General features: G+C 39.5%; 4 protein-coding genes across 5 annotated transcripts; 2 read left to right on the top strand and 2 right to left on the bottom strand.

The window, feature by feature from the left end:
* Nucleotides 1-42,959: 42,959 nt before the first annotated feature.
* On the top strand, nt 42,960-65,685 carry LAPTM4A (lysosomal protein transmembrane 4 alpha). 2 transcript variants are annotated; one of them, XM_060787205.2, is made up of 8 exons: nt 42,960-43,181; nt 55,693-55,813; nt 59,007-59,083; nt 59,170-59,292; nt 59,809-59,904; nt 62,583-62,681; nt 63,257-63,340; nt 65,019-65,685. In XM_060787205.2, exons 1-8 carry the CDS (start codon nt 43,083-43,085, stop codon nt 65,091-65,093), a joined length of 774 nt encoding a protein of 257 aa, XP_060643188.1. In that variant the 5' UTR covers nt 42,960-43,082; the 3' UTR covers nt 65,094-65,685. The 2 variants fall into 2 exon arrangements, with proteins under 2 accessions (XP_060643188.1, XP_060643197.1); XM_060787214.2 differs by lacking the exon at nt 63,257-63,340 and having other exon boundaries at nt 42,961-43,181.
* Nucleotides 65,686-74,237: 8,552 nt separating this feature from the next.
* Nucleotides 74,238-81,231, top strand: TTC32 (tetratricopeptide repeat domain 32). The gene is made up of 3 exons (XM_060787237.2): nt 74,238-74,512; nt 77,065-77,231; nt 79,320-81,231. The coding sequence occupies exons 1-3, from the start codon at nt 74,376-74,378 to the stop codon at nt 79,445-79,447; spliced, it is 432 nt and encodes a 143-aa protein (XP_060643220.2). The 5' UTR covers nt 74,238-74,375; the 3' UTR covers nt 79,448-81,231.
* A 337-nt stretch (nt 81,232-81,568) lies between these two features.
* LOC132782425 (zona pellucida sperm-binding protein 2-like) lies at nt 81,569-94,357 on the bottom strand. The gene is made up of 15 exons (XM_060787225.2): nt 94,119-94,357; nt 90,787-90,940; nt 90,086-90,294; nt 88,303-88,420; nt 87,007-87,212; nt 85,805-85,922; nt 85,550-85,716; nt 85,361-85,461; nt 85,160-85,287; nt 85,007-85,057; nt 84,566-84,749; nt 84,344-84,464; nt 82,248-82,341; nt 81,939-82,045; nt 81,569-81,697 (listed from the first exon to the last, which is right to left on the bottom strand). The coding sequence occupies exons 1-14, from the start codon at nt 94,287-94,289 to the stop codon at nt 81,969-81,971; spliced, it is 1,899 nt and encodes a 632-aa protein (XP_060643208.2). The 5' UTR covers nt 94,290-94,357; the 3' UTR covers nt 81,569-81,697; nt 81,939-81,968.
* Nucleotides 94,358-95,237: 880 nt separating this feature from the next.
* Nucleotides 95,238-105,046, bottom strand: LOC132772371 (uncharacterized). The gene is made up of 9 exons (XM_060771399.2): nt 104,736-105,046; nt 102,947-103,060; nt 102,782-102,849; nt 102,423-102,515; nt 99,584-99,711; nt 97,071-97,217; nt 96,480-96,551; nt 95,520-95,687; nt 95,238-95,435 (listed from the first exon to the last, which is right to left on the bottom strand). Exons 2-9 carry the CDS (start codon nt 102,973-102,975, stop codon nt 95,238-95,240), a joined length of 903 nt encoding a protein of 300 aa, XP_060627382.2. The 5' UTR covers nt 102,976-103,060; nt 104,736-105,046.
* Between the last annotated feature and the right edge of the window lie 39,133 nt (nt 105,047-144,179).

Here is a 144,179-nt window from a genome sequence, read left to right as displayed (position 1 = left end):
TCCTTCTCTGTCTGTACTTTAGAACCATTCATCCTTGTGTGTGTATATTCATTTCTTTCCATCAGTTACGAGCCATATAGGAAACAGTACCAAATATGTAAAACATAAAGCGAGGCATTAAGACTAAGTATTTGATTCTAATTTTAAACAATGTTAAACCCCCAAGTTTAAAAGAGAATTAAAATACATATGTAGTAGTGATAAGAAACGAGTATGAAATGGTAACACCTGTTACCACTAATTCTGTGCCTCATTTTATGTTATCCTTCTCCCATATTATTTCCTCTGTTGCTGACCACTCACTTATATCTAGAAAACTATACATCATATTTCTCATATATATGCCATATTTATTCCATACCTACAATGAGATGGATAATGTTTTTAATTAGGAGATGCAAATGGTTTATGTTTATATTACTTTTGTTTGGTTTTATAATATGTATTAATGTTTTAAATGTTTTATGATGTTCTTCGGCATTGAATCGCTGCCCCTGAGGGCTGAGAAGGGCGGTATACAAATATAGTAAATAAATAAATATATACAGCATTCATCTAAATAGCTGCAATATTTGTCTGACTAAATCAGGTATTTTGCACACACCATTGTCTCCAGATATTGTTAGACTCCCTTTCCCATCAGTTATCACTCAACTATCTGGGGTTAATGGAACAGGCAGTCCAGCAGGGCCTCCGAATTTCTATCCTGAATATCAATTTTGGAAGAAATCTTTTGTGTGTGATTGCATTTCAATTTTAGGGGCTTTTCTGAATCTGAAAGAAGGATTCATCAACAAAATTGGCCATGGTAACCACAAATTACCCATAAGAACCCTTGAAATGAGGGACCCATAAGTGGTAACATTTTGCAAAAAAGCCGCAGACCCGGATTACTGGCCAACACACCTTTTGGTGCCTCAAAGGTTAGACCTCTTTCTGGGTCTGACCTGTTGATTCTAAAAGATGACGCTAGTTTTCATGTATCGGCTCTAGTTTTTGAGATACAGAACATCTGGCATTTGCATGTCACCTCCTGCACACCCGTAGAAAACCATGATAACCTTCTCTGTGAAACAATAGAAGATGTGGTCTATCCAATGTTATTTTTTTTTTGAATCAGTGCTCCTAGTACTCCCAGGAACAGGCCTAAATACCAAGACACCTAGAATTTGGTTTTGGTTTGGCTGTGTATTTGGTACAGAGAGCTGACAGTGCAAGAATCTTCTTTACTTCTGCTAGAATAAAGTTTTCCATGGGACGAAAATGCTGGAAAAGTAGTTTAAATAATCCTAATATCCTTTCTAAAGTTCCCCTTTGCATTTTAATATTTTCCAACACAGCTGTGGCAATATGTCCTCATCAGCAGATACAAGATCAGGTTCTTTTTGTTGGTTTTTTTTTTTTTTGCAAAAGGTGTTTTTGATGGGAATGGTTGAAATATTTCTCTATTTCTCAGAGGTATCCTAAAAAGCGAAGTTGAATAAGATTCCTTAGCCGCCATATATTTTATTGGTCTTTGAATCTTTACATCAAGCAACAACATAGCACACTTGTATGAATTGAGCATGAATTGATGAACTTTATTGAACAAAGAAGAGGTGATCCATTCTTCCTCCTTGGAAAACCCATCTTTTAAGTCCTCCTGAGCTACAATTCAAAGGATATTTGCAGTAATCAGGGGGAAGGCAATGCAGAGAAGGCGAAAAACCCATTTCCACCCAGAGCCAATTTGGGGCTAATGGGGAAAAATTCCTTCTCGGCTCCAATTCCAAGAAGACGTGATCCATTCTTGTCATCATCATCTTTAATTCCCCCCCCCCCCCACCTTTATTTCACTGGACTCATGACAGCTAACAATGACATGACACAAGATATTAGAATTCAAATAGTAGGACAAAATGCACCTTTAGTTGGGATTATCTCACAACATTGGGTTTCTTCCACAATGTATTGAAATTCATCTGTGTGTGTGTGTGTATAAATAATATTTCTTTCCATCCATGATCAGCCATGGAGGGAACAATACTGAATATGTAAAACATAAAGTGAGGCATTCAAACTTAGTATTTGATTCCAATTTTAAAACAATGTTAAACCAAGAGGTTTAAAACAGAATTAAAATGCTTACGAAGTAGTGATAGGAAACTAACATGAAATAACACCTTTTAGTACTATTTCTGTGCCTCACTTTATCTTATACTTTTCCCATATAATTTCCTGTTGCTGGCTATTGTCTTATATCTAGAAAGATATACATCATGGCAGCATTCATCTAAATAGCTGTAATATTTGCCTGACTAAATCAGGTATTTTGCACACGCTATTGTCTCCAGATATTGTGAGACTCCCTTTCCCATCATTCATCTCCCAACTAACTGGGGTTAATGGAAAAGGCAATCTAGCAGGGACTCCAGATTTGTATCCTGAATACCAATTTTGGAAAAAAAAATCTTTTGTGTGTGATTCTATTTTAATTTTAGGGGCATTCTCAATATGAAAGAAAGGTTTGTCAATAAAATTGGTCATGGTAAGCACAAAATGACCCATAAGTGGTAGCATTTTGCAAAGAAGCCACAGACCCGGATCACTGGCCAACACACCTTTTGGTGCCTGAAATGTTAGACCTCTTTCTGGGTCTGTTTGACCTGTCGATTCTAAAACATGGCCCTAGTTTTCGTGCTTCAGCTCTCATTTTTGAGATACAAAACATCTGGCATCTACAAGTCGCCACCTGCACACCCATAGAAAACCATGATAACCTTCTCTATGAAACAATATATGATATGGTCTATCCAATGTTATTTTTTGAATCAAGTACTCCCAGGAAGAGGCCTGGGAGTACTTGTTTTTGGTTTGGCTGAGTATTGGGTAAAGAGATCTGACTGCAAATATCTGAATTACTTCTGCTAGAATAAAGTTTTCCATGGTACTAAAATGCTGGAAAAGTAGTGTAAATAATCCTAATATCCTTTATAAAGTTCCCCTTTGGATTTAAATTTTCCAACACGGCACTGCTAAATATTTCCTCACAAGCAGAGACTAAATCAGGTTCTTTTTGGCAAAAGGTGTTTTTGACGGGAATGGTAGAAATATTTTTCAATTTCTCAGACAGTACCCAAAAAGTGAGGTTGAATAAATATTCGTCTTTGAATATTTATGTCAAACAACAACACAACACAACAGACTTGTATGGATTGAGCATGAATTGATGAACTTTATTGGACAAAGAAGAGGTGATCCATTCTTCCTCCCGGGAAAACCCATCTTTTAACTCCTCCTGAGCTACAAATCAAAGGGTATTTGCAGCAATCCAGGAGGAAGGCAATGCAGAGAAGGCGAAAAACCCATTTCCACCCAGAGCCAATTTGGGGACTATGGGGAAAAATTCCTTCTCGGCTCCAATTCAGGCAACCAGCTGCGGCCTGCATTGCCAGGTTAAAAGATGGGAATGCTGAAAAATTATCTATTATGGAGCTCTGGTTTCCTTTTGCATTGATGGTAGGTTTCCTCTTTCCAGGACTCTGCTTTGTCTTGAATACAGGTCTTCAGCTTCGTCTCTTGATTCAGTTTTGGAGAACCAAGTGAGGATGGTTCTTTCTTCTTCCTCTCTCTTTCCTTTCTTCCTTCCTTCCTTCTTCCTCTGGTGCCTTAGCCTTCCAAACCTAGTTGGGGGGGGGATGGATCCCATGCAAATCGATGTTTGTCGAGTTGATGAGGCCTGGCTTTAGCCCAATGGGGCTCACTTTGAAGGCATGGGATCCCGATGAAATAAGCTGAAGCCCTGCTTTTTGGAGTATGTCGCCCTACAGAGACATAGTCCAAAAAGCAGCCGTATCCCAGCAGGGAGATACTTACCTGCTCTTTGATGGAAGGCACCAGAAATACTTTCCTGAATGGCTGCAAGTGATAGCTACAAACTTTTATACATACATGGCTATATTATGACCTCAGGAGGTGCTGGCACATTGGTGAGTGTGTGAGGGAGAGGCAGGTATCTTGCTTATATTTGAAAGCTCCTGTGCTGTTAATACATTATTAAATTCCTTCTGGGAATATTTTGGAATCTTTTTTTAAAGAAAGGAAAGTGAGATCTAAATAAATGCAGTGATAATGAGAATAAAATATATGGCTGTGTGGTGATTTCAGGTTGTTGTTGTTGATGATGATGATGATATTATTATCATTGTTGTCGTCATCATCTTTAATTTTTCCCCCACCTTTATTTCACTGGACTCAAGACAGCTAACAATGACATGACACAAGATATTAGAATTCAAATAGTAGGACAAAATGCACCTTTAGTTGGGATTATCTCACAACATTGGGTTTCTTCCACAATGTATTGGAATTCATCTGTGTGTGTGTGTGTATAAATAATATTTCTTTCCATCCATGATCAGCCATGGAGGGAACAATACTGAATATGTAAAACATAAAGTGAGGCATTCAAACTTAGTATTTGATTCCAATTTTAAAACAATGTTAAACCTAGAGGTTTAAAACAGAATTAAAATGCTTACGAAGTAGTGATAGGAAACCTTTTAGTACTATTTCTGTGCCTCACTTTATCTTATACTTTTCCCATATAATTTCCTGATGCTGACTATTGTCTTATATCTAGAAAGATATACATCATGGCAGCATTCATCTAAATAGCTGTAATATTTGCCTGACTAAATCAGGTATTTTGCACACGCTATTGTCTCCAGATATTGTGAGACTCCCTTTCCCATCATTCATCTCCCAACTAACTGGGATTAATGGAAAAGGCAATGTAGCAGGGCCTCCAAATTTGTATCCTGAATACCAATTTTGGGGAAAAAATCTTTTGTGTGTGATTCTATTTTAATTTTAGGGGCTTTCTCAATGTGAAAGAAAGGTTTGTCAACAGAATTGGTCATGGTAAGCACAAAATGACCCATAAGTGGTAGCATTTTGCAAAGAAGCCACAGTCCCGGATCACTGGCCAACACACCTTTTGGAGCCTGAAATGTTAGACCTCTTTCTGGGTCTGTTTGACCTGTCGATTCTAAAACATGGCCCTAGTTTTCGTGCTTCAGCTCTCATGTTTGAGATACAAAACATCTGGCATCTACAAGTCGCCACCTGCACACCCATAGAAAACCATGATAACCTTCTCTATGAAACAATATATGATATGATCTATCCAATGTTATTTTTTGAATCAAGTACTCCCAGGAAGAGACCTGGGAGTACTTGTTTTTGGTTTGGCCGAGTATTGGGTACAGAGATCTGACTGCAAATATCTGAATTACCTGTGCTAGAATAAAGTTTTCCATGGTACTAAAATGCTGGAAAAGTAGTGTAAACACTCTTAATATCCTTTATAAAGTTCCCCTTTGGATTTAAATTTTCCAACATGGCAGTGCTAAATATTTCCTCAGAAGCAGAGACTAAATCAGGTTCTTTTTGGCAAAAGGTGTTTTTGACGGGAATGGTAGAAATAGTTTTCAATTTCTCAGACAGTACCCAAAAAGTGAGGTTGAAGGAGATTCCTTAGCAGACATATTTTATTCGTCTTTGAATATTTATTTCAAGCAACAACACAACACAACAGACTTGTATGGATTGAGCATGAATTGATGAACTTTATTGGACCAAGAAGAGGTGATCCATTCTTCCTCCCGGGAAAACCCATCTTTTAACTCCTCCTGAGCTACAAATCAAAGGATATTTGCAGCAATCCAGGAGGAGGGCAATGCAGAGAAGGCGAAAAACCCATTTCCACCCAGAGCCAATTTGGGGACTATGGGGAAAAATTCCTTCTCGGCTCCAATTCAGGCAACCAGCTGCGGCCTGCATTGCCAGGTTAAAAGATGGGAATGCTGAAAAATTATCTATTATGGAGCTCTGGTTTCCTTTTGCATTGATGGTAGGTTTCCTCTTTCCAGGACTCTGCTTTGTCTTGAATACAGGTCTTCAGCTTCGTCTCTTGATTCAGTTTTGGAGAACCAAGTGAGGATGGTTCTTTCTTCTTCCTCTCTCTTTCCTTCCTTCCTTCCATCTTCCTCTGGTGCCTTGGCCTTCCAAACCTAGTGGGGGAGGGGGGGGGTGGATGGATCCCATGCAAACCGATGTTTGTTGAGTTGATGAGGCCTGGCTTTAGCCCAATGGGGCTCACTTTGAAGGCATGGGATCCCAATGAAATAAGCTGAAGCCCTGCTTTTTGGAGTATGTCGCCCTACAGAGACATAGTCCAAAAAGCAGCCTTATCCCAGCTGGGAGATACTTACCTGCTCTTTGAAGGAAGGCACCAGAAATACTTTCCTGAATGGTTGCAAGTGATGGCTACAAACCTTTATACATACATGGCTATATTATGACCTCAGGAGTTGCTGGCACATGGTGAGTTTGTGAGGGAGAGGCAGGTATCTTGCTTATATTTGAGAGCTCCTGTGCTGTTAATTCGTTCATTTCTTTCCATCAGTTATGAGCCATATAGGAAACAATACTGAATGTGTAAAACATAAAGCGAGGCATTGAGACTAAGTTTTTTATTCCAATTTTAAAACAATGTTAAACCCCCAAGTTTAAAACAGAATTAAAATACTTGCAAAGTAGTGAAAGGAAATGAGTATGAAATAGTAACACCTTTTACCACTGGGTTGTTGCAGGTTTTTTCGGCCTATATGGCCATGTTCTAGAGGCATTCTCTCCTGGCCTTTTACCACTAATTCTGTGCCTCATTTTATGTTATCCTTCTCCCTTATTATTTTCTCTGTTGCTGACCACTGACTTATATCTAGAAAGCTATACATCTTATTTCTCATATATATGCCATATATATTCCATACCTACAATGAGATGGAAAATGTTTTTATTATTATTATTATTAAACTTTATTTGTACCCCGCAGCATCTCCCGAAGGATTCGATGCGGCTTACACAGGCCAAGGCCTCAACACACAACAATACAATCTAAGCAAATCAAACAATTAAAAACAGAATAAAGCAAAATAAACAACAGGCACAATACAGTAAACACAATAAAACTGGGCAGGCCAGAGCAATGGGTACAAGATTAAAAGTGCTGATGTGACAGGTGGTGTATATAGGGCTTCCAGGGCAAGTGCGATGTGCGATGTACAGCAATCATTGGTTCTGATAAAGTGCTTATGGGACTTGGTGGTGGAGATTTCCTAATCTGGGAAGGCGCATCGGAAAAGCCAGGTCTTCAAGTTCTTTCTGAAGATAGCCAATGTAGGGGCCTGTCTAAGGTCTTTGGGGAGGGTGTTCCAGAGTCGGGGGGCCACCACGGAAAAGGCCCTGTCCCGCGTCCCCACCAAGCGCGCTTGCGACGCCGGTGGGATCACGAGCAGGACCTCTCCAGATGACCGAAGAGAACGCGTGGGTTCATAGATGGAGATGCGGTCACGCAGGTAGGCTGGTCCCAAACCGTTCAGGGCTTTGTACGTAAGCACCTGCACCTTGAATTGGGCACCTTTTAATTAGGAGACACAAATGGTTTATGTTTATATTACTTTTGTTTGGTTTTATAATATGTATTAATGTTTTAAATGTTTTATGATGTTCTTCGGCATTGAATCGCTGCCCCTGAGGGCTGAGAACGGCGGTATACAAATATAGCAAATAAATAAATATATTCAGCATTAATCTAAATAGCTGCAATATTTGTCTGACTAATTCAGGTATTTTGCACACACCATTGTCTCCAGATATTGTTAGACTCCCTTTCCCATCATTCATCACCCAACTATCTGGGGTTAATGGAAGAGGCAGGGCCTCCAAATTTCTATCCTGAATACCAATTTTGGAAGAAATCTTTTGTGTGTGATTACATTTCAATTTTAGGGGCTTTTCTGAATCTGAAAGAAAGGTTTGTCAACAAGATTGGCAATGGTAACCACAAATTACCCATAAGAACCCTTGAAATGAGGGACCCATAAGTGGTAACATTTTGCAAAGAAGCCGCAGACCCAGATTACTGGCCAACACACCTTTTGGTGCCTCAAAGGATAGACCTCTTCCTGGGTATGTTTGATCTGTTGATTCTAAAGCATGGCGTTAGTTTTCCTCTATCACCTATAGTTTTTGAGATACAGAACATCTGGCATCTACATGTCGCCCCTGCACACCCATAGAAAACCATGATAACTTTCTCTGTGAAACAATAAATGATGTGGTTTATCCAATGTCAATTTTTGAATGAGGGCTCCAAGTACTCCTAGGAACAGGCCTAAAAACCAAGACACCTAGAACTTGGTTTTGGTTTGGATGTATATTTTGTACAGAGAGCTGATGGTGCAAGAATCTTCTTTACCCTCTGCTAGAATAAAGTTTCCCATGGTACTAAAATGCTAAGAAAGTAGATTAAATAATCCTAATGCCTATATAAAGCTCCCCTTTGCATTTTAATTTTCCAACACGGCAGTGCTAAATATATCCTCATCAGCAGAGACAAGATCAGGTTCTTTTGTTTTGCAAAAGGTGTTTTTGATGGGAATAGTAGAAATATATCTTCAATTTCTCAGAGGGATCCTAAAAAGCTGAATAAGATTCCTTAGCAGCCATATATTTTATTGGTCTTTGAATCTTTACATCAAGCAACAACATAGCACACTTGTATGAATTGAGCATGAATTGATGACCTTTATTGAACAAAGAAGAGGTGATCCATTCTTCCTCCCGGGAAAACCCATCTTTTAACTCCTCCTGAGCTACAATTCAAAGGATATTTGCAGCAATCAGGGGGAAGGCAATGCAGAGAAGGCAAAAAACCCATTTCCACCCAGAGCCAATTTAGGGATAATGGGGAAAAATTCCTTCTCGGCTCCAATTCAGGCAACCAGCTGTGGCCTGCATTGCCAGGTTAAAAGAGGGGAATGCTGAAACATGATCCATTATGGAGCCCTGGGTTCCTCTTGCATGGATGGCAGGCTTCCTCTATCTAGGACTCTGCTTTGTCTTGAATACAGGTCTTCAGCTTCGTCTCTTGATTCAGTTTTGGCCAGTTTGGAGAAGCAAGTGAGGATGGTTCTTTCTTCTTCCTCTCTCTTCCTTCCTTCCTTCAATCTTCCTCTGGTGCCTTAGCCTTCCAAACTAAGTAGAGGATGGGGTGGATCCCATGCAAAGCGATGTTTGTTGAGTTGATGAGGCCTGGCTTTAGCCCAATGGGGCTCACTTTGAAGGCATGGGATCCCGATGAAATAAGCTGAAGCCCTGCTTTTTGGAGTATGTCGCCCTACAGAGACATAGTCCAAAAAGCAGCCTTATCCCAGCTGGGAGATACTTACCTGCTCTTTGAAGGAAGGCACCAGAAATACTTTCCTGAATGGCTGCAAGTGATGGCTACAAACCTTTATACATACATGGCTATATTATGACCTCAGGAGGTGCTGGCACATTGGGGAGTTTGTGTGAGAGAGGTAGGTATCTTGCTTATATTTGAAAGCTCCTGTGCTGTTAATACACTATTTATTTCCTTCTGGGAATATTTTGGAATCTTTTTTTAAAGAAAGGAAATTGAGATCTAAATAAATACAATGATAACGACAATAAAATATATGGCTGTGTGGTGATTTCAGGTTGTTGTTGTTGAAGATGATAATATTATCATTGTTACCATCATCTTTAATTTTTTCCCACCTCTATTTCTCTGGACTCAAGACAGATAACAATGACATGACACAAGATAATCGAATTCAAATAGTAGGGCAAAATGCACCTTTAGTTGGGATTATGTCACAACATTGAGTTTCTTCCACAATGCATTGGAACTGGCCCTTTTCATTTGGTTCAAGAAAAGCTCCTAGTTTTCAGTCTGAAATGTAGACAGAAATTTGGCTGAGAAAAAAAAAGAAATTAAATGATTTGGGAAGATATTTTAAAATTACTGATTTTAATCTGAAGCTATACCAGATATTTTGGATTTCAGCTGCCTGAATTCTTATTGATTGATTCATTCATTTATTGGCTTCATTTATACTCCGCCTTTCTCACCCCGCAGAGGACTCACGGCAGCTTACAACTCCGCCAACTTCTTCATCATATTCTCACTTTTGGAAGCTGAAGTCCAGAAAATTTGCAGGGCCAAAGGTGGAAAAATATTGTTCAGAATTAGGGACATTACAGCCAGTATTAAATCCAACATTATATAAAATGTTACGTATAACAGTTATCACCATAACTATGGAGTATGTGAGGTGTCTGTACTTTTGAACCATTCATCCTTGTGTGTGTATATTCATTTCTTTCCATCAGTTACGAGCCATATAGGAAACAGTACCAAATATGTAAAACATAAAGCGAGGTATTGAGACTAAGTATTTGATTCCAATTTTAAAACAATGTTAAACCCCCAAGTTTAAAAGAGAATTAAAATACTTACAAAGTAGTGAAAGGAAATGAGCATGAATCATAGAATCATAGAATCAAAGAGTTGGAAGAGACCTCATGGGCCATCCAGTCCAACCCCCTGCCAAGAAGCAGGAATATTGCATTCAAATCACCCCTGACAGATGGCCATCCAGCCTCTGCTTAAAAGCTTCCAAAGAAGGAGCCTCCACCACACTCCGGGGCAGAGAGTTCCACTGCTGAACGGCTCTCACAGTCAGTAAGTTCTTCCTCATGTTCAGATGGAATCTCCTCTCTTGTAGTTTGAAGCCATTGTTCCGCGTCCTAGTCTCCAAGGAAGCAGAAAACAAGCTTGCTCCCTCCTCCCTGTGGCTTCCTCTCACATATTTATACATGGCTATCATATCTCCTCTCAGCCTTCTCTTCTTCAGGCTAAACATGCCCAGTTCCCTAAGCCGCTCCTCATAGGGCTTGTTCTCCAGACCCTTGATCATTTTAGTCGCCCTCCTCTGGACACATTCCAGCTTGTCAATATCTCTCTTGAATTGTGGTGCCCAGAATTGGACACAATATTCCAGATGTGGTCTAACTAAAGCAGAATAGAGGGGTAGCATTACTTCCTTAGATCTAGACACTATGCTCCTATTGATGCAGGCCAAAATCCCATTGGCTTTTTTTGCCGCCACATCACATTGTTGGCTCATGTTTAACTTGTTGTCCACGAGGACTCCAAGATCTTTTTCACACGTACTGCTCTCGAGCCAGGCGTCCCCCGTTCTGTATCTTTGCATTTCATTTTTTCTGCCAAAGTGGAGTATCTTGCATTTGTCACTGTTGAACTTCATTTTGTTAGTTTTGGCCCATCTCTCTAATCTGTCAAGATCGTTTTGAATCCTGCTCCTGTCCTCTGGAGTATTGGCTATCCCTCCCAATTTGGTGGCGTCTGCAAACTTGATGATCATGCCTTCTAGCCCTTCATCTAAGTCATTAATAAAGATGTTGAACAGGACCGGGCCCAGGACGGAACCCTGCGGCACTCCACTTGTCACTTCTTTCCAAGATGAGGAGGAAGCATTAGTGAGCACTCTCTGTGTTCGTCCACTTAACCAATTACAGATCCACCTCACCGTAGTTTTGCCTAGCCCACATTGGACTAGTTTCCTTGCCAGAAGGTCATGGGGGACCTTGTCGAAGGCCTTACTGAAATCCAGGTACGCTACATCCACGGCATTCCCCGCATCTACCCAGCTTGTAACTCTATCAAAGAAAGAGATCAGATTAGTCTGGCATGACTTGTTTTTGATAAATCCATGTTGACTATTAGCGATGACTGCATTTGTTTCTAAGTGTTTGCAGACCGCTTCCTTAACAATCTTTTCCAAAATCTTGCCCGGTATCGACGTGAGGCTGACCGGACGGTAGTTGTTTGAGTCATCCTTTTTTCCCTTCTTGAAGATTGGGACCATATTGGCCCTCCTCCAATCTGCTGGAACTTCTCCCGTTCTCCAAGAACTCTCAAAGATGGTTGCCAATGGTTCAGAAATGACTTCCGCTAGTTCCTTCAATACTCTGGGGTGTAGTTGATCTGGCCCTGGGGACTTGAACTCATTAAGAGCGGCCAGGTATTCCTGGACGACTTCTTTCCCAATTTGGGGTTGGATGTCCTCCAATCCCTCATCCACTCCATCTTGCTGAGGTTGAAGACTCTCTTTTTGTGAGAAGACCGAGGCAAAGAAGGCATTAAGTAGTTCTGCCTTTTCCCTATCCCCTGTCAGCATTGCCCCATCTTCTCCGCGAAGAGGTCCTATCGCCTCCTTGTTTTTCCTTTTTCTACTGACATAAGAATAGAAGCCCTTTTTATTGTTTTTAATGTCCCTGGCAAGCCTGAGCTCGTTTTTTGCTTTAGCCTTGCGGACCTTTTCCCTACAGGTGTTGGCTATTTGTTTGAATTCTTCTTTAGTGATTTCTCCCTTTTTCCACTTCTTGTGCATGTCTCTTTTGTGTCTTAGCACAGTTAGAAGTTCTTTGGACATCCATTCTGGCTTCTTTGCACTTGTCCTATTTTTTCTATTTGTTGGCACGGTTTGCAATTGCGTCTTGAGTATTTCACTCTTGAGAAATTCCCATCCATCCGTAACTCCCTTGTCTTTTAGTATCTGTGTCCACGGAATGCTGCTCAGCGTTTCCTTCATTTTTTGGAAATCAGCACTCCTAAAGTCCAAAAAGCGGGTTTGACTTGTCTTAGTTTCGGCCTTCCTTTGTACCTCAAATTGCAGGAGCACATGGTCACTTGCCCCTAAGGATCCTACCACTTCGACCGCATCGATCAGGTCCTCCGCATTTGTTAGGATGAGATCAAGAGTAGCCAATCCCCTTGTTGCCTCTTCTACCTTCTGGACCATGAAATTGTCTGCAAGGCAAGCGAGGAATTTGTTGGACCTTGTACTCTTGGCCGAGTTTGTTTTCCAGCAAATATCGGGATAATTGAAATGGTAACACCTGTTACCACTAATTCCTTGCCTCATTTTATGTTATCCTTCTCCCATATTATTTCCTCTGTTGCTGACCATTGACTTATATCTAGAAAGCTATACATCATATTTAGCATATATATGCCATATTTATTCCATACCTACAATGAGATGGATAATGTTTTTAATTAGGAGACACAAATTTTATGTTTATATTACTTTTGTTTGGTTTTATAATATGTATTAATGTTTTAAATGTTTTATGATGTTCTTCGGCATTGAATCGCTGCCCCTGAGGGCTGAGAAGGGCAGTATACAAATATAGTAAATAAATAAATATATACAGCATTCATCTAAATAGCTGCAATATTTGTCTGACTAAATCAGGTATTTTGCACACACCATTGTCTCCAGATATTGTTAGACTCCCTTTCCCATCAGTCATCACTCAACTATCTGGGGTTAATGGAAGAGGCAGTCCAGCAGGGCCTCCAAATTTCTATCCTGAATACCAATTTTGGAAGAAATCTTTTGTGTGTGGTTACATTTCAATTTTAGGGGCTTTTCTGAATCTGAAAGAAAGGTTTTTCAACAAGATTGGCCATGGTAACCACAAATTACACATAAGAACCCTGGCTGTGGTGATTTAAGGTGGTTGTTGTTGATGATGATGATATTATTATCATTGTTATCTTCATCTTTAATTTTTTTCCCCACCTTTATTTCACTGGACTCAAGACATCTAACAATGACATGACACAAGATAATAGAATTCAAATAGTAGGACAAAATGCACCTCTAGTTGGGATTATCTCACAACTTTGGGTTTCTTCCACAATGTACTGGAATTCATCTGTGTGTGTGTATAAATAATATTTCTTTCCATCCATGATCAGCCATGGAGGCAACAATACTGAATATGTAAAACATAAAGTGAGGCATTCATCTAAAATTGGTCATGGTAAGCACAAAATGACCCATAAGTGGTAGCATTTTGCAAAGAAGCCACAGTCCCGGATCACTGGCCAACACACCTTTTGGTGCCTGAAATGTTAGACCTCTTTCTGGGTCTGTTTGACCTGTCGATTCTAAAACATGGCGCTAGTTTTCGTGCTTCAGCTCTCGTTTTTGAGATACAAAACATCTGGCATCTACAAGTTGCCACCTGCACACCCATAGAAAACCATTATAACCTTCTCTATGAAACAATATTTATTTATTTATTTACTTTATATACCGCTATTCTCAGCCCGAAGGCGACTCACAGCGGTTCACAACAAATACGAACAGCAAAAATTCAGTGCTACATTATAGAAACAGTTAACAACCTAACACATTACACAATTAATAAACAGTTATATGATATGGTCTATCCAATGTTATTTGATATGATATGGTCTATCCAATGTTATTTTTATATGATATGGTCTATCCAATGTTATTAAATTTTCCAACATGGCAGTGCTAAATATTTCCTCACAAGCAGAGACTAAATCAGGTTGGGTTTTTTTTTGGCAAAAGGTGTTTTTGACGGGAATGGTAGAAATATTTTTCAATTTCTCAGACAGTACCCAAAAAGTGAGGTTGAAGGAGATTCCTTAACAGACATATATTTTATTCGTCTTTGAATATTTATGTCAAGCAACAACACAACACAACAGACTTGTATGGATTGAGCATGAATTGATAAACTTTATTGGACAAAGAAGAGGTGATCCATTCTTCCTCCCGGGAAACCAATCTTTTAACTCCTCCTGAGCTACAAATAAAAGGGTATTTGCAGCAATCCAGGAGGAAGGCAATGCAGAGAAGGCGAAAAACCCATTTTCACCCAGAGCCAATTTGGGGACTATGGGGAAAAATTCCTTCTCGGCTCCAACTCAGGCAACCAGCTGCGGCCTGCATTGCCAGGTTAAAAGATGGGAATGCTGAAAAATTATCTATTATGGAGCTCTGGTTTCCTTTTGCATTGATGGTAGGTTTCCTCTTTCCAGGAAGCTGCTTTGCATTGAATATAGGTCTTCAGCTTTGTCTCTTGATTCAGTTTTGGCCAGTTTGGAGAATGAAGTTAGGATGGAATCCATCTTCCTTCCTTCTTCCTTCCATCTTCCTCTGGTGCCTTGGCCTTCCAAACCTAGTGGGGGAGGGGGGGTGGATGGATCCCATGCAAACTGATGTCTGTTGAGTTGATGAGGCCTGGCTTTAGCCCAATGGGGCTCACTTTGAAGGCATGGGATCCCGATGAAATAAGCTGAAGCCCTGCTTTTTGGAGTATGTCGCCCTACAGAGACATAGTCCAAAAAGCAGCCTTATCCCAGCAGGGAGATACTTACCTGCTCTGCGAAGGAAGGCACCAGAGATATTATTAATGTGAGATTTGTGCAAAGTGAAGATGACCCCATTCCCTGATCTGACATCTTTCTGCATCTCTCTCTGTGATGCTTCTGAAACAAGGCCCAAGTGAGACTGAAGTGAGAGATGTCTTTTCTATCTGACATCCCAGCAAAAAATAAATGTAAACCCATAAACACAAACTTTTATACATACATGGCTAAATTATGACTTTAGGGGGAGTCTATTGTGATGCAGGCACATCAGTGTGTTTGGGTGAGAGGTAGGTATCTTGATTATATTTGAAAGCCCCTGTGCTGATAATACAGTATTGAATTGCTTTTGGAAATATTTTTGGGTCTCTTTTAAGAGATGGAATGCAATGAACATTATAATTAAAATATATGTCTGTGTTGTGATTTCAGATTATTACTGTTATGGTTATTATTAATTATAATATTTTCATCATCGTCTTTATATTTATCCCACCTTTCTTCCACTGGACTCAAGGCAGCTAACAATGACATGACACAAGATAGCAGAATTCAAAAATAAGGTATATGCCTACATATATGAATATAAAATGTTTTTAAAGGTTCAATATTTAATTGTAGCATTTGGCATTTTATGGACTTTATCACACTAATAAAGGAAAAAAATAAATCTAGATGTTTAAAACTGTTCAAATACCTACATAGTAGTGATAGAAAATTAGCATAAAATGGTTACACCTTTTACCACTAATTCGTTTGCCGAATTTTATGTTTTACTTCTCTCATATTATTATGAGTTTTAAAGGTCATTTTACTATATTTACTGTATTTTAAGGCTGTTTTTAACACACTGTTATAATTTAATTATTTTTTTAACTTTTGTATTGCTCTTTTTAATCTGTTTAGTGTTTAGTGTGGAGAGGTTGGCTGCCTTGAGTCCCTATAGGGAGAAAGGCAGGATATAAATAAAGATAATAATGATAATAATTTGCTCATGCTATTTTCTCCAATGGAGCCCCCAGTGGTACAGTGGGTTAAACTGCTGAGCTGCTGAACTTGCTGATTGAAAGGTTGCAGGTTCGAATTCAGGGGGCAGCGTTAGCTCCCTCTGTTAGCCCCAGTTTCTGCCAACCTAGCAGTTCGAAAACATGCAAATGTGAATAGATGAATAGGTACTGCTCCAATGTGAAGTTAATGGCACCCCATGCAGTCATACCGGCCACATGACCTTGGAGGTGTCTACGGACCACACTGGCTCCTTGGCTTAGAAATGGAGATGAGCACCACTACCCAGAGTTGGACATGAATAGACTTAATGTCAGGGGAAAACCTTTACCCTATGTTCTCCAAATCTTGGTACACTCCCTTTCCCATCATTCCTCACCCAACTGCCTGGGGTTGATGGGAGAAGCAGTCCAGCCAGAGCCTTCTCATTTCTATCCTGAATACTAATTTTCCAAACTTTCCATCAGGATCTTGAAACCTATAATTAATATAGCATTTATTTATTAATAGTATTTTACATTTGGTCAAGGATCCACAAGTTTTTCAGCCATGAAGTGGCTTCCAAGATTCTTGTATCTTGGCCATGAAGCTGTTTGATTAAGAGTTCACTTTCGCCAACAGAGCAGTTGGTTCACCTCTTGAACCTTATATAACACAGCTTGTATTCATTCACTACAGGGCAGCTTAGAAAGAAAAAGCATTGTTTGCATAAGAAACATCATTGACTTGAGTGCCAGGACACACCCATAACATATTGTACTCAGAAAGCATTCTTAAAGCACCAAACTTACTTACCAAGAGACATATAATGTCTGGGGATGCAGCACTCTCAGTTTTGTATTTAGAAGAACCTCCAGCCAAATCTTTGGAATCTCTGATTAAAAGGACAAGAAGCCTCTACTGATACTGAAGACTTTGAAGAGCTGCCGCATCAGGGAAGACAATATTAGATATAATTGCGTTGGACAACTTTGGCAGGTCTTGGAAGCTAATTTAACCTCCTAGATCCAAGTGAAATATAGTGTCAAGTGTCAACACAACATTAGATTTGGACAGCAAAGGGGAAAATATCTAATTTTATAGACTTGAAAGCCCTAGATTTTGTTGCCATATCTTTATTTTGGAGATTCATCCACATTTCTGTTTATCCCAGAATATTTTTTCTCAGCTTCAAGTACAGTTTGAGACTTTTTTATACCAGTCCCTCAGGTCGGTTTATTTTAACCCCAGATAAAATTAGAACGAACAGGAAGAAAAGCTGGACTTTTCCATTTTCATTGATGCATCCTTAAATGCTCATTTTAATGGGTGCTTCCTGCTTTGTCACCATTTTCTGCTTGTTTTAATGGCTTCTAGCTGCTCACTGCTGATTTTCAGCTGCATTAAATGCTCTTGAACTTCAGCAGGTTGAAGGTGGAGAAATGTTGTTTTCCCTGAGTGTGATGAAAAAATAGTTTGACCTGGTTTAAGATAGCTTTCTGCATTCCCAGTTTTGACAGACTACATTTGCAGGCTCATGTAGATGTACCACAGCTGAGTTATGATTGTGTTATTAATTCAATTGAGACCACAAAAGCTAAATTTATAACATATTTTATATAATTGAAATTGATTTTGAAGAGTTCGTATTACAGGTTGAGAATACCTTATCCAAATTCCTTGGGACCCGAAGTGTTTTGCGTATCTTGGAGTTGGAACCCAAATCAAGAGAGACAATGCAGCAGCAGCAACAACAAAAGCAACTACTACTACTCCTACTACTACTACTATTTGCCATCTCTCCTCAAAGCACCTTATATACATAGTCTGAAAATAATGTTATAGAATATTTATATCTAAAATATACATTAAACATTCATGTTAGGAGTGACATGAGAAACTGCAAGTCGCTTCTGGTGTGAGAGAATTGGCAGTCTGCAAGGACGTTGCCCAGAGGATGACCGGATGTTTGATGTTTTACCATCCTTGTGGGAGGCTTCTCTCATATCCCCGCTTGAGGAGCTGTAGCTGACAGAGGGAGCTCAACAGGCTCTTCCCGGATTTGAACCACTGACCTATTGGTCAGAAGTCCTGCCAGCACAAGGGCTTGACCCATTGCGCCACCGGGGGCTTCAATATATAAATATATTTATTTTAAAGTGCCATATTTCTGTGAAAGGAACAACAGTTTGTGTCCATTTAATAATCAGGAAACAAAGGTGTAACTATCTTAGACCCTTTCCATACAGCTGTATAAAATCCACATTGTACTGGATTATCTGTCAGTATGGAAGCAGATAATGCAGTTCAAAGCAGATATTGTGGGTTATTTGCCTTGATATTCTGGGTTATATGGCCTTGTGGAAGGGCCCTTACCCACTTATGCAGACAATATCAGAATTTGGAATCCTTTGAGTTTTGTTGTGTGTGTTTGCATGCACGTGTGAGTGTATGTACACCCATATTAGGAAATTTACTCAAAAGTGACCAAATTGTTTAAAAAATAAGCCTTTCTGTTTGCCTTGGTAGGTAGAAGTTCTAACCAGGGAAGAAAAACTTTGGGCCCTTCTACACAGCCATATAACTCAGAATATCAAGGCACATATCTGTTTGAACTGGGCTATCTCAGTCCACGCTGGCATATAATCCAGTTCAATGTGGATTTTGAACAGCTGCGTGGAAGGGGCCTTGGATTAATGAAAATTCCAGATGAAGTTGTTTGGAAAACCCCAAAACCCCAAACTTTGTTAACTTATTTGGCAAGGAATAGTCACTGATATGTAAAGACCTGAATTCTATTGGTAGTTGTGATTAGAATCATCCTGATGAATTACTGGGATTATATTATATTATATTAGTGGTGATTATAAACTAATTATTATATATTGCACATAATCCTTCCTTCCTTCCTTGGTTTTTCCCATCATAGTTGCCTGATCAAAACTATTCCGTGGCCAAAAGAGGCAAGGGTGGGGAAGAGACGAAATCTTACTGGAGGCTAAACTCTACGGAAAGTTTGGAGACTTGGCAACAAGAAAAGGTAGACTTTAATGGCAGCCTAATGAAGCAAAGCAAAGTTCTCATGAGGACATCAAATGCAAATTCATGTTTCAGATTTCCTAAGTTTACATCATTACTTACGGTTACTAGTAGTTAGCTGCAGCAATTTAGGCCATCCTGTAGACTAATTTCCCTGTCACAAAAATGCTACAGTTGATTTACAACATTTACATAACCATGTAGATCTTAAAGATTTTCTAAATTAAGAGTTGTTAAATCTAAGCAGTTTGTCTCCCTTGCTAGTAGAAAAAAGAGAGAGGGCTGTGTTTCTGTTATCTGTGATATACTCTTTCCTCTAGGGTTCTCTAAGTGCATTACATTAATTTTACTAATTGTGGTACAGTGAAATAAGGTCACAGAAAATATGCATTGGGAAAACCTCATTGGAATGCAAGTCTCTGAAGTCAAACTTGTACCACAAGTGAATTCAGAGAAAATTAGAGCAACTTAAAAGTTACTGTGCTAAAGGGTTATGTTTATTTTCTTTAACTGAGACTCAGGATTGGGAAACGGATTCAGATTGAAAATGAATTTAGACAAAGACGTTTACACTCTGATGTCAGGCAAACCACTAAGATGGTGTAACTTTTTCAATATGCATATGTAATAAGTTAAAGATGGGAGAGAAGAAGGTCAATAACTTCTCCATATTTTTAATGGAGTGCTCTCTAATGTTGAAAAGGCAAGTCACAGTTCAGTGATTGAAGAGTTCGTTGTTTGCTTTGTCAACAGTATCAGCAGAAGTTTATAACTTTGCCAGAAGAAGCAACATATGTTCCTCTACATTCAGGAGCAATCTTCATCTTGGATCAGCTCTTTGAAATAGACTAAGAAGTAGATGTGTATTTGGGGTAAACTTTGCCCATTTTATGTCCCAGCTTTTGTTGGGGGCCCGATCCATTTTTTGGTGAGCTTCCCGAAATCGGGAGAGTTATTTTCGGTTCTTTTGGTTCCGGTCCTGAAAATTGGACCATTGTGGGGTGCTTCCCACCCACTGGTTCCTCTGCCCGGCGTGCATTCTTGTTACATGACACCTGCTATTTCTACTCTAGAGTAAGAGGTGCTCGGCTGTTGGCACTGGCAGGCACTTTCTGGGTCTGCCTGCACACTACACCACACTTGCACTCTCCTTGGAAAGAGACTGCGTGTGTGGTGGGGCGTGCAGGCAGGCCCAGAAAGTGTGCATGCCTGCCAGTGCCTACAGCCGAGCACCTCTTACTCTAGAGTAAGAGGCGCTCAGCTGCAGGCATGCTCCTGGCCTGCCTGCCTGCCCACCACAAACACCCTGCCACACTCTCTGAGCTTTGGGCTGGCCTGCCTGCCTGCACACCCCGCCACACATGCACTCTCTTTCCAAGGCAAGGAGGCAAGTTTGGGTGCACATGAAAGCAAGCTTTCATGTCAAGCAGATTCTTGTGTGGAGAGGGGGCTTTCTGTTTCATGCTTCCAAAGAAACAGAAGACACGAAAGAAACTGTAGAAATGGTAGGAACGTTTGCGGGATTAATATAACTCAAAAACCACTGGATGAATTGATACCAAATTTGGACAGCATACACCTAACAACCCAATGTATGTCCTTCACTAAAAAAAAATGATTTTGTCTTTTGGGAGTTGTAGTTGCTGGGATTTATACTTCACTTACAATCAAATAGCATGATAGAATTGAACCTACTGGGGCATACAGGACTCCCATGACCAACAGAAAACTCTAGAAGGGTTTGGTGAGCATTGACCTTGAGTTTGGAAGTTGTAGTTCATCTGGACCAAACTTGGCACGAGTATTCCATATGCCCAAATATGAACACAGATGGAGTTTGGGAGAAATAGACCTTGACATTTGGGAGTTGTAGTTACTGGGATTTATAGTTCACCTACAATCAAAGAGCATTCTGAACCCTACAAACGACAGAATTGGGGCAAACTTCCCACTCAGAACCACCATGACCAACAGAAAATACTTAAGGCCATCCAGTCCAACTTTCTTCACCAGGGCAAGTAAATGTAAACAAAGCCCTCCTAACAAAGAGCCATCCAGCCATAAATATAGATAGATAGATATCATTCACACAAACAGAGAGATATACTATCATAGATTTGAAAGCGACCCCTAAAGAAGGACAATTATACGTTGCATGTTCCAGAATAGGCAAACCAGACAATCTCCACATCAACACTGACAAATAAACAGCAAGAAATACTGTTTACCCACAAGCATCAAGACATTACATATTACTTTATTTTCCAGATCACCAGACTGGGCGACAGCAATGCGTGGCAGGGGACGGCTAGTATGGTTCTAAAAATGTAACATGCAGCATAGAAGTTGCTTAGCTGAGGGATTTGAGCAAGTGTAATGAGATCCCAAGGGACCTAAAGACCCTAGATCCCTTCTGATCTTGGAAGCTAAGTAGGCCATTTCTGGTTAGTACTTGGATAAAAGACCATCAATGAATTCCATGTGCTGTAGGCTATATTTCAGATAAAAGAACTGACAAGACTAACTCTGTTTATTCCTTTTCTTATTAAATTGATGGAGTCACCATAAATCAATAGATAACTTGAAAGACATGACACACACACAATGTTCCTCTGATTCTCTTTAGGGATAAGAAGTGCCACCTTGTAGTTTTCTTGAAAAGCAGCCATCAGGTGAGATTTGTTGGTTATCACTTTAGAACAGCTGGTTTGATAAGGTGCAGGTTGTGCAACTTGGCAATATATCACGTGGGGTTCAAAATCCAAGCCAACCAGCTTGTGTTGTGTATTATGGGCATAGGTTTAGAAAAGTCTGCCTGGAAAATACATGCATTTTTCTATACATTTAATGACACTGTACTCTCACTCTTTAAGGAGGAAGGGAGGATGATGTTTTTCTAGATATGCTTGGAATAATTTAAAAACTGAAGAACTACAAATAATAATAATATTATAGCGTCCCTGATTTGCTGGAAAAGCATCAGCCATGCTTTATGTATCATAAGCCCAAGTTTGCTTCAAACCATGAAATAATTAATTTAGTGTAGTATAAAGTGCTAGTGGCCCCCGGTGGCGCAGTGGGTTAAAGCACTGAACTGCTGAGCTTGTTGATCGAAAGGTCACAGGTTCGATTCCGGGAAGCGGTGTGAGCTTCCGCTGTCAGCCCTAGCTTCTGCCAACCTAGCAGTTTGAAAACATGCAAATGTGAGTAGATCAATAGGCGGGAAGGTAACGGCGCTCCATGCAGTCATGCTGGCCACATGACCTTGGAGGTGTCTACGGACAACGCTGGCTCTTCGGCTTAGAAATGGAGATGAGCACCACACCCCAGAGTCAGACATGACTGGACTTAATGTCAGGGGACTACCTTTACCTTTAAAGTGCTATTGGAGACGGTGGAAGTACAAAATTTCTTTTGTGTAATTCCAAATTGGAAAGAGAAAGAAAATGAAACTGACATGTCATATGAAAGCATGAAGATCAGCAGGCAATGTAAGGCATGTGCACTCTGTGTGTATTAATGAAAACTATGCTGAATGTAATGGGAGTAATACGGCAAGGCAGAGAGGGCCATTAATACAGATAGCATACTGCAAGTCACTTCCAGTATGGAATACATTGCACCATGTTAAAGCAGTGGTTGTGGCTCTTAATGAGACATGACACATCATCTCAGGATGTTTATGCCCAACACTGCTGGAGAAATTATACTGTTTAGCCAGTATTGCACCACCTGATATGTGCAGGGAAGTAGCAGCCAACAATGAAAGGATCAAGACGTCATCGCCGGCCCATCCTCTGCTTGAATATCAGCCAGCAAACCAACTATTTAAACCAAGAAACAGCTTCCTAAAATTTACAGAGATACTCGCAGGAACACATTAGCAAGCAAGAGTCCAAAAGTGGCAGGCTAAAACTCAGAACCTCAATCAGTGGCTGATACTGGATGAGAAACTCCCTCCTGGGCACACAAAAGACTGGGTGACTTGGAAGGTGCTGAACAGACTACGCTCTGGGACCATGAGATGAAGAGCTAACTTTGAGAAATGGGGCTACAAAGTGGAGTCCACAACATGCGAGTGCGGAGAAGAGCAAACCACAGACCAACTACTACAATGCAACCTGAGCCCTACCACATGCAAAATGGAGGACCTTCTTATAGTCACACCAGAGGCACTTGAAATGACCAGCTTCTGGTCAAAGAAACTTAACATAATGCCAAATTTTTAACTTACTTTGTGATTACACACACACACACACACACACACACACACACATTATAACTGCATTCTCAATTTGCTTCTGACATAATACAATAAATATATAAATAGAGATAACATTAAAAACACCACACTATGGACAAGTAATACTTAATTTTAATCGCTTCACATTTTCCCCAATTCATTCAATATATACAAGGTGAACATCACTTATCCAAAATGCTTGGGACAAGAGGTGTTCTGAATTTCAGAATTATTATAGATACATTTTGGAATATCTGTATTTGTGCAAGTGCTAATGAAGTATCTTGAAATAAAATAAAATTAATTTATGTTTCCTCTGCAAATGTAAACACACACACATACATTAACTAAGGTCATGCAAGGAATAAGAGAAATGTAGAAACATTTTAGATATTGGTAATGCATTGTTTTTGTTGTTGTTTTAAAAAAGGTCAGGGCAATGTGGGATTTATACGAGCAGAAATGTAATTAGATTGGGAGTTAGGGAGAAAGTGCTATTAAGCTTTGTGCCCCTATGAGTAAAAACAGCCCTAACTACTATAATTTCTCTCCCCCCCCCCCCCCCCCTATATCTGTGTGTACATTCTAGATGAATGGACTCAATCAAGACAGCAATTACACTGAGTCTTGTTTTGATGTTTCACCATCCTTGTGGGAGTCTTCTCTCATGTCCCTGCATGGGGAGTTAGAGTTGACAGAGGGAGCTCATCCATACTCTCCCCAGATTCGAACCTACAATCTGTCTGTATTCACCCGGCACAAGGGTTTAACTCACTGCACCACTGGGGGCTCCTATAGCTTCATTAACTGCTTTTGAATAGCAGTTTCTGGATGAGATCAATTAATCAAATAAATGCAATTTAATTTTAGTACATATACACAGAGACTGAGTCAAGGAAAAGAAGTGGCCAATCAGCGAGAGATCAGATTGGGCTTGATTTTCAGGGTGAATGAGTGATACAATTGTTTCATTAGAGCCATACAAGATTTGTCATTATTTGGGTTTAACAATCGTGCATCTTATATTCCTGGTCACAGGCTGATTGTGTGGAGAACTCATGCATAGGGCAGTTCTCACTTGGAGGTAGTGACAGTGGCCCAGTTTTGAAATGCCATGGCTGGGAAAGTATAGTAAGCTATTTCCCCCCTGTGACATAGTTCCTTAAAAAACATAGCCACATCCCTAGATAGCATTACTCTCTGAATTGTGCACTCTTTTTGCTCCTTCCAGTAGAAAAGATACATGCCACTTTCACATAGAATGAATAGTATGTGAGTTGCCACATGGTGGCAGTGTGGAGCCAGAGAGATTAAAAATTATGGGACAGGTTTATCCAAATCTACATCGGTACATGGGAAGCAATGTTTCTGGTATCACAGTGGTGAGCATTTCAAGAGCTGTCTTAATCGTGCCTTGCATCACTGTTTTGCTATGAAATAAGAAACAGAAGAATTTGTCATCCCTACATATCCCATCATATGGACAGTTAAGAGATGATATGCAAATAGCAATTAATCACAACTTGGGTAAATGTGTCTCTGGGCCCATCTGCATTGACCATTTCATGTGGTATTGAAGAAAGTGGTTTTGCTGTGCAGAGAATTACACAGGAAATCCTGGAACCAGTTTAAGGTCCGGATGGCGATTGCACAAACCACAGAGCACTGATGCGCATTAAGGGCTTTCTTTTGTAAGCTTTTATGGGAGTTTGCTGTGTAGCTGAAGAGGATTGGAAATAGTTTTGAACTGCTTTAAATGATCACTATAGATGGGAACCTCTGAGATTTCCATCAGATTCACTTTATCTCCTTTTTAAAGAAACAAACTGCTACATACAAGGGCTACAGTTTAATTAATTGGGAGATATATCACTACGAAAACTCAGTTCGGCATGTAACTGATTTGAGTAACTGATGTAAAATGCTCTGATGTAAAAAACACAGACATCTAATAAACAAAACAAGTTGCCGTGAACTGATGTTACAGCCGGGCATTCCAGCATGTTGTTTCCAGTTGTTGTTGTTGTTCATGTTAACATTTACAATGAAACAGTTTGAATCTTAGTATACTGAATTTTGTGGAACCATTTGAGCATTTATATTGCATTACATTTATATTTCACTACTTTAAAACAGTGATAAGTAAACAGTGATAAGTAACAGTGATAAGTAACTGATAAGTAACCACTTTTCAGGATGAGATTTGGGGTTACCCTTTAAAAAAACTTTTTTGAAGTGGATGACTTTGGAACTCGATTTTTGTTTTGCAGAGTTAAAAATACATAAACCTATATAAACATGTATGTTGAAAAGATTTAACTTTAATATAAATTCCACATATTAAGAAATAATGTGCAATAATATTGGAGACCAAAACTTGTCTTTTGAAATGTATCCATTCATTCATTCCAAACTGATATTAAACTCTGCAATTGAAATTTGGCATCAAGCTGTTAAATCACTTTTGTGAAAGGTACAAACTAGCATCACATAGACCATATAATAGTCAATTTAGCTTTTACCATATGTACCCATATATAAGTCGTGGGACAATTTTGGAGCCAAAATAATGGATGTTGAACCCAATATCATGGATTTTGGCATGGTGTGTGGATATGTCGGGTTCAACTTAGGGGCTCATCAACAAGCAGGCATAAGATAAGAAATCAGGAGCGAGTGATGAGTGAAAAAACACAAGGTTTTTTAAAACATGTTTTATTATGTTATAAACACAAATCAATAAGCTAAATTCAAAGTGTTACACATATAAATCCGGAGTAATTCAACAAATGTTAAAGACATTATGCTAATTTACACTAGTGTAGATTACATTATCCCCACCTTCCCCCCTCTCCCTCCCTCCCCCCCCCCCCCTCCTCAACCACAGAATATTTCTTCTAATCTTGCACATCCAGCCACTGGTAGAGTCTTTGTATTTTTTTCTTTGATGTGATCATTGGCTCCTCCATTTTTCACCCAGTTGAAGTAGACCTTCCATCTATTTGTAATGATCTTTTCTTTGTCTATTCTTGGTGCTTGCTTAGTCATAATTCCCATAGTATCTAACAGCACTTGGTCATACATAAAATCATTCCAATTACTTAATGGTGAAGAAACACAAGTGGTACTGCTCAGACTCAGCTTTGCACAAATCCCCTCAGTTGTCAAGAGCCAGGCATCTATCTCATCCTCCCCTTCCTCCACAACATCACTGAGAGAGCAAGCAGACCAGTCATGGATGAGGAAGAGCAGGCAAAAGATGAGAACTCAGCAGTTTTTTTTTGCTCAGCAGAGGAAATAATTACTAGAAATAAATTATACCTTTAATGATAATCAAAGTTGAGTGGAAGCAGGGACTTTGCTTTTTATTAATGGCAGGGAACTTAAAAAAAAGATTTTTTTTGTATTGTATTTGTAACTTTTTTTTACACATTTTAATTTTTAAAACTTACCAAAATATAAAATAAAATGTAAAAAGGGTAGCTCATGGGCAATTGTCATCTAGGATCATCACACTTCATGGCTTTGATGGTTAAGTAATGTTGTAACTATTGTATATACTGTCTCCATCTTCATGGGTGCAATATGGGTAGATCAATGGTTCTTCTGGTATGGACAGAAATACACTTCAGCTTCTAATCAGGTTATTGAGCTCTGTTTGAATCATTAACGGAAATAAAAAATGAAGAACTAATAAATAACTTGAGCCTCATGAAGCTGTGCTCCTGCTTGAAAGGCCTTTTCTAATACCATTTATCTTGTGAGCAGCATCTGTTAAGGAGAAGTTAAATGAGCATGACAGCTTGGTGGGTGGTGCAAAACCTACATGGTAATGGGCTCATTATCTGTGAAAATCCAGCTTTTTGAGCTATGGATTCAACCAAATCAAAGAGCTGAACTCGGAGAATCTTGAATAAACCAAAAAGAAGTAAAGGAAAGAGGAAAAACATGATGGATGCAGGGGGTATTAAATGATGGCGAAGAACATTGAATATGAATCTCAGAGAAAAAGAAATACAGTCATGAATCAAAAAATGTTTGCTGAGTCTCTAGATCAGTAGTTCCCAACCCGTGGTCTTGCAAAACCCTCTTATAATGCCAAGGCAATGGGGATATTGGGAGGGGAGAGGCTAACTACTCACGACAACAAACTCCTGACTGCTGCTTCTCCTCCTCCTCCCTTCCCCTGAGCAGAGCAGTTCAGTGCTGCCTGGAAGCAGGAGCACCTTGGTGTTTTCGTTTTTAGGCCTGTTTCTGCATTATTTGGGGTTCAGAAATTCAGAAAATTGCATTGGATAGACCACATCAACTCTAGATTATTAAATATGGTTTTCTACGGGTGAACAGATGGCAACTACTGGATGGCATATGTTCTGTATCATAAACTAGAGCTGAAGTGGTCTATCCAATGTGATTTTCTGAATCAGCACCTCAAATAACCAAACCGAATCTAAAGTTGAACAAAAAAATATTTGTAACCCTTCTGGTACTAATGTTGGAGAGTGGTCCTGGTCAAAGTGGTCCCCGGTCAAAGTGGTCCCGAGTCAAAAAAATGGTTGGGAAGTACTGTTCTAGATCAAATGCATTGAAAGCACATTGACAGAGGGGCGCTGTCTGTTTCAACAGAGAACAGCAGCACTTTCATTTGGAAGTTATCAATTGTATATAGAGCTGTGAATAACTTAGATTCTATGACAAACAAAAACTCCATTTTCAGTTGTAATGATTTGTTTCTACTGACAACTTAAATCTTGGCATACTCACAGATATTTCAGAAGACTTATCCATTTGGAGGAACGTTAGATGAGAAAATGTCACAAACAAGAAAGGACAAGTTAATTAACAAACAAAAATGAAACCTCTCAAATACAATTAAGCGTAGTGCCACCTAGTGAAAAAAAAAGGTAAAGGTAGTCCCCTGACATTAAGTCCAGTCATGTCTGACTCTGGGGTGTGGTGCTCATCTCCATTTCTAAGCCGAAGAGCCAGCGCTGTCCGTAGACACCTCCAAGGTCATGTGGCCAGCATGACTGCATGGAGCGCTGTTACCTTCCCGCTGGAGCGGTACCTATTGATCTACTCACATTTGCATGTTTTCGAACTGCTAGGTTGGCAGAAGCTAGGGCTGACAGTGGAAGCTCACGCCGCTCCCCGGAATCGAACCTGCGACCTTTCGAACAACAAACTCAGCAGCTCAGTGCTTTAACCCACTGTGCCACGGGGGGCTCCATATAATAACACTATCCATATACTGGTTGAGAAGTTTACAAGTAGTGCTCAGATGGATCTTGAACTAATTTCTTTTCCTAAATGAAATATGCTAAATCAAAATTTGTTCAGAGATAATATACTGATCGTCTTTGTGTTTTGGAAATTACAAGGATGTTGGTTTGTATGCTTCAAAGCCTCTTTGTTGAGGTTCAGGAGTATTTATTGGCTATTTTCCCAAAATCTTTATTTATTTACAATTCTGTTTGTTCTGCATGGATGAGATATAATCCTAAGACTTGGCCCTCACTTTAAAGTATACATAAAACATCAAAGGACTAAACCCCTGCAGTTAATGATAACTTATTATGCTTTCGAAGAGAGCATCACATAACTTCTAAGTGTTTCAACACTGGTAAGATACCAACCTTCGTTCAGGCACCAATATACAGGCTGAAAGCATGAAAGCTTTCCATAATAATTTCCTTCAAATTGTATGTAGTCTAGAAAATATTGAGGTCAAAGAAAATGAGTTGCATGGAATCTGTGGATATTAAGTGTTGTATCGTGCATTCTTCTACATGTTCCCACAGTTGTCAATCTTTCTCCATCCTTAATAAAATATATGTTTTTGTTCGCAACCTTATAACATCCACATCACATTAAGTCAGGTTGGATTCTTCCTTGGTGACACCCAGTATGCATTCAAAATCACATTGATTACTGTGATATTGTGTTCAAATCTTATTAAAAGATGTTTTTAATCTATTCTATAGTACATCTATTCTGTATCCTTGTTGGACAGAAGGATTATAAACAATATTAACAAATATTGTAGGGAGGAAATTATTTTAATGTGTTGTCATAGGCTTTCATGGCCAGAATCACTGGGTTGCTGTGAGTTTTCTGGCCTGTATGGCCATGTTCCACAAGCATTCTCTACTGACATTTCACCCACATCTAAGTGGACAATTTCAACAGAAAGGAGGGAAAAAATGAAATGAACGAAATCTGGCTACCAGTATTTTTTTAAAAAAACCCTCTAACATAAGGTCAGTAAATCAAGAGCAACACAGAAAAAACAGGGGAATTCCAGATAGGAAACAATCAAGTCCAGCAAACACCTCCCAGCAAAGGATTTCCCCAGGCAGTAAGAAGCCAGACCTTGAAACTGCTAGGCCATTAAATGCTAATCAAGGTGGCTAATTGCAACATTCACTCTTGCCTCAAACAGACAAGAATCCTTCCTGCTAGCCTGGGCATTCCACATATATATAAACCCAATTTTCCTAGTTTCTAACAGGCCTCACAACCTCTGAGAATAGATGCCATAGATGCAGGCAAAACATCAGGAGAGAATGCTTCTGGAACATGGCCATACAGCATCCCAGAAATTATAATAGACTACTGTAATGTATTTTGCATCTGACTGCCCTTGAAGATAGTGTAGGAGCTTCTGCTGCTACAAAGTATAGCTACTTGGCTGTTCATGGAACCAAGTAATAATATCATTTCAAATCTATTTTGCACTGTTGTATTTCTGGGCTTTGCCTAAAGTTCCCTTTAAAGTTTCGAAAAGCATTTCATCAGATTACTTGAAGAACAACTGTTTACGCCCATATGAACTGGCAAAGCTTTGAGATGAGTCATAGAGGCAGTATTTCCAGTACAAAGAGCTGTGGGTATAAAAGGTGGGGACTTTTTCGAAGTGATTCTATTCTTATGGAACTCTCTCCCTTGGAATGTGCTGGTGGTTTTCTAATTTGGTTAACGTTAAGCAGACAGGAGGAAACCTCGCAATTCTGCTCAGCATTTAATTAAGATGTTAGTCTCAAAAGCTGTAGATTCTTATTGGTGTTAAGAGTGGAAGCTTCCAGATGTGTCAATTCGACCCATAGATGCCTCCAAGGTCATGTGACTGGCATGACTACATGGAATGCTGTCACCTTCCCTTTGGAGCGGTATCTATTGACCTATTCACATTTGCACATTTTCGAACTGCTAGGTTGGCAGCAGCTGGGGCTAACAACAAGAGCTCACCTCACTCCCTGGATTAGAACCGCCAACCTTTCGGTGAGCAAGTTCAGTAGCTGGCTAGCCTATATAACTTACATATATAGCTTTGGATAGCACAGGGAAGTGTTAACACCCCTTTGCTGACTATGCCCCTATTCAGAAGATTTCACCTCACTTTCAGTCCATGTGATAATTGGATTTTGAAAACCCCCTTTCCCCCATGATAATAACTTGGTATTGCTACATTATCCAGGTGGAGGCCACAAGAGGATGCTAGAGAGAGAAGGATAATCCATTTTGTGGGCATGGAGGGTGGATTGAAGAAGGAAAACAATTTCTCTGTGTTTTCCTGTTAAGTGGGGAGGGGGAATAACCAGTGAAAATGAGGGAAATGGTTTTCTTCCTTCAAATCCCTCTCTGCAAAATGGATTATCCATCTGTCTTGCGCACCCCCTACTGGCCTCCACCTAGATAATGACATTGTACCAATAACTTTTTCAGGAGTGAATTTCCCTTCTGAGAGGTAGCATTTGGCAATTTCAAATTTAAATATAGAAAAGACAGAAGTGTCTATGTACCCAGTGGAATGTAGGTAGATTATAGAGTTAGATTTGCAAAGGATAAGTCCCCAGTTGCAGTTGACTTTCATGCCAAGGTGGGGAATCTGCTCTGGGTTTTAGCTATCCAATGTGCTATAAGTATTTTAAACCCGGAAAATCTCCTTTACTCTTTCAGATTATACATAGGGGGGATTCAGTATCACACTAATGTGGATCATTGACTAAAATAATATAGCTATCTATTTATTTAATCACTGACATGGAAGCCACCATTTGCCACTGCTTATTACTGAAGCCGATAATAATTTTCTCAGCAGGATGCCAATATGTGTAAAGACTGAGCCTTGTTATAGTGGTGGAGGAAAATCCATGTGGTGCTTTGAATATAGCAACCTTTTCTGACAGCAGAGAAGCATCTTCTTTAGATCAAATGATGCTTTTATTTAACAAATCAGGCCTAAAGCAACTGCTGTTTCATTTGCATTAACTAGAAAACGGCTACTCAAGTATTTGTGCTGGTTCCTTAGATATTGACTGCCCAATTTCTGACAAGTTTCCAGAAAAGCAAGCATTGTAACCAATGGCAACAGATATGGCGTCAGTTCCTGGCACCCTGGAAAAATCCCTGAACTAGAATGTTCACTTTTGTCTCAAAAGTGAATCCCTTCTGCTTTCTATTACCAGTGATAATGAAAAAAGCTTTCCAGAAGCAGCATGTGAGAAGCTCAAAGGCGATTTAAGTTTGTCAGCAAAATATTCATTAGATCAGCATAAAATATCACTTTTTTCTCGCAAGGATTTAAAATGTGGACATGGTAATGATGTCATATTTGCTCTGTTTTGAAACATTGCTTTCCCTGGGTATGTTTTCCTTAGGGTTTCCCTGCCAAAGCTACACATATAATCAGATTTGTATATGATGACTGGAACAGTTTAGAGATATTATGCCCCAATTCAGTCCCAAATGAGAATTGTACCTTTCTTGGGACTTTTTTCATACAGTAGGCTTGTTGCACTATTGCACTGGGTTAGTTGCGTTAGATATGTTGACATCACAGGGCATCATGGCCTACTTGTTGCACTGCATTTCCATTAATACTGAATTGCATCCATTCATTGGTGAGAAGCCCAGCAATGGCTCCAATATTGCTTCTGTTCAAGCATTGTCAATGGATTAATTCCACTGTATTTCCAATATTATAGCAGTCATGTGATTGGGCAATGTCTTCCTTTTCCTCTCCTCCTTATCCTGAAGCAGGATGAAGTCGCATTGCTTTACTTTATTTCCTAGGTTTGATTTTGTTATTTCCGTTTTGGTGTCATTGAACATTGTGTTGCCACAGAATACAGCAACTATGCAATGGTTACAGTGCTCGTCACTTGCAAGAAGCATTGAAACTGCACAATTGAAGCATTAAAAAAGAGGAAATGGTTAAACACAGTGTATGCTCTACATAGGAAGGACATGAGAAGGAACTTGTGAATAGCTGATTGTGGGAACGTGCATCTTGAAGCAGCACCATCAGAGAAAAGGCGTGAAAGTGATGGTTTCTATATCTGTATGTTTCCATTTGCTTAAACAATGCAATTGCTGTGAGAGAGCAGGCTGGTGTGATAAAGCTCTTTTTGTAGCAAACTGTTCATATAAACAACTGACTGATAAAGAGATAACCATGTTGACCTACAAAACAGAGAAGCTGCATTCTTCAGACCAAGAACTGTTGTGTGCTCCTACGGTTGGCCGAGTGTGTGTGTTACTGTCAGGTTGTTATGTTTACTTTGTTGATAGTAAACTGTTGGTATTTATCCAAGGTCAAACAATGTCAGTACATGTGCACAACTCCCTGTATTTATTTGTTTTTAGATTTGCCTTTGAGAAGCATTGGGAACCCAAATTACTCAAAACACTGTGTTTTCATGTTTTGTTTGCAGTTTCTAATGCTGTTTTCTTCTCCTCTCAATTGTGTATGTCAATAGAGTTATGCTACATTTTGAAAATAAAACAGAATCCTCCTAAAAGAGGAAATTTACTGTTGTGGGTTCGAAAGAGAAGCAGGTTTATAACTATAATGAACCTAAGGGACAGGGCCTTCTCAGTGGTGGGCCCTCGGCTGTGGAGCTCCCTCCCAATGATATTAGAGCAGCTCCTTCCCTCCTGACCTTCAGAAGGAAAGTGAAAACCTGGCTCTGAGGTCAAGCCTCTGGAGATTAACTGCAGTGCAAAAATAACTGCGAAATATGTGCTATGACTTTTGGAATGGCCCCAGATTACGATTGTGGATGGCATGATTTTAATAGTGATTATAATGTTTATATGTTTTAATGTGCATTTTAACTCTAATTTTTAAATTTTACCTTAAATGTATTTAATTGTTTGTTCTCTAAAGGCATCAAATAGTTGCCATTTGCAAAGCTGCCTTGAGTCCCCTTCAGGGTAGAGAAAGGCGGGATATAAATAGAGTAAATAAATAAATACATTTAAGAATTTAAAAATAAATTCAAAGACACTGTGCCCAGAACTAGCAAAACATAAAGCATATTAGTGTAACTTGTGGTCTATGTGTATATGTTCCAAGTTACTTGTTGACCTATGTTGACCCCCATCAATTTCACAGCATTTTCTTAAGTTAGGATTTAATCAGAAATTGATTGGCTAGTGCTTTCCTCTAAAATATAGCCCGGACGTGGTATTAACTGCTGGTCTCCCCAGCAGTTTTAACCCCAGCTACCTTCAAATTCAGACAAGATCTGGTGTCTAGGGTATATAGCAGTGGTTCTCAACCTTTGGGTCTCCAGGTGTTTTGGATTTCCACTCCCAAAAATCCCAGCCAGCTTAGGAACTGTGAGAGCTGGAGGCCAAAACATCTGGAGACCCAAAGGGTGGGAACCACTGGTATATAGGCTTTCAACTTGTGTCCTATACAGGCAGGAAAAAGAGGAGGTCAAAAACACAGTTCTGACTATTATTTCCAAACTAGTAAGGGGAGAACTTGTATAAAAGTGTCTTCCCCAACTGTATAGTGTAGCCTACATAGTGAGTTAGTAAAACACACTGTATTCAAAGAGATTTATTTCAAAGTATTTAACATGTATGATTGCAACAACATCTGGAAACTATGATCCCTTACTTTGTATGGCCAGAATCACTGGGTTGTTGTGAGTTTTCTGGGTTGTTGTAAGCTTTCTGGAACATGGCCATACAGCCCAGAAAACTCACAACAACCCATCCCTTACTTTGTTATTTAAAAGGAGGGAAAAGTCTATATAACACATTTATAGAGTAAGAGACCCAATATCTTCTTTAGAAAACATCAGTTCAACGGAAGTTATAAAATCGGGATATTAGAGAACACAGAGAGGTTTTCTGACTCATCCTTTATGTTCAAGGACAGATTTCTTGGCATAGTTTCAGTGTTTTTCCTGAAGCTCAATGCTATATTACACTATGCATTAGCTCATCAATGAAGCAGCAAATAGTTACCAGCAAGAAAAAAAAGGAGGGATAAATCATTGTGGGCAATTGAAAATGTAAAGCTTAAAGCTATGCACACAGTATGACCAAAATCCCAAACTGTTGAAAAATATATTTTTCAAAAGAGCTTTGTTAAATGTTTCCTGTTCCTCACGCTAGTCTCCGACAGGCCTGGCTAAGCACCTTATCACTTGCAAAAAAGATCAAAGGTGTGAAAGGAATGCTTACAAATTCACTTGCTAGGTATCTCTTCAAAATATGAAAGAACAGTTATTTAAAATTCCCAAGATTACAGAGGCCCAAAGAGATGACCTAAACAGGGAAATAACTGAGGAAGAGATTGAAGCGGCCATAAGGAAAATGGACGCAAATAAAGCGCCAGGCCCCGACGGATTTTCCGCTGGGTATTATAAAACCTTCATAAAGGAACTTATGCCAATACTAAAACAGGTACTGAATGGAGTGCTCAAAGGTCAGGGAATCCCGGAGACATGGAACTCCGCAGAAATAATTGTAATTCATAAAGAGCAGTCAGATCCAACGGATGTACGAAATTATAGACCCATTTCGTTGCTAAATGTGGACTATAAAATATTCACAAATATTTTGGCACAAAGGTTGAAGTCTTTCCTGAGTGAATGGATAGGAGAGGAACAAGTGGGTTTTCTACCTAAGAGGAATGTTAAAGACAATTTAAGAATAGTTGTCGATATGATCGAATACTTTGAAGCCAATCCACAAAAAGAAGTCGCTTTCCTAGCACTAGATGCTGAAAAAGCATTTGATAACCTTAATTGGGATTTTTTTAAGATGTTGATGAAAGAATTGGATTTGGGTTATCAATTCATTACAGCAATCGAAGAGATCTACAAGCACCAAAAAGCTAAAGTGCAAATAAATGGACAAACATCTGAGGAATTCCAGATAGGGAAAGGCTCAAGACAAGGTTGTCCGATCTCACCCCTGATTTTTATAATGGCTTTAGAATTATTATTGAAAAATTTAAAGGAAGATGAAAATATAAAAGGGGTTAAAATCGGCAATCAAGAATTCAAAACAAGAGCATATGCGGACGACATAATTGGGATAATAGAAAACCCTCGAGAAAACATCAAAAACTGGATAAATAGGATTGAAGAATTCGGTAAATTGGCTGGCTTCAAATTAAATAAACAAAAAACTACTATTCTAACGAAGAATATGTCTAAGGACAAACAAGAAGAATTGATGGAAATCTCTGGCCTCAAAGTAGTAAATAAGATGAAATATCTGGGAATTTGGATTACCTCTAAAAACGCTCAACTTCTCACAAACAATTATGAGAGACTCTGGAAGGAGATTAAAAAAGATTTAGAGAAATGGAAATTTTTGAACCTATCTCTTCTGGGAAGAATTGCCCTGATTAAAATGTCAGTCCTTCCAAAACTATTATACCTCTTCCAAAACATTCCTATAATTAGGAATGTGAAAAAATTCAAGGAGTGGAACAGAGATCTTATGAAATTTATTTGGAAGGGGAAAAAACCAAGAATTAAATTTCAAGTGTTGACTGACCAGAAAACAAGAGGGGGTTTTGGGTTCCCTAACCTCCAATTATATCATGATGCATCTGCCTTAATTTGGTTAAGGGACTGGATGGTGTTAAAGAAAGAGAACCTTCTCACTTTAGAAGGCCATGATTTGCGTGTAGGTTGGCACGCCTATATTTGGTACGGTAGAGAACAAAAAGAAAGGAACTTTGGAAATCATTTTATCCGTTCGTCATTAATTAGAATCTGGGAAAGATACAAAAGTTATTTTTATTCAAAAACTCCTCTTTGGATTTCACCGATGGAAGCCAAACAAAGAAGATTATTGGGCTGGAATAAATGGCCAATGTACAAAGATATATTAAAAAGTGGCTCATCGGAGTTGAAGTCCCAAGCAGAAATAAACCAGAGTTTTCCCAAAATTACATGGCTACACTATTTACAAATAAAAGAACAATATAACCAGGATAATAAACAAGGGTTTCAAATTAAGGAGGTATTTTGGGACAAGTTTCTTAAAACAGAAACTAAATGTATAACAAAATTGTATGAAAAATTATTAGAATGGTCAACGGAAACAGAAATAATAAAAGGCTGTATGGTAAAGTGGGCTGAAAACTTTAAAAGACCAATAGCTCTATGTGACTGGGAATTAATGTGGAAGAAAAAACTTAAATATACTTATGCGATGGATCTAAAGGAGAACTGGATGAAAATGTTCCATAGGTGGTATTTGACTCCAGTAAAATTACATTCTATGTATAAAAATGTTTCAAAATTCTGCTGGAAATGTAATCAACATGAGGGAACTTTTTTTCACCTTTGGTGGGGGTGTACAGAATCTCAAAAATATTGGAAAAGAATACATGAAGAAATGCAATTAATATTCAATAAAAATTTCCAAGAAAAGCAGAATATTACCTATTAGGATTAACAGACTCTGATATAACACTCGATTCAAACGAGGACATCCTGTTTACGTATCTGACCACGGCTGCCAGAATTATTTTTGCTAAATTCTGGAAACAGAAAGAAATACCAGACGTACTCCAATGGATTACAAAAATAAATGAGATCAAGGACATGGATATATTAACATTTTTATTAAAGAAGAACACAGGCAATATAATGAAGCAGACAAATTGGTTAATACTAGATAACTATATGGAATCAAAGGACAAAGTGGATTAATGGGACAGAGGTCATTTGAATATAACAAAGAGGGATTTATATTCCTCACCTATAGAAAGAAGATGAGACTTTGAAGTGCGATGCAGTATCAGAAGGGAGCCCACTCCCCCTTTTTTTTTCTTTTTTTCTTTTCCCCTTTTTTTTTTTTTTTTTTTTTTTTGCGTGCACATCAGCTCACTTTTTTGGGGCTTCTGCTCTTTATTTTTTTTACTTGGTGATATTTTTTCTTTTGGACTCTTCTGTTCTATTTTTTCTAGGTCTATCTCTTGATTTTCCTACTTTCCTATCTCCTTATATTATTCTCACTCTTTCGCTGTAACCATATAAAACTTAATAAAATTTATTCAAAAAAAAAATATGAAAGAACAGTTTTTCAACTTTCAAGCACTCTTGTGTCAAATCCAGGACAAGGAAAATGTTCTCAGACAAAAGTGAAAGGGTGTTAATATAAAGCTAAGTCGCACCCCTTCACCATCCTCTGGAAAGACTAAAAGTGCATCTACATTGTAGAATTAATACAATTCGACACCACCTCAATAGCTGTAGCTCAATGCTATGAAATTACGGGGGTTGTAGTTTTACAAGGTTTTCAGTCTCCTCCATCAAAGAGGGCTGATGCCTCATCAAATTACAAACCCGGGGAGTTCATTGCATTGAGATACTGCAGTTAAGATGGTGTCAAACTGCATTGATTCTACGTTGTAGATGCACCCACAGATGCTCTTACAGGTAGAGAGACACCTGTCCTTTCATTCCTCTACTATTGCAGGAGCTCTGAGTGGAAGACAAGAGCCAATAGCAATTTATTCTTAACTGCATGGTTCAGAAATGCTGTAGTCTAGCTCGGGATAAGATAATTAACTGAATTTATAGTTTCGGGAAAAAAACCTCAGTTGTTTTAAAGTCTGAAATGAGGCTAGGAATTCAGCAAACCAAGGTCTGAATTTCTGCTCATCCATGGAAACTCACATTTTAAAACACTAATGCTTCGCTTTAATACTTCTTAAAAATGGCTAAACAGTTATTTTTATTTACCTTTAAAAACAGGAATGAGGCTATTTTATCTATGTTATACTTACCAGATCCATTTTTGGAAACCATGCCCTCATAAAAATCCTTCTGCAATTGGATTAATGTTACCTTCGTTCTTAGGAAAAAAATAATTGCATATAACTTTAATTGTAATTATATAGCAGTTTTAAATATGTCTTTTGTTTCATTTTATATTCTTGTTTTGTTTTGTTTCATTTTTTAAAGTATGATTCAAGATAGTATGTTGCATATCTTGAAGCCACTGTTTTTGGCCAGACTTCTGCTAAAGGATTTAAATTTGTCAAAATAATGGAATTTATTTCTGGGTCCTTCACAATTTCCTTGTTCAAGGATTGTGGCCTGTAAATCCCCTACTGAGAGACAGCATGGTATAGTAGTTTGAGCATTGGATAACTCTGGAGAACTGGGATTATATCCATAATTGGCCATGGGTGATCTGGACAGGTCACACTCTCTCAACCTCAGAGAGCAATGGCACATCCATTCTGAACAAATCTTGCTAAGAAAATACATCTCCGGGTTGCCATTAAGGTGGAAACAAAAGCACACAATTTCAATGTTCAGGAAAGTTAAGTTGTTTTCAATTGGTTTTAGAGAATTGCCATTTCTAACATCAGATTTGTGCCCATTAGTTCTCTTTTGTAACAACTATCCTGTTTGTTCGGTATTGGAGACTGACTGTAGGCCATTAAAAGCCTGCTTCTTTGAGCTTCTGTGATATCTTTGTTATTGTCCAGAATTCGCTGTAGGCCACTGATGATGTGTTTGAATTGTTTCAAAACTCGCCACAGGCAGTAAACGAAGAAATCAATAAATTGAATCTCTCTTTTTTTTGTGAAAAAAATTAATTTCACATTTTAGCAGCAATAGAAAAAAGTATTGCATCAGAACTAATGTAGAAAAAGTTCTTACTACACATCATTGTAAAATATGTGGGCCCTTCATATCTTGCCTTGTGTAGTCAACAATTGCCTGCCCATTAAAATGGGTTTCCTCAAACTGCAGCTGTTTTTGCTGTTAAATGTTTCTTCATACGCAAACAGAATAAATTTATACTGTTCTGAAACAAAGTTGTCATACTGGTTTCTATTATACAAAGACCTTAATTCAAATGTCAACTTTTCAGGTAAAGTAAAGTACACCATAATCTTTTAAGCCAGGTGCTCAAGGGTTGGTTGTCTCTTTATTTCCTTTTCTTGGTGATTTCCAGTTTGGTTGCTGTCAACAACACTGAAAATTGTATACTGTAATGACAGCTGAATCCCAAAGAAGGAAAGGAGGGATAACAGCTTGCAGTGGTGAATTGTTGGGTGGTTATTCCGTAAGTAAGATCAAGAATGCAACTTAAAGTCAACAATGGAAGTGCCACAACTGATACGACCTTTAGTGGAAAAATTGAATTATTAATTTGGGAGGGTCTGATGGATGTTAAGTAACACTTACAGGGCATTTTGTAAATATTCTTTTTGGTCATGACCTATATGGATTTGAAGAAAAGAGGTCCAAAGGCTAGTCTGTTGTGCATTTGTTATTTGCCCTGCTTTGAGCTGACTCCCACATTGATTTTAGATTTGTGTCCTGAATAGGAAGGAACCTTCAATGTGCCAAAATGCTTACTGCTTCAAAGCATTTCCCACTTGTGGTGATTGGTCTATATATTTTTTTATTAGGAGGTTTTTGGGAAAATACACATTTACATTTTCAAAAGCCAACTGACTCCATCTTCTTCAAGATTACAGGGTTGTCCCTGACAAAAATGCCATTGATTGTGTAAACTTCCCAGTACTTCCAGCCATCAGCCATTGTTTATTTTTGGAAATAGAAGTCTGGGTGGAATGAAAATGGTTGGACTGAAGACAAGGTTGGGTAAAAAAGCCTGTCCTGTCTATTTCCTTCAAAAAGTGGATTGCAAAAGAAAAAAAAAGAGTTTTGCAATTTGTCAGTAAAAGGAGAAAACTTTTGTTTCTATCAGCTGATGCAAGCTTTTTCCATTCTTACTGATAGTTTTTCTTCATCCATGCATGTAAAAGGAACATATTGCCTAATTTAGAAGGCATGAAAGTAGACTAAATCCTGTGCTCTGCGATGCTTATTTAGGAAGTGTTTACTGATTGAATTAGTGAATGAATGATGCTATGAGGAATTAACACACATCTTAGTACATTGGCATGGCTGCCATACTTAATGTCTTGCAGTTTTGTGGATTATACTGTAAAGTGAGGCTGAAATTATTCCAAATGGAACAGAGAGGCACAAATGAATGAGAAAATAAACCTATGTATGGAATAAAATCCTTCTACCATGGAAACGAGGTGAAATAAAAATTTTTAAAGCTTGTCTGGTATTGCATCATTTCTTTATCCAATGCTGCTTAGAAACATCTAGTGAATAATCTAAACTGTGATCCAATACATATTTAGTTACCCCCATACCGGTTTGGAAAGAAATATACATTATTTGCTCAAAGAAGAGTGGAATCTATCTATCTCAGTGGTTCTCAACCTGTGGTGCATGGACCACCAGTGGTCTGCAAGAACCAAAATATGGCCCACGATCTCACCGTTAGTACACTGTTGCAATGAGAGTGACTGGTCTTGCAAAACCTTCTTACACTAATGAGGCTTATGAAATATGGTTTTCTGTGGGTGAGCAGATGGCGACTACTGAATAGCATATGTTCTACATCAGGGACTAGAGCTGATGTGGTCTATCCACTGCAATTTTCTGAATCAGCACCCCAAATAACCAAATCAAATCTAAAGTTGACCAAAAACTGATTCGTAACCCTTTTGGTACTAATGTTGGAGAGTGGTCCCTGGTCAAAAAAAGAATGCGAGCCACTGATCTAGCTAGTCAAAGTGAAAATGTGTACTTGTTGCTTCGAACCACAAAGCTTCCTACATGGAGTGATGGATCTGGGGCAAACCTGGCACACATACCTTTCATTATCCAACTCAAAATAATTAAGAGGTTTTTTTTTATTTTAAAAAAATGCTGTTCAAGCCCAGAGCACAGGGAAAGAAAAGAAACAATGAGGATTGGCTGTTGCTAGGTGAAGTGGTCCTCTGTGATGTTACTGGGAAAGAAAAAGAGTGAAGAAGCTTGGCTTCTGGTAAGTGACATTGTGTAAGGGAGGAAGAAAAGAGAGAAAAAGGAGGGACAAAAGGGAGAAGGAAGGGAGGATGGAGAAAGAAAAGGAATGCAACAATGGAAGAAAAAGAAAAGGGGAAAATTTATGGGGGGAGGAGGGGAGATGAAAGCAAGGCAAAAGCAAGTCAAAAAAAGAAAGGAAGAAGGGCCAAAGGGAGGCAGGGAAAAGAGAAAAAGAAGGGAAGGGAAAGAAGAAAAAAGAAAAAAGAGGGGGGAAGCAAGGGAAAGTAAGGGAGAGAGGAAAGAAAGGAAGAAAAAGAAGGGAAGAGAAAGGCAGAGAAGAAAGAAAGGCCAAAGGAAAGGAAGGAGAGAAAAGAAAAAAGAAGGGAAGAGAAAGAATAAAAGAAAGCAAGGGGGTAAGCAAGGGAAAGTAAGGGAAGGGGAAAGAAAGGAAGAAAAGAAAGGGAAGGGAAGAGAAAGGCAGGAAAGAAAGAAAAGCCAAAAGGAGGGGTAGAAAAGAGAAAAAGAAGGGAAGGGAAAGAAGAAGAAAAGAAAGAAGAAGGGGGGTGCAAAAGAAAGTAAGGGAAGGGGAAAAAGGAAGAAAAAGAAGGGAAGAGGAAGGCAGGGAAGTAAGAAAGCTCAAAGGGAGGGAAGGAGGGGAAAAAGAAAAAGTAGGGAAGAGAAAAAGAAAGCAAGGGGGGTAAGCAAGGGAAGGGGGAAGGATAGGAAGAAAAAGAAGGGAAGAGAAAGGCAGGGAAGAAAGAAAGGTCAAAGGGAGGGAGAGAAAAGAGAAAAAGAAGGGAAGGGAAAGAAGAAGAAAAGAAAGAAGAGGGGGGATGCAAGAGAAAGCAAAGGAAGGGGAAAAGAAAGGAAGGAAAAAAAAGGGAAGAGGAAGAAGAAAGCAGGATGAGGAAAGAAAGGGAAGAAGGAAAGAAAGGAAGAGAAGAGAGAGGGCCACAGGTGTGTATGAGGGAAACAGAGGAAAGAAAGGAACCCCCAAAAAGCTTTGCCATGGAGACATTGTGAGGCAGGCTATCTCAAGGCTGTAGAAAATGAAAACCAAGCCAACCTAGTAGGCAAACCTTCCAGAATAAAGACCTGAAAGTGAGTCAGACTCAAAAGTTTTTCCTCTGTTTCTGTTGCCATGGCATCCTGGGAGTTGTAGTTTCGCAAGCCTTCTCTACCGAGCTACAACTCCCAGGGCAGCCTTCAGCCGGGGCAATCCAAGGGCTGTCAAACCTGTCACGTCTAAAGAGTAGATGAGGCGTCGTCATAATCATCACGCAGCCTGACGCAAACTCCAGACAACAGGAAGCCCCGCCCCCTTTGTCGCCGTCACCCGATATCTCATGTCTGAGTAATGTGGGTTCGCAGGCCGCCTCGCGATTGGCTCCCTCGCGTGCCTATCCGTTGTTGTCCCGCCCTGACGCTGGGCTTCCCGTCTCTTGATTGGCCATAGCTTTCCGAGCGGCCGTTGCTCATCGTTCCTTTCCTTTCGGCGTCAGGTCTGTGGCGAGAGAGAGAGAGAGAGAGAGAGGAGGGCAGGAGAGGCGCCATTGCCGCCACGATGACGTTCAAGCGGAGCCGGAGCCGCTTCTACAGCACTCGCTGCTGCGTTTGTTGCCACGTCCGCACCGGGACTATCATCCTGGGCACCTGGTATATGGTAAGAGCGCTGGGCTCCGAAAAGAAGGCGTTGAGGGCGGGGGGCGGGGAGAGGAGGCGAAGGGGTGCTCTTGTGTCGACTGCGCATGCGCGGCGGAATTCGGGTTCGGTTGGGAGGGGGAGGCTGGGGTGAAGTTCCAGCTGATCTTTCTCAGTGCGCATGCGCCCAAGCCTTCACCTTATTGCGGCATTGTTGCCCAAGGAAGATTTTTTTTTTTACAAACGCAGAACTTGGGGGGAAATTTATTTGTTTTGAAAGGCTACATGCCTCAGTTTAGATTGAGTATTTTGGGACCATATTTTAGATTTTTTTTGTTGCATTTTGATGTATACTATATAATAATAATAATGATAATAATAATAACCTGCAAAGATAGTGGAAAATGAGCACGCCAAAAATACTGTGGGACTTTCGATTCCAGACTGACAAAGTATTGGAACACAATACATCAGACATCACGATTGTGGAAAAGAAAGAAGTTTGGATTATTGATGTCGCCATACCAGGTGTCAGCTGCATTGAGGAAAAACAACAGGAAAAACTCAGCCGTTATCAGGACCTCAAAATCGAACTGCAAAGGCTCTGGCATAAACCAGTACAGGTGGTCCCAGTGGTCATCGGCACACTGGGTGCCATGCCAAAAGATCTCAGCCGTCATTTGGAAACAATAAACACGGACAAAATCATGATTGGTCAACTGAAAAAAGCCATTTTACTTGATCTGAATGCATCATTTGAAAATACATCACACAGTCCTAGAGGCTTGGGAAGTGTTCAACTTGTGATTTTGTGATACAAAATCCAGCATATATGTCTCATTAGCTGTGATATACAGTGGTTTTGTGTCAGTATAATAATAATATTAACAAATAATAATAACAGATAGTAACAAAATCACGATCTGTCAACTTCAAAAGGCCACCTTACTTGGATCTGTGCACATCATTCGAAAATACATCACACAGTCCTAAATGCATGGGAAGTGTTCAGCTTGTGATTTTGTGATACAAAATCCAGCATATAGATCTCATTTGCTATGACATACTGTGTTTTTGTGTCAGTAAAATAATAATAATTTTATTTCTTACCCAGTTCTCCTCATGGCTCGATGCGGGTTACAAAACAAAGTGTTAACAAGCACAGCAAAAACACTACAAATACACACACTTAAACGTACCTCCGTAAAAGTTTCACACGAAAACGTATCTATAAAATACACAAAGCAAAGATCAAACAAAGAACACTTAAAATTCATTTATTTATTTATTTATTTGATGCACTTATTAACCGCCATTCTCAGCCCATAAGGGCGACTCATGGCGGTGTACAAATACATATAGGAGACACTTTACAAAAAAGCCAGTTACAACCACATATAGACTATACAACAATTACAGACAACACTAAAAATCCGCTTCGTCTCTTAAATAGAATCATAACCAGTCTCATATTCCTTGTTCCAATCCGATCTTCTTTACCTCATTGTTATAGCTCTCAATTAAATGCTCTCTCGAACAGCCAGGTCTTAAGGCTTTTTCGAAAGGACAAGAGGGAGGGCGCCTGTCTGATGTCTGTGGGGAGAGTGTTCCACAGCCGGGGGGCCACCACCGAGAAGGCCCTCTCCCTCGTTCCCGCCAGCCGTGCCTGTGAGGCAGGCGGGATCGAGAGAAGGGCCTCCCCAGACGATCTCAAGGTCCTCGTGGGCTCGTAGGCCAAGATGCGGTCCGAAAGGTATTTTGGGCCGGAACCGTTTAGGGCTTTGTAGGCCAAGACCAGCACCTTGAATTGGGTCCGGTAGCAGATCGGCAGCCAGTGGAGTTGGGACAACAAGGGCGTTGTGTGCTCCCTGCTACCCGCTCCAGTTAGTAACATGGCTGCCGCGCGCTGAACCAGCTGAAGCTTCCAGGCCGTCTTCAAGGGCAGCCCCACGTAGAGAGCGTTGCAGTAATCAAGGCGGGATGTGACCAGAGCGTGTACCACCGTGGCCAAGTTCATGTTTAAAGATTTTCATATTTTGGCACCATAAGTATTTTAGATTTTTTGTTGCATTTTGATGTATTTTATATAATAATAATAATAATAATAATAATAATTTTATTTCTTATCCGGCTCTCCTCATGGCTTGAGACGGGTTACAGAACAATTAAAATACAGAAGCACAGCAAAAACACTACAAATCCACACACTAAAACGTACCTCCATAAAAGTTACACATCAAAAAGTATCTCTGCAAAATACAAATTGAAACACACAAAACAAAGATCAAACCAAGGACACTTAAAATTCATGTTTAAAGATTGTCTGGGTAGGCCTGCTGGAAGACATAGGTCTTTACGAGGTTTTTAAATATATATTTGCAAAGATGGGATACTGAAAAAATGTCAATGATGAGATATCTTGGAGATGAGACCCAAGTCTAGAAACAAAATTAATTTGTATTTATGTACTCCTAATACAGACAACATAGTTTAACAGCATTGTGCTCAAGACAAAGGAGGGAACCAACATTGAACCAACGGAAAGCAAACGTTTGGCTGGCTCAGCCACCTACTTGGATTATTTTGGAAGTTTTTGGATTTCTAGATAAGATGGATTCCTTACCTGCTATGCTCAGTAGACAATATGGTTAAGGGATTTTCAGAGGATGGGACTCTGGGAATTATCCATAAAAAGGAGGAAGTTCTGAAACTTAAGGTGCCCTAGGATGCATCTACACAGTAGAATTAATGCAGTCTGACTCCATTTTAATTGCCATGTCTCAATGCAATAGAATCCTGGAGTTTGTTGTTTGATGAAACATCAGCCCACTTTGGTGGAGGAGACTGAAATGTTTCGTTCATTGCAATTGGATCGTGGAAATTGCAGTTTTCCAAAGTCTTCAGCCTGCTCTGCCAGAGTGCTGGTACCTCATCAAACTAGAAATACCTGGATTCCATAGCATTGTTACTCTACGTAACAAAACTTGAAACGTTTTCTGTTTCCAGTTTGAAAGTGTTATTTCCTGTTTAATTGTGTGGTACTTATTTTGAAAGTAGTTGTCATACTCTAGAAACTTAGTTTTTGCAGCTGCCTCAAATTGTTAAATTGGCTGAGACCCTATGAGATATTTACTGTATTGAAAATATGCAGCATGATGTCCAGCAAAAACCAAGTTTTTACAGTTTAATAAACCCTTTCCATATTTTTATGATAGAACCAATTAGGAAATGACATTATTACCCAGGAACAAAAATCATGTTACATAGTGTAATTAAAGTGGTGTCAAACTGCATTAATTCCACAGCCCATTGTCACCCCCAGTGTTTCATGAAGGGAACCAAGTGGTTTTCTATTTATGTTGGATTTCTCCATAGCACAACTGATTCAATGTTTTCCCACCATTTGGAGTATGATCTACTGGGTTCTATGTGGCTCTATCCCAATTACATAGGAGTGGCGGGCATAAACTGGCAAACCACTCACAGAGTTTTAAGGAGGAGAAGAGAAGAAAGACTCTAGATGGTAGCAAGTAGGCCGAGTGTGTCAGGGTAAACAGGAGTGCTTAACCTGCCACACCTCACTTCATTTTGCAAACTACATGAAATAAAATTGACTCAGAATTCCATGCATTCACCCTCTTTTTGGCCACGTGGACTACCTTTCTTGTTCCTATTGCTTTTATCACAGTTGTTTCTTCCTGCCAACACCTTGGAGATGAGAAACTAAACTGGCAGAGGCACTCTCTTTGACCCAGAGCTTTGGAAAAGTTACTTTTGCACTACAGACCCTTGCCACTTCATCCGGTCTAGTGATTTTTTCCTTCTGGTGACTAATGAGTCACCTCTAGAAAGCACAGAGATGAAGTGAATGCAGTTGCTGGATCCCCATCTGCTGCTTGTCAGCTGGCTCTTGAATAGGAAGGTTCATTATAGCTGTTGATAGACTTGTTCTCTATGAATCTGCTTAATCCTCGTTTTATGCTTGACTTTCAGAGGCTTATGGCTGTATTATATAAGGCTTTTGATAGGAAGCTGGTAACATAAAATAGCATGATTTACACTGTTCTAGAATGTAATATGGCAGCAAATGACAGAATTGAGAAAGGAGACTTCCTAGAATCCTGATTTCAAGAGAAGCTGAATCACATTTTATCCATATGATGTTATCTTATTACTGGGTAGAGAGATGTGTGTGTGTGTTTTAGTTTTACAAGTTATTTAGCTTCTCTGCCATAGATAACCAATGCCTCACCAAACTACAAATCCCAGAATTCTATAGCATTGTGCAGAAGTCTTGGGGTTTTTCTTTTAGGCTCAGTCTAAAAGTATTTTTCATGTCTATTTCATGTTGATAAGCAAATCTGAAGAGAGCCTGCTCTTCTAAAAATTCCTTATATCTAGGAAAAACTAAAAAGCTTTATGGTGCAAACTTTGGAAACACAATTCTCTTTGATTTGAAATACTTTCTCTTGGAATGAATGTAAATTACTTGTATTCAAGACACAGATATTAACTCAGCTACAGGATTAGATACAAGGGCTCAATAGCAACAGGTGGTGTGCTTGTGATCTTTTCTGGCAGGTGAACCGAAGATGGTAGCATTTTCAAGTTCTATGAACTAAAATAGATGTAGGGAAATAAGGAAGGAATTCCATCAGGCTTTTTTTTTTTAATCTATAAAACCAAAGAGTGAGACTCATTAGACAATTTGTCCTTCCAAAATGTCATACATGGAGCAGTAGTTTTTGCATAAAAGAAGCAGAAAATACTGTCCTTGGGAAGAAACACAGTTAAGCTCTAAGTTGAAGCTTTTGCAGTTTCCTATGGGCTATATGTTGTTATACTTTTAAGCAAGTGGCAGCTAGAGCAATTATGGGAAAAAAACAGGACAGTGCTCATTTTTGATACATTTTTGATAATTGCAAGATTTGGTTTTCATTTTTCTGCAGTGCATAACAATAACAATAGTTTAGAATTGTAATTGCTTTATATGGAACTATGTTACAATCATATGCTACTTCATCCCACTAGAGAATGAATCCACTTTAAATCTGGTTTCTTCCTCCTGCAGAATTGTGGGGTTTGTAGTTTAGTGGTGCTGTTAAAGGCTTCTCCCTAAACTTCAAACCTCAGAATTCTGCAGGAGGCAGCAAACAGTTTAAAGCAGATTCATTCTCTAGTGTGGTGAGGTATATGTACATGTATCTGGATTCAGTCCAGTTGAATCCAGTGGGTATTTGGGGTGTCCAATTCTAGGACATACCCTGGGTTTTTATATGTGATTTATCATAATTAAACTATGATTTGAACTTACATCACTGGTTTGTCAGAATTCTGTAATGTTTTGACTAGACATTCAGGGGACTTACTCTAGTAGGTTTTTTTTGTTTGTTTGCTTATTCAGTTTAAAATACTTTTCTAGCAAACTTTACGTAAAAAGTTCAATAGCCATCATTTTGAATTATATATAATAAAGCAGTAGAGATAACTACAGTTTGTAAGAAGTGTTTTAAAAGCTGGGTTTCTCTTCTCCAGGCAAGAGAATCCTTTTTTATCCAGTTTTGGCAATAGGGGTGAAGATAGATATTAAATCTATTGACCAGGAAGTGACTGAAGTCAAATACAAGATGGAATGTCTTTTAGTAGCTGTCCTTTGGCAGATTAAAAAAAGGGAAAAGTTCACTGGGTGCTTGGGCCAGAAATTATTACATAATGTATCTCTATTCATGAAGCATTTTTATTGTGTTTGTGTTGCAGATTAAAATAAACCTATTAAACTAAGCTAAAACAAATCCTCTAGAAGGAGAATGTTATGGTTCAGCTTATGAAAAAAAAAACCCTGATGTTTTTGCTAATGTTCAAAATCTGTCTCCTTTAGTTGTATGTTCTGTCAGCTTTGGGGTGATTAGTATTGAACCAAGCTAGTTTAAAACAAGTTATGCTTGTGTGTTTCTGTTGCCTAAAATGTTAATACATTACTTGATATTCTCAGGGAGATCCAAAGTTTGAAAAATATTGGAGATTATGACAAACTGATGTCTGCAGTCATCACTATACAAAGGAAAGGCCTGGATTGGAGTGGGGAAGAGATATGTAGCACATTATTAAAGGCTTTTCTCCCCATAAGCAGTCAATTTTCAGAGGTCTCTCAAAACAGAAAAATATAATCTGTACATCTTTTTTCTTGTGAGGAGATTGAGATGGGCAGAAAGGCCCATTGAAGGGCTAAACACACACACACACAAGCAGACTAGTTTAGGAGAATATGGTTCTTTGATTAATTTGCAGCCAAACTGTATAGACGAGGGACCTCATAGGGCCCTTCCAGACAGATCTTATATATAAGGATCTGGTCCCAGGTTTTCTGCTTTAAACTGGATTGTATGAGATTCCACTACCAGAAAATCTGGAATAAATAGAAAACCTGGGATCAGATCCTGGGGTATAAAGCCTGTCTGAAAGGGCCCCTAGAACACAGCTAGCATTTTGAATTGTCCCCTGAAACTCGTTGGCAGTTATTAATATTATTGCAACAGAGGAGCTTACCATATAAACTGTATATACTCATGTATATGTTGACCTCATGTATAAGTTTAAACCAAATATAGGGGCCAAAATTATGGATTTTGCTATGACCTGTAGATACGTCTAGGGTAATTTCACAAAGAGGGGAAGTTCCAGCACAACTTCAAGATGCCAGCCACCCTTGTCTGCTGCCACCATTTTCCTGCGTAGACATTTGAAAAGGTCAGAAGCAGTGCCACACAAAGACTGTCAAAAGAGTCAATGTTTCTTTTAGGTTCTCTAAAAACTCATAGAAGGGTGTGGATCCTTTCTTTTTTGGTTAAGAGTTAAGACATGATACTTGAGCTGTAAGTAAATCAACCTAGAGTTTTTAGCTAAAATTTCTAAACATATCTAGACTAATCTAGAAATACACAGTGATCCCTGTAACCAGGCTTTGTTAAGAGCCTTGCTGCAGAAATCTGGACCAGCTATTATTTTTAAACACCTCAAAGGCAGTTCCATGTGGCATAAGTTGCAGTAATCCAGCTTGAATTTAATGAAGACATTTGTCACTGTAGTCCGATATAGTATCTCAAAGAATGGGCACAGTTGCTGTACAAACCATAACTGCACAAATGCAAGGGAAACATGATCTATCACGCTCTAAATATTCTCCTTGTTTTCCTATAATGAAAACTATTACTGATACAGGCATGTTTCAGTTAACAGAGTGTCTGACAAGTCCTTTTTCAAAGTTTTTAAAATCAGTGTTGTTACTTGAAGGAGGACTGGGGAGAGAAAGACTGAATGCATTTATACTGGTGATCCTACAATAGCTGTGTGTACTTACACCTGCTTTCAGAACAACTTACTGAGCATATGGGAAGAGCAAACAGAAAGAAAAGGGAAAGGCCAATTAGCCTGCTTCACCAGTTCCTAGATAGATTTAAGATGAGAGAGGAGTTGATGGTGGAAGGTTATTCAGTACAATGGTTTACCTGTAGGCAAATAACTGAATGATTTCAGATGGATAAAAGGGATTGAAACAGTTAAATCAGAGTTTTCAACTTACTGTGTACAGGTGATGACAATAAAACTACATAAGTTGCTGTTAAACTATGAAATGCAGGAGGTTAAATGGGCTCAAAAATATGTACACAAATCCAATTGGAATAATGAAAGAAGGTATGAATGAAGAGTCTGAAGTTTATTTTGAGTAGTGATTTAAAGAAAATATTTTATAGGATTATGTACATATTATATTTGACACCAGGGATGTTAAGATGCATAAAGGGACTTAAGTAGTAGTAATAATAATAATAATAATAATAATAATAATAATAACAACAACAACACTTTATTTGTACCCCGCTACCATCACCTCAAGGGACTCGGTGCGGCTTACATGAGGCCGAGCCCAAATACAACAATACAAGCAATAATAACAACAATACAAGCAATTAAAATAAAAAAAACATATACAATAAAATATGCAACAATTAACAATAAGACAACACACAATTGAGGCCAAATGTAAAGTTAAAATTGGAAATGATGCCGGGACATGGGCGAAAAGGTAAAAATGGCGTTTGTGGAAAACGTACAAGCAGACCTAATATGTAAAGTGCTTTGGAGGACAAAGTGCTATGGGATCATTATTCTGGGAAGGCACACTGGAACAAACTCCTCCTAAAGACTGCCAGAGTTCACACACACACAACCAATTAGAAGTGCTTCTGGTCATTTTTGGATCATATTTAGAGTCAGTTTTGAACCAAGAATCTTATCATGAGGCAGATGCAGGAGTGCAAATTGATTCCCACCATAGTTTGCCCTTCCATTCTTTCAGTTAGGTGAACAGAACTCGTGTGTGATTAAATAAATGCAAATGTTTTGTTAGCAAGGTTTGAGGAAAGCTTTTCTAACAGCTCAATTTCCAGAAATTTCAAGTGGCTGGAGTACTGTCCTTTCCCCAATGAATGTACATTGGGTTCTTTCGGGGAGATACAAGTGGCTGAAATAGTTCTTTTTCATAACCTTACTGCTTGTCTCCCTAAGGATTTATTTATTATTTATTATTTATTTATTTATTGCATTTATTGACCGCCCCTCTCAGCCCGGAGGCGACTCGGGGCGGTGAACAACAACAAAAAGACAGTGTACAGCGGGTCTAGACATACAAACCAGACAAATACAACACAACATATACTTATCCTAAAAATCCGCTTCGTCAAGTCCTGGGGTCATAGCCAAAATTCGTAGTCCTAAATCATTCCAGTGTCAATTAACTATACTCAGTTGAAGGCCTGCTCAAAGAGCCATGTTTTTAGGCCCCTACGGAAGGCCATCAAGGAGGGCGCCTGTCTAACTTCAACAGGGAGAGTGTTCCACAGCCGGGGGGCCACCACCGAGAAGGCCCGCTCTCTCGTCCCCGCCAGACGTGCCTGTGAGGCGGGCGGGACCGAGAGAAGGGCCTCCCCGGATGATCTCAAGGCCCTCGTGGGCTCGTAGGCCGAGATGCGGTCTGCAAGGTATTTTGGGCCGGAACCGTTTAGGGCTTTGTAGGATAGCACCAGCACCTTAAATTGGGCCCGGTAGCAGATCGGCAGCCAGTGGAGTTGGGACAGCAGGGGCGTTGTATGCTCTCTGCGTCCAGCTCCCGTTAACAACATGGCTGCCGCGCGCTGGACTAGCTGGAGCTTCCGGGCCGTCTTCAAGGGCAGCCCCACGTAGAGAGCGTTGCAGTAGTCAAGGCGGGATGTGACCAAAGCGTGTACCACCGTGGCCAAGTCAGACTTCCCAAGATACGGGCGCAGCTGGCGCACGAGCCTGAGCTGTGCAAATGCTCCCCTGGTCACCGCTGAAACCTGGGGCTCCAGGCTCAGCGATGAATCCAGGGTCACACCCAAGCTGCGAACCTGCGCCTTCAAGGGGAGTGCGACCCCGTCCAGCACAGGCTGTAACCCTATACCCTGTTCGGCCCTGCGACTGACCAGGAGTACCTCTGTCTTGTCTGGATTTAATTTCAGTTTGTTCGCCCTCATCCAGACCATTACAGCGGCCAGGCACCGGTTCAGGACTTCGACGGCCTCCTTAGTAGCAGGTGGGAAGGAGTGACAGAGTTGGACGTCATCTGCGTACAGGTGACACCGCACCCCGAAACTCCGGATGATCTCACCCAGCGGCTTCATGTAGATGTTAAACAGCAAGGGGGACAAGATGGAACCCTGCGGAACGCCACAGGTCAACGGCTGCGGTGTTGAGCAGGAGTCCCCCAATAACACCTTCTGAGTACGACCCTCCAGGAATGACCGGAGCCACTGCAGAGCAGTGCCCCCAAGGCCCATCCCTGCAAGGCGCCCCAGAAGAATACCGTGGTCGACGGTATCGAAGGCCGCTGAGAGGTCCAGGAGCACCAACAGGGACACACTCCCCCTGTCTAGCTCCCGGCGCAGATCATCCACTAAGGCGACCAAGACCGTCTCGGTACCATGTCCCGGTCTGAAACCAGACTGTGCCGGATCCAGATAATCCGTGTCTCCCAAGAATACCTGGAGTTGTGAGGCCACCACGCTTTCCATGACTTTGCCCAAAAAGGGGAGATTGGAAACAGGCCGAAAGTTGTCCAATTTAGTGGGGTCAAGTGATGGTTTCTTCAACAGCGGCTTTATAATAGCCTGTTTTAGGCTCGCTGGAATCTTGCCCTCCCGATTTCATATGAACTTGATCTGTTGGATTGTCAGAGCCCTTCTTATAATAGCCTGTTTTAGGCTCGCTGGAATCTTGCCCTCCTGATTTCATATGAACTTGATCTGTTGGATTGTCAGAGCCCTTCTTATGTTCACTCTTGGCCTGAGTTTGGCCTCTAGAAAATAACACTTGCACGTTGTGTGTTGGCACTGGGCTGGGAAGGCTGAATATTCAAACAGCATTAAGCACTCCATTTGAAACTACAGTACAGCCCCTATATCTGTGGGCCAGTTAGTGAAGTCTCATTTCTACATATCTGATAAAGTAAATCCACTATAGGCATTTTCTAGGTCCTCTAGTATGACTTTTTAGTGTTCTTGGGTTGGAAATCCTCCATTTCAATAGGGTTTCCTGTTATTTGTGGTTCTTCCTATCTACACAAAATCTTTGAAAGTACCCACCACAGATACAGGCGTTGTACTATACTTAGAGCAAACGCTTATGAGGAACCCCAAACATGGTGAAATTGATTTCTATAGATTGAGCATCCCTTTTCTGGAATTCCAAAATCAGAAATACTCCAAAATCCAAGAAAGAGTGACATCTTTACTTTCTGCTGGTGCATAACAATGTATAAAATTACCTTTTGGGTATGTGTATGAGATGTATATGCCACATAAATGAATCTCCTGTTTAGACTGGGGTTTCATTTGCAACATATCTCATTATGAAAATACAGGCATTCCAAAATCTGAACAAATTTGAAAAAAATAATCAAAATACATCTGATCCCAAGCATTTTGGATAACCTGTCATTTCTTGACTTAATACTTCTACAATGGTAGGTTGTACATCAGAATATATTTTGGAGTAGGGCCCAACTTTGTGGACTATTATTTTTCTTTAAAAAAAACAACAACCAAAAACCTCTGTGGAATTTCGTAAATGTTGGCAGAGCCCAATGAAAATATGTCAAAAGCAAAAGAAGATCAGGTCATATTTGTGGATTTGATACGGTCAGACTGTTGGAAGTTGAAAGGTCACTGGATTTGTTCCATTAACTATGTTGCAGTACAGACATCACTGGGATTCATTTGTCCCAGATTTCTTCTGCTTGTCCTGGCTCCTCCTATTCCTGTCCTTCACAAATAGACCAAGCAAAACTTTTGTGGGATTGTTACCATATTCTTTATACCCTCAAAGAGCTGGAAGAGATGGCTGCAATAAAATTCCAGTATCTCCTTCTATTTGGTGTACAAGGTGCTATATCAGAGCTGCACATCACCCCTTTTCTGTGTCTCAGAATGATTTCTGTTGAGACCTATTGCCGTGTCCCTTTAAAAAGGCAACCATGAAATCCCATCTGTATCCAATTGGACACTATGAGGCAAAGAGATAAAATAAAACAGATTTATTTGAACAAATCTCTCTGTGGGGTAGGCAAGGAAAAGGAAGTGCCACATTCCTAAGGCGCAACTCAGGGGTTCTATAGTCAAAGGTTTTAAACATGCGCACACAAACTATTTCATTCACACTTCACTTTCCCCTTTGTTATCTTTTGGTGCATCCTTATCTACAATTTACAACAGCAATTGACAGCAACAATTTCTCCTCTTCCTGGCTTGCAGGTCATCAGTCCTTTGAACTCTCTCATTTCAGTTGTCCTTCCCCTGTTGCTTTGACTAGAAAGTTTCTGTCTTTCTCTCAGTCCCCACTTCTTGTCTAAAACTTCATGGCTTAGTAATTTTCCATTTTTACTTTATTTCTCTTTGTTCCAGTCCTTTCAGTTCTTTCTCTAGAGAAAAATGATTTTGCTGTCTGCTAGGGTCATAGATGAACTGCTAACTGAATTTCTCTACCAGTGTTACTTTTGAGCTGGTTCTAAGATAAACAGGTGCTTAGCTGTAAAAACAGATCACATACAGATCACATGTTGCCCTCAGTTGCAAGCACAGGTGCTTAGCTGGTTTCTAAAATCGTAGCACTTGAGATATGATTTTTATAAAGCAGGGCTGTTTTTGTGACCCTTGACTTCTGGATACTTATTGTAGGGAGTCACAGTGCAGGGCACTCCCTGGTAGATCTTGGGAACAGAAAATTCGTCCCCAGTTTTGTAGCGATTGCCCTTCAACTATATAGGTTACAGTCCTCAGAAGCAGTCTTGCTGAACATGTTGGAACTTGCTTTTGACAGGATTTGGTGGAATTTGTTTTTGTGTAAATATACCCAGGGTCACACTGGGAGACTAAAACATTTTACTGTGTGTATGGTAGTAGCATTATTTTCCGTAATTAAATGTTATCTTCTGATTGCACAACATTTATTTTTTGTTGCAGGTAGTGAATCTTCTAATGGGCATTTTGCTGACAGTTGAAGTGACTCATCCTAATACCGTGCCAACAGTTGATATTCAGTATGAAGTTATTGGTAACTACTACCCATCGGAGAGAGTGGCAGGTAGGTATTTAATTTTAGAGGGGAGAAGCAATCATTTTAGAATATTGTATTGAAGTGTATTTTATTCTGGGGTATTTTTCAGAAGTATCTTGCAGTACCAGCTTGTTGCATTTTAATCTGTGGGGTACATTGATCAGGTCAAATTTTTTTTAATGTACCTTATTAGCCAAGCCATATTTTGTGCCTGTTGCTGACTTCTCTCCTCAGGGGTACTCGGGGAAACAGTGACTTGCCTCAAAACAACAAACAAACAAAAATAAATTGGATATTTTCCTTCAGTGGAGAGTTATACTTGGGTTTCTGTTCTCTGAAATTTCTCTTAGAGGCAGGAATGTTTAAGTTAGGTTTGAAGTGCACTTTTAGCGTTGGAAGCAACCTATAATCCATTGCCTTTCTGCTTGGCAATAAAGTCAAACTGCCAATGTCTACTTGCAATTTAGCTTCCTTATTTTCTTCCTATTTCCACATTTTTATTGAAGTGTGTAGATTCCACTCAAGGGAGGCAAACTCAGGATTGTTGTGTAACTTCTCTTCCTCTCTTCATATATTTATTTATGTGGGTGCAACTGCTGGTGTAGCATACTATTCTGTGCAAATGTAGCCTTCACCCCAGTTGGTACATTCCATTGAGTGCATTTGTTGGCTGTAAGAGCAAGGTGGGACTGGTACTGTGTTACAGCCCAGAAGATATTTTGAAGTGGCACTTCATAAGTGAGATTTTATGATCAACTGATACAGAGGAATACCATTTGTCACTCTTTATTGAGAAGCATTCTTTTCATCCCAAGTCCTGGCAAGATCCTTCTTCACAACGGTGGGAAGTAGTCCTAGAAGGAGAATAAACTCTTTTTCCTTTCAGATAGAGAAAAGGGAGAGTCTCCACTACTCTGATTTGTACTGAAAGGCTATAAGTTCACCACAAACTTAAGGCATGAAGAGCAAAATTCTCCTATAGAGTGTGAACCAGAGGACCAGGTCATAGTCCAGGAGATACCCTACTTATGCCTTACATAATGGGATATGGACATCTTGTCTTATTAGTCTATCTTCTGTATCTCATCTCGAGAAACAGTATTAACTGAGTTTCTGGAGATGATGAAGGAATGAGTCTGTCCATACCCTTCATCACTGATGAAAAGCCTCTAATCTGGAGTTCTTTATTAGATGTGATATTTATTTACTTTATGTATACCACACTTTTCTCCCCATGGGAACTCAAGCTGGCTAAGGCCATAGTTTTAAAAAGCGCAATACAAAAATAAGTAAATAAAACCAATTAAATAATACAGTGTGGATTAAGGTTAAAAATCGGATTAAAAACAGATTAGAGCAATGTGACTGATAAAAGTACTTCCCTAGTTTCAGGAGAGACTCTGCATGTTTAAAGTGCACACCTCTGTGGTATATGAAGTTGAAGGAGTCTAGGCTGCGGTGTAACAAGAGGATATAGAAAAAGTCATTTATATCTTGTCACATGGCCTAAAGAAAAACAAGTAGCCCCCTCCTCCCTAAAACATTTGCCATGTAAGCTTTTTATTTCCTTTTGGTGAGTACAGTTTATAAGTGTAAATGAATAAGGTTTAGATGGCTGTTAGGAATTGTGAGAGTTGAAGTGTGTGGTGGAGGCTCCTTCTTTGGAGGCTTTTAAACAGGCTGGATGGCCATTTATCGGAGGTGCTTTGAATGCAATATTCCTGCTTCTTGGCAGGGGGTTGGACTGGATGGCCCATGAGGTCTCTTCCAACTCTTTGATTCTATGATTCTGTGATTCATAACAGTAGCAAAATTACAGTTATGAAGTAGCTCTTATGATTCTATGAAGTCCAAAACATCTGGAGGGCCGAAGTTTGCCCATGACTGGTTTAGACTTTGAGAAGCTGAGTCTTTCCCTAATGCACTTTGGCTCCAGGTCACATGTAACCCACATTTCCAGCTCTTAGTTCCTCTAGGAGTGGCAGCTTATCTTTATCTGAAATAGCATGTTTTTCAAATGCAGGTGTTGATTTCTTGGCAATCTGTATGCCTTCCAGAGGATTGTGCTCCTAGACCTGCCATGGTTGCCCAGCCTCTCCCTAATAAAGGGGCATAGATTTGCCGATTCTTGAGATTGTAGTTCCAGAACTGTGTATTAACACTAAGCCTTAGCCATTAAGAGCCCTTTTATAGAATTTCAAGTTTCTGACCTAAAAACTGGAACTTGTACTACAACAGAATGTACTTTCTTGTGAACTTTATGCACCTTAGTTAACGTGGTTGCCCCTGGTTATTGTTGCCAATTGGATATACATCTTCCTGCCTACATTTGGACAGCAAATGTATTAGACCAAATGTACAGTCAAAGCAGAAATCGATTTGTTTAGCCTTTTCTTTGATACCTATTCATTTTGGAATATAGGGAATACACATACACATGACATTTTACTTAATTGTTGCTTTAGTCTCTTGGTTTCTGCAAGAATGCAGATGACCGAACAGAGCAGAACAGTTTGAGTCTCCTTTATCTGGGAATCAGATATTCCAAAACCTGAAACTTTTTGCTGCTAGCAGCCCACGTCTGCCTTTGGGGGTGGGGGCTAGTCACAAATCCAGCACACACTGAGTTTTTCCTCAAGGAACCTTGACAGGGGAAAGACAAGAGGGAAATAAAATACGTTTAAAAATGCTAATATAACTACTGCTGCCAAATTAGTAGAGGCATCCCTTGCTTTTTGATGACTCACTTTTTAAACATTCCACTGTTTCAACAGATTTAGATTTTTGATCACTCTTAACTCCTTTTTTATGCAGAACATTTTCACCTCTCAGTCAACTCAGTGCCATTTAGTGTTTTATCTTGCATTTACAAACTAAAAACTTACCAAAAAATCAATGTATTCTACTTTTCAACCAATTTCCTTTCCTAATAGTGGTCCAAAACTAGCCCATTGATACAGACAACTTCACAGATCTTAGCTGAGCTATTCTTTAGAATTACTAATAGGGGAGGAAAACATCTTGATCTCTGCTGTTTCTAGAGTACACTGTTGCTACAGGGTTCTTTGCATTTTTGGTGGTTTTCAGTCCATTTGGCGGTGGATTGGATTCAATATTTGGCAAATGCATATAACTAAGATCATCTTTTAATAGATCGTGTAGTTTTTTCCCCCTTAAAACTCTTTAACTGTTAATCTCTTTGATGTTTTTCCCCCACCAGAAAATGCATGTGTTCTCTTTGCCATCTCTCTCCTCATGTTCACAATCAGTGCTATGATGGTGTATGGAGCCATTGCTGTAAGTATGTTGATATATTTCTGGTTCTTGGTACTTTTTTTTTTCTTTTAAGTTAAACAAATTCTTTTTTTCTCCTGCATTTTTAGCATCGGGTTGGCTGGCTGATTCCATTCTTCTGTTACCAGCTTTTTGACTTTGTTCTCAGTTGTTTGGTGGCTATAAGTTCTCTGACATACCTTCCAAGAATAAAGGACTATCTGGATCAGCTAGTAAGTATTTTCCAGAACAATTCTAGCCATGAGTTGTGTGAGAGGATGTAATGTGTTAGATCAGCTAGTAAGTATTTTAGAAAACAATTCTAACCATGAGTTGTGTGAGAGGATGTAATGTTTTAGATCACGTGCCATTTGTAAGCCCAACCAGTTCACATGAGCCAGATTGCCAGTTTGGAAGCAACATCAATGGGATTTTTAACCAGGTGGAATTTATTTCTTCAGAATATTCTCCATTGACATGTATGTGGTTATTTCCTTTGGTCGTGCAATCCTGCAGTCCAGAGTTTATGTCATACTGAATGATATTGGGATATCTGGCAGATCTGCTTTTTCTAAAGGACTTTGAATAGTTTATTATTTTTGTTACATTTAATTTTCTGCAGAATCAAATTGAGATTCAGAAATGAAAGCAGAACAGTGGAATAATTTGCCTATATAGGAGACCTTTATGAATATGTTTTATTCCTTTGATAAGTACTAGAGGCTTTAAACATTTATTTTGTTTTCTAGCCAGAATTCCCATACAAAGATGACCTCCTTTCTCTTGATTCAAGCTGTCTTCTATTCACGGTTCTGGTGTTCTTTGTCTTTATCATCATCTTAAAGGTCAGTTTTTTGATAACCATATATTTTAATTTTACTAGGACCTCATTAATGTGTTCTTGTTAAGGTCCTTTTGTGAATAATAAAACAAAGGGTTTGTTTATTTTGACTAACAATTACTTATTTTTGCAGTGATTTCTGGCAGCTTTTCTTAAACCTGGATTTCTTTCATCCTTATGCTACCAGTTAGACATTTGATTATCACAGTATCATATTTTATTATTGAATTCACACAAAAATAGACAGTATCATCTGAAGAGATTTAAACAATGTCCATTTTTTTCAGCCATGTAGTGTTCTTGGTTTCAAGCTGGAAAAGCAGGATGGGCATATATTCACTTGATCCTGTCTGGTAGGGACCAAGCACTGGGTCATGAAAGGTAGATTGGAAGGACTAGAAACAAATATCCATAGACATTTCAGTGTAAAACAGCCAGACACATCATTTGGGAATGCCCAGGGCCAAAGTAGCATGCAGACAAAGAAACAGTGTTAGATCTCTTAGAACTGCTATTTAAAGAAAACGTTCATCACCACAGATTCTGTGAAACAAACAGAGTGGCTTAATGAGAAATAAGAAGAATCTCTACCAAAGTCAGAGTGAGCTGAGGGGATACATTGGCAGCTTGAAGTGTGGAAAATTGTATTTGTGCCACTTTTCTCACAAAATTGAATCCATGATGGCTCACAGAGCTAAAAGAAAATTAGGTAAAAGCCTATCAATAAAAATTAAAACTCAACTGAGATAACAATACTTAAAACCATCAGATTATCTTTCTCCCCCTCTATTTTCATATATATATATAGAGAGAGAGAACACATTCAAAGCATCCATTTTTAGAGTACTGATACTTCAGAAGAATTATGAGCCTGAAGAGATGTGCTCTCACAAGCACTTGAGGTTTATGATGTCGGAAGAGGGGCAATCCATGGTATTTCCAATGCACTGGGCCTTTTGGATGTGTGCTTGTGCTAACTGATATAGAGGGATGGGTCTAACTACTGAAGAACACATGGTTAAGTTGGAGCTGAATTGCAGTTCCATCAGTATACATCAATTAAACCAAGAATTTATGGAATAAAACTGAAGTGATGCTGTGATGCTAAGGCAGGGAGGGAGGTATTTACCTATGAGCCTGAACTTGTAGTGCAAGAAACCTCTTGCACTACAAGTAGTCTAGCATGGTCGGATACAGCAGGGTGGCAATAGCAGCTGAACCTTATTTCCACAGTTGAAAAATGTTGGTGAGAGACCATTTTCTTAATTCACTGGTTTACAGTTGGCACAAGACTGGCTAAACAAAGACTTAAATACATTGGCTGTATTTGATAGAATAAATGCAGTAACACCCCCACACTGTTGCTCATGCAGTATGCTAATGGATAACAAAATGAGTCAACATTGCGCCACTGCAGAAATTTGCTTGCAAAGATCACCGCGGCATCTGATATGCTCTGATTATCTGTAGAGTGACTGGCACAAAAAGCAGTCCTTTGCTGGGCATCATTTTCCTTGATGAAGGACTGATTGTTTTGAGGGAAGAATTGTTGCAATAGTGTTGGGCCTTTCGTCAAATAAATAAAAGTGACTGCTTTCTTTCAAGACATGTATAACGCAACAAGTTTTTTAAAAAATTCAATTGGAAAAATAATAATGATGTTTGGGGCACAAGAATACTGTTGATTAATTATTAGTCTTGTGCATTTGTAGAGAATCAGTATCCTTTTCAGTTTGTTTCATTCATAAGGCACCATTTTTATTTTCGAGCACCTCTCCCAAAAATGGGTGCCCCATATCTACATGAATTAGCTTTTCTGTCCAAGGTCCAAAAAACCCGAATATCTTTCGCCCATTGGCGTTAAAGTGCCAGGGCCTACATCCAAGTGCTGAGTAAGAGGCGCTCAGTGCTTGGCTATAGGCTGAGCACCAAAAATCAGCTGACCAAACAGTTACCGTTCTCACTTACCTTTCGCTTCACCAATTTTTCCGAACTGAAGGGGGGGGGGTACTGTTTTGTGCTATCTGAATGAACGGTATGAAACAAAAACACGAAAGAAACAAATGAGACAAATGCTGGGCCCATGACTCTTTCTTATTTATTTTTGCAGAAGCCAAGCATATCTGCACATCAAAATATGTTAAGCCCCCTGCAAACAATTTTGTTCTGGATTCGAGTTTGTGTATTGTTGAATGACCTTCAATATTCATGTAGATATGGGGCATTTTTTTTGTCTGCTAAAATATGCTAGTATTCCCAGGGGCTCAGAAGAGTGTGATTCAGTACAGGTCATTTTTAATCAGTGTGTATGTGGTTTTATGAACCAAAAATACATAGATTTAGCAGAGATCAGTTAAATAATTATTTCCTTCCATTCACTATTCATTTACTTCTGCGCTTTTCTCTCTTGTGCGTTGACATACTTTCCAGCTAACTTGAAGGTAGTAAAATATATTCTGATATGCTAAAATCCTTCCTCTGTGACCACTTGACCTTGATGCTGTAGTTATAGCTTTCTTCCCTTGAAAGCAGTTATGTTGATTTGTACTAGAATAAATAATGTACTTAGCACCCTTCAAATAGATGCCAACTAAATGATGAGTCTTATATCTGTAGCTGCAGTTTATACACCTATTGCTGCTGACTGCTTTCAAATGATATTCTTCCCTTTCTTCTCTGCAGGCTTATCTAATTAACTGTGTATGGAACTGCTATAAATATATCTGCAACCGAAACATGCCTGAAATAGCAGTATACCCTGCATTTGAAGCACCTCCACAGGTAAAATCTTAAGATGAAAGTTATACTTGGGGTTTGGGGACCCGATTTCTGCCAGACAGTAACAAATGGTACAGCCATGGGATGTGTGGTTTCGCCCATATTAAGAGATTGTTGCCCCTTATCCTGTTCGTTTTGGAAAGGATTGGATTATACAGTTCATTCTCATTTGGTATCCCTGAATGTGCCGCTGAGAGATAGCCAGATCATAATCATAATCCACTCTGAGCTAGTGCTGCTGGGAGTGATCACTGCTGGCGGTTGAGCCCTTACTATATCAGAAGGGAAGTCTACCGTGATCTTGGCCTTCTACAAGATGGGTCAATGAGTTAGCAGCCTCATTTTCCTGAATTAAGCAATAATTTCCAGAAACAAGAGACACACACGTAAAGATTTGCTTGCAGTGGTTTCATGGCTTGCAAGCTTCCTCATTTTCATATTCTCCAAGAAAGAATTACTTGGTCTTAAAATATAAAGGCTGATAGCCTGGGCCCCTGCTTTTTTAAAATGCAAATGAAACTGGAGGCGGCAAAGATGCTCAGATAACTCTGTGAACCCAAGGCACAATTTCTTTTCAGCATTCAGAAGCAATGCAGCAAATGAAAACTATATCTTCTTCAGAGCTTTGCATTTCTCCAGAAGTCACAGAAGCTAAAATGCTGGTAATATTTTCCTGTCCTCAATGTAACTTAGTTAGTAGTAATACATAACCTCGTTATTACCCAATTTCAGCTTTGGTCTGTGCCTACCACTAAAGCAGTGCAGCCCCTGCTATAGAGAAACCTGCTGACACTGTGTAATATATATACAGGCAATCCCTGAGTTACAAACATCCAACTGACAAATGACTCATAGTTAAAAATTGGGGGGGGGGTGTATGTGTGTGTCAAGAGTGACTTGAGAAACTGCAAGTTGATTCCACTGTGAGAGAATTGGCCGTGTGCAAGGATGTTGTCCAGGGGACACCCAAATGTTTGATATTTTACCATCCTTGTGGGAGGCTTCTCTCATGTCCCCGCATGGGGAGCTGGAGCTGACAGAGGGAGCCCAACTCGCTCTCCCCGGATTCGAACCACTGACCTTTCAGTCATCAGTCCTGCCTGCTCAAGGGTTTAAACCATTGAGCCACCAGGGGCTAAAAAGAAACCCAAAAAAAGGGAGACAACAGGCAGCGAATCAGAAAAGGAAATTAACTCTGAAAGAGTTATCATGGGGAAAAGTTGTCTCCAATTCTTATTTCCACAACATGTCACATTTTTTGAAAACCAGTGACCACAGGGATAGAAATTGGATTAAAATCTTCTGAACAGGGGCACAGACAGCAAACCAAACACCACAGGGAGGTTAACCTTTCCCTATGCTATTCAGAGCATGCATGCATGCACATGTATGTATGTATATATGTATTTATATGGCTAGAGTTACACTTGAAAAATGTACCTTTTCCAATTTATAGACAAATTCAACTTAAAAATAAACCTACAGATCATATCTTGTTCGTAACTTGGGGACCGCCTGTATAGACAACATATTGTAGTAAAGAAATTGTTCCGAATTGATTATTAATTTATTTATTCAATGTTTTGGTTATTCAGTTCACCCAGATATTAAAATAGTCAAATGCTTTGATTTCAAAATTTGCTTCATTGGCGATATATTTCCTCACCTGCATTCAAAATGATTTTTGGAGGGATGTTTTTGCAATTCACATGATCATCACTTTAGATTTCTTGAAACAGCATTCGCAAATTGATTGCCATCCAAATGTTGACAAATTACTCCCATTGAGACTTACAATTGCCTTATTAGGAGTTGATTAGTCAAAAACGATCTTGTGGGATGGGGTGGGGGTAGAAATTTCATACTTATCTTAAATAAAACATGTAGGGGTTCATGCTTCTGCTTTTAAGATAGAGCAGTAACTTCTAATTGACTTTCTCCACATAGATGGTGTGTTAAAATGGTAAAGCAAGTGGAAATAAGGAGTTTATCCATGCTAGTTTTTTAAAAACTGTTAACACAGGGGAGTGGGAAGGAGCTCTTCAGAAAACATAAGATATATTGATTGGACCAGTGGTTCTCAACCTGTGGATTCCCAACTGTTTTGGCCTATAACTCCCAGTTAACCAGTTGTAAGGATTTCTGGGAGTTGAAGGCCAAAACATCTGGGGACCCACAGGTTGAGAACCATTGAATTAGACTATTGCTGTAGACATTTTGATATTTCATGCAGCTGAAGGCAGTTTACATCAGATTGAGATTTTACTATTTCACTAGGAAGCTTGTGTGAATGATTGTTTTACCAGATAAACACCCTTTTCCTCATTTCCCCCTTTACAGTATGTCCTGCCTACTTATGAAATGGCAGTGAAGATGCCAGAGAAAGAACCTCCCCCTCCTTACCTACCTGCCTGAAGATTCAAAACATGTTGAAACACCTCTACCAGCTTCATTTTTATACTGTGAGACTGCTTAAGTATTCAGGGCTTTAGGAGCAACACTATGGTTGAGAGGCATTTGATATAACCTTACTAAACAAAATCCATCTGGGAGTGATTTGATTTCTCCCCCACCCTTGTGGTAGTTTAATTTTATTGATTTCTTTAATCTTCCAAGCAATTGTTGCCTTCTGCAAGCACCTCTGTCTCTGTATATAATTTCATTCATATTTGTTGGTTCATTTATCTTGGGTGAGTGAAAATTAGTTGTTCACAGCATCATTTGTTTCACCAGTGTAAATCAATTCTGAAAGACAATCAAACAGGTGGCAAGACGACCACTTGCTTCTTTTTCTTATTTTCTTAAGAGTGGGGAAGGGAGTTCAAAATGTGGTATAGACTAACATATGTGTATTTACTTGGCACTTTCTTCTTAATCTTACCTTTCTTCTGTTTTTCCAATGCCTTGAAATGCTGTTTCCAGGAAACCTGAAGTTGGCACTACGGTTGGGAGTTTTTACCATACGCTGTGAATGCAGGAAAAGTGCTCACAGTAACTACATTTGTGACAGTTGCATGCTTCTAATTTGTATGTATTTCCATCTTTGTTTATAAATGATACTTAAATAAAACTTGTTTTAAAAAAAATTGCAAGCAGTAGTGGTTAGTGATTTTGAAATAAGTATCTACTCCCAAGCAGAAACTCTAATAGCCAGAAAACATATTATGAAAATTCATTATAAAGTCAATGTGTATATTTCCGTGAAGAAAGGATTTTATGATGGGTGTATGTGAATTTGCCACATTTTGTGACTGAGGTTTGTTAATGTTCATGTCGACATCAGAGCCAGGAGCAAATATAATAATAATGTATTAAGGATTCACCTGAGATTTCAGTAATTCATACTTTATTGACTTGAAGGCATGGGTTAGATTGGATTGTGATTGGATTGTATCTAGCCATAATAGACTGATTTCATTTTAAATCAGGCTTGCGATTGCCTTAGATTTCCCTTTGGACCAAAAGAGTGCAAAGTGATTTCGATAATCAGAAATGTGCTTAGAATTAAGACTACAGTGTGATGTCCCTTGGGATGGTATCCTGGGAGCCATATGTCAGGAACAGAGTGCAATTTCTTTGTCTCTGAGCTGAAGGGCTGAAACAACTTCATAGTTCTTGGATGAAACAACTTCCATGGAGGCTAGTAATGCTTAGCTCATGCTTTCCTCATGTCATAATTCTATCAAAAAGTACCAAGAGAAGCTTGGTTTCTAAATTGGAGTCCAGGATTCAGTACCTAAGGAAGCACCTAAAAAAGGGAGTTCATTCTTTTTTTTAACCTGGAAGGTTAATCGTGCATATATTTTTTTCCAGTAGAGTATATCTGGAATTCCAGTTTGGCAGTCTTTTCAGTTTCTAGGTGGGACTTGTTCAGCTCTCCAGATGACTGAAAGTGTCAGCGTTTCTTACTCTTCTATGTTCTTTCTGGAGCTACTGGAAGTTGTAGTGACATACTAGCATATGTAACTGGTATTGCCGGATGTCGGAAAGGATTCTGCCCATCTTCTTCCTTTCTTTCTCCAGCTCTGGGAAGGCCTACCTCACAATATCTCCATGGTAACATTCTGGCAACGGTGGGCAGATTCTTTGTGGCTCTTTCTTTCGTTTCTAATTTCCCTCATACACCTCTTTTCTTCTTCCCTTGCTTTCCCTCATACGCCTTACCCACTCCCTCCTTTCTCCTCCCTTCTTTCTCCGCCTTTCCTTCTCTCCCATCATACTTTTTCCCTTTCTCTTCCTCCCTTCCCTTTTTATTTTTTCTCCCCTCCTTCTCTTCCTTCTTTCTGTTCTTTCTTCTTTTTCCTTTCTTCCTCCTTTTCCCTTGTATACGTCATCTTTCTTTCTCAGTGACTGCTATAATTAATGCTCAAAAGATCATGGAATTCAGGTTATATTTAGTTCTCTGTTTGCATGAAGATGCAAGTAAAGAATTAAATGGAGCCCACCAACCTAAATAAGGTTTATTACAAAAAACAAGTAGCGCAAGGATAAGAATGTGAAGTATAATGAAACAAAGTGCTGTAAAAAAACAGGTTTAACAGTGAAGAAGGTAGTAGAGCAACTTACACCAGGGTCTCTTATTGGCACTGAGGGAACACCTTTGATCAAGGTGAACACATCTTAAGGTGGTTAGGCATCTGAAGCAGTTGCCAAAGCATGGTCCCCCTTGTGAACATGTGTGAGAGCTATTTGTTGAGTTTTGGCAATGAGATTGCAATAGCAACACAAAAAAACAATATGTGAATTCATTCTTAGCCCTAAAAGTTCAGACAAGATAACAACCTGATCCCATTCACTGTTAACCAGTTACTTAAAGACATATCAAATGTTGATGATAAAAGACATCGGAAAACTTGTAAAATAACTCGAGAAGATGTGGAAATATGCTCCATCTTTTCCCTTCACCACTAGGTCCCACATCAGAAAAGGATCTGGTGATCGTGATCCGCTGGTAATCAGGCCCTGATAACCTGACTAAGGGCAAAGGGGTATGCCGTTTTTATGCCCTCTGTTTTGGCGTGCCTTTGACAATTGCATGCTTTTTTGGAAATGAATAGATTCATAATGGTGGGGGATGTTTCGAAGAAGACAATACTATAGCAAGGGCTGCTGGATGGATTTGCACCAAATGAAAGCTGCTGCTCCACCTGCAATGAGGTCACATTGAGGACTATTATGAGGCATACTGATTTTCGTCCTGAAAATTCAGTCTCTGAGGGAGATATGCTCTGTGGGGTATGCTACACTTCCTTGCTTCAATGAAGTCAGTTATGAAGATGACAAATAGCCCTCTATGCTCAGTCTTCTTCAATAGCCGTTTGTTCTCTTGTGCCTATTACAGCTGCAGTAACAAAACTGAATTATATTTTCAGGAAGCTGCCAGATTTCAGCTCTGTTGATACCACTGACATGTACTTTTAGGCTCTGTGAACTTGGCATATCAAGATTTTGAATAGGAGTTTATATGAGGATGTTCTATGTAGACTAGCCAACACCTGGCCTTTTCCTTTCTGGCACTGTGTTGAGAACAACGTGTGCAAGTTTGTGACCATTCTCTACACAGTAATGCACTCAAAACTTGAATTACCTTTATTCAGGATGTATGAGAACTTGATGAAGCTATCCTTTTAAACCTTTCAGTTGGCTGGCTACTTTAGGCCAACTGCATATTAGATTTAGTTGAATGTACAATATATGCAAAGATATTTTAACTATTTTGTTTGTCCAGTTCTTTATTACTTATAATTTGATGTTCATCAGGAGTCATTTCCCCCTTCCAATCCTGTTTTTTTGTTTATTATGGACACTGCTTTGCTTTTGTGGTCTGTGTTCACTGCAGGTAATATCCTTGGTAAGTTGAATTTGGTTAGGGTAATTTATCATTATATGAAGTACAATTTCTGTACTGCATATTGTTAAGCTTATATTTCTTCTTGTGAGGTTATTTTCCTAACAGTGTGATTACTGAGAAGGTTTCTCAGAGCACTTGGTGTTTCAAATGAAGACACAGAGGATTGGGGAAATGGTGGAAACAACTGGTGACTTTCTCCACTGTCACTCTACTTGCTTTTAATGGTCAGGAGCTTCTTGAAAATCTTCTTTGAAAGGAAAAACAGTATGGGGAACTGTGGGGAATAAACTTTTGCTTCAAACCAAAGCAGCTAAAACACTCTGCCTATTGAGATCCCTTGGTTTTTACTTTTCCTGACTCCTTACCCAAGTTCTGGAGATCCATTATACATTTGCTGGTTACCACACTCAAAGAAACCTGGACTTCAGATCACCGCCAAATAACATCTTTGGTGGAACAAATGCAGCCTACAACTCTTAAGTTGTAGGAGCCTTACTTTTTAAAAAAATAACATAATATAAATCCTGGCTGTTATCCCCTACCCATTTACTTGAGAAGAATCCACTGAACACTAATTTAATTCTGAGTAAACTGGATCTGTATTGCTGTATTACTTGTGGAACCAATATACAGATTTTCACTTGTTTATTATCCTGTATGAGCTACACTCTGTTCAGTAATTCAATTACTGATCTCATTGAGAATAGGGTTTGTATTATCCATAACTTCACTTATCCCCACAAAGTCCAGAAACATTATTGTCCCATAGTGCAGGAACAATAATCTGATTCTTAACACCAATAAGACCAGACCAGAAGAACAGACCGGAAATTCAGCCCTTGGTCATAAATGGAGACCAAGTGGAACAGGTAGCCAGTTTTAAGTTCCTGGGTGTCACTGTTAAGGAGGATCTGACTTGGAGCACCCATATGGCAGGGTTGATTAAGAGGGCCCAACAGAGACTGTACCACCTGAGACTTCTAAGGAACCAACAACTGAATGAAAAACTGCTGGTGACTTTCTACCGCTGTACTATAGAGAGTGTCCCAACGTGCATCTGTACATGGTTTGGTAACTGCACCAAGGCAGATGGAAAGGCGCTCCAAAAGCTCACCACTTCTGCACAGAGAACCATTGGTTGCCCTCTCCCCTCTTTGGAAAAACTTTATTGGTCCCGTAGCCTTAAGAAAGCTCAGAGCATTATTGGGGATCCACCTCAACCAGCATATTCTATTCTTTTCTTTTAATTATTGCCATCTGGCAGACAGTACAGAATGACAAAAACAAAATATAGCTTTTATCCTAGAGTTGTGGCTATGTTGAAGATTTGTATTGGTGTGGCATTGGGGGCTGTGTGGTGGTGGTTGGGGTGTGGAGGTATGGGCGTGTTGTTTTGTGGTGTGTACTGGGGAAGGCCTTTAATTTCATTGTGCGATAGCTATTTATAACAGACAGCTCCTACAGTATCCGATTAGAGATGTTTGAAGGAGTGAAAACCTCTTTGACCAAAATGATTGATGTAGAGAGAAAACCAACCTGGGCGGCAGTGATATATTATGCTAATACAGTCAAGGTTAAGTTTAATGTTTAGACATAACTGACAGAGCTTCCATGAAGCAGATTGTCCTATATCAGCCCATTAACTGTGGGTACTATGATAGGCCTGGCTATCCAGGTTGCCATGGATGATGCTTTCACTAATGAAGCAGGCACCATAGACACTTCCCACAATGATCAAGATGGAGACAATTGTGACAAACAGTTGTCCTCAGGCTGAGAGAGAAGTAGTGACTTCCAGTTCTCCAATTTCTGGAACTGAGATTTATGCAGTTGGGGTTGGCCAAGCAGACAAGTACGCCTTAAGGTTGCTGGCTAGTGAGCCAGTGGATGACCATGTCTCTTAGGTGGAAACATATAGTGTAATAAAGAAGCAGGCTACCAAATTCCATTAAATCTTCTGTGATAAATCAACCATTTATCAACCACATACCTTCATAGTTTTTTGTTCCATTTCTGCTGCTGTTTCATAAAACACAGTAATTTAGCTGCAATATATTTCACTTTTCTGTTGCTTATTCATTTAGTCGATTCTGATTCTTTGTAATCCCCAGAACTTCCTGTTGGCTGTTGCCATTCCAACTCCTTCAAGGTTGAGTCAGTCACTTCAAGGACAATATCCATCCATTTTGCCCTTGGTCTTCCCCTCTTCCTTTTTCCTTCCATTTTCCTCAGCATCATTATCTTCTTCAATGTATCCTGTCTTCTCATTATGTGGCCAAAGTACTTCATATTTGGTTTGCTGTAAGTTTTTCAAGCTGTATAGCCATGTTCCAGAAGCATTCTCTCCTGATGTTTCACCTGCATCTATGGCAGGTATCCTCAGAGGTTGTGAGGTGTGTTGAAAAGTAGGAAAATGGGGTTTATATATCTGTGGAATGTCCAGACTGGGAAAGGTGGCCAGTTGATACATTCACACCTACTTCCAGCAGACAAAGAGTTCTTTCTCCCACCCTGGACATTAATACTGTCCCTCTCACATATCTGTACTTGTGTGGGGTATTGCAACAATTTGACCTAAATCTCAATTACTCCCATAACCATTTGTGTAATGGTCTATGCATGAGAGGAAATATGTGACAGCCACAGTAAATCCACACATTTTATTTCTTTTTTATTTTTATTTTGCATGAAAATGTTAGAGAAGGCAAACCAATGTTCCTTTGAGGAGATACTGTGAAGCCATGCTGACTTTCCCAACAGCTCACAAATGAATCTATTTTCAGAGTAATGTACATGTCTGTTTTGGATATTTTTTAGACTCACAAACTGTGCTTTCCATTATAGCTCAAAGTGCATTTGAGGCTTCTTTGGCTCAGCACTCAAAGGATGGAGGACAAATGAGAGAGACTAATTACTGGCGGAGGCATCTTCCTCCAAAATGTGTGTCCGTCTTTTCTCCATGGGGCTATGAATTTATTTTAAAACTGCATTGAAATTAATAGCACAATAACTCCAGTGTTAACAGGACTGAACTCAGGCTGTGTCAAATGCCCAAGAGTCTTGTTGAATTCATGTCACTATTTTTAGCTGAGAAATTCACTGTAAAATCACTCAAGTTGTAATGTATCACATCCCTTTTACTCAAATGGATACAGACTCAACCTGCGTTTGTTTTTACCCTGGAAATAAGTCCTATGAACTTAAGCATTCTCTGAGGCCCCTTCTGCATTGCCATATAAAATCCAGATTATTTGCTTTGAACTGGGTCATATCACTGTGTAAAAAAAAAAAAGAAAAAAAAGTAAAGGACATTAAGTCAGGTTGAGTCCGACTCGGGGGGGGGGGGGGGTGTGCTCATCTCCATTTCTAAGCTCAAGAGCCGGCGTTGTCCATAGATGCCTCCAAGGTCATGTGGCCAGCATGACTGCATGGAGTGCCATTACCTTCCCACAGAAGAGGTACCTATTGATCTCCTAACATTTGCATGTTTTCGAACTGATAGATTGGTAGGAGCTGGGGCTCACAGTGGGAGCTCACCTCGCTCCCCGGATTAAAACTGCCAACCTTTCAGTTAGCAAGTTCAGCAGCTTGATCTCCTAACATTTGCATGTTTTCGAAGTGATAGATTGGTAGGAGCTGGGGCTCACAGTGGGAGCTCACCTCGCTCCCCAGATTAAAACTGCCAACCTTTCAGTTAGCAAGTTCAGCAGCTCAGCAGTTTAACCTGCCACGCCATCAGTGGGCCCCTATATGGCAGTGTAGACTCATATAATCCACTTCAAAACAGATAATGTGCATTGTTTGCACTGACATTTGACCTGAGTGGGTACATACTCCATGGCTTTGTAAGGCCCCATCTATACTGCCATATAATGCGATTTGAAACTGCATTATATGGCAGTGTAGATGGGACTTTAGTTGTACCAAGCTCTCATTGAAATTGATGGGATCTGGACCATGACTAGCATCCCAGTGAAATACAGCTAAATTAATCTTGATGATACATTAACTAAGAATGTATATGTTGCACACTAGCAGGGTTTTGTGATTATCTTTTACATTATGTTTCATGTAGTTTCATTAATAACATTATTAGAATTATTAGTACGAGAATAATGTATTTAAGTCAGGGTGATGTGGCTTTGTATCCAATTTTAACTTGAAGTGTTTTTAATATTAATGATATTTAATACTGTTTTAATATTTGTATATTGTATATTTTAAGATGCATTGTAATACTTGTAATTTTGAGCTGCTTTCAGTCTGTATGGAGAGAGAAGGCAAGCTATAAATACACATAATAATAATAATAATAATAATAATAATAATACTGTACTAATCCGTCAACCCTGAAGTATTATCCTAAGGGCCCTTCTACACACAGCCCTATATCTCAGAATATCAAGGCAGAAAATCCCACAATACCTGCTTTGAACTGGGATATTTGAGTCCACACTGCTTTATATTCCAGTTCAAAGCAGATAATGTGTGATTTTATTCAGCTGTGCGGAAGAGGCCTCAATTATCTTTTTCAGAAAATCATTACACTAGAGAAAAAAATCCACTTAAAATCTAGTTTCTGCCTCCTGTAGAATTCTAGGATTTGTAGTTTAGGGAGGGGCCTTTAACAGCCTCACTAAACTACAAATCCCAGAATTCTGAAGGAGGCAGAAACTGGATTTTAAGTGGATTTTTTTCTCTAGTGTGATGAAGTGCAGTTTCCAATATACACAAGATACAGAATGAGGGGCGCATAGCTCGAGAGCAGTACGTGTGAAAAAGATATTGGGGTCCTTGTGGACAAGAAGAACACTAGCGAACAATGTGATGTGGCGGCAAAAAAAAGCCAATGGGATTTTGGCCTGCATCAATAGGAGCATAGTGTCTAGATTCAGGGAAGTCATGCTACTCCTCTATTGTGCCTTGGTCAGACCACACCTGGAATATTGTGTCCAATTCTGGGCACCACAATTCAAGAGAGATACTGACAAGCTGGAATGTGTCCAGAGGAAAGTGACTAAAATGATCAAGGGTATGGAGAACAAGCCCTACGAGGAGCGGCTTAAAGAGCTCTACATGTTCAGCCTGAAGAAGAGAAGGCTGAGAGGAGACATGATAAATACCATGGGAGGAAGTTATAGGGAGGAGGGAGCATGCTTGTGTTCTGCTGCCCTGGAGACTAGAATGCGGAGCAATGCCTTCAACCTACAGGAAAGGAGATTCCACCTGTACATTAGGAAGAACTTCTGACTCTGAGAGCTGTTCAGCAGTGGAACTCTCTGCCCCAGAGTGTGGCGAAGGCTCCTTCTTTGGAGGCTTTTAAACAGAGGCTGGATAGTCATCTGTCGGGGGTGCTTTGAATGCAATTTTCCTGCTTCTTAGAGGGGGTTGGACTGGATGGCCCATGAGGTCTCTTCCAACTCTAGGATTCTATGATTTTGCAGGGAAGTCAAGCACAGAAGCTGCATCAACACTGTAGAATTAATGCAGTTTGACACCCCTTTAAATTGCCATGGGCTGAATGCTATGGAGCCATGGGAATTGTAGTTTTACAAGGTCTTATCTGCTCCCTGCTGGTGCCTCTCCAATTACAAATCTGATCATTCCATGGCCATGGCAATTAAAGGGACAGGGTACGCACACCACGCTCTTGCAATGCGCATGCGTATTTAGAACCCGGAAGTTGAAAACAGGCTGGCTATTCTATTTAATTAGTTGTGGGCGGGGCGTTTACATGACGTCACATACGAGGAAGCGGGAAATCTTGGTACCCGGTTGGAGGTTTGGGCTCTGCTGCTGGATTGTCTCCTCTTTCTGCCTCCAAACAGCATTTTAAAAAGCCCACAATGGATCCAGATATAGCGGCTGAAGCAACGCCAGACTTGCTGTCTGCGGCGGAGACAGATTTCCAGGAACAGCACTTTGAGAAAGCAGAAGAGCTCTACAGCCGCTATATCGACCATTGCGCATGCGCTGGAAGAAGGCGAGTCCATGTGTTGGGAGGAGTGGGGGTTGTTTGGTTGAAACCAAATAGCGGAGTCGGACTCTGGAGGGGGGGGGGTGATGAAAGAAATTAAGATGGGTTTTTAAAAAATATATAGTTATATTTCTTAGACTGTCAGAAGTAGCTTTTGTAAGCTTTCCTTTTGAATGAATCTTGTGCAAGCTGGAATGTGTCCAGAGGAGAGCGACTACAAAGATCAAGGGTCTGGAGAACAAGCCCTATGAGGAGCGGCTTAAAGAGCTGGGCATGTTTAGCCTGAAGAAGAGAAGGCTGAGAGGAGACATGATGAGGGCCATGTATAAAGATGTTTTTTTAAATAGTTATAAATTTTATTTTATTTGTCGTGTCAGGAGCGATTTGAGAAACTGCAAGTTGCTTCTGGTATGAGAGAATTGGCCGTCTGCAAGGATGTTGCCCAGGGGACACCCAGATGATTTTTGATGTTTTTATCATCCTTGTGGGAGCCTTCTCTCATGTCCCCGCATGAGGAGCTGGAGCTGATAGAGAAAGCTCATCCACCTCTCCCTGGATTTGAACCTGCGACCTGTCGATCTTCAATCCTGCTGGGTTTAACTCACTGCGATACATCCCAACAGTTAACAAACTTTTGCCATACAGGAATTACTTCAGTATACATTATTCCAAAAGTAAATATTCCTTAAATGACATTTTATACATTCCTTAATTATGTATCATTCATCACCCCCACTCTCCCCCATTGCCCTGGAACAGCAATTCTAAATGATGTCATTGCATCGGTTTAAAGCCAGGTTCAAAATGCTATATCTGTTGTCTCCGTCTATTTTGTCAATTAGCACAGACCATTTCCTGAACCAGTCTTGTTCTTTTTGACTATATACTTGAGAGATGATACAAAATGGGATTTAGAAACTTGGTGGGCCTATCTATCAGAATATATAATTAATGATTTTATCAATCAAAGGAAAAAGGTACATAAATAGTTTAAAAAATGCATAAATATGTGAGAGGAAGTCAGTCATAGGGAGGAGGGAGCAGGCTTGTTTCCTGCTGCCCTGGAGATTAGGACGTGGAGCAATGCCTTCAAACTACAGGAAAGGAGATTCCACCTGAACATTAGGAAGAACTTCCTGACTGTGAGAGCTATTCAGAAGTGGAACTCTCTGCTGTGGTGTGGTGGAGGCTCCTTCTTTGGAGGCTTTTAAGCAGAGGTTGGATGGCCATTTGTCGGTGGTGCTTTGAATGCCATTTTCCTGCTTCTTGGCAGGGGATTGGACTGGATGGCCCATGAGGTCGCTTCCAACTCTAGGATTCTATGCATTGGTGATGCAAAAACAAAAGGGAGACATACATCACAGATGGCACTTGTTGCTATGATTTCAGTATAATGCCTAGAAAGGAGATCTATACTGATGTTTATTTATTACCTTTTGAAAAACAGCAAACTTTTAAAGAAAAGCATGATCTTTCAGGAAGAGCCAAAAACCCTTTAGAGTAGAACCTTCTCTTGTAGTATACAACCATATATAATAATTCCAGGCAATGGCTTCAGTTGTTAGATTGAATAACTCTGTTAGCAAAACAGAGATTTGCTAGTGCATAAAAACAGTAGAGCTTTAGTGTCTTTCGGTGGCTATATAAAGGTAAAGGTTTTCCCTTGACATTAAGTCCAGTCTTGTCCGACTCTGGGAGGTAGTGCTCATCTCCATTTCTAAGCCGAAGAGCCGGCGTTGTCTATAGACACCTCCAAGGTCATGTAGCCGGCATGACTGCATGGAGCGCCGTTACCTTCCCGCTGGAGCGGAACCTATTGATCTCACATTTGCATGTTTTCGAACGGCCAGGTTGGCAGAAGCTGGGGCTGACAGTGGAAGTTCACGCCGCTCCCCGAAATCGAACTTGCAACCTTTCGGTCAACAAGCTCAGCAGCTCAGTGCTTTAACCCACTGCACCACCAGGGGCTCCTTAAATATATATACTTTCCCATAAAACAAAGTGTTTTATATCATGCAGTCAAGAGACAAAAACAAAGTAGACTTTGATAAAAAATAACATATTTGGTTTACCCACAACTTTCATGTATTCAGCATACACAGGTACAAAACTTATCAGTCCAGTTTCAGATATGTTTGAGATAATTCTCGGTGTCATCCAGTCAGGGCATCTCTTACAGCAAAACAGCAAGCCAGTGTGCGATCTGAGGTATGTACTAGTCTGTCTGTAGTGTATCTGCAGCCTCTTTTATCACTTCTCAGGAACCATAGAGTAAAGGAAGCTGCATACCAGAACATACTCACAGGAAACATTAAGCAACAGGATAATGGATAAACATTACTAGAGAAGGCTTGAAGAAGGTTGGCATTTCCAAATATAGGATAGGTGGGCAGTTGTGGCTAGACAGATGCAACTTAGCCCTAGCAATTGCCCTCCATATTCACAGATTCTACATCCAGGAATTCAGTCATTCTCGGCTTGAATGTATCTTATCCAACAAAACTGTGTATTAAGATAAAGTAATGTATTTAACTGTCTCCTCTCTTCTTTTTCTTTAGCAAGAGCTCCTGCCACGATCTCGCAACAGCACTTAACAACAGGGGGCAGATAAAGTACTTGAGAGTTGACTTCTATGAAGCAATGGATGATTATACAGCCGCTATAGAAGCCCAACCTGATTTTGAAGTCCCATATTATAACAGAGGATTAATATTGTATAGGCTAGGTATGGAAGTATTTCTATTGGATATGTAAATTGTGGTTGCTCCTCCATGCCTTGACAAATCTGGACCAAACTTGGCACACTACCCTTCACTATCCTGTTTAAAACCATTGAAGGGGTTGTACTAAACAAACACCCCATTTGTGCCCAGAACTGAGGAAAAGAGAAGAAACAATTGTTTGGCTGTGGCTAGGTTAAGTGACTCTCTGTGTTGTCGTTAGGAAAGAAAGGGAATGAAGTGCCTTGGCTGCTGTTAGGTGACACATGTATGAAGGGAAGGAAGGAAGGAGGGGGAAAGAAGAGGAACGGATGAAATAAAAAGGAAAGGGGGAAATATGAGAGGAGGGGAGGAAAGAAAGATAAAGAAGGGAATACACTTTATTTATATTCCACTTTATATCCCGGAGGGACTCAGAGCAGATTGAAATACACAAATGAGGCAACGATTAAATCTCTTTTTACACAACAATGAACAACAACATACAATACAGACAAAGGTAAAGACCTTCCCCTTTTTTCAATCTCTGGCGTCCGGAGGCCATGCTCAACTTCGGCCATTGTTCCATTTTTCCATGCCGAGAAGCCTGTTGTCCATAGACCTCTCCTATTGTGTTGCCGGCATGTCTGCATATTTGCATAGAGCGCCCTTTTACCTTCCCACTGATACCTATTGATCTCATATTGCATGCTTTCGAAATGCTAGGTAAGCAGAAGCTAGGGCTGACAGTCAGGAGCTCACCCCAACTAGTGGCTTCAAATGGCCAACCGGTCAGCAGCTTTCCTGCAGCTAGTGGTTTAACCCGCTGTGCTACTGCAGCCCCTTGAAAAGAAAGGAAAGAAAGAAGGGAGGAAGGGAGACAAGGGAAGAGAAAGAAATGAAGGGAAGAGAAAGAAAAAGGGGAGAAGGGTATGCGTGAAAGCAAGGACAAGAGAAAAGAAAGAAGGACAGAGAGAGGGAAAATGTGTATGAAGGAAAAGAAGGAAGAAAAGAACAAGTCACAAAAACAGCCTGAGCCAAAGAGAGTTGTCAGAGTGTTGTCACAGAGTCAGATAGGCCTTCTCAGAGCTGGAGAAGGGAGGAAGCAGGAGGGCGGTGACTCCTCTGACACCTGGGCAATGCTGGATATATATGCTAGTTATTTAAGTTCAGACAGGTTACTCTCTAAGAGTGGCTTTTAAAGTTTCAGTTTACAAGGGTATCTTTCTTTATTGGGTCTTGCGTCCCCTAATGCCACCTGTTGAGATAGGGTGACTTCATGAATTTGATAGTATTTCATTAGGTAACGAATAGTCGGGATGTTCCTTCCTGAAATATAGCCTACCTTACCTGATATTCATTGGCAGTCCCCCATCCAAATGCTAACCAGGGCTGACTGCATCCAATGGGATCTAGTGCCTTAGACCTTTATAGTAAACTTTTCTAAATAGCTTGAAGCTAATTTTTGAGGTTTCTTTGTTCTATGTGACATGCTCTATAAACCTATAAGTAGATGCTCTATAAACCTAGTCTGATGCTCCCCTGACTATACACTGTGAGTATATATACTGGGAGTGTTGAGGAAGCTCTCTTCTAAAATTCTTTATTGTAAACCATCATTTTTTTTCTCCATACGCGTGATGGACATTTCATATATTATTTTCCCCCTCCAAATCTCCTGTGTGTGGTAGCATGCTATTTATTTAGGTGTTCAGTCCTGAAAGGTGTAGGGCAGCCAATATTCTCTGAATTGCCTACTTCCTTTCAAAATTGGGTGAAAGGATGAAAAAATACTATATATCTGTGGTTCTCATCCCATGGGTCCCCGGATATTTTGGCCCTCAATTCCCAGAAATCCTAACAGCTGGTAAACTGGCTGGGATTTCTGGGAGTTGTAGGCCAAAACACCTGGAGACCCACAGGTTGAGAAATGCTGGTATACTCAAAACTCCTATATCAAAAAGTAAATTTTGGTCTTTTTAATTGTGCTTGTTCCCTACTAAGTGAATGTAAGATTACAATGCAAAAAGACATTACAGAAGAAAGTACATATCATTCACTATTCTTCTATGTACATTAAGACAAACATCTTTTTCTCTTCTTTTTTGGGACAGGATTCTTTGATGAAGCACTGAGGGATTTCAAGAAGGTTTTAGATCTAAATCCCAACTTTGAAGATGCTGCTTTGAGTTTAAAACAGACTATTCATGATAAAGAAGAAAAAATAAAAAGGAACTACTAAAACTCTACTAGTGCTGATTTTTTTAAACTGGGAATTGGATTTCCTGGCAAAACAAAGATACAATTTTCCTTACCCAATTCCTCAAAACCTCAGAAGATTTTTGAGACATTGCTTGTTCTTATTGTGGACTTTGTAAAACCATATGGACCTTCACAAATTTTACTCATTGTTTTATATTAAATGTTTTAAGTTGAATGAAGCTAAAAAATGCTAATAGTGAGTTAGTGAAATCCATAAAGTTGTTTGTTACCCAACATGAACATTTTAATTGCTGCAAAAGAAAAAGAAAAAGAAAAGAAATGAAAGATTGAGCCAGATATCTTGTCTTTTTGAAAAAGGTTTTATATGAAGCGCATCAGTGCTTTTGGCCTTAACATCATCATCCAGCCAAGATACATTTATATATTTATGTGTTATTCTGACTAGAGTCTATCAGTGGCTGAACCATCATTCTATCTCTGATACCTTTTATAGATATAGATATATGATTTCTAACCTGCCCTCTCTTCCGGGGGACTCAGGGTGGCTTCCAGAACTTGGATCATGTGAACCTTTGCTTGTCTACAGGTCTAAGTAACAGGAAATTATCTGAACTTTGGAAGTTTTATACATGTTGGAAAATACAGGTTTAAGACATACTTAATTATTAGAGAATGTCAAAGAACTACTCAAAACAGAGATTTTAGTACTGCATTAACCACAAGGAAAACTATGTCTCAGATAACTTTATATTACCATAAAGACCAGTATTTATTGTGATACTTAACTCACAATATCTGGTCCACAATATTGGACAGATGACCAAAGTCCAGACTGTAAAGAGTTTTCCAGCACAAGCATATACATGAATATGAAATTTAGTTTGTAGTTTGTAGAAGAGGGTATTCATAATTGTAAGATATACTTTCAGGTTACATGCTCCTTCATTGTCATAATATTAGAACAGGGATAGGGAAAATTCAGCCCAAAATGTGTCTCCTCAACTAAGCAAATGCAGCTACCAAGGAACATCTGCTCTTCCATGTGAAACTGAAGGTAACTGGTGCATAAAACTAAGTAATAGGGAAAGGGCAGAGGAGAGTAAATAATTCCCATCTGAAATGAACCTGCCAAATGTCAGAGGCAGACAATTGTCTGGAGAAAGTTTTTTTCAAAAATTTTGGTAGGTCAGTGTGAAGATTACAGCTTCATAAGACTGTCCAGCCATTAGATTATTGGATATATGAAAACAAAATTGGCAGTACTTTTCAGTTTTGGGGATGACCCAATATTTTTGGCAGCAGTTGTTTAGTATGGAAGGCTGGCAGACAATCCCTTGGCTGGGATTATTTCAGACATGAGTATGTTGCAGGACTTTCCACAGATTTCCTAGCAGTAAAGCTGAAACACTAGTCAATAAAGCAGGTGGTTTTCTGCATTTCACACACAAGCACAAATCCTTGTCATTTGTTCGGTTGGAATATATCATGCCCTATTTGATCTTTCCCCCCATTATATCACTCTATGAGATTATATTTGTTTAGTAATTTTATTATAGCTGTCTAGCCAGAGTGCTTCGTTGCATTATGAATGGCTTTGCTTTATTTTGTGGGTGGGTTGCGTTCTCATGGGAGAAGATACAACAAACTTAGTTTTCTGAACTTTGTCTTGATTGAGAAGGGAGTAAAATAATATTGGTGTTGTAAAATGGCAGATATGGATGGTCACAGAAATTTTATTTGCAGACTCAAAAAGACTTTCCATGTTGTTGTACCAATGAGTGAATAAAGAGGAATGTAATAATACTTCTAGAAATAAGTAGATTTCTTATGTGTAGGAAAGGTTTGGTTATTTCTACCCAAAGAGCAATCATATTACGCATTGGTTTCTACTTTTGTCCATATGGGAGCTTACGTAGTTTGAGAGGTAATGGCTTAACTTAAAAGGCTAACTCAATGATCTTAGACAAGAAAGGATCTATTCTTTGCTTGTCCACTGGTGTTAATCTCAGGTTGCTCTGCTGATATTGTCGTGGTCCAGTTTGAAGAAAAGTACCCTCCCTCCTCCTCAGGTAAAACGTTTTCTTCAAAAAGCTTCTGAAATTATGGAAAGTTTTAAGCCTCAAAGATGATAAAGTCATGGTTTACACTTCTTGTTTTTAATTTATAGAGATCTGATAGTATAGGAAGCTAATGTGATGTGTACATTTAAAGCAGTCCAATCTTGGGAATCCAGAATCCAACTGCAGCAAGTAGAATTGTCTAGCTACATCTGAAAGAGAAAGGAAATATTTCTTTGTGGGTGCCCACATGACAAAATACATTTTTGTTATGACTAAAGACAGAAATCATGCAGCAGAGTTCTCTATTTTTTAAGAGATCCAGCAAAACCAGGTGGTACAAATGAACCTGGGATGTAAGTGCAGCAGTGAGTGTAACATAGGGTATTATTCTTGATAAGACAAAGCACACAGCAGTTCTTATACTCTTGTTAATTCAGTTCTGAAACCTACCCAACTTTTGTGCATATCTATCTCCTTAATTTATTCACGACGAAGAATCAAGACTGGTCCAGCCACAACATAACCATGATTAATAGGAAGAGTTTCAGAATGGTGATCTGAAGTATTACAAAGAATATCAGTTAGATATCCATAAAATTAAGGCACAGACATTTGCTAAAGTGGTTGTTGAGAACTACTTGTTCTCAGTATTTAAACTATACAATGATTAAGGGGATAAGGCAAACCACCTGACAATTTATTAAGATCTAGTAGTCAATGGATAGATGTCATGTTTACAGTTCTCACTGAAACACCTACCAAGGTTCCTTCCAAAGCCACATTGTTTGCAGAGAAGACCACGAAGAGGCACACAAGGAGAATTAATGACTATAACTGTGCAGTGGAAGTATACCTACAGAAGAGTTGGAGATGGGATGCAGAGAAGAGAAAACCAAAAGATCCAGCATTAAGTCATTGTAAAATATGATAAGAAAAACCTGTCCAACTTTTTCTGTCCCCTAAATACTGATAGTCATATTTAATATGTCTTAGTATCATGGGGAAATAATTTTGCTGCATTCAAAAGGCTTTAATAAGAAAAGTCTACTGAACGGATCTCCCTCTACACCCCACCTCGAAACCTAAGATCTTCTGGGGAGGCCCTGCTCGCGACCCCGCCACTCTCACAAGTGAGGCTGGCGGGGACGAGGAGCAGGGCCTTCTCAGTGGTGGCCCCCCATCTGTGGAACTCACTCCCCGGGGAGGTCAGATCGGCATCCTCCCTCATGGTGTTTAGGAAAAGACTGAAGACCTGGATCTGGGATCAAGCTTTTGGTCATTCTGAAGGTTAACTGAAGGATCTGTTGATAGGCAAGAACAATTGGAATGGAATGGACATCTGGACTCTGAACCCGAGCATGAGATTGATTAGGTTTATGGTTTTATTATGTCTTTATTATGGTTTTATTATGTACTGATGTTTTAATTAATTGCTGTGATGGTTGTATTTGTATTGCTGTAAATTGTTCTGGGCATCTAATTGTGCCCCCACTGTAAGCCGCCCTGAGTCCCCCCCGGGGTGAGAAGGGCGGGGTATAAGTAAATGAAATAAATAAAAATAAATAAAAAGTTGGCCTGCCAGTTTTGTTTAGTGGTGCAAGAGTCCATAAGTTTTTTTTCCATGTTTGATGCAGCAATATGCTAAATGCTGGCATTTTGGGAGGACTGCTTCAATGGAAGACATTTCCAACTAGTGCTAAGGAAAGTAGAGTTCTTTTCTCATTGTTGGCTAGCCATATATGGTGGCTTTCCAGATGCTTCACAATCTTCTTTTGTAGTCTGAGGAAGGAGACAGGGAATCATACCAGTTTTACTACATTTCTATTAGACTGGGCTTAACTAACTTCATGAGTCTACTGTTGGTCCACTCAAGGTTTAGTATCTACATCACTTACGGTTTTAAAAGAAAAGTCTCCCGAACATTGCCAATAAGAACAATAATTTTTGTTAGAGAGTTGCCAAGGTTTCTAATTCTGTTCTGTCTACATCAGTACTTTTAATAGTTCTATCACTTCATGAGTACTATTTCTGTGACTTCTACTCTACATCAAACTTACATGGGGTTTTTATCATTTATAATGGAATCCTGAAACACCTGAAGTGTAATACTACTCACCATGTTTTCCAGTGAGCCTTTTAATATGAAGTTGTCCTATCCCCTAGACTGAATTTCAAGGATGGCGTATTAAGTAACATTGTCTACACCTAAATCCTGTATCATGCCTCCTACTTCTTTCATTTTTTTTAGTACAACAACAAAAAGGAAGAAAAAGAATAGCTATACAATTCCACGTGAGTGATAATAGTAGGATACTTCTATGAAGAAGTGCCAATAATCAGGCATTATTCACCTACTTTATGAACATTTGAGAAAGTCAGAACCCTTAAAGCAGGGGTCCTCAAACTTTTCAAACAGAGAGCCAGGTCACAGACCCTCAAACTGTTGGAGGGCCAGATTATAATTTGAAAAAAAATGAATGAATTCCTATGCACACTGTACATATCATATTTGTAGTGCCAAAAACACTTAAAAACAATACAATAATTAAAATGAAGAACAATTTCAACAAATATAAAATTATTAGTATTTCAATGGGAAGTGTGGTCCTACTTTTGGCTGATGAGATAGGACTGTTGTTGTTGTTGTTGTGTGCTTTCAAGTCGTTTCAGACTTAGTTTGACCCTGAGTGAGGGCCAGGTAAATGACCTTGGAGGGCCACATTCGGCCCCTGGGCCTTAGTTTGAGGACCCCTGCCTTAAAGTGTCCCTATTAATTGTGGATGCATTGCCTTAGATGTGGAGAATATTCCACATGGCCGTATTTTCCATTTCCAGTTTCCTCACTTGGATTATACCTTTCTCAGAGGAAGATTCAATATATGAATTCCCACTCTTTTGAAATGCTTCGGATATTTCACTCTGTTACTTTTAAACACTGGGTAGAACTTCACAAACCCATTGGTTTGGTCCTCACATCTGTTGGAGAGATGAGAGAAGGTGATTACTTATCACTTATTCATTTGAGATAAACTTCACTTGTTTATCATGATTTCAGATGAGTACACAATTCTACTTGCCCATTTGAAATGAATTTCCACTGAGAAATACTGTTGAACTCTTCAGAGTCAGTTATCCAACAATTATCCAAGTACAGTTCAGTACCAGGAGCTTCATCTTTTAGCTGAACTTCAAGAAGCACAGGCTCCAATAAGTATATAGATGGTATTGAATGTTTACCATAAGTTTCTGTGAAAGAGTCATCTGCAAGTTGAAAGTTGGGAGAAGAAAGTTTGGGGCATTGAATATAAATCTGTGTGGGAATCACATGATCCTTTGTAGATTACCAGAGTGTAACTCTCAGCATTCTTCGCCATTAATTATGTTCACTGGGACTGTTAGGAGTTGTAGTCCAACAACAGCTAGAGGGCTGTATGATTTTCACGACACCTCTGGTATAAAGGTCTAATATCAATCTTTTGGTTTAGAATAGTTTTCATGCCCCTTTAGAATAATCTTACCCATGAAAATGTTTGCAATTACATTCAGTGCTTGTCTCACACTTCTATGGCCTATAAAAGAGAAAAAAATAATTTACATTTACTTTCTTATCAAAATGTTTTAAGAATGAAACAATATGCTCATAAATGTTTGCACTTGCCAAAGTTACCTACCTGCAATGTTTGGCCTAGTCATTATTGGCCCAAAGCCAGAAGATTGAGATATTTCAGATGCAGAGCCAAATATAGTAGCTCTTTGTGTTAGTGTCTCTTTAATTGAGTAGTAGCACAATACAGTTAGTCTGGAACAGAAGGAGGCTTTTAGTTTGTACGGACTTCCAAACATGAAAATAGTACCAATCTTGCTGCTCTTACCTGTATTCTGGATCTCTTGTGATAGTTGGTTTTCCTTGTACTGGAAGAACCCCTCTTTCAAAGGATATTTCATTTTCATAAATAAGATGGTCACCTTCAAACTGTATTGGGGAAAAACGATTCAGACCCAACATGCTTGAAGAGACCTCCCATCTTTCTTTTTCCAAATCTCTCTTCCTAATTACCCACCTTCATCAAAGTCCCACAGGTGGCAACGTGAAACTGGAAGAAGGCTCGATCTTTGGTAAACTCTTTTGGCTTACATGTCCTGTCCTTCAGTCTTGTTTTGCTCATGTCAATAGATGGAACTGCCCTCATAACAGCAGATACAGTCATTATCCCATTAGGATAGCATACTGGAAGAAGATTATGACGATGAAGGTAAGATGAAGACACAAGCTATCTCCAATATGACCCTTTGAACTGGCAGTGGATACAACTCACCTACAAATTCTAGGAAGTAGAAACTACACCTGATTGAAAAGATATTCACTGTCTCCATAGTGGTTATTTTCTTCAGGGTAAGGTCAAATCTAGCTTGGATTCTTTCAAATGTCACTTCCTTTAAAATCACAAAAGTCACATATGTGTTAGACAGTTTCTCATTTAAATATTTCTTGGGACTAACAAGACATTAGCTATGCATTTTCTTGTTTTAAAATGGTTCAACATGTGGTACTTTACATACTAATTCTATAGAATAAATAGGGCATATTTTACCAGGTCTGCTTTACTAGGCTTCCTATCTACAATTTGCATTAAAACTCAGTAAAAACCCAACACACCTAATAATGTACACAAAAGTCAAAGGAAATGAAATGTGGGAGAAAACTAGCAGTTCTGTCTACCAACTTTGCTCAGCCTAGGTATTGAGACAAATATTTATAATCCTTTGAACCTATGACATTCAAATTCCATAGTTTATATGTACCATCACCCTGACATATAGTTAGTGAGTCACACTTTTCCCCTATCCATCTCTCCACATATGGGCTCTATTCCTGAACACAGACAAACATTTTCTCCAAATATAACATATTGACTTCTTAATATTTGTGAGCATAACTCACTAACAGTGGGACAGACTGGCACAATGGGTATATTGTGGAGTCTACATGTAGTTAGACTTAGGCTCAAAATTGTATGGACATCTAGTGTTCATCGCTGAAATCAGTAAAACCATTGGCACAGGACACCAAAATGTCTGCCATTATCTGCCCCCCACCCCCACCCCCATTTCAGTCCATCCATTAAAAAAGACCCCATAGTTCCTTATCAATATCTGTTGTAGAACATGGGGCAGATGGGAGAGTGGAGTTACAGAAGAACAACGATCTTGGCTAGACTGAAAGTGTGGAAAATATGAATTAAAAAAACACATTTTTTGCACCAAAGGTCCTACAAATGCCTAGAAAAGTATTTTTTTAAGGAACCACTATATCTTTTAGCATAATTCTATGGTCAACAGCTGCTTGAAGGTGACCATTAAGTCATGCTGGGGGAACTAGCGATTCAAAGAGAGAGCATATAATCAAATCCACAGAAGTTAAACCTGAAAATGTAGAGGGTCAACTGTACTGTGGTAAGGCTTGTACAGATTCCTTTTCCTAAGCATGTTCCTCAACTGGAAGAGTAAGAAAATGTACCTCATAGATAATCCCAGGAGCAAAGGCAGGCACTTGTAATACAAGATGGGTATCATTTGTAGTGAGATAATACCCATCTGAAAAGGCAGTAGCCTGATTTAGAGGCCTATTGCCTACATAGAGATTCCAATATTTGTAAATGTCTTTAGTTGGAAGTGCTAAATACATGTTCATTTTGTCACAATATCCAGTGCCTTCTGGTAGTACTGTGGAAGAAAAAGGAGAGAAGTAATGAAATAAGATTTCCAGAATAGATGTGTCTCTCTCTAAATAAAAATTTGTGATCTTTTAATTTTGGGCCCCTTAAATTTGGAAACATGAATTTCAAGTGAGAGGACCTCTATAATTAATAATAACTTTATCTGTAATTGTAATTGTATTTGTAACCTCTGATTGTTAGTACAAAGGTGAATGATATCACTTGTCTTCAACTGATGGTTCTAAACATGACCTAATTCTGGGTTATGTGCCAGACAGTTTTCATGACCAGATGCACCACTGCTAGCAAAAGTATTTGAGAAATAAATGAGAGTCACACAGACATATAACGGAAGACAGGCATGTAGCCGGGGGGGGGGGGGGCTTGAGGGGCTTCAGCCCCTCCCGAAATTCTCATGGTGGTCCGCAAAAAGGCCTTACTGGTGCATTATTTAAACTGTTATGCTTATTCATATCATGATCTGACCACCATATTCAATATATCCCATATGCATGGGGGTATTGGGGTAATGATACAAAAGGTTTGCTAGGGTAAACCCTCTTTCACTCAGACTCAGCCCCGCCCAAACCCCCCCTGAAAAAAATCAGCCCCCCCCCCGAAACGAAATCCTGGCTATGGGCCTGACGGAAGACATTTTAAAATGGACTCTATGCTTTAGGTTATAGTGGGTCCAATAACTATAATGGGGGATGGAAACATGTGGCCGACCAGAAATTGTTTGATTGCCACCAGATGGAGATGATGGAAGCACAAATCCAACAACATCTAAAGCCCCCTAAATTTGGAAATGTGAATTTCAAGTGAGAGGGTCTCTCGACAAATGAATGGGGATTCTTACTCTACAGTTGGGTGATTTTGCCTAAATACTGTCATTAAGAAGTAATATTTGTCTCTTATTTAAAGAAGTTGGTATATTTATGACATTATATCATTTAAGTTTGGACTGAGGTTTATAATTCTATTCAAATTTCATTGGGTCAAATTGTCTGCCTTACTGAGGTGCAACAAAAACAATATATCATCAGAAATTGCCATCAGTGAGAGATCGATATGAACAACAGTTATGAGAAACTTACCAATATCTGCAATTATACACTCTATGTCTGCAAAATGATGGTACAGCTTCTTCTCAGGGCCTACATTCAGTGTGTAGTTCACACGAAGGTTATATTTAGTTTCATTCTTGTTCACATACTTTAAAACAAATTTAAAAACATGAATTTGACAAATGAGCATCATGCTGGGTAAGGCAAGCTCTCTCAGCCTCAGAGAAATGTAATGGCAACCCTACTCTGAACAAATCTTGCCAAGGAAATGCATTATAGATTCATCATAAGTCAGAAATGGCTTCAAGACACACAAGAAGAACAAAAAGGATTTCAGGTTTTCTTTTTTTCATTGGTGATATTCTTAAAAAGATCTTGTGTATGCCGTGTCATTTTGGAAGAACAGAAACAATAAGACCCTATCTATCAGACTGTCTTCTACTAGTTTACGCAACATTCAAGGCATTGATATTTTGCACATGTCTCCTTCAAGAGGAGAAGCTTTTTGGAAATATTCAGCTATGCAGGATTTTTAGAAATGAGAGGTTCATTGGTAAAAGCATTCCCCATTATACATTACACTACATTTTCATCACCTCCATTAGCCGTTCCGGCTGGAGTTGATGGAAGTTGTGGCATCAAGAGTGTCGTCTATCGGGGGTGCTTTGAATGTGATTTTCCTGCTTCTTGGCAGGGGGTTGGACTGGATGGCCCATGAGGTCTCCTCCAACTCTAGGATTCTACAATTCTATCTATAGGCCACCAGGATGGGTAAACAACAAAAACCAGAACTCTTCATGGGGAAAATTTCTGCATTCCAGAATGGGCATCCGTTAGGCCTAAGTCCAAGAAAGGCTAACCATGTAGTGATCTCTTGTTGTCCATTAACATTTTCACTATCATGAGTTGTCAAACACATGCATATTTGTTGAATCAAGTTAATTAAATATAACAAAATATTTATGTGAAGTAAATTGTTTACATTTATATTGAATTAATCCTAAGCTTATCCTTCTTCCCTTTTAAACTACATAATTGCCACTATGATTCCACTTTAGCTTCTATGGCAACATCCTATGGAACCAGGGCCGTGGCCAGAAATATTTTTTGGGAGGGGTTGAAATTTGGGGGGGGGGGGTGAAAATTTTGCGGGGGGTGTTGAAACCTGCCTCCTAGCTCACGCTGAAGCAAAGAGCACAGCAGGGGGCAGAGCAGCCTTCAATAGCCTGCAGCTCCGCCCCTGTCAACCACCTCCACCAAGTCTGGCCTCCTTAATGAGAGCATTCAACACACACACGCTCAACTTGGTTGCTTCACTACATCGGCTATTGCTGCAAGTAATGACAGTGTGAATAAATTGTCAATATTTGCTTGAGATAGTGCTTACAGTTCTGGAGGGACTCTTAAGTTTTTGCATCTCATAGACTTAGCATGGGGATTTGGTTAACCAGTTAAAATTCACGAGTAAACCAGGTTTTTTAAAAAAATCTGAAACATTTCGGGGGGGGGGGGTTGAACCCCTAACCCCCCCCCCCCCCACCCCTCGCTACAGGCCTGTATGGAACCATGAGATTTACAGTATAAGGAGAGGTGCCTCAACCAAATTGCAAACTCCAAACATGGTTGTGTTGTTGTTGTTGTTGTTCATTCGTTCAGTAATTGTGTGATAAGAAAGAGCAATACATGCATAAGTTGACACCAACAGAACACTTCTGTAGCTTCCCTGTTCAATGCACCCCTAACTTTGGGACCACATATATACTATGACTTTTACAACAAGAATATTTTAAAGCTAGGGTCCCAATTGCCTTACCTCTTTTTGAACAATGGGGTCATCAAAAGGTACTTCCAGTTTAAAGCCCTTCATTCCAGTGCGGAAAGAAATGTCTGAGATCTTGAAGCCCCTTTGCTCAGCTTCTTTGAGAGTGAAAGGTATTCCTTCTATTGTAAGCATTACCAGAGTGACATCAGGAAGGAAGACTCCCAACATGACATCAAACACTCGTGTTTCTGGAATGGTGTCTATAAAGAATATGGTGTTTTGTCAATAGAAAAGCGTCCAAGCAATGTTATAACACAGTTATTTATGGAAGGCTTTGTTTACAACTATACTTTTGAAGATAAATTCATATACAATCACCTCCAACTCATCTCCCAATACAATAACCTCAATTTAACAATGTTTTGAGGGAAGAGTATGTTTTTTTCCTATAGACTGAACTATATATCTTCTGCTATACATGAACTAAATCTACAATTATAAACAACACAATATCTGCTAGTAAACATTTTCCTTGTAAAAAGAAGAATATTCTTTAAATACTTTCAGATATTATTGTCTACAGAGAAACATCTAGTCTCTGCTTCTTATTTCTTTAAAACAGACCAGAAACAGATTTTCAATAAAGGAATAGCTTTCATGGGTCTTCCAGAGGTCTTGCTTTTGTGAGAGATAGATTATTTTTTTACAATACATCTTGCATTTAATTTTGCACCTTTGCTGCTCCAACTTACTATTGACTACAGTTGGTATTCGTGGCATGAAGGGTGTAGTGATTGGTTTAATCACAGTATACTTGGTCAGCTGCCAGTCTGTATCCGACCAGGCATGCTCCAAAAATAAGTCAATACTCCATGTCATTCCATAGATGCCATCAGATACAGTGCTCTGAATGGAGGGGGATGGAGAGGGAGAAAGAATATATTATAGAATAAACTTAGATCCAGTGGGATTAATTACAGTGAAAACCCACAGTGCCAATAAAGCCATCATACTCAACACAAATATATTGCATACAGTGTCCTGTATTCGTTTTGTAGTGCTGACCTGTTTATTCCAGCCATAGGTATTGAACACTAAGGCCATCTTTAGTCATTCAGGAGACAGGAGATAGCAAGTCTGGGTCAAAAACTGGGTTCAGCAGATTCATCTTACATTGCTTCTGAAGGATGTATAAGCTCAAAATCTTTTACAGAGAATTAAACTCCAAAGTTATGCTTCTCTGTTCATTACTACAGGCCTGCTTTAAGTGCATCCATCCAATTATTATTATTAAGCAAATACATTAAAATGGTATTTAAAACTCATACCTCTCCCCCCCCCCCCCCCCCACAATCCCACCCACTCTCTGAACAGCCTCCCCTTACCCTTCCCCAAAAGCGTCTTGGCAGAAGTTGGTCTTGACCTGCTTATGGAAGGAAGGCCAGCAAGGATGGGGAAGTTCTAGTTTCTTTTGGGAGAGAGTTCCACAGTCTGGGGGTAGCCACCAAAAAGACCGTCTCCCATGTTCCCATCAAGCGCACTTGAGTGGGTGGTGGGACAAAGAGAAGGCCCTCTCCAGTAGATCGTAGATGTCTCCCAGGTTCATAGAAAGAGATGCAGACTTTCGGATAACCTGGACCGGAGCAATATAGGGCTTTGTAGGTCAAAACCAGCACTTTGAATTGTGCTTGGAAACATGTTAACAACCTGTAGAGCTGTTGCAACAGAGGAGTTGTATGTTCCCTGTAGCCAACCCCAGTTAGCAGTCTGGCTGCTACTCTTTGGACCAACTGAAGTTTCCAAACACTTTTCAAATTCAGCCCCATGTAGAGTGCATTACAGTAGTCCAACTGAGATGTAAAGCATCTTGATCTACTTTAAAGGTTGTAGTAGAACATTGGTTAAAAACTATTTCTCAGCTTGGAGGAACCAAGCCATTTAAAGCTTTGTAAGTCCTCATTAATGCCTGGACTTTTAAAGTGATATGAATATAAATATGTGCACCAAAATCCCCAACTATTTTAGAAGGAAGGCTCAAATTTTGGACACAAAAAATTGTTTTATTGGCCAGTTTAAACTATAGTCTAGAATATAACCATACTCATCATGGGATCTTGAATCCACACATTCCCCAATGTATATAGAGCAAATGTGATTTAGCAGTTACATCTAGAATCATAGAATCATAGAATCAAAGAGTTGGAAGAGACCTCATGGGCCATCCAGTCCAACCCCCTGCCAAGAAGCAGGAATATTGCATTCAAATCTCCCCTGACAGATGGCCATCCAGCCTCTGCTTAAAAGCTTCCAAAGAAGGAGCCTCCACCACACTCCGGGGCAGAGAGTTCCACTGCTGAACGGCTCTCACAGTCAGGAAGTTCTTCCTAATGTTCAGATGGAATCTCCTCTCTTGTAGTTTGAAGCCATTGTTCCGCGTCCTAGTCTCCAAGGAAGCAGAAAACAAGCTTGCTCCCTCCTCCCTGTGGCTTCCTCTCACATATTTATACATGGCTATCATATCTCCTCTCAGCCTTCTCTTCTTCAGGCTAAACATGCCCAGTTCCCTAAGCCGCTCCTCATAGGGCTTGTTCTCCAGACCCTTGATCATTTTAGTCGCCCTCCTCTGGACACATTCCAGCTTGTCAATATCTCTCTTGAATTGTGGTGCCCAGAATTGGACACAATATTCCAGATGTGGTCTAACCAAAGCAGAATAGAGGGGTAGCATTACTTCCTTAGATCTAGACACTATGCTCCTATTGATGCAGGCCAAAATCCCATTGGCTTTTTTTGCCGCCACATCACATTGTTGGCTCATGTTTAACTTGTTGTCCACGAGGACTCCAAGATCTTTTTCACACGTACTGCTCTCGAGCCAGGCGTCACCCATTCTGTATCTTTGCATTTCATTTTTTCTGCCAAAGTGGAGTATCTTGCATTTGTCACTGTTGAACTTCATTTTGTTAGTTTTGGCCCATCTCTCTAATCTGTCAAGATCGTTTTGAATTCTGCTCCTGTCCTCTGGACTATTGGCTATCCCTCCCAATTTGGTGTCGTCTGCAAACTTGATGATCATGCCTTCTAGCCCTTCATCTAAGTCATTAATAAAGATGTTGAACAGGACCGGGCCCAGGACGGAACCCTGCGGCACTCCGCTCGTCACTTCTTTCCAAGATGAAGAGGAAGCATTAGTGAGCACTCTCTGTGTTCGTCCACTTAACCAATTACAGATCCACCTCACCGTAGTTTTGCCTAGCCCACATTGGACTAGTTTCCTTGCCAGAAGGTCATGGGGGACCTTGTCGAAGGCCTTACTGAAATCCAGGTACGCTACATCCACGGCATTCCCCGCATCTACCCAGCTTGTAGCTCTATCGAAGAAAGAGATCAGATTAGTCTGGCATGACTTGTTTTTGATAAATCCATGTTGACTATTAGCGATGACTGCATTTGTTTCTAAGTGTTTGCAGACCGCTTCCTTAACAATCTTTTCCAGAATCTTGCCCGGTATCGACGTGAGGCTGACCGGACGGTAGTTGTTTGGGTCATCCTTTTTTCCCTTCTTGAAGATTGGGACCACATTGGCCCTCCTCCAATCTGCTGGAACTTCTCCCGTTCTCCAAGAACTCTCAAAGATGGTTGCCAATGGTTCCGAAATGACTTCAGCTAGTTCCTTCAATACTCTTGGGTGTAGTTGATCTGGCCCTGGGGACTTGAACTCATTAAGAGCGGCCAGGTATTCCTGGACGACTTCTTTCCCAATTTGGGGTTGGATGTCCTCCAATCCCTCATCCACTCCATCTTGCTGAGGTTGAAGACTCTCTTTTTGTGAGAAGACCGAGGCAAAGAAGGCATTAAGTAGTTCTGCATTTTCCCTATCCCCTGTCAGCATCTATGCTAATCCAGTAGAGTTCATTTTGTTTGTTTGTTTCAGTGCCTATATACAGAGGGAACAAGTATTAAATTTTGCTTTGTTGCAGCACTGTTTAAATTAGATGAACAACAGATAAACCAGAGTTTGTCAAATTGTCAAAACAAACATTAGCCGACATTTCTCTTGTATATTTTCATAGTTTATTATTACCTTAAATCTGCCCCCAAATGCTCCAATTGGGATTGTTATTCCAACATGTGTGTGATTATTTTCCAGTGTATAGTTGAATTTTTCAGGGTTTTCAATTCTTTTTCCTCCAACTCCCATTGATATATTAAGGGATGTGAAGGTGTGTGCTTGAAGGACGAGTCTAGGAATCATAGCTGGCACAGTCCATTTTATGACAGTATCTGTGAAGCTGGTACCATCTGTTGATTGAAGACATAGTAAGAGTTAAAGCAAGAGTGGGCAAACTTTTTTTTATCTTTGGGCTGCATTGTGGGCCTGGCCAGGAAAACCAGGCTGGGAGGGAAGGGGGCTGTTTGCATGCTGGGTGGAGCAGAGCCATGAGGGGTAGTGCCCGGGAGAGGTAGGGCTAGGAGGGGGCAGGGAGGGGCCTGGGTCATCCTCAAATAGTCCTCCCAGAATAAGGCCAGGGCTGCTTGACCCATCCTTATGCCAGGAGGAAGGTGGGATATGCAGCAACTGACCCGATCCTCCTCCCCTAATCCTTCGGTTGTCCTCTTGGCATTATGCCAGGAGGAGGATGGCACATGCGGTGACTGAGAGTGCTCGAGAGGGCTCTCAGCTGCTGCGTGCTTTCCTCTCTCATCTTTTTGGCATTAGAATGTGGCAGGCCACCGTGTCCTTATGCCAAGAGAACAGGGAAAATGAGGAGGGCCTTAGTTTACCCATGCCTGAGTTAGAGCATTGTTGGTTAAAATAAAAAGTATTTCCACAACATAAGCAGTTAACATTTTAATATTGATGAATATTGATGAACCCCCTGCCAACCCTCAATGAGCCAGGAAAATCTTATGATATGGTTTCCTAAGGGATAGTTTGGTTGGTCAATTGCAGCAGAAACAACCAAGTTTTGTGGCACCTTTTATGATCAGTTATGACCAGTGCTGTGGTCATAATTATTCCTGTCTGGCCTTTAATTCCCTCTTATTTTCAGTTTCTGATACCTTGCCACTCTTTCAAACATGTACACATGAATGGCCAATTTGAAGAAAGACTATGTACCTCAAAAAAGTGAACAACACTCATGAAAGATTTGTAATAGAATTTTTTAGCATTAAAGGTTTCCCAAGAATCTTTGCTGCATTAAAGCCAACTCTGGTGGCAGAGGTTTTTCAAGAAAAGATGAGCTTTTACAGGGTCATATGAGTAAACAATACATTTTAGAATAGAGGAGAAATACTTGCCAACAGGGCATGATACCGTGGTATCAATCAACAGAAGAAGCCATCTTTGTTTGTACATGGATGTGGAGCTGACGGTACTCATAGTGACCCCATTAGCCTGTATGTAAAATATACATGGTAAAGTCCAGTTCATCTGCAGCCTGGTATTCATTAGAAGAAAGCCACCCGTCTAGATGCTCACCACTGAATGTTCGGATTCATTTGTGGAGTATGGAGACCGAAGGAAAACTCTCGTCAGCGTGTTATTGAAACTGTAGCCTAGCTTACTGGCATCACTCACCACGGTTGTCTTTCTCCCTGAAGGAGAATAGAATATCAGCTGCCATACCTGATATGCAACCTTTTCTGTCTAAAAGGGTGGGAAAGAGAAAGGATTCGGTTGATAAGAATGGTAGGTCTGTAATGCAACAAAAGATTACAGATTTACTTAGACACAGTACATAAATTACCCCACTGGGGTTTTTTTTAAATCCACACCTGTACATACATATATCATGTCAAGGCCACATCCTGTAATAGAAGCAAACTCTTTGAGTAGGCAATTTTATTGCAAAGATCAGATGTGAAGTCTGTTGCCTCCAGGAAGAGGTAGCATGAAATTTACAGTTTAATTGACTTTTAATACTAATTTAGCTAATATTTTCATGCTAGTAGTTGTAAACTGCCAGGGGAAAATTATTGCTTTTTGAATTAGTGTATGAATTTATTACTCTATATACTCATGCATATCTAGAAATTTTAGTCAAACCCCTCCCCACCCCCAAACCTGGGTTGAATGATCCATGTGTCAGTGTAAGCACTATGCCTTAATTCCCTTCTCTAAGTCAAATGGCAGAAGGCAAGAGCTTACTCTGTCCCAGGAGAAGCTAAAAGAAAAACTGATTCTCGCAACTCCCTCTGTCGTGGCACTGCTTCTCGCCTTTTTGAATGCCTGGGGTAGGAACTGATGGCAGCAGCCAGATGTGGTTGGCCTCTTGAGATGGCATTGGTGCTTTCACTTCACCACAGAATGACCTTTGAGATATCCATGGGTCATATCAAAATCCATAATTCTGGCCCAAAAACATGCCTTCAACATGATGTTGACTTATTTGTGGATTGGTTATATATGGTGTACAAATAATAATAGTCCTTTTCCTACCTCTGGCAGGGCTGGCATCCAGTCTTCAGTCTCAACATCTGAAATCACTGGGACATCAGTCTTCACTGACACCTTGATATGAGATTAGACTTTGTTCAGTACACAATTTAACAGACTCTCAAAAATGTCTTCATGTTTATATTTCCTCTTTGTATACTCTTTGTTTTAGATAAATCAAATGGCTAGTTCTTTTTTATTTATTTATTTTAAAGAGAGGCTGTACTTTCCAACTTGCATTTGGGCTACATGAAACTGCTTAAATGGGACTTTTCCTTAAATGGTGAAAGAAGAAAAAGCCAATTGGTAAGAATTACCAGTTATGAATTATTGGTATGAGTGGCTAAACTGCACTCACTGCAGCAAAGCAGTCTCCACAACTTTCCTCAAATGGGGATTTGACCCCTTCTCTCTCTCTCTCTCTCTCTCTCTCTCTCTCTCTCTCTCTCTCTCTCATAGACACACACAACATACTGATGATCTTCTTTTTACATTTGTTCACACATTTCCTACATAAAATAGCCCTCTCAGCAGCAAAGGTAAGGTCGACACAACCCATAATAATTGTAATGGGCACACCAAACTGGATCTTACCTCCATGTAATTTTCTTCACACACAATCTCCCGTGGAGCCCATGGGAAATAGGGACAGCTCAGAACACGCTGATAAGTCATAGGTGCTCTCATGTCTTCAAATGATGACACTTTGATATTTACAGTAAGAGTAAACTTTTCATCTCTCTGTAATAATTTAGGATAAATTGGGTTATTGCAGTCTATATCTTCATGCAAATTGAAAGGCCCTCTCAAGAATCCATTAAACCTCCATGTATTGATCAAGAAGCTTGAAAAACTTATTTCTTTCACCTGTAACTTCAGAACCCATCAGCCAACATGGCTGTCCTGCTGTGAGCTGTAGCACCCCCGCCCCCAAGATACCCATAATTTTTCCAAATTTCAATTACTTAATTAGTTTAGCCTACAGTCATTCTGTAGATGTTTCTGAAGTTCTGTTTTGTCATAATGACACAAAACAATGTCTTTTTAAAAAGCAATTTTTCTCTTTTATAATGGCTTACTTTATATACTCGAGTATAAGCCTAGTTTTTCACCCCCTTTTAGGCTGAAAAAGTACCCCTCAGCTTATACTCGGGTGAGGGTCTTGGCGGAAAGGCCTGGGGCTGAAAGAAGTGTTTCTTTCAGCCCCAGGTCTTCCTGCCAGGATCATCACCTCTCTGCACAGCAACCCAGCACTCCGTCCTTTCCTCCTCTCTCGGCAGAGTGTGTGCCTTCCTCTCTTCCTCTCTTGGCGGCAGTCTTTCCCACTTTTCCTTATTCGTATACACACATCATTTTGTCCAAAATGTATAGTTAAAATAAACTATGGTGATTATTGGAAGGATACGTAAGCATATTTACATTGAAGAAGGTTAGAATAATGATTTAATTAGAGTCGGACAGTCTTATTTTAAATTATAGTTTTATGTAAATATTCAAAACTATATATCTTACTGATGCCTCAATTAATGCAACTTCATTGGTATCTATTTTTTATTTTGAAATTTACTAGTAGCTGCTACATTTCCCACCCTCGGCTTATACACGAGTTAATAGGTTTTCCCAGTTTTTTGTAGTAAAATTAGGTACCTTGGCTTATATTTGGTTCGGCATATACTCAAGTATATATGGTAATTAAATATAGCATGCACTAACTCAGAATGTTTGACGGCTGCTGCCTTCACAACTGTGCTCTTTCATCAGCACATCAATTGTGCCCCTCTTTTCCACACTCCAAGCTCTCATATTCACTCTGATGCTTGATCACACATTGTGTGTTTCATAATGATTACTGATATATAGGCAGCAGAAAAAATATACTGCAAATCCAGAATGGGAAATGTGTGTCCCCAGATGTTATTGGACAACAACCCCCTTTATCCTTCACCTTTGGGTAAGGTAGTCAGGCAACACCTGAAGAGCCATATTTTCAACATCAAGCAAGGACTGATGCACATACTTCATTCCATTGACTAGCATGTGCAATAATTTATTTTATTTTTATTTATTTCTGATATTTCTATCCCTTTCCTTCTCAACCCCTGAAGGGGGATTCAGGACGGCTTACATTTGGCAGCAATTCGACACCATTACATATAACACAGCAATATAATAGCAATTAAAACAATAAGTAAAACATTCATTAAAACAGTAAAAAACAGTATTAATAGCCGTAACATCAGTCCAGTCAATTCCATATCCAATTCAATAACCCAAAAACAAACTGAGTATGACAACCATGAGTTTAACTCTTGCGACCAACATTTCCCCTGGATACCTAGCAAAAATATGAGGTTCCCTTTTATTTGCTGTTCTGCCTAACATGGTGTTCCAAATCTAAGATCACCCAAGACTAGTAGTTCCCAACCCTTGGTCCTCCAGCTGTTTTGGACTCCAGCTCCCACAATTCCTAACAGCTGGGAAGCTGGTTGGGATTTCTGGCAGTTAAAGTCCTAAACAACTGGAGGACCAAAGGTTAGTAATCACTGCCCTAGATCAACCAGCAGGTCATGACATTTTTTGGCTGTGTTTTTCCCTGTCTGTTGCTCTCTGTTCTTCCAAGCCAGTGTCCAATATCAACATAAAGAGCATAAAGTAAAGCAAGCAAACAAGGGCATGTCACCTTATCACTTACAAACAGTACCTAGCTGTTCTGTGGAGGAGTGTCAAAAACTAATGAATTTATCCTCCTTTCATCTTTTTAAATTATCCCTCTCCTGTGTGTTCTAGAAACATTAGTTTTATTAGGATAAAAATGAGTTTCTCTTAATTTAAAACCATCCCAGAAGAAGCAAATTTTAAAATGAGAACGAGCAGCCTCCAGCATGATTTTCAGGCCAGAATCTTCTGCATTCTTAATGTATCACCAAACACAAAACATATTTATCCCCGCTAAAATGGACCCAGTATCAGCCTCAGAGGAATGCAAGGGCTGAATAAAACTTGCCAAGAAAATCCCCAAGGCTTGCCTTAAGAAATAACTAAGGTACACGACAACAACACATTTTAAGGTTAGCTTTAGTCATGCTTTTAGCATTTGGAGGCATCACCTCATTTGTAACATGACAGCCAAGAAAAGAAGCCCGGAAGATCCGATTTCTCCACACATCTTCTGACAGGGCATAACCACAGCGAGTTTCCACCTCCTTGTCAGGCAAGACAGTGACAACCGAGTGATCTAGAGATACACACAAAATAGTATCAACTTCTCTACAGAGATAGTACTTGGGCATCTAGTGGCTATTTGTAGCTCATCTGACCTCCATTTTAGTTTCTAAACAATTTTTTTCGGTGTCCTATAGTTCCAGTTTAGTTGCTTACCAACTGTGAGCCTTAGCCAAGCATGGAGCTATTTCAAAATGGCAGATTAAGACAACATATTCCAAAGGTCAAAACATTAATAGATTTAGAGTGCATCTGCACTGTAGCATTAATGCAGTTTGATACCATTTTAACTCCCATGGCTCAGTGCTCTGGAATCATAGGAGTTGTAATTTTGTAATGTCTTTAGCCATCTCTGCCAAATAATGCTGATGCCTCACCAAATGATAACTCTCCATTATTAAATAGCACTGAGTAATGACAAAATGGTATCAAACTACATTTATTCTACCATGTAGATGCACTCTTAGTCAACAAATATGGAAACACAGGATAGGGAATCTATGGCTCTTTAGACAATGCACCCGAACTCCTATCAGTCCTATCAAACTGGCCAATAGTAACACATGATGAAAAGAAGTAATTCATCAACATTTGGACAATGTTCTCTGCCATTGCTTTAATGTCTGGATTTATTACCACAGAAATGATAGATGAAATTCTAAACATCAGTGGACCTGGTCTTGGCAACAGTAAAAGTCTGAGTTGACTTGTTTGGTTGATCTTTGTTATGGTAAGCTTGATTTTCCCACAGCTCATTTCCCCATGACATTATGAGATGTTTAGCAGGGCCTGACACGTATTGTTAGTTCTTACTTCTAGCTAGAGTAGAACTTATATATCAAAAGATTTTACTAAAATGTTGATTTACCAAATTACAATTGGTTCAATGTGACTCTTACAAGCTCTAGGAGTAAGTACAATTTTTTTTTAAAAAATGATTGATAATACCTGTCCTAGTTAGTAAAACTTAGAGAAATCTCGGACCTGTCACAAATGATTTATTTGGACAGCAGCCCTATGCTTCCTTAGGTCATAGTATGAACCTCATCACATTGATGTGGTCCCCTCTATCAATTCACCAGTCTTAGGGCAATCCCAGAGCCCCACACCCTGCCTTGCTGGCAATGACCCTCCCCCATTACATGTGGGGAAGTACTGCTGCTAATCTTCCTCCTATGTTAGCCTCATTGTTCCTAATGGAACATGGGGAAGCTCCCATGTTGCTGGTGCAGTGTCATAAGATGCTGCTGCCCCAGTTGAGCCATGGAACTCTGCTCGAAGTGAAGCTATGTCATCTGATGGGTGTCGTGGGACTCCATGGCTCAACTGGGGCAGAAGATTTCTCTGATGCTGAAAACTAATTGTGTGATGAAATCATAAGACCTATCAATTTGATTAGAATTTTCCTTTTTCTGGAAAGTCAAAAGACTCCAAAACTTAAAACTTTTGCTGCCCCCCAAGTCAAGTCAACTTTATTTATATACCATCCCATTTCCCTGTGGGGAGTGGGGGAGAGGGCTTAACTTTATGAAAGGGGGCTACTTATATGATCTCATCACACTGATGAGGTCCAGCTTTCTGATTCACCAGTCTCCATAGTGAATTAGGAAGCAGCGGGGCATTCCTGGTGCCCCTCAACCTGCCTCGCTGCCAGTTGATGCTTTCCCCATCTTATCTAAGGAAGTGTTGCCGCTAGCCCCATTGAACCAAATAGAAAACAGGGAGACTCTCCTAAGATGCTGCTGCTCCAGTTGACCCATGGCGCCCCACTGGAAGTGAGGCTATGCTGTGTGATGGATGGTGTGGGGCTCTGTGGATCAACTGGGGTAGAAGTGTCCTAGGACACTAAATTTCCATTGTGTGAGTTTTTCTCATGGGGCTGTCATGTTTTTCCTTGCCTTCATTATCCCGCCACCACCACTGCTACTTTTCCCATTACATTTCAGACTGTGATGAAATCACAGTTCCTTAAGTCCCCACTCAGTGGGGACTAGATGCATAACTATCCACTTATCTATATCTTTATATGATATTATATAATACTAATATATTAAATATAATTATTACTGATAATATATAATAATATATACTGATATACTTTTTATTATTGTATATTTATATATTTTAAGTTGTAATGTTCTTGATGTTGAGATGTTTTGAGTTTCCGTATAGAGAGATAAAGTGGAATATAAATCAATCAATAAAATATATCATTATCTATACAAAAACACATATTCCAAAACCTGAAAAAAAATCCAAAACTACTGGTCATAGGTAAAGGTAAAGGTTTTCCCCTGACTTTAAGTCCAGTTGTGTCCGAATCTGGGGGTTGGTGCTCATTTCTAAGCTAAAGAGTCATGTTGTCCATAGATACCTCCAAGGTCATGTGGCCACCATGACTGCATGGAGTGCCATTACCTTTCCACTGGAGCAGGATCTACTCATGTTGGCATGTTTTCGAGCTGCTAGGTTGGCAGAAGTTGGGGTTGACAGCGGAAGTTCATGCTGCTCCCCAGATTTGAACCTGCGACCTTTCGGTCAACAAGCTCAGCAAATCTGTGGTTTAACCCACTGTGTCACCGGGGGCTCCAGTGAAATGGTCATAAGCATTTCAGATAAGGGAAACCCAACCTATATGTAATGATATATAACCAGACCACAGGTATGAAATAAAGAGACAATCTCTTCCTGACTCCTTTCCCAAGAGAATGTATTACAGCTTACTAATTATTTCTATCCTGAGGTACTTTTTCTGAAGAAAGGACTCATCCAACTTCATCCAAAACATACTGTTGAAGCAGGCAGTTTCTATAAAACCTAGAAAGAGGATTGAGGAAGATTAGTTAGGGTAGTAATAAGGGATGGTCAGCACAGGACAGGATACATGAGGAAGGATAGTTGGTAGATAATCTACTCATTGTTGATCATATAGTTCAACTAGTCCCAGAAAATGATTCAGCATTGTGAAAGTTGTAGTTCAGAGGAATCTGAAGGAACACATTCTCATAATCCTCAATCTGCGTGTCTCCATTAAGTCTAATGGTTCAGTGGGGTAGGAAACAATCAATATTCACATCACTAACCTGGAGGTGTTAGTGCTAGCTGAGTTCTCCCTGTTCCAGATTGGAATGAAAGAAAGAGCAGCATGATTCTACAATTGAGAAAAATGTGTGTTAAAACCCAATAAAGTGATCAGTATTGTTTTTTTCTTAAGGACAAGCATCAGGTGCCAATTCAAGTCACTTTACCTGCAAATCCATTTTTCCACATCTACCATGTTTTCAATTAGTCAAGAGCAAGCAAAGTTCTCCAAATTTCACAAATTCTTTTCCCAGTGTAGCTCCTCATTGACTCAGAACAAACTAAGGAAAAGAAAACATTTTAAAAGAAGAGTAGTGAGCTTTCTTTATAGAAGAGAACAAAGATTTGTTCTGCTTTGTGTTTAATTATAAGTAGGTGCATCCTTGAAGTGACTGGACTGACCTTGAAGGAGCTGGGGGTGGTGACGGCCGATAGGGAGCTCTGGCGTGGGCTGGTCCATGAGGTCATGAAGAGTCAGAGACGACTGAACGAATGAACAACAACAAAGGTGCTCTAGTAGATATTGTTAATTGTTGCAAGGGAGTGTTGAAGATGTGTATTCAATTCAAAATTCTCAAAATATTTTCTAGTAAGATAGATCCATTCTGAGAGTCCTGTGCATTTCACACCTGAATATACAGAAATTAAATATGCAAAAAGTCTTCAATTGCTTTCAGTATCATTCTAGTAAGACAAGAAGAGTCAGCATGGTATAGAATTTTTTGAACTACAACTTTGGAGACTGGGTGGTGTAACACTTTGAGCATTGGACTATAATTCTGCTCAACCAAGGAAATCTACCAGGTGACCTTGGGCATATCACATTTCCTCAACCTCTGCAGAAGGCAAAAGAGAAATCTCTCTGAACAATATTGTCAAGAAAACCACATTATAAGTTTGCCTTAGGAATTCTGTAAGCCAGAAACAACATGAAGTCACACTAAAACAACAAGGCATAAAACAAAGGTGGAGAACTTGAGGCTTTCCAAAAGTGGTTGGATTGTAGTTCATAGTCAACATAGTCAGCGATAAGAGATCATTGGAGTTATAATCCCAATAATACTGGAAGGCTTCAGTTTCCCATCTCATCAATACCAGTTTAATATATGTGAATCTGTCCTTAAAGTTACAGGAGCAATAGCAGTGAAATACACTACACTATCACCATTCCTTACAGAAAGCCAGTGGTTGGACCAAAATAATCACCTGTTGTAAAAACAAATTATGGAGAGAAGGTGGCCTCCAGCCATGTATTTTACATTCATAGTTACCTTTTATCTGCTGCGAATAACTGGTAATGTTGAGATTAAATGCATGGTAACAAAACTTACTCCCAAAGAAAATTACTATAAGTAAGACTTGTCTGCAAATCTGTAATCCAAATTATTATTATAGCATACTCTCTGCACATTTACTTCAGTATTATTCCCACCTATTTCACTGGATGCTTACTCCATGGTCAGTATGCATAGGATTATAATTTTATTTGGAGACATCAGTATGTCGAATAAACCCTTGTAATGCTGCAATCCTAAATGTATATATTTGGAAATATAAAAAGGGAAGGAAAAGGTAGTCTAGCGGTACCTTTAAGCATGGCCCACTTTTCCAGATACATGGAGTAGTCTAACATTTATGCACACGTGGCAGGAAAAGGGGGTGGGGATGTGAAAGCTAAGATAAGTGCAAAATATGCTAGCGTAGTGATGCAGTAAGAAATGTAGATTTTAAGGATAGTGATTAAGAGTTGTGGAAGAAGACATAGCTGGCTGATAAGTACATCCAAGAGTGTAGATAAGCTGACAAACTCATGTGTGATAAAGAAAAATCTACACTGGGAGAAAGGGCAGAAAGACATAGAAATATAGATATTTATTTGGAGACATATGCAAACAATTAAGAAAATCCAATCTTGTCCAAACATTATTTGAATGCATGTGATGTAGAAATACGTACTGTTTCTAGGAAAGCTGGTTCTGTAGAAGGTAGAGAGTCATTTTCTAGAAGAAGATAAGAGCTGCAGTACAAATGTAGGACATATTTGGAGGAAGTAACTACCACTGAATGTCCTCTGATTTACTTCTGAGTAAACCACTTCCAAATTAGCTTCTGATTTACTTCTGAGTATTCATCTTCTGAGTTTACTTCTGAATTACTTCTGAGTATACATCTTAGGCTTTGGCCATAAGTAGCTCCTTTTGCCTTTTCCTCCATCTAGGTCTATTCCGTGTAATTCTATTTTCTTTGGCCAGCTTTGAAATCTGACATGTTGCAATGAGGTGTTCACAAACCTTTGCCCTGATGTAGACTAGGCTATTTTTAGGCCCAAGTTTGAAGACAGAAAAAGACACAGACAAATGAACGCATGTAATCAGGGATTTAAGCACAAGATTAAAAATGAACACGGCTTTGGGGTGTTGTTTCCTTAGATCTTTAATGTTTGTAACCACTACCTTGAACAATAGAACTTTGTGGATTATTTCCCTGTATGGAAATTAAAAACATCTGGTTTTTAAAAAATATGACATAGTTGTTTCTTTTTTATACATATAGACTGGCTTGATCTAACTGAATACCAGCACTGTGTCCGTAATGAGTTACTATTAATATGTGGGAAAGGCAACCATCCAAAGCCAGTGTAATGTCAAATAACTGGCAGGATCATGCGTTTTACTGCCTAAAAGTGACAAATAAAAATGTCAGGATTATAAAAACAATATTCATTGGACGAGTAATGGACTGTATAGATGTCCCCTGCATCCACTGACTATGGAATAATGTTGTGGTTAAAGTTAAACTCCAAGGGACCAGATCTTTTCAAAAACTTATGTTATTTGAATGTTATAGGGTGTCTGACTACAACACAAATAACACATGCAGAAGATGTCCACATAATCTCATGTTGGCTCGGGAATTGGATTTTTATGGCTCATCTGTTCTTTTATGAGTTCATGAATAATTTTGGGCAAATCATTCAGGCAGTAGGTTTAGCTATTTAAAAGAACAAGTACTTAAAGGCAGTATTATTAAACATACACAGTTACTTCAGCCAATTTACAGCATAGTTCTTTACAAGTCTACTTGGATTGAGTTCCAATGTACTATCTAGGATATCTAAGACTGTGTCATGTTGTGTCAATAGAAAGTGTCTATATGCTTGTATATAATCACAGGATGTCTCAAACCTACACCTGTTCACAGCCTCTATAACAGGCATGCACAAACTTTGCCCCCCCCCCCCCCAGGTGTTTTGGACTTCAACTCCCAGAATTGTGGGAGTTGAAGTCCAAATTACCTGGAGGGCCAAAGTGTACCCATGCCTGCTCTGTAAGCTAGCTTGCATTGCTCCTCTGATGTTCAACAGGAAGTTGTTTCTAACTGTGAGAGAAATAAGGTTGAACACTGTGAAAGCCACCCACTGCATGGCTATCAGCCTTTTCCCAATAGACTCAAATGAAGGAAAAGCTTCATGAGAACCACCACTCCTCTTAATGTTCCTCCAGCAACAGCAAGAGCATCTCTGTGGGCAGTTAAACCAGGAAATCCCAATTGGATGGCCCCTCATGAGGGTCTGCCTCCAGGGGCAAACCAAGAATGGGCAACTTGGAAGTTCCTAAACACACTCAGAAGTGAAGTGGGCAGATCAAAAGTCAACCTTGCAAAATGGTACTACCTAGAAGAATCCTCCGCCTTGTGTGACTGTGGAGCAGAACAAACAACTCAGCATCTGTATGCTTGACCACAATGCTCTGCCTCACGCACAGAGTAAGAACTGTTTAAAGCTACAGACAATGTAGAGGCTGAGTATCCTTTATCCAAAATCGTTGGATCCAGAAGTATTTTGGATGTTGCCCCCCCCCCGAACCTTTGAAAACCTGTATTTGCATATATGTACATGATGAGTTCTCCTGTAGATGGAAACTCAAGTCTAAATGCAAAATTAAATTATGTTTTATATGCACTTAATGCACATAGCATTAGCATATGTAATTCATTGAATCACCAGAAAGCAAAATATCACTATCTGAGTCACCTATGTGGACAATTTGGGATTTAAGAGTATTTTGTATTTCAGAATTCTGGATAAGGGATACTCAAACATACTTTATTTCCCACTATTTTCTCTCAGTGGAAATACATTTATTCTTTAAAGTACTATTATGACTTTCCACTGGATGTCTCCCTTCTCCACCTTTGAGGGAAGTGTTCTCCCAGGCTAGTTGTTTATAAGTGGAAACAACTGTGTCTAAATCTGAATAAACTTTAACTTGGAAGAATGCATACCAGTGTGATCTTTCATACTGAGGTAAGCTTTTAAAGCAGGATGAAAGTGAAATTCTTCTTAATTCATGTTGTTTTCATGCTGTAGGTAATAGAAAACAATCATTCTATGTTGATTCAGAGTGACTTTTACCAGGCAGAGATGGTGGATTATCATGCCTAGGTTTTTGTTACAACCAAACAAAACTTTCTTTGTTGAATGTGCATGTGATTTGAATGTAGAATAATATGCAGTTTGGGATTAATACTAAAGTTTTATTTATTTATTGGATTTATGGTCTATGTTTCGAAGTTGGGAGGACAATAGCGTTATAAACAAGCATCTTGGTATTCCTACAAATGTCCTGATCCTCAAACACACTCTGCTTCATTTAAGAAAATGCTTCACTCACAGAGCTCAGTATTTTGGTGTTGGTGTTGACTTTTGTGGAGAGGAGGATGCCTAGGTAGCAGAAATGGTCAACATTTTCTCTTGAGTGACACCATTAAGCTTTATTTCTGGCATTGCAAAGGGATTGGTTGGTGCCTGTTGGTAGACCACTTTGGTTTTCTCAGTGTTCAGTGAGAGGCCAAGCTTTTCATATGCTTCTGTGAAGGTGTTTAAAGTGTCTTGTAAGTTTTCCTCTGAATGAGCACAGACTACATTATCTGTTCTCACTATTCATCATATTGCATTTTGGTCCATGGGCATTCTATTCATGACTATGAATAGAATGTCTATGTATTGTGAGGGCAATACCAAAAGGAAGGTATAAACCATGCCAGCTAACTTCCTGCCAGCATGGGAAAAAAATCATTTCTGGACACAGATGCAGTGTATTTGAGGGGTTGTGCTACTCACTTGACCAACAAAGAGATGGGCCATGTGTGAAGAGCCCTTGTATTGGTCTGACAACAATCCCACCCCACAATGCTGCCTTGGTTTTTCTGTCTTGTGAAATCTGGTGTTCTAGAAATTTACGTTACTTAATAATCATGATTAGCCTGGGCTGATCCAGTAAGGAGAAGTCAGCTCCTACAATTTGGTGCACATTTTCTTGCCCTGCAGGAGTGCTAGAGGAGGGCTTCTTCTCCCTTTAAGATTTATCAGATTCCGTGTGAATGATTTCTTCTCTTTTTCTCTTTATAGTTATTCATTGTTAAAATGAAATTTTACTTTTCATCATGAAGTACACATATGCTCTTTTCCAGAGCAATCTCAGATTTCACCATCTTTCTTTTAAAAACTATTTTAAAAGGCAAAGTTTGACTGCTTTGGAATTGAGATTGGCTTCTTTTACTACTTCTTGAATAGAAACCCCCAGGGAGGTGGTGAAGAAGGTATGCATTGGGAACCTCTTAGATTCTTACATAAAGATAGGGTATATCCTTACTTGAGACAGAAAGAGATCCGATTTCACAATAGGATTATCAAAGCCTGGATCTACACTGCCCTATAATCTAGATCACTGCATCTAATCCACATTTCCTGCTTCTTGGCAGGGGGTTGGACTGGATGGCCCATGAGATCTCTGCCAACTCTATGATTCTACATTCAGAAACTGGATTATAGGGCAGTGTAGATGGGCCAAAGGTAAAAGCATGAGGGTTCCAACAGTTACATATATTGAGTTCCAATTTGCACACAACAGATACATTTGCAGGAACCATCTCATCTTTTTTTTTTTTTACATTCAATTATATTATTTCTTAAGGACTGGCTCAGAACAACATCTTCCAAGGACCAAAGGAAATTTCACTGTACAAAAAAGCGAATTCATTAGCATCCTTTTCTTTAGAAACACAAGAATGTACGTGGGGGTGGGAATGGAGGATGGGGCAGGAGAAAGCCAGGACACACTGACCTCCCTCTCAGCTTTGGGCACATCCACACTGTAAAACTAGTGTCATTTGATACAATTTGACTGCCATGTCACAAGTCTATGGAATCCTGCAAGTAATCATTTTGCTTTCCCTACCAAAGAGTGGTTCATCAGACTACAAATCTTATGATTTCATAGTATTGGACCATGACAGTTAAGTGGTGCGAAGCTGCATCACCCTTTGAATGAGCGTTATCTCTCAGTATTCCCTTTAAAAAAAGTTAAAATGTCACTCTGGCTGGATCTGCACCATCCTATACCCCAGGATCTGATCACAGATTATCTGCTTTGAACTGGATTATATGAGTCTACTCTGCCAGATAATCAGGAATAAGCAGATAACCTGGGATCAAATCCTGAGATATATGGTGGCATAAATCCAGTCTCCCATCAGAATGAACATAAAGGCTTTGAAAGGTTCATTTCTGATGTGTCTTGACTATAATGTCACATGCTTGAAACGTGAGGGGAAATTGAACTCTATTTTCATTGCTGTTAGGTACTGACTTGTTTTTTCCTCTATCATTGGAAAGACTGAGGCATGCATAACAAATAATTGCATAAATAGATCATAGTATTTTGTGAATTTGGCTTCTGGCAAGGGAACCTACATTGACGAAACTCACTGATACTTTTTTCCAAGCGCTTGCTTTTCAGAACCACCACATCCATCACAGAAGGAAAAACCTCTGGGCGGAAAACTGAAATAGACTTGTTTTGGAGCGCAGAGACAAAACCTCTCCTGTTCTCCTGGTCTTAGTTTCTGCGAGACTTTGGCATGGAAAGAAAGACAAAGTGGATTAACTATGATGGCAAATAGTGTGCAACACTTTGTTAGGAAACCAGGTTGTCACTGTGCTCTGTTTTTGATACAACAGTGAGCTAAGCCTAGTGAGGAGCCCAGAATGCCTTCCAAAACCTTGAAACCTTCTCTCCTGTATTTCTTGCCACAATTACATGCAAATGACAGAAGATCAGGGACCAGCTAACATAGAAGGCGAAATTCACAAATCATCTAAACTAAAAGATAGACATCTTGAGTCAACCATTCAATCTGCCAGATATTCACTTTGCTGTTAAGCCAAGTTGTTTTTCACTCCTTTCCACTCTCCCCCTTTTACTCTGGCGTGATAACAATCACATTGGACAACTTCAATCCTTTAATAAGAATGGCAACAGCTAGGGAAGTTAGTATTGGTAAATCTCCTGCAATGTATCTTGGGGTTTTGTGTGTTGGCCTATATCAGTGTGATTCATGGGAAATTTTGAGCCAGCAACTTCATAGATCTTTGTGTTGCTTCCTATTTCAGGCTTACTCAAGATTACTGGGATATAAACATGTTATAGTGTGTTGTTTTCTTTCCAAGAATAGCTGTGAGGGTCTCAATAAGACTTCCAATTAACAACCTGTCCTTGTCACTCCAATTCTCTGCCCAGCTTGGTGTTGGAAAACCCATTTGGAAAGTTGCTTGATGTCTTTTTTAATTTGTTGCTTCCCATACAATAGCCACTCACACTGTTTTCTTGGATTTGTTGTATAGACATTGTACTTGATCATTTCCAGCAGAGGTATGCAGATGTTAAATACCATGGGGGACAAAACTGAGCCCAATGACCAAATGGTTGAACAGGAGTCATCCAGCACAGCCTCCAGGAAGAAATGGAGCCATTATAAAACAATGCACCTGTCCCATCTCAGCAAAGCAAACCAGAAAGATGTTATGTTCAATGGTATCAAAAATTGCTGAGAGGTTCAGTAGAACCAGCAGGAACACACTCCCCATCTCCAGTTTCCCGCATAAGTAATCAACCAAGGTGACTAAAGCTGTCTGTCCCATAGCTAGGCTTGAAACCAGATTGAAATGGATCTAGATAATTCATTTCAATCAGAAATCCCTGGAGATGGGAGGATCCCCTCTCAAATAACTCCTAAATGGAATTGATATAACACTCTGGCTGAGCATTGAATTTTGCTATTGTTAACCGCTTTGAGTCGCCTAAGAGCTGAGAAAAGCAGTATATAAATGAAGTAAATAAATAAATAAATAGACTGGGTTTTTAAACTGTTTTAAAACTGTTATAATTTAATTCATTGTTATTAATTGTATAATTTTTAACTTCATGTCATATAATGTTTGGTTTCATAATTTGATTTTTGTGATTTTTGTTTAAATTTTTTGGTTATTGTCTTTGATATGAATGTTTGCCTTGGTTTGTTGGTAACCATCCTGAGTCCCCAAGCAGAGATAGGGTGGGAGATAAATAATGTTTATTATTATTTGAAACACAACAAGATTAATACACAGGAAACAAGATCACTATGCTGGCTTTTGTAGTCGATCACACGTCGGACACTTCCCAAGTGTCTAGGACTGTGTGAGGTATCAGCGAATCATACGTGCAGATCCAAGTAGAATGGCCTTTTGCAGCTGACAGATGGTAACTTTGTCAGCACTGATTGTTTTAAAGTTCAGGTCTATAATTTCTAGGACCTTCATTCAAATCCCTTTAGAAAAAGCACCATTAAGTTGGCTACTTTCTAATACTTTGGTAAAAATGAAAGCGTTAATGACAGGCTGTACATTTTTTTGTTTAAAAATTAGCATTTCAATCTTTTAATTATTAAAAAAAATGGCTGCAGATGTTTTTTTTGACCAGGGACTTGTTACTGATTTATTTATTAAGAAAATTATCAGTCCTTGAACTGCATGTTTTGCCACATACAGGGATAGTTGATTACATGCAAGCATACACCCAGGACTCTGCCCCCTTCTACACTACCATATATTCCAGATTATCAAAGTAGATAATCCAAATTATCTGCTTTGAACTGGATTACATGAGGCTATGCTGCCATATAATCCATTTCAAATCAGATAATCTTAATTTTATATGGCAGTGTAGAAAGACCCTCAGACACAGTCAGAGATTGAGAACCAGACCAGTTGGGCTGCAATTGCCCTTACAATCTTTTTGTTGGATTCAAATCTAAATGCTGCATACTTTTAAAATATTTCAAGCCATACTCTGAAAGAGCCCCCAGAAATATAGATGACATTATAGCAGAATTTGTATGATTATGGCAAGTTACTGTTTAGTGTCTGTGATGGATAACCCATATTCATATGCTTAAAAAATTCCAGACATGACAAATCATTCTCCAAAATAGGACGTTCCATTGCTTGCCCTGAGCGTGTTGTGGTGTGAGAATGAAATGGGTCTTGGATAGGAGCATTGACAATTGGAAGAATTAGTTGAAAAATAGAGCTATTACATCATGCTCTATTATGGGATAGCTTTGGGTCAGTTTAAAAAAACACACCCATTTGATTCAAAATAAGTGATTCAGTTTATGCACACCAATGATCTTAGTGTGAAAGCTCCAAGCATATGTTTAATGTTTACTCTTCAGTTGAAAGCACTGCCGTACTTGATCAGGCTAATATATTCCCTTTAAATCTGTGTCAGACTGCAGTTTCTGTTTATATTTATTTAAAGAGAAATGAACAATGAAAAATAGATTTATTTTGCATTCGGTATGTGTGATTTAACACAACTCCCAGCTCTTCCCAGCCTCTCTTTTCATCTTAAATATTTTCTGTTATCCAACCACGGTTGCCAAAGACCAGCATCTAAGAGCTGGAAATGCTTCACTATCGCCTCACGAATACACTTTCAAAAATGATAGTGTCCATCATTCTCATGCTTTTACATTTAAACAGAGCTGAAGTGGGAGGAGAGATTTAAAACAAAATATAAAAGGAGATGAAATGTAAACTTATCTAATCTGTTGTCCCTCTTGGCAGTTAAAAGTCCAAAAGATCTGTAAACTAATCTCACTAAACTGGTGATTTATATCAACAGTGTAAGCCAGGATATGGCAAGGAGGAAGATAGTTTTCTGTACCTGTTGAGGGAGTTCGCAAATGCATTTGAAGGAATAATTTATCCCATTTTCTTGACAGGGAGATCAAGTAAGATAACTCATGTGAAATGTTCTTAAAAAAAAAAAAGAACAGTACCCCAGGAGGTGATGACTTTCATTTCATTTTCTTTAAGCAAGAAGCCATGGATTGGGGTTGGGGCGGGGGGATGGGAGGTGACAGATAACAGATAATCTTTCCACCTTTCTCAATTATTTCTAGCACTTTCATCTTTTACTTTATTTTGATTTGTAAAAGAAATGATATGTCAACAACAACAACAGCATTTATTATTATGGTCCAAAGACCCTTATACAAGTTATGCAGGTAATGAGATTAAGAACATCCAGTTGATTGAACACACAAATAGATAAAATTTACCAACAGTAAAACTGCTTAAAATAATTAATCCTGGCACAAATAATAGGGTTGATTAGTTTTATTGTACATGTGTTTTTGACTATTTTATGCTTATGTATTGTTCTCTCCTCCTCCTCCTCCTCCTCCTCCTCCTTCTTTTTTGCTTACTCTGTATGGTTTTGTGTTTTTACAATTTGGAAACAGCCCTGATTCCCCCAGGAGAGATAGTGGTATATAAATAAAGTTTTATTATTATATTATTATTTAAATACATGTTGGGTAAAAACAAAGGTGAAAGACTACAAGAAGTATCAGCATGTTCCAGCCTCAAGGTATACAAGTAATGAAATTAAGAACAACTAGTTGATTGAACACACAGAAACTGCTTAAAATACATGTTGGCTAAAAACATAGGTAAAAGACTACAAGAAGTGCCGGCGTTTTCAGCCTGTGTGTTAAATTGGGAATTGTCTAATTCTGGCTACCTCAGAAAATAACTTGGCAACTGCCAAGGTCACGTGGGGAAGATTGTCATTAAGTAGAAACTTCACACAAAATTTCACTGGACTTGCTGGTAAATTCCTTAGTAGGGTGTTAATTATGTGTGCTCGGGCCTGTTCATAGAAACTGCATGACAATAGAATGTGGTAGATGCACTGTACTTCCTGTTTGCTACATGGGCAGAGTCTTTCATTATATGGGGTACCTGCAAATCTCCCACACAGCAATTCAGACGGAAGCACGTTGCACCTTGCTTTGAAAAATAGGCAGTGATATTAGGCTACCGTCAAGTTCTTTGCTGTATGAAAAGGCAGCAATATATATTTTTTATATTAGGAAGTGTTAATCCTCCTCCTTTTTTGCAATCTGTACCATAACTGTTTGTTTAATCTATTTCTTTTACTATCATCACAGTATTTATTTATCATTTGTTGCCATCTATTCAGAAGTGGCAGCATATGTGGTTTTAATACTTATAACTCCACAGCTGGAGTATGGAAGACACCCTGCACCACTTTTTAATAGGAAATATATTCAGGATCTACCTTTCATGGGCTGATCCTCCATTTTTAAGAAACTGGCAAAGGGGACTACAAATGTTGTTGCTGTGGTGGTGGTGTGCCATCAAATCATGTTGGACTTATAGCATCTCTAAGGTTCTCTTAATAATATTTGTTCAGAGTGGGTCTTCCTCTGAAACTGAGAGAGTATGATCTGACCAAGATCTCAATGGGTTTCCCTGGCCAAACGAATCTTCAAATACTAGTCTCCAGAGTTGTAGTCTACTACTCAAACCAGTACATCACGTTTGCTCCCTAGAATGGTGGTACTTAGGCTTAAATTAATGTGGAATACTGTTTCCAGTTCTGGGTACCATAATTCAACAGAATATTGATGAATTAGAATATGTCTACTGGAAGCCAAGTCCTATGAAGAGTAATTTAGGAAGCTAGGTATCTTTAGTCTGGAGAAGTGAAGGTTAAGGGGAGGATGTCATAGCCATATTTAAATATATGACAAGATGTCACATTGAGGAGGGGGCAAGTTTGTTTTCTGTTGTGCCAGAAACTAGCACTGGGAACAATTGATTCACACTACAGGTAAGGTGATTTTGCCTAGTATTAGAAAGTATTTATTGATGGTAAGAACTATTCAACGGTGGACTATGCTGTCTTGAAGTGCAGTGGAGTTTCCTTCTCTAGAAGTTTTAAGCAGAGGCTGAATGGTTATCTGTCGGAAATCATTAGATTGTGTTCCTGTGTGGTGTTGGTTGGACTAGATGACCCTTGCGGTCTCTTCCAACTTTATGATTTTATGTAACTGTCAGGTTATATGTTCCAGGATACTTATGGTAGGCCATTGCAGAAAACCAAGTGAGATTCATGGAACTTTCAAAAACTGATTTATTGCAGCTGGCCTTGGTCATCTTCAACTGATGAGCAACTCTAGGCCAAAAGGTTTGTGCTACAATAGGAATGAGAAATTAAACATACATTACTATGGGGGTCTACTCAACTGAAGAGAATAGGATGAATCCAGACTTAATCATACTTAGAGAAAACATATTTGATGACTTCATCCCCCAAAAGGTCTAACCTTCAGGCAAAGTTCCACATATGTTCAAGTTTTACTTTCTTCATTGTTTACTGAGGAAAACAAGGATTTGCATTACAAGGAACTGTTAGTGATCCTTGTAGAAACTGGAAGAGCTGAGTGCCAAACCCTATAAAATCCAAGGGCTTTCATCTCACAAATAAATTGAAAAGATTTGATCAGTTGCACTTTCTCAGGACTAGTAGAAAAATAAAGGAGGGTACCATTGCAACAACCTGGTACAGATTTTAATTGACATTTGAAGAACTGAATGTAGAGGATAGACCAATTAATTGAGTTTTGGCACTGGAGATATCAATATGTCACAGAATCAAAACTAAATTTATATAAATCATGATTAGTAATTCTATTGTTATCAGCTGTTCTATTACTTCTATACATGTCTGTATTTCATATTTTGTTATGATTTTATTGTTAGTTGAGAACAATAGGGCTGGGATTTATTGGCAAAATAAATATATTTTAAAGAATACTTAGGGTAGAGCCAATAGAGTTTAGGAGCCAGAGTAATGTAGTGGTTGGACCAGGCCTTTTGGAGATCATGGCCTGACTCCACAATCAGTCATGGAAGGCCACTTGGAAGCCTTGGGTAAGTCACACTCTTTCAGCCTAAAAGAAAGGGAGTGGCATATCTCTGAATAAACCCAGGATTTTTTCCACTCAAAATATCCATCCATCTTTGGTCGATTGTTTTTCAAAACACAATTAAAACAATATCAGGTTTTATTTTTGGTTAGTTTAATAATCTTTTAACTTTTGCATTTTGTTAATCCTAACAATGTGTTCCTCAACTGTTATGAGCCGCGTCGAAATGCAAACTGGGATATAATTTTTTTTAAAAAATCATCATCACCATTGTCATCATCATAATGTAGAGAGCCACATAATTCTCATACAACATTTTAGATATTGTTGAACTACAAGTCCCTGGTCCCTAACATGAGGAATGCTAAGAATTGTACTCCAGTAACATCTAGAAGGTCACACAATTCCCAGAAAGTTAGAATTGAGGTTTACTCTTTCGAATTTTGAGCAGAATATTTTTTTAAGCCATGCATAGTTGAATCTGTGAATCAGAATGCATGGGTACAGAAGGTTGATTGTATGCAGAAATCCTAGTCTTCGGTGTGAAAACCCTATGTTGAGAAGGTTCACTCTAAGAAAAGTACACTGATCCCAAAAACCGTAGCAGAATATGTCTGCTACATGACTTACTTAAAAAGTGGTTATGGGGTGGGTAATGCATTAAGTACAGAACACATATTTCTGTATTCTTTGGTAATAGCACCAAAAATACCTTTAAAATGAAGTATACCTCCCTTTAGAGACTACAACACTACTTGATCAAAGTCCACTGAAAATAGGTTTTGGCAAGATTACTGTTACTGTCCATTGGGGAAGCTAAAGAAGGCAACAGCAACTCTGAGGGCATTCTGGATGTGGGGACGAAATGGGATCAATGTTATGTGTTTTTGAGAATGGGTGGGGAAGGCAACACTATGTAAAATAATTGGGTTTTGGCTAAATTTAAATCTTGGCAATAATAAATCTATTTTTCAGAATTCCTCCAGACCTATTTGTGCCCAGAAAATTGGCTCAGCACGAAGAAGAAAAATAACAATGGAATACAGGCATCATGTAAATTTAAACTTTATTTTTGGCACCCACCGCTAGATCCATTGTCATCAGCTGGAGTGTGCTGACATGTCTGATAAAGTTAAGAATGTTTGGAACCTTTTCTCTTACTCTGGTCTTATTTCTTTTTTCTTGTAATGAAAGTCTGGGCAGTCGTCATGTCTACCTGGCAGCTAGTGGAGGGACACTTTTCTTGTAATTCTTTCTAAGCGCAACAGTCCTTTTGACCCAAGACAGACATTTCTGTGCATTTCAGAGGCTCTTTATCCCTTATAATATGCCCACAAATTAGGCACAGACTCATTTGGCACATGCAGGATTCTCTCTCATCCTCTGCCCCTCCTTACTACATAAGAACACATACCTTAAAGAACACATGATGTTAGCAATGGAGAATTAGAAAGCACTTTACTAAATGTTACATGTAGACATAAAACCAATAACCTCTATGGTAAATGAACTATGGGACAGGCAGTGGTTTGGCTTAGGGTGGTTCTACTTAGAAAATTCTGAGAGTGCCTTGAACCGCAAGAAGATCCAACCAGTCCATACTCCAGGAAATAATGCCCAACTGCTCACTGGAGGGAAGGATATTAGAGACAAAGATGAAGTACTTTGGCCACATAATGAGAAGACAGGAAAGCTTGGAGAAGATAATGATGCTGGGGAAATTGGAAGGAAAAAGGAAGAGGGGCCAACCAAGGGCAAGGTGGATAGATGTGACTGGCTTGACCTTGAAGAAGCTGGGGATGGTGACAGCCATCAGGGAACTCTGGTGTGGGCTGGTCTGTGAGGTCACGGAGAGTCAGAAGAAACTGACTGAATTAACAACAGCAAACATAGCAGTTTGAGGGCAGTGTGTCCACAAAACATACATGCCCGAAGCACGCAGCAGTGCACACTAACAAAGAAACAGTGCATTAAAAATCTCACCAATCAGGAATAGGTCGGAAAATCCATTGCAGATTATCAGAGTATATCCAATGCAGAGCTCCCATCCAAGCCTGGAAAATATGGAGCACTTATCAGGACAACCCTAGCAGTGCTGCTCTTTAAACACCTCCAAAACAAGTCAGCTATCAGGAAGGTAAACAAGCACCCCTGGGAGGAAACCACAACATTCCTATAGGAATGTTTGCTTTCTATGACTAAGTTTTTGGGGGAAAATGGAGGGGGGTGGGGTGGGGGTTGTGCCAATCATATAATTTTTTTAAAAAAGTGTTCTAAATTACAAAGATTTTTTATAAACCCTCTTGTAATCTCATCCAGCCAGGAAAAGATTTTTCGAAATTATTTGTTCGTCCTTACAGAAACAGAGTAAGTGCAGTATTGCATCTTCATTTCAAACTCTTCTGATCAAAACGACAGGTGCTGCTTTTAGTAAAAAAAAAAACACTCTTTTTGCATGTAAGATCTAGTTTTGCTGTAAGATTTCATTTTGTCCAGATTTACACATTTTACCTGGTGGCACAATGGGTTAAACCCTTGTGATGTCAGGACTGCTGACCAAAAGGTTGGTGGTTCGAATCTGGGGAACAGGGTCAACTCCTGTCTGTCAGCTCCTGCTTCTCATGCAGAGACATGAGGGAAGCCTCCCACAGGATAGTAAAACATCCAGGCATCCCTTGGGCAACATCCTTGCAGACGGCCAGTTCTTTCACACCAGAAGTGACCTGCAGTTTCTCAAGTCACTCCTAACACAAAAAAAAAAAAACATTTTAAGGACATAATGTACCATTGAACAGATATTTATGCTGCCTCTTGTTGCTGCTAAATTGAGTTGAGCTTGCTGTGTGTATATAGGACCCTCCCACACATATAACCCAGAATATCAAGGCAGATAATCCACAATATCTGCTTTGAACTGGGTTATCTGAGTACACACTGCCATATAATCCAGTGGAAGGGGACAATATTTATGTCATGCATGTGTATTGGGGGGTGGGGTGGGGGAAGAAGGAATATTTGTATCTTGTTTCTCAATCAAAAGACACAAAAAATATACAGTCCTCTGCCAAGGCTCCTAACACTGTAAGGAAAGTCTGCTTTCAGGGAAGCAATAAGGGTCTAGAAACAAGGTTGCCTGTAAGGGATGAATGCATATTTAAATTACTATGTCTACTGCTGAAAGATCGAGTAGCATTGTGTTTGATATTTATGATTTCTGGGAGATTTAACATTTTAAAAAAAACTGCTCTTCCCAGCTACACAGTTATAAGCATTTATTCTCCATGGTTCTGCTCTCTCTGCTCTTTTAAGTTTTAAAGCAGTTCCCAGATGCTCTGCCCGGAATAGCCATGGATTTTGGGAAATGTAGTACAAAGTATTGAGAAAACTTCAGCTTGTGTCTGGTAGAATGTTCAACTCAGAAAAGACACTGGGGTATCTAAATAATTTCAAAGAAAAAAAGGACACAAGGTAAAAGTGGATAATATGTTTACCTTTTTTTTTTTGCAGAGGTTCTGCTTCAGTTGTGAAAGACATCTGTTTATAACAGGACATTATTTTATTCAGAAAAGTGTCCCGTCTCTATAATTGGTTTTGCAAAGGTATGAGCATGTGCTCAATTTGCGAGCTGGCGTATGGCAATGGGAAAATCATATGGTGGGAGAAAAGTTGGGTGGATAGCAGGAGTACACATTTTCTTTAACATGTACTTTAATTTGGAATCTTTGGCCAGTTCTACACAAACACATAATGCGGGTCGGAACCAGCAAACACTGCTTTTGGCTCCCATTGTGGTCCAGTAGGGACACTCCCTAGCCAACTCGACCTTTGACTGAATATTCTGATGGCCCTTCCACACAGCTATATAACACAGAATGTCAAAGCAGAAAACCCCACAATATCTACTTTGAATTGGGTTATCTAAGTCCACACTGCCATATACAGTATTTCAGTTCAAAGCAGAAATGTGGGATTTTATTCAGCTGTGTGGAAGGGGTTTTAGTCTCTGCGAAGACACAGAAACCTGTTTCTGTATGAGTGCCACAGTATAGTGTTTTGTTCTTGGGTTTCTTCTACTACAGTACTCTGTAGTTCTTCAACATTGAATCATGAGTAGTACAATACATTTTTTCCCCAAAAAAGAAAGAACTTGTTTTAAAATAAACACCAGAGGGGCACAGGCTTGTGTTCCTTGGCCTTACGTGTATCTGGATGAAATCATTGTTCTGTACAGGGCTGGCAATATCTAGTTTCAAAAGCTTGAGGTTTGGAAGCAGTTTGTGTCCATTAAGCAAAAGTGTGTCAGCATCAGGAAACCGCAAGCCACAGCCAAACATCAATCAGTGACTGTGACTGGGGAAGAGGTTGTCTCACGGACAAGTAAAGGTCCATGTGGATCTTAAATAGAAACTCTAGGAACAAAAGATCCTAGCTGTCCAAGTTTTGCCCTAGAGAAGCCGTGTAATCAATAAAGCCATGTTTCTGCTCAAAATTCAAAAGAGAACATGAAAATTATTGGATTACCTTCCCATGACCTGAAGTCTTCTCTTACGTTTCCTTGCAGAGGAGCCCCACCACCTAGTACAAATGATATTGTTCTGTTCATCTCCGAGTGCAGAAAAGCTAGACAACCAGTTCTCCCAACCCCAAAGTCAAGCTGCAAAATATCAGGATATTATCCTCACTACCTCTGAGGATGCTTGCCATAGATGCAGGTGAAACGTCAGGAGAGAATGCCTCTAGACCATGGTCATATAGCCCGAAAAAACCTACAACAACCAAGTGATTCCGGCCATGCAAGCCTTCGACAATATCAGGATAATATTTTAGTAGCAAAGGCAGAAATTCCACTAGTGCCTCTCCTTAGAAGTAAATATACAACAGCAACATTGTAAATGGTAATGTGCTGCCCCAACTAACTGCCTGAGTCTGTCTAAAGGTAGAGGCAGTGCTACTTCAGCATTTACTTAGTTTTGACTTGGACAAATTACTGAACCTACCCATGTAGAATCTGACCTTATGTGTAATTAGATGTCAGATTTTGCAGCCCAAGTTATGGATTTTGATGTAACCCAAGGATAAGTTGAGGATTGTTCTGCAGAGAGGAGAAAGTGTCAGCAAAAAAGTAAAAGGGTTTGGTGGTCTTTCAAGTTGTCCCAGGACAGACTATCAGCTCTTTCCTTTTGCACTCTAATCAGAGATGGGTTTTTTTCATACATTTTTTTTACAGATTTATAAATTAAACTAAGAGATGAGATGTTGTATTTAATTTGACTCATGGATACATTGACACAAGTTTTTTGGATCAATGTTTTGACTAACATATTTTCCTCCTTGTCACATGCGCAGCCAGAGTCATTGGGTATCGCCATGGATTGCAGTGATTGCAGTGATTTCAGTAGCTCCTGCTCAGGGGCCTCATCACATAAATCTGACTCAACCCATTGTTTGTAATGGAAAGATGTGGAGCCTCCTGTTGTCCGCCGCCAGCAATTTTTCAGCAGCAGTGGCAGTTCAGCCATTGAACTGCCCTGAAGTAGTTCTCTGGGGTGTGGTGAGAGCCACCGGGTTCTGTGGCTGAACTACAAAACACTCATCACTGCCTCCAAAAAATAAGTGTGAAGCGGTCCTTAGGCTTATTCATGTGCATACGCAACATTTTGGGGATTCTAGAAGCTCAAACAAGTAACATTTTCAAATTCTGATTTAATTGCCTTTGTAAGAAGGTCATTGGAGGCCTAGTTTTGTATTATGTGTGTTTATTTACAAATGTATAAACTAAACACTGGTGAAATCAAACCTTAAGCCTTTTAACAACTCTTCCCATTTCATATCTTAAGCGTGATAGCCATCATATTTTCACCAGGCTCAGTCCTCCTTGCATATTTCAATCTTTCGATTGCAATCTGTTCTCTTTTTCTTCCAGGTGTACCTAAATCACATCATCTTAGGCTAAAGGGTTGAGGAGACATGTTTGCTTGCCAAAATGACTCTTTCCTTCAAGAGAACTATCCAAATATTTTGACTCACTTTGTGCCATTTACCTGTAATTTCCCTAACAAAGAGATGTTTGACAGTTTCGACAGGACTATTAAGGTAGTTGCCAGCAGTACTCTTGGTCTTTTTTCCAAACTTCCAAGTTTAATGTTATCCTTAACGATATCTGAATCTACATCCAAATGTTAAACCCAGCTCAGACCCATGACATCAGTAGTAATTCAATATGCTTGTACTTAGGTAAGTTGTAGTTTGATAAGTCGACCCTTATGTATAGTAACTGGTCTACTCTAGTAGAACTACCAACTGGAGTTGGGCAAAAAAATGCTTTGATTTTTTTTTAGTTGCATATGATAATACTGATTCCCCTGTGTTGGATTGATGGACCAGCTGATTAAAGGTTTCATAGTTTCTCAAGCAATATTTGTTAAAATCTCAATAGTTTTCCACACAATCAGTGCAACCAGAATTACTAACTTAGAGGTGTGTGTATGTGTTGTGCCATTATCAGGTTTAAGAAGAATATATATATATATATATATATATATATATATATATATATATATATATATATATTAAAGGATACTAATACATTATTTATTGGGCCTTCCCAGTTGCATGCTGCTCGAGCCATTTAGGAAAATGATATTTATAACTAAGCTTAGTGATGATGCCCCCTGAAAGAAACACTTTTTCATTGTCAGGTAAACACTTGTTAAAAAATAAAACTTAAACCAAGTATCCAATATGTATGTTATCACTGGGGTTCTTGTCTGCTTTTCAGTCTATAAACCAGGCATTCTCATTCAAGTGGAAGGTATAATAATATTTTAGTTTTAGAGCAGAGAAAATTCAATTATATTTGATCTTTACATCCTGTTCTTCAATTACATGCTTCACTAGTGCAAATGCTAAAATGGATTCATTTATGTTTAGCTTGGCTCCACATCTTATCATAAAAAATGCGACCATATATTCCATATAATCCTGATGCAAGTGTGAACCTTCTCCTCCCCTTTCGCTTCTCTTTCTCTTTCTCTCTCTTGGTGGCCTTAAACTGCATTTCTTTGCCTCTATAATCCAGCAAACCTTGTCCCTCTTTGACCTAAAAGGATATTGTGACAATATGAACACTGGAGATAGTTCCTTTGGATATACACACATGGTAATGTGGCTTCAGGTGACATTAGAAGCATTCAGGATCATAGCATTCCAAACTTTTACTAAGCAGCCTTAGCACCTCACAACCTCTGAGGATGCTTGCCATAGATGCAGGCGAAATGTCAGTAGAGAATGCCTCTAGACCATGGCCATATAGCCTGAAAAAACCTACAAAAACCCTGCCTTAGCAACATTTCTCCTTTTGTTTGGATTTTATGTGCAGATTCCAAAGTTTGCTCAGGCTCCTTCTACACTGCCATATAAAATCCAGATTATCTGCTTTGAACTGGATTATATGACAGTGTAGACTCAGATTATCAGCTTTGATAATCTTGATTATGTGAGAGTGTAGAAGGAGCCTCAGAAATGTTTCATAGTGTTGTTGCTTCAACGGAATAAAGCAATTGCCACACTATAATCAGACTGCAATGTTCTGGTTGTCAATTGCTTGCATCCAAAAGTTCTGATGACCACCTCCTATGATTCTTTTTATGACTTCTTTCTATGAGCCAATTGTACAGTTCTTATTTTTCCATATTTGCTCATTAGACCATTCCAAACAGTTTTGGGGGATCTTTTTTTAATCCCAGTCTTTATGTTGAGTCATCCTAGCATTCAAATTTTGAGATGTGTTAAGAATAAACATTTTGGCAGTTCAGGACTTTATTGCATGAAGCTGCTAGTCCATGGTAATTGTGCTAATTTTGGGAATTGATAAATACTGGGATGTGCACCTTTGCTATCACAACTCTCTTAATTTACACAAATGAGCTCATTTGACAATCTGTGATCATACTTCTACCCTGTTTCCCTGAATGTAAGACAGGGTCTTATAGTCCTTTTTGCTCCAAAATATGTGTCAGGGCTTATGTATAGTGGTCAGGACACTATTTAAATTTACTTTTAAAATAGGGAACTGTAACTAGGGCTTACTTTTGAAGTAGGGCTTATATTTTGAGCAACCTCAAAAATCTTGAAAAAATCATGCTAGGGAGGTCTTATTTTTGGGAAAACAGGGTACATACCCACATAACCCTGTCTTTCACTTTCATTGTTCCATAATTTTCAATAGGAATTTTGCATTTTCAGCTATGAAAAACATAGACAGATCAGCAGCAGGATATACACAATCTTGTGTGATAGTGTCACCAAAGGTGACAGTTGAGCTTCAATGCTGTTTGCTTGACTCATAATACCTTGTTTCCCCCAAAATATGACAAGATCTTATATTAAATTTTGCTCCAAAAGATCTGTTAGAGTTTATTTGCAGGAGATGTCTAATTTTTCCAAATTGACTTTTATATGAATTTATTTTTGAAGTAAGACTTACATTTCGAGCATTTTCAAAAATCCTGAAAAATCATGCTAGGGCTTATTTTCAGAGTAGGTCTTATTTTTGGTGAAATGGGGAATAAAGTCTTCTTAATTAATTAGCTTCTACTTAGCTGACATAGACTTTCTTTTGACCCTCACTTAATGGTCCTTGAATCTTAACATTTCACATTTCACATTTCTGATGTCCAACAGAGTAACAGGTATTCAACTAAAGCTTTTTTAACATGAAGAAACTTCTCTATAGTGAAACCTTTGGATAGCAATCAAAGGAAAAACCCAAATAACATTATGGTTAGGACCTCTCAAAGACTTTCTCCAAGCAAAACAGAGAAGTTTCATGACCAGTATTCTGAGCAGATGTTTCTCCTACAATTTCTGAACTTTGTACTGATATGTTTGAAACTAACATATTTACAGCCCTTTAAAGGAAAGAGGGGAAAAAGGAATTGTTTTCTCATCTACCACACTGTCAGTGAACAGTAGCTTTTGAGGAACTACACCTCGCTGCCTGAAAACCAAAGTAACCCAGTCAATCAAAACACATCTGTTCAGTTTTAGTTGCGTTTGTCAGCCAATTGTTAGCAAAGGAAACTGTTACTTGCCAGTCTGTGGGAAATGAGTCTTGAAAGAAGCTCAAGTGCTGGGGACAGGTCCAATATGAGTTTAAAAACAATACTCACTATGTTTTGCAAGATTTGCTTTTACAAAGATTTTGGCTCAGATCTCCACTCCCTCTCAGTTGTGATCCCCATATCCTCATCCATCTTTCCCCTGTAATGTGTTTGAAAATGTGTGCCTTGATTTATATATATAAATATATCTTCTTATTTAGGACGATGTAATGTGTCTGTGGTCACCATGGCCTCAGCCACTCCACTGTAACAAAAGAGACGTTACCTAAGATATACATGAATCAAAACCAAAACAGATGCTATTTTTTCAGGCAAAATAATTGAATCTTTAAGCAAGTTGCCCCAAAATGGAGGTGACTGTGGGTCAATGGGTGAAGGCTCTACTGTTCCAACCTCAGATCTAGTAAATAGAAATCACCGAGCCACAGAATCATTCTGTTATTACAAGTGGAACTGGTGACTGGGTGTGAAACCAGGGTGAAAAAGACTAGGATTTTGGCTGCATCACATTTCAGATTTCTGTATGTGTAAACAAATAGCAATACTTGCTATATTTTAAATGAGTGTAAGTAAAGAGGAAAAACTTAAAGTAGAGGGGGATTCCCCTCTTGTCCCCATACACTCAACATGGAATGATGCAAATGTTGTGGCTACATGGGAACATGCTTCTGAGTTGAAGTTGGAGGTGCTTCTTGTTTCACAGATGGAGAATTCAGGAAAGTGTTATGATCTTGTAATATGGCTGCTGGAGGTTCTGCACTTTGTAGAGGGACATGGGGAACCTGGTGCCCCATGCCCCGCATCACCTGGCTCCAGCTGAGGGCAATTAGATGGGGGGAAGTGTAAGTGTATGGTGCATGCAGCTTCCCCCATGCATTGCAATCGCAACACGGGAACCCTCCCATGTTGCCCTGGTGGCAGCATGCACTGGCTTTGCCCTCCGTTACCCAAAGAGCCATGCAGGCATCATATGATTGGAGTCAACCAGCTTGGTGGGTGATCAGAGCTAAATCGGCACATGCCACAAAATTTAGCCCCATCTAAAGAGATCCCTAGCTAGTGGGCACATTATACTATTTATTTTTTATTTATTTATTATTTACTGCATTTATATACCGTCCCTCTCAGCCCGCAGGCGACTTGGAATGGTTTACAGTTGGTACAAAGACCATAAAATACCATTTCAATATAATAAAACAATCGAATAATAAAACCATAACCGAGTCAATAAAATCAATAAAACCATGTATCATTAGGGTCTCATTAAAATCACTCCACTGACTGGCAATTTGCTCCTGGGCAAAACACAAAATATTGCTTATTAACTCTAAAGCCCTACATGGTTTGGATCCAGGTTACCTGCAGGATAACCTGTTCCTGTACACTCACATTCTGGGGGGGGGGGGGGGGAGCATTTATTTCAACCTGTCAAAACTTGATTGGCAGCCATCAGAGGATCTTTTCAACAGCTGCTGCCAGACTTTGGAATCACCTGTTGGAACGGAATTTGACAGTTAAACATGTCTGAATTTCAAAAAGCATTAAAGATTTCTCTCTTCCAGCAGCCCTACCCAATCTACTGTATTTTGAATTATGAATTTGACATTGGCATAGATTGACATTTTAATATGTATGGATGATTTTAATGTGTAGTGGTTTATGTTTTAATTTTATGTTTAATGTATGTGTTTTGAATAATTGTATGCCTTTTAGTTATATGTCTTTTATTTATATTATTTTTTTCAACAATATATTTTTTTTATACAATTTGTAAAGAAAGTAATTTCCCCATATAAAACACATCACTATATTCACCAACTAATATAGTGTGAATATAGAGGGAATAATATAGGGGGAAACTCTCGCTAGTTTCCCCCACTAAAAACATTGATCAAATTAATAAAATTAGAAGGTTAAATGGGATATCCCAGCTCAAAGACACGCAAGGAAAATATTATTGTAATCCCGCTAATCTCTTATTTTAGACAGTTTCTTCATTCTGCATTGCTATTTCAGTGTTTTATTTAAGTTTTAATTATAGATTAATCTATGTTGTATCAGCCTTGAGCCTTGGGTAAGAAACTGCCATCATCATCATCATCAATAATCATTATTACAAAAGTTTATGCTATCAACTTTTTCTTTGTCTCTAAGATGCAACAAGATCTCTTCACATTCATACATTGACTTGATTATTTTGAGTGATGTATCATACTGTATGATAAGCATTGTTGAGAAGAATAGTTTCTACCTCCAAAGTACTAGTAAATCCTTTCATTCAGAAAATCAAAAAACTATATGACTTTCGGGTGCCAGTTAACTGGTTCTGCTGATATCATCACATTCATGTGGTAAATACTGACAAGGTGCAAGACCTAAGGGATTTTGGATTTTCTCTCTCTGATGCATTTATAAAAAAAATCAGACTTAAGGGACTTGATGTGGATTGAATGCATTACTTAGAGAGTTTTATGGAACTGAGGCTGGATATACACTACCACAGGTCATCAAAGCAGGGTTTCATGACCAAAATCACTGGGTTGTTGTAGTTTTTTCGGGCTGTATGGCCGTGTTCTAGAAGCATTCTCTACTGACGTTTCACCTGCATCTGTGGCAAGCATCCTCACAACCTCTGAGGATGCTTGCCACAGATGCAGGTGAAACATCAGGAGAGAATGCTTCTAGAACATGGCCATACAACCTGAAAAACCTACAACAACCCAGTGATTTTGGCCACAAAAGCCTCCGACAATACAAAGTATTATAATATTATTTTTATGTATTTGGGCTCATCATGCCCTTTGGAGAAGGAAGGGAAGCATTAACTTTGCAACTCTTGAATTTTCTTCTCATAGAGTCCTGCAATATTTGGTTGTGAGCCTTCCTTGAATCCTAGCAGAAAGGCAGGGCCTGGAAGACGTCTCCATATATTACATGAGGTCAGGTCATAAGGGATGGAAGGCCTAGTGGGAACAGAAGCAAACTGTAGCTGCTGGACATAGTTTGCCTGGTTCCCCAAAATGTTTTGTTGCTTTTATTTCTTGAGTGTAGCATAATACTTGACTTATTCCAGTTCTGGTCAGTTATTTACCCTTATTGCCTTCATGCTTGTTTACTCAATTAGATGAACCAGAGACATTTCCATCCCATCTCCTAAACTTTACCTCCACCTCTATGGCATCGCAAAGGCCTTCCTTTATGATATCATAACAACTTACACCAAGAAACCACAAGAAATGGCCTTGAGAACTCAGGGACTGAAAGGTTGCTGACCCGAGCAATAAAGAAATTGACTGAGCTTGTTGACTTTGTAACTAACCCAGAGACAAAAGGTATGTCCTTCACTTCTCTACTCTTCTTCAGACTTGAAGTTGGATAAGAGGCCAATAGCATGAATTGAATAGGTGTATCAACAGTGCAAATAAAATGTATGAAAGAACGAGAGCAATGAATGTTAATAAGACCAATATGAGAGACAGGTTCTGCATGAGAAGAGGTCGCTATTCCCCTGAGTGAACAATCCACATTGTGATTGTCTACTGCTGTGTCAAGGCATGATTAGTTTGCATGAATTGTTACACACACATTGCATAGATCTGCCTTTTGTAGCAGATCTGCCATGGCTGTCTCCATGCTGTCTCAAGGTTTGTTTGATAGCCTGTCTCCAGGGGGTTTATGTGCAGCTTTGCCTTAATCCAGCCAAAGCATAACTGCTTTTGATTGGAAAAAGACAGTGACATGGAGGAGTAAGCTTCCTTGGCTTTCCTGCATTGATAAGACAGACTTTTGGCAGCCAATTCTGCCAGAGACCAAAGGGTGATTGGGAATCTTTAGTCTCTCTTTTAGTTTTAAGCATCTCTGCAATTCATAGCTCCCTCCACCTCCCATCTATAAACAACATCTGGGATGAAATATTTCGTACTGCAGAACAAGTGTTCCATATATGCAGCCTTGTATGATATTGGATTACTGTGAGGGCTAGATTTACTACAGTATCTCCAGTATTTGTGGAGTCCGCTAGTTTTGTCATGAAATCAGTCCCATTAATCAAATCTAAAATGTTTGCACAAAGGAAGAGAGTAAGGTCATATGGCCAAGATCTGGTGACAGATATGAGCTAATTGGAAACTGGCTCAGTCAGTGTTCTTGACCTTTCAGAGGTCAACTGTTGGAGCCTCTGAAAAATATCCTGAAGATATGGATGTATTTCTAGGAAAGGGATCATCTCCACAAATATTCCTTCTTTCACCTCCTATAATAGTATTTGAGCAGAGCTTCAATTGGGAGACTCCATTTTTCATGGAGTCTCCCAAACGATGTGACAGGGATTCTGAAGCTGTAGTCCAAAACAAAACTTCCCCTAGCTCACCAAGTTAAGTTAGAGCATATGTAATGACATGTCTTCCTCTTCCTTGCTAGTTTTTCCCCCTATGGTGATTCGGACTTTGAACAACATTCTTCCTCTGTAGTGGTGAGGGCATCACATAAAATGGTTCTCGCCCCACAAAGTTTGAAAAGGTCTGATGTGCTTTCCTACTGATCTGGGTAGTCATTCTTATGACATGAAGATGACCTAGCATATTGATGCAATTTATACAACTGTCCTCTCCCTTTGTTTCTAATTGACTTTATTTCCATTTATATTATTTTCTACACAGAAAATGCTGTTGTCTTCTGTGCAAAATAGCAAAGTTTGTTCAGGCTAAGTCCCAAAATGCAAATAGCTTTTGAAAATTCTATGATTCGTAGGCATTTTCACAGTGGGAAGAACATTGTTGAAATTACTCATTGCTGCCTTTGAGCAGGCACTTGTTTGTAAGTTGTGTGGATGTGTGACAAGCAATATCTGTGGAAATTCTCTTTTCTACACATCCATTAAAGGTAAAGTGGATTTTGCACAAACAATGTTTTCTGTGCAAAACCAGTTTTGTTTTTTACACAATATGTTTCTTTTGACAATTGTTTCACACAAAAAAATCCAAAAATTAAACAACCCCCGTCCTATCACTATTTCAGTAATGGGATGTCTTGTGTCCTTTCTCATATTGGAGAAATGAATATCTGTATGAGTATTTGTTGTTTTCCTTTTGCTAATGAAAGGTTTATACTATCAATCTATAAAAATACTTTTTTTGAAACTTACATTGTATCTATGTTCTCAGTACCAGTAACCCATTATATTTTTTGTTATGCTACCTATTGCTTTTTGTTAAGAAAAAACCCCTTAGGATTGATAAGAAGGTATAAAACCCTCAATTTTATACAAACAATTCTGCTCATATGTATCTGTTAAACAAAGTATAAAAGTATGCTTATCACCAAAAATATGTTCCCACTTACTACATTATTATTGAAAATGTGCCTTTGATATGCCCAGGTAATAATCAATGTTTAAAACACAATGTTTACCTCAGTGATAATCTGAGTACCAATTTTCAAAAGACTAAAAATACTCTACTGTATATAGTAAATGGAAACCACAAACTATTAATTAACATATGCTTAAAATCATCAATAACTAAAACAAGAGTTTTGCTAATTTACTAGACACATGACCACAGGTCAACATTAAGACCGGTATCGTGTTTTTAATTGTAGTTGTCAACCATGAGTGGTGTGTGTTCTGGTACAAAGGCTAGAGGTGGTTTATTATTTTTTTTCAGTAAATAAAAAATGGCTTAAACAAGATACACCAACAGGAGGAGATGTGTCAGTTTGGATATAGACATCAGTCTAATGAATTGTGTTGACAATAGCATACTAGCCTTCCAACTTGTCTTTCTCTCCCTCCAAGTCCCGACAGCAATTGTGTTGTTGTTGTGAATTCACATAAATTACTATTATTCTTGGAATGCCAATGTAACAAAAGCTAGCCTGTCTGAAGTTCACAGCTTTCATATTTTTATTACAGAAATTATATGAAAGTATTTGGCTCGTCCAAGTACAACTTTGACAATTTGTTGCAAGTTGCCGAAAAATGTGTCATCGCATTATTCCTATAAAAATAAACCTTTGTGGTTTTCTCCATCCCTTTGGATCTGCTGACGTTTTCTTGGTTCAGAAAGCTGGGAAGGGAATTGCTTTGAGGCATGAATTATTATGGTTTCTATTTGATAAGATTTAGGATTTATGTGTAATGCTGAACCTGGTTGTGCAAAGTCTCCATTAATCAATATTTGCCTAATGTTGGGGCAACTGAAGTCTTAAGAGGATGAAGAATACCAATTTTTATGACCTGCACCCTAAATGTAGGATTTGGACCATGCCTTTAAATTGCAGTTTTGGTCCACTGGAAACAAAGTGAATTCCAAAGTTATATTTCTAGAATGACGCATACAATGTCGCATCAGGCTGTGGAAAGGTTGTGTTTTTTTACAGCAACAGACTACTTCAGTTGAAAACTTTCACCAGTTAGGAGATAAGCAAAATTATTCTTCTGATGTGCTGATAATTCGCTCACTTCAACACTGGGCTACTTATTTCTCCCTCTCACTTTGCAGATTGACCTTGTGGGGAAGGGAGAAAAAACGGTGATAGGAGAGAAGCCTGTTATTTAAATTTCCGTGATTCTCCACACTAGTGTGGTCATGAGACCTCCTTTCCACCTTCTCCAAGAACCCAGGAATTTGTTGTCCAGTATTGATCATGAGTCAGTCCATTCAGGAAGAAGAATTAATGGCCTGTATCATCATCTGACAGGTGATGAAGGCACACATACATACTACTGTTAATCCAATCTGGTATAAAGCTACCAAATCAGTGTGATTTATCTATGTGGTACTTTTACTTAGGCGATCCCTCATTGTCCGACTAAGAATATCCTCCAAGTGTGTGTCCTCGCGGTGGGTACGTAGGTGACTGTGGAGCCCTATTCTTGACCTGCATGTTCTCCTGCAGTGAGGGCATTGGTTTCCAGGTGGAAGGCGGTCCCAGTCAGGGTTGGCTTGATGTGCCTTCCTCTTGGTATGTTTCTCTCTTTCGCCCTCCATTTGTGCCTCTTCAAATTCTACAGCATTGCTGGTCACAGCTGACCTCCAGCTAGAGTGCTCAAGGGCCAGGGCTTCCCATTTCTTGGTGTCTATGCCACAGTTTTTAAGGTTGCCTTTGAGCCCATCTTTAAATCTCTTTTCCTGTCCTCCAACATTTCATTTTCCATTCTTGAGTTCAGAGTAGAGCAACTGCTTTGGGAGATGGTGATCAGGGATTCGGACAACATGGCCGGTCCAGCGGAGTTAATGGCAGAGGACCATTGCTTCAATGCCAAAGCACCTTCTCCTGTCCCCTCCATGTGATGAAAGAAAGAAGGAGGGCATGCAGGTCACCACAATCCACCCTGTGTGCCTATCCTTTCACTGGTGAAGAAGTCACAAGAGACAAATAAGTACATTCTGTGGCCTTGAGTTCACGGATCTTGAAATTTTTGTGCATAGCTCCATTTTCTACTGTATATTTAAATGTTTAAATTTGTCCACAAATGTGTGGCAGTAGGATTTTTGTGCTTCCCAGCAAGAGGGGATCATTTCCTTTCCGACTTAAGAGAATGACTGTAGTTATCACACTGTAATAGGGAAGGAAAGTCTGCTGAATTGTGTCAGGTTCAAATCCCACTTGTTAGAGCCATTCAGCCATTTCTGTTTACTTGGGTTCCTATATATATCCATCTTAAGTGAAAATGCTGGTGGTGAGTGACCAAGTGTGTAATTTTCAGAGAGCGAGAAATTGAATTTTTGTGGCTAATAAATCCTGACCCCATTTGTTAAAGGTACTAGAAGTAACAGTAACCAATTGTGGACGCTAGGTGGTACTCTTTGATCACATGGCATGAGATAATCCAGGCTGCAGGTTTTTCTGCTTTCTGAAAGTGGTACAAACAGTTCTGCTGATGTTTCTGGTGTGAGACTTACAAGGCCATCAGAAAGTGGTTTTTCCCTGAACTAGCATGCTCCTGCCATGCTGCCAGGACAGAATTCTCTAGAGCCCATTGTATGATGCAGGGCTACTTCTGGTGAAGCTCTGCCCCAGTAGCTTAACAGCAGCATGCTAGCAGTGCTCCAATAGGGAACCCAGAGGAAATGGGTGACTATCCATCTCCTCACTGAAGAACCTGGGGACAGCATGAGAGAAAGCAGGAGAAACATGGGATGGCGTCCTATGATCAACCACAGTAAGGTTGTGCTTGATGGGATTACACTCCTGCTGAAGGCACAGGTTCTTAGCTTGGGATTTCTCCTGGTCTCCCAAGCCTGGAATCCCAGGTCATGGTGGTGGCCAGAGGAGCTTTCGCACAATTAAAACTTGTGCACCAGCTGCGCCCGTATCTTGGAAGGTCTGACTTGGCCATGGTGGTCCATGCTTTTGTTATAGCCCAAATAGATTACTGCAATGCACTCTGTGTGGGGTTGCCCCTGAAGACTGCTCAGAAGCTCCAGCTAGTCCAAAGTTCAGCAGCCAGGCTGCTCACTGGGGCAGGGTACATGTAGCGCACAATTCCCCTGTTACGCCAGATCCACTGGCTGCCTATTAGCTTCCAAGCATAATTCAAAGTGCTGGCGTTAGCCTATAAAGTAGGGCTGGGCGGTTTCGTTTCATTAATTCGTAATTCGTTAAAAATTCGTTATTTTTTTATAACGAAGCGATAACGAACCATTCTGGAGCAACTTAAAAACGAAACGAATATTTCAATTCGTTTCGTAAATGCTTCGGATTCGTTATGTATTCGTTTCGTTATCGGTTTGAGGTCGTTTCGTTATTATTTCCGCATGTCTGGGGCAAGTTTTATAGTTGTTTTTTGTTTAATTAGTGAAAAAAAAATTATAATATCACACCAACAGTCAACAACAGAGGGAGAGGGAAGCTTCAGAAGTTCCCCCTGTCCCATTTGGAGGTTTTTTAGCGTATTGCGCGGTCGCGTCCGCCATTAACGAATCAATTCGTTATTGTTTCATATTTGTTTCGTTAATGTTTCGTAATTTTTTAACATTTACGAAATTTTGTAAATATTGAACTTTTTAAAAGAAAAATTTCGGAATTCTTTTAAATATCGAAACGCAAAACCCCCCAAAAAACGAATCGATTTTAGAAACACATTTTTCCGTTGTTACCCAGACCTACTATAAAGCCCTAAATGGTTCTGGCCCACTTTACTGTCTGAATGTATCTTCCTCTATTAACCACCAAGGGCATTAAGATCATCTGGGGAGGCCCTGCTCTCGGTCCCACCTCCGCAGTAGTGACTGGTGAGGATGAGAGACAGGGCCTTCTCCGTGGTGGCCCCTTGGCTGTGGAACTCTCCCCCCAATGATATTAGATCTGCCCCCTCACTCCTGACCTTTTGGAAAAAGCTCAGATCCTGGCTTTGGGATCAAGTGTTTGTGCAATAAATCAATCAACTGGGAAAATAATGTTTTATTGGACCGCAATCGACTGAGTTGGATTATGTTTTGAACTGGTGAACTGTTTTTAATTGAATGCTTATAATTGTTTGAATTGTGTTAATGGTAACTGTGTGTTTTAATATATTGGGGGGGGGGCATCTAATGACTGCCTGCTGTAAGCCATTCTGATTCCCTCTTTGGAGGTGAGAAATATGGGCTAGAAATGCCCGAAATTTCTAGGGCAAAGGTGGGTACTGCCCCATGGTTTTCCATGCTGTCCCCCAGCTTCTGGACCTCCATGTGATGAAGCCCTAAGAAATTGTGTCCTTTCATGCAATGTAAGGCAGCCTGCACTGTGCTACAGAAGAAAGTGGAAAATGCACCACAAAGCCTAAATACCCCTAATTACTCTATCTGATCGTGGAAGATAAACAAGGTTAGCCCTGGTTAGTACTTGGAGGGGAAGCTGGCCATGGATTCCTTGTGCTGTAGGCTATATTTTAGAGGAAGAAACTGGCAACTTCCCCTCGGAGTATTCCTTGCTTAAGAAAATCCTGTGGAATTCTTTCTCTCTTTGTTTGTGTGTGTCTTTAAATTGCTTGTCAAGTTAAGGTGGACCCATGAATCCCATGGGATTTTTTTTAAAAAAAAAACACACACTTTGCCCTTAATTGTGTGAATGGCTAGTTGTGCAGCAGTGGCATGCCCAAAATCTCAAACTTGAGAAAGCTTTCTCTGACAACATGTAAAAGGAACAAGTCTACTTCCTCTTTTATTCCGACTTTCAGCCACCAATTCCCTCTGCAAAATCTACTCTGAAAGTTTCCAAAAGTTCTGAGTAGCCTTTGAGACATTAGACAGTTGGGAAGCAAGGAAGGAATGGGAATTTCCCCTTTCCCAATTGCCCCCGGTGGCGCAATGGGTTAAACCCTTGTGCCAGCAGGACTGAAGACCAATAGGTCGGAGGTTTGAATCTGGGGAGAGTGTGGATGAGCTCCCTCTGTCAGCTCCAGCTTCCCATTCAGGGACATGGGAGAAGCCTCCCACAAGGATGGTAAAACATCAAAACACCTGGTCGTCCCCTGGGCAATGACCTTGCAGACAGCCAATTCTCTCACACCAGAAGCAACTTGCAGTTTCTGAGGTCGCTCCTGACATGAAAAAGAATTCTGCTGATGGAGGCAATTCCAATCTAATTTGTTTTCAAACATTGTCTCTGAGGTATTTGAGGGATATTTAGGGCTACAGTCTTATTTCAATCTCCAGTTTGCAATCAGAATTTGAATGAGAGATTTATCTTTTCTTCAAGGAACTACAGGAATCCAGCAAAGGAGAAATTGGGAGGAAAAGAGCTACTGGTTTAGAGGTTTGTTTTTATAGTTGTCTTTAGACCCCCCTTAAGTGCTTCCTATGCTATTCCATCTCCATTGTTCTGATGGCCCTTCACCAATGAATTGCATTAATTTCTCAATATTTTTTCCACCTGAATGTCTAATGCATGTAAGATTTATGTCTTCTGATTTCTGACAGCAAAGTCTGTTCTTTCCAATAACATTACTAACATAAACTATTGTCTTTTCCATCTGGGAGAAGAACAAGATTCATCGCCAGCAACACATCCCAGAGGCCTTTAATATTCTTTCTGTCAGCATGTTAACTTGCTATGTCTCGTTTTCCAGAGCTTTGGTGGACTGGGAAGGGGGAAGAATGCAGTCTTGTACTGATGCACCTTCCATTTTCTTTTAATATTATGTGGCATTTGTCCTTTTTTGAATTTGTAAATCCATGCCACAATAGATTAGGTTCTTGTTCGGTTTTTCTCATAATGAATGGTTCCCCCAAACACACTGTGTTTCAATAAGCCATTTTGGATGCTTTCAGGATTCACTTGTAAAACTCAGTAGTGCTTTTTCAATGTTTTATAACAATGTATGCACCAAACTAAGGAGCCCCCAGTGGTGTAACGGGTTAAACTGCTGAACTTGCTGACCGAAAGGTTGGTTGTTCAAATCCGAGGAGGGGGGTGAGCTCCCACTGTTAGCCCCAGCTTCTGTCAACCTAGCAGTTTGAAAACATGCAAATATGAGATCAATAGGTACTGCTCTGGCAGGAAGATAATAGCACTCCATGTAGTCATACTGACCACATGACCTTGGAGGCGTCTATGGACAATGGCAGATCTTTGGCTTAGAAATGGAGATGAGCACCACCCCCCAGAGTCGGACATGACTTGATTAAATGTCAAGGGGAAAACTTTACTATGGGCTAAACTAATCTCTCTTTCAGCAGCTTTGGGGTCCCCCTTAAGTCATTTAGGCACATAGGGGCATAGGAAGTTGCTTTATATTGAGGTAACTTAATGATCCATTTAGCCCAGCACTGTCCTTAGATATCAAATATAATGGGTAGCAATGCTTTCCCAGGGTTTACGGGTGGACAGAATATTAAAAAAAAACACAAAAGTTGTTAAAATTGGATTTTTCAAATGGTAGGAAACTATGGTAAGGAGAATATTTAAACAGTGAGGATCTTTTTTTTTTGTTTGGGATTTTTTTTTCTATTTCTGTCATAAATTAGTTAAATTAGCCTCCCTGCATAAAGCGGTATCTAAATTTCCAACTTGACAGATGCAACTGTCTTTCGGGCTGCATAGGTCAATAGCAAGCTAGACTAATGTCTGGAACCTCACTCTGACCTGGGCTGGTTTCGAACTCATGACCTCTCAGTCAGTAGTGATTTAATGCAGCTGGCTCTCCAGCTGGCTGTGCCACAGCCTGGTCCTTTAAGCTATGGAAGTGCATTGAGCTATGGAAGTTCAAGCAGTGTCAAATTGCATTCATTCTACAGTGTAGATACATCTCAAAGCATCCTAAAGGTTGAGTTCAAGTACAGTTCCACTAAAGAGTACCATTAAGGGCCAGAAGAATAGCCAAAAGCAAATTACTGTACTGAAATGCAATGTGGTGGGAATATGGTAGGCAAGCAAACAGATATTTCAACTAAATCTAGAAAAGAACATAACCCTACAGAGGAAAGCTGAATCAATGCAGCTTAATGATATCACTGCATCTCTTTTCTCCCCAAGTGCTGTCATTGGAGAGTTTTGGTAAGATTCTGGACAGAGGTTTTAGGCTATAAATGTCACTGCGTAAAAACCAGCTTCTTTCTCCTTCCCTCTGGATTGCTCTGAAGCATTTGAATAAGTTTGAATCAAGTTGATCAACTTTAGATCTAAATGTATATATTTATTTATTTACAGCATTTGTATTCTGCCCTTCTCACCTCGAAGGGGCCTCAGGAACACATACATGGCAAACATTCAATGCTCTACAGGACAGACAGACAGATAGAGTTATGTGTCAGCATTTTTCCAGATTCAGCATCCTGGAGGTTATGCTTGATTCCAGCAACAGGAGGGTGCTGTCATTCCATCTTGTATGATGATGAGCCTTTTGATCACAGACTTTCCCTCCTGTTCTTTGATTGGTGACTTTTTTTAATGGTGCAGTAATCACACTTATCTGATTTTAACATGATCCAGAAAAGTCTGGATCAACTTGAATCACTTCAGATTTCAGGATTTTTCTGATGTAATATCGGCCTAATTATAGGTAGCACAATTCGTGTTGTTTGTTCAAATCATAAGCAAAATTATCACTTATCAACCAAAGACAAGCTAATTTTCCACTGGGAATCCAAGAGAGAATGTGATCTCTCAAATAACAAAGCTCTGAACTGTTTCTATTGACACTGTCAGTGTATGCTCATTACCAAATGCTGACTGGGCTTTATCTTGTCCAGTGATTGATATTGAAATGCTTCATATGTTTTGCCAGGTTGGATCCAAATAGTCTATTTCAGGCAGGGAAATACACTATAGATTATTCGGTCTACTGAACAGAAGACAGAATACCAGCCCTAAGGATCAGAGAGTATATCTCTCAGTCTAGTGTTTTAATGGAAAAACTAAAACATATATGGGGTGGAAATCCAGAAAGCACTAGGATATATTAATCTTAGGTAGGGGTAGCCTGTTATTCTAGTTCTTCTGACCTTTTAGTACAATTACCTCTGCCCCATAAGATGGGTAGTACTCTGGCCCCCTACTGAAGCTTGCTTGAGTTGATGTCCAACTAAAACATGTGGATGTTGCCCCCAATTAGTACAGAAAAATTGTTTCCATCAACAGTTCCTCCAGAGTTTGCTTGCCAATGGACTGGAATCTGTTGGAAGTGGAATGTGCTCGGCAAGCACCTATGTTCAAAAATCACTTGTTTTTAGATTGTCTAAAAGAAATCCCAGGCAGAATTAACATTTCTGTGAACGATGGCTGTTTGCTATTTTACTTCAGTTTGAGATGAAATATTTGGGTTGGCTGGAGAGGGGGCTGCCAGGTGCCTAAACATGCCGAACAAATGCCGTCAGCACTTGGGAGGCAAGTGACACCAAAGGCATCCAGAACATTACATGCCACTTACATGCTGTCTGCCAATCATTTAGGGCTGTTCTTGCATCACACCTTCCACTGGGGGAGTGGGAAGGACAGGCTCCCCCTGGTCATCCAATCAGTGTTGCTTGATTGTTGGGTCTAGATATTTTGTTTTACTAAATAGTTCCCAGCCTGATTTGAAATGACATAAGCGATAAGGCTTGCCAGTATTTCCCCTTGAGTTTGGTCTACAACAGCTTGATAGTCGTCCCTAATGTGCCATGCACATTTTCCCTGGTCTGAATCTAATCCAATTAATGAAAGTAAGAATGGCAAGAAAGGAGATAAACCAATGGTCCCAGCAGACAAATCCTATTAGATCTGCAGACTCTCAGAAAGCTAATGCTTCAGAGGCCATGTGGGGTTATTCCATGAACTCCATGGCACATGTTTGTACAGAGAAGGTCAACCACAGTGACTTTATGGATAGTTGGATACATGTAGCTCAGGAAGAAATGTATCTCAGTAAGACAGCAAATGCATGTAGTTGCAATTTTTTTGATTTTGATTGGCATTTGGCTTTGAGAAAAGCAACAAAAGGAAGTTGCAAAGGCGTGCTATGTAGAAACAAGGGGGGTTAGTATCTCCTTACAGATGTGCTGTAGATCAAATGAGGATCAGGCCTGATTCAGCCTGATCCATTGTCCAGATGGGACACCAATACCATTACCCCTTTCCATGTGTTGCAGTGATCATGATTGTATAACTGCAACTCTTTGCCAGTCATTGAGCTCTGTGAAAGCTCCTGGCCATTGCAGATGCTTCTGCTGACATTGGAATGAGGTGCTTATGTGAACAGCACAATATGTGTGTGTCGTGGGGTTAATTTTTCCTTCTTTTCCTAGTCATATGGGCACCTCTGTTGATATTGGAATGGATGCACATTTAGGAAGAAGGAGGAAAATCACCCCCATTTTTCATGCTGATCAGAAGAGCACCAGGTTCCAATGTCAGCTAAAGCACCCGTGACAACCAGGAGCTCACACATAGCTCTGCAGCCAGCTAGGAGCAGCAGTAGCAACGACACTGACGAGGTAAGATGCACAATGTCACAGTGGAGTGGCTCCACTCCCTGACTGTGTGAAGAATGGCTCTGGATTCAGCATGAACATGACAGATCCAAGGCTGCTCTGGAGCACATTTTCTCTGTGCTAAACTTCCTAGTATAGACGTGCCTTTAGTGAAGAGTTGCATATCTAGTCAATACCTAACATAAATTCCATAGAATTTTGTTGGAATGAGCAATTGATTTTAGGCCAGTCTGTTGCAAGAAAGACAATGAATAGTATTGTGGCATTCTAAAAACCTGTAAGTTTTATTTGGCACAGATTTTGGGAACTGACTGGAACACACTCCGATGCATGATGATAAAAATTTCAGTCAGCAATGACAACACCAATCTAGATGGACCATCCATTGCACCTGCTACAAGATGTTGACTGTTTTCTTCTCTTTTTGGCACCTTGCTCTGCTCTGCATTAAAGGACAGGGCTGTGGAAGAAGTCCCAGCTGAACTTCTTCTGATTTCTTAAGTCTTTTCATACAGCTTGTTGGAAGCGTTGGCAGAACGTTTTCATAGTGTTCACGTAGCATCTTGGGAACATCAAGCAGAACAAAAAGAACAATTTTTCAGATACATTCATAGCAGCCAATTCCTTTTCCCTAAGGAAACAATACACTACAGCATTCCAAATCTGAATGTTGTTGTGAAAAAGGATAACCATGTTGATCCATATGTTTTATAATCAGGCTTTCTGGTTGGCCTCGATCTTCGCAACTTAGTTCCAAACACCTTTAATCTGTGATAAACAATAGGTCTAGACTTAGTGGCTTAACCATGCATCTGGCTGTGTCTAGAGTTATGTTTTATCATAGGATTAGAAGCAAAATGCTTATACACTTTCTCTATGACCTTTTAAGATTGGATCTTGTTACATTGGAGTCATTAGTGGAAGAACTTGCTTGATTTCTGTATAACTCGCTGTGACTCCAATCCAATTATAATTAAACAAATATACATGTGGGTAAAGACAGTTCTTTCCAACATTGGCTGTTGGGACTGGGCTTTTGGAAACACAGAAAACACTTAGGAGATAAACTCATCTTAGGCATTCCCTCCCAGGCTTTATACAAACAGTGTATTTTCCAGGGTTTTGTCCAAACTGGTCCTTTGTCTTAATGACTCACCAACCAGGTTTCCTCTTGCTTCATTGATGAATTGATGCTTCATAAAGGAAAGGTGTTGAAGGAAAGGGATTTTCTTCCTAGTATTCAAACAGAAATTTAAAATCAATTTGAGCTCATTTTCTATTTAAATAATGATGCTGGTAGCAAACATGGTGTTTTCAAAAGATTACATTCTGTGTCAGATAAATCACCTAAAATGTCAAAAATATAATGTGTGACAAGGTTTAAATAACCCTAACGAACATAAGGAAGCTCCAGATTAAATGCCTCATTCTTAATTCTGAAAACCTGAGACCTTTTTTGAATATAATTCATTTATGGGTACTGATAGAGGGAGAATGAAAAACATAGTCCAAATTGCTGTAGCAACTAAGTAATGCTGGAAAAGCCATATTGAAATTACTAGCCTGAACAAAATTGCAATCTGTTTCTAAAAATGTATTTCATTGTTTGCTAAAACTTATGACTCCTTTTTCAAATAATTAGTGTTATATTCAAGGATGTGCATTTTTGTTGTGAAAGCGTAGTGAAACATCATATGTCCTCCAGAGCCATGAATTTCTACTGACAAAATTAAATGAATGAAGAAAGGCATAACAGGAAAATGAACCTCCCCCAGCTGCAGCGCAATTGATATCACTGGCACACATGCCAGCAAATTAGAAATTCATTTAACCCCTAGTGCAATGGTTCTCAGTCTATGGGTCCCCAGATGTTTTGGCCTACAACTCTCAGAAATCCTAGCCAATTTACCAGCTGTTAGGATTTCTGAGAGTTGAAGGCCAAAACATCTGGGGACCCACAGGTTGAGAACCACTGCCCTAGTGACTTCAACTAGGAAAAGAGTCTCAGATCATTATGTCTGCCTACCACCCTTCGTGCTTAAGGGGACTTTTTAATGTGCCACATGAATAGAGTCACAAAGTTGTGGACAGAGAGTGGAAGCTATCTCTTCCATCTTTGGGTGCATCAACACTGTATAATGAATGCAGTTTGGTAGCACTTTAACTCTTATAACTCATTGCTATAGAATTCAGGAATTTGTAGTTTGATGAGATACCAGAACTCTTTGGCGGAGAAGGCTAATGATCTTATAAAAAGCTACAATTGGTGCCAAACTGCATTCATTCTACAGTGTAGAGCAGGCATGGGCAAACATTTTTGCCTTGGGGCCACACTGTAGGCCTGACTGAGTGGGCCAGGCCAAGAGGGAGGGTGACTGGGCATGTGCTGAATGGGATGGGCCTGGGAGGGAGAGGATCTGTGAGAAGGTGGGGTTGGGATCAGGTGAGGTGGGGCCCAGGTCATCCTCAGGTTGCCCTCCTGGCATAAGGATGGGGCTGCTTGCCCCATCTTTATGCTGGGAGGGAAACGAGACATGCGGAGACTGCCCTGAACCTCCTCTCCATATCTTTGGGCTGTCCTCTTGGCATTATGAAGTAGGAGGGTAAGACAGGTGATGGCCAAGGGCGCTGTGTGTCTCCTTTGGGCCATCTTCTTGGCATAAAGACAGGGCCATTCACACTGTCCTTATGCCAGGAGGAGGGCAACACATGCTGTGGCTGAGCTCGCTCCAGAGGGCTCTCAGCTGCTGTGTGCTTTTCTCTCCCATCCTTTCCACATAAGGATGCAGCAGGCCACTGTGTCTTTATGCCAAGAGGACAGGAAAAATTAGGAAGGCCTGAGGTAGGCACCCAGGGGGCCGCATCCAGTCCCTGGGCTTTAGTTTGCCCATGCCTGGTGTAGAGCCACCCTTTGAAATTATTTCTTTCATTGACTCACTTGGGATATCAGTGTTTACAAAATGAACAGGACTCACATTTGTTCATAAATCTATTTTGCTTGCACATGTATGATTTCTTTTTCACTATGAGAGAGGTACGTGTGGTGGCCAAGAGCAACACAAACCTATCTTATCACATGCGATCTGAGAGAGCTTCCTCTTAACTTTCTGCTTTATTCCAAGTGTCACTGCATATGGTTTTCATTCATTTTTACACAGGCCAGCTTGACTCATTTTATCTGCAGTTATTTATCTCTGCGTGGCCTCCATTATTGTACTATCTGAGCATCTCAAGATGCTTAATAAGCATTCGTCAACAGTTCATTTTATTTGGATGTGATTTCAGTTTGAAAATATTTCATGGATCTTTTAATCAGACATCGGCAAGAACAAATTGACCGCTAACCTGCTTTCCAGAAATTGTTTTCTTGGAAACTGAGTTTCTCACATACTTGAAAAATACCGATTTCAAGCTTACATTTTGAATTTCTAAGTGAGTGAGGATCACTTCTTAAAAAATGCTAAGATGGTAAAGTGGACCAATCATTCTAAAGGTTTTGATCTGATTTGTTTTGATAGCCATTTAGCAACCATTTAAATGGTTGAACAATTTTGCCTGTTGAAAGCTAGTGCCTCTGTCCTTTTTTCTTCTTCCACAGTAACATGCAAAGAGAAATATGAAAAAACCTTTGTGGCATGGATCTTGTATTCTTTCAGGAATTCTCTCTTTTATACAGTTTCATAATTTCAAACCAAGTGGGTGTTTGTTGTTTTTGTTGTTCTGCTTTTACATTGTATGTTATATAACTTAGGGCTCTTTTAGTGATGGTACCAAACCTGTTAACAACCTCCAAAAGCAGACATGTCAGGCCCTGATGTCCCTGAACTTGTTTAAACATGTTTAGTGTTGTCATGTTATTGACACAGCAATGATTTTGTGTTTACAGTTGATACCTGAGGATTAAAAAAACCTGATATGCATTTAATGTTACATTGTTGTTATAATTCTTTATATCTTTTAAATATGCATTGTGATACTACTTGAGTATTGAAAGATTAAATTGTTCCTTGAGAGATAATGCTTTGGTTAGCAATTCAGATAATCTCCATTGGTACTTTCCAATGGAAGGCAAGCTATATTTTCATTGATCAGAATTTCACAAAGTTACCTTTGTGATCAACAGTTCCAATAAATCTCATTTCAACTTATATTTGGGGGACAGGGGGTGAAAATGTAGGAATTATTTGTCTTTGAATACTAGCATGAAGGAGTTGAACACTCACATCCCAAGTTCTGTTTTTGCAAAGGGTAGCTTGTTG

This window comes from Anolis sagrei, chromosome 1 (assembly GCF_037176765.1).
Source record: "Anolis sagrei isolate rAnoSag1 chromosome 1, rAnoSag1.mat, whole genome shotgun sequence".
Lineage (NCBI taxonomy): Eukaryota > Metazoa > Chordata > Lepidosauria > Squamata > Dactyloidae > Anolis > Anolis sagrei.
This window is presented reverse-complemented; position numbering and strand designations above follow the sequence as displayed.

Coding starts and splice junctions, on each gene's coding strand:
- TTC32 (XM_060787237.2), top strand. CDS start 74,376: ATGGATCCAGATATAGCGGCTGAAGCAACGCCAGACTTGCTGTCTGCG. Junction 74,513..77,064: donor TGCGCATGCGCTGGAAGAAG/GCGAGTCCATGT, acceptor CTTTTTCTTTAG/CAAGAGCTCCTGCCACGATC. Junction 77,232..79,319: donor ATTAATATTGTATAGGCTAG/GTATGGAAGTAT, acceptor TTTTTGGGACAG/GATTCTTTGATGAAGCACTG.
- LOC132782425 (XM_060787225.2), bottom strand. CDS start 94,289: ATGATTCCTAGACTCGTCCTTCAAGCACACACCTTCACATCCCTTAAT. Junction 88,421..90,085: donor ACCCCATTGTTCAAAAAGAG/GTAAGGCAATTG, acceptor TTTGTTTTAAAG/TATGTGAACAAGAATGAAAC. Junction 85,923..87,006: donor CTCCTGGGATTATCTATGAG/GTACATTTTCTT, acceptor GTGATTTTAAAG/GAAGTGACATTTGAAAGAAT.
- LAPTM4A (XM_060787205.2), top strand. CDS start 43,083: ATGACGTTCAAGCGGAGCCGGAGCCGCTTCTACAGCACTCGCTGCTGC. Junction 43,182..55,692: donor TCCTGGGCACCTGGTATATG/GTAAGAGCGCTG, acceptor TTTTTGTTGCAG/GTAGTGAATCTTCTAATGGG. Junction 59,084..59,169: donor TGGTGTATGGAGCCATTGCT/GTAAGTATGTTG, acceptor CTGCATTTTTAG/CATCGGGTTGGCTGGCTGAT.
- LOC132772371 (XM_060771399.2), bottom strand. CDS start 102,975: ATGGTAGATGTGGAAAAATGGATTTGCAG. Junction 99,712..102,422: donor CCTCAGGATAGAAATAATTA/GTAAGCTGTAAT, acceptor GTGTATCTCTAG/ATCACTCGGTTGTCACTGTC. Junction 95,436..95,519: donor ATGAATCCGAACATTCAGTG/GTGAGCATCTAG, acceptor TTTTACATACAG/GCTAATGGGGTCACTATGAG.